Below are 117,472 nucleotides of genomic sequence, written 5' to 3' on the forward strand. Positions count from 1 at the left end.
TTGAAATGTATATGCACAAGGCTTTGAAGTATTATGCTGAGGATCCTTAACTTTTCCTTTGAGAGCACAGTTGTAGGGTATTAGTTTCAAAAGTTCTGCAAATTGTTCAGAGTTCAGTTGATCAGTAAAGACACCAATGCTTCAGGTTCTGCAAGCCTGAAAAATCACCTTATTATAATGTACCACCTACCTAAAATAATGGGGTTTATGTATCTTGTGGATGCTGTGCAGGAAGGAGTGATTATCTTAGTCTCTTCCGTTCTTTTTTTTAATTAGCCTTTTTAATAATACAAAGACATATCAGCTCTTATGCAATTATCTGGGGACACTAATGCTTTAAAGAAAAATAGGTTGAATCAAAGGAAAGTCCTGCTATCCCTGTTCCCATTTCCTTTCATGTAAAAATTGTTAGAAGAACTACTTCTGTGGTAATCATAATATGAGCTATGTCAGCCTTATCATGTAGATCAAACGGAAAACAAAACCAGGTAAATTAATTCTACTTTATTATAAAGCGATATTAATAGAATCTTACAAACCTGAAAGTAAAATTTCCTGGCTCCTTTACAACCTAATAAACTAGGGAGAGCATCTTCTGAGCCCCTTGTAATGCACATTATAGAGTTGAGGGCTCTGCTGTCTCTTATCTGACCATTCCCTAGGCAGCTTCTCTTCACCCTGTCTCCCAAGGTCCTTCACACATTGCCATATCCTGAAAACAATGTTTTCTAGTATTCAAGATACGTTAACCAGGTTAGGGCCTGGTGGCTCAGCAGTCTGATAGCATTGTGATTAACACCAGTTGTCTGCAATTACTGTAAGTTTGAATCTCACCAGGCTCAAGGTTGACTCAGCCTTCCATCCTTTCTAAGGTAGGTAAATTGAGGACCCAGTTTGTGGGGGCAATAAGCTGACTTTGTATAAATATACAAAAGTATCAAAGCTATTGCTTAACGCATTGTAAGCCGCCCTGAGTCTCCGGAGAAGGGCGGCATATAAATCAAATTAAAAAAAAAACAACTAAGAATTATTTCTACAGAAACCTGATCATGCAAATCAATCCTTAGTGTAAATCCTTAGAAACCCTTTCTAAAATTTTGTGGTATTAGTATTTGAGATATAGTTGAACTAGTACACCACAAAATAACGTTTGTTACAAAACACTTTGTATAACCAAGCTTATAGCCTTGTTGAGCACAATTAGAATTTGGGTTATTACGTATCATGATTAAAACCTGGCTTAATGAAATCTACAAATCCACTTAATGCCTCACGTGTTTCATTTTAAATCAAGGACTGAGCTTGAAAGAGATTTTGTATTCTGCAGACTTCCACGCGTGAGCCAGGGGAGATTTCCTGTATGGTTCATTGATATTCAGGGTTATCAAACTGATTTTTTCTTGGTTTTTTTCCCCTTGTCATTTTAAGGATTATATTTATCCAGATGCTCGAGACAGGCAATTCCTTCATTATTTTCACCGGAAAGCTAAAAGCCAGAACTTCAATATGATTCTGTATAACAAGCTAAAAGAGGACCTGGAAGAGGTAATTAATGTCCTAGATCTGTCTGTCTGATTTATATGACCTTCCCACCCAACACTGGATGGTTCACAACAATAGGAGAGTACATGATATTGGATGCATAAGATATCATGGAAAAGAGCTTCAATATGTTTTCAAAGTCAATTATTTGCAACCACAACTGGCAGTTTTACTCCCTTTTCTTGTGTGTGGAAAGCAGTTTAATCTTAACTTCTGAAAAGTAAATCTTTAAATGCATGTTCACAGTCCTCCAGAAGAAAGGAAAGGAATCGTGTTACATTGTGGGAGTTCTTCCAGTTCCATCTATTATAGTAGGTGCTATTAGCGTATTGGGGATGAAAATTTGAAATCTTACAGTTTATCTGCTTTGGTGCCTGCAAAAGCTAATAGGTTAGCTTTAGTAGATTGTAAACGGAACCTGCCAATTTACTCAGATCTTCCAGTTAATGAAGGATGGCTTGGAGAATATCCAGTTACAACATTTGTTCACAAAAATCACAGTCATTAAGCCCAGAAATGGTAATCTAGCCAAAGTGTTAAGTCTGTCTTGCACAGACTAATTCAGCTGCTAATAACTGCAGTCAAGGTACCTTTTTCAGGCAGAGAAAATACTATCCCATGCTACATAGCACACTTACCCTGCGTCAGGACCTGTCAAACATCTGTATATTTAATGCAAAATGATTACAAATGCACAGGTTCTCTTGCTTCCTCAGCACATTCATTCAGTGTATATACTTTTGTATAATCATTTCCTTTCTGTGACCTTTTCTTCTTTACTCTTTTAAGTATTTTGAAACACACTGCAGAATTATGGTCTAGATCCTGCAGAGGTAATCTATAATCATGTATAACTAACATGTTGCATATTTCAAACCCAATTCAACATTTGCAATTGATTTACAATTCAATTCAATTCTTTTCTATGTTTTTCCTTTAGTGAAGAATAATTTATTGGATATGTATTCTGGCTAAGTACGTCCAGCATCCATAGATACAGAATAGAATGTATAAAAAAGTTTATTTCAGAATGTCTTGCTGCCTGTTAGCTAAATCAGTTTCCTAATTTTAAAAGCTAAGTGTAATTGAGTCACATTTAAGATAAAATGTAAATTCAGGTTATTTAACAAAATACATAATGGAAGAATGTAGAATTTGATGGAAATGATTTACAACTATTTAAACCATAAACTTATAACTTTTTTTTCCTTTTACACTATCAGGTGGAAGAATCCTTGAAACGACTGAGAAACCCCTTACAATTACAGCTTCCAGTGCAAGAAATTAATGACAAACATTAATTTTAAGTTTCAGCCTGTTGTTCCCTCAAAAAAATCACAAACTGGACATTTTGACCCACTATATTAAACCTGAATGTACAAGACTTTACAAAAAAAAAACAAATCATAGTTTTGTATATATCATTTCTCCACAATATTCAAGTTTAGAAAGAATAATCATCTTAATCTTGGATGGCCAATCCATTCTTAATAAAACAAAACAATGTTTTTAAAGGATGGTTTTATTCTGGGATTCCTATATTTGAATGTTATTTTCATAATGAGCTAAATAAAAACAGATACTAGTTTTGGATGTCTTCTGAGTGTTCTATTTAGGATGTTAAGAAAATGTTCCTTTCACACTTGCACAAAATATTCCAGTGCTGTAATGAGTTACATATGTAGCACGCATAGCACCTGAAAGGTTTATGAAAACAGGTTTCACAGGCACAAATTAACCTTTCTCAAATAATAACAATAAAGCTGGTTTGCATGGAAAATAATGCAAATGTTTCAGTTGCAGTAATTCCACAAGTTAGCAAGAGCTGCTATAACTGAAGGAGTCACAATTGGTCGCATAATTCACTTTTCCAAAATGTTAAGTGGGAGGGGAACAATTTACACAGTACAGATTAAGAAAATGATTCTCACAAGACAATTACTATGTTGAAACAAAAGTATAAAAATTTAGCCATTAGTACAAAATATCCATTATAACATCCATTATGGAATGTAAACCTAAAGACAGCTAACTTTTGATTAACTGTTCCTTTATTATCCCAATGTCAAGCCTGAACTTATTTTTAAAACTCCCTGAGGATAGCAGAATAACTAACAATTTCAAAGGCTATATAAAAGTATTTCTGCCTGAGTTGTTAAACTTCACAGAAGTTTTCTTTTTCAATTTTTAATGTAGAATTTGTATTTCTGTGTGCCATTTAGAACCTGCAATTGTTGGCTGTGATTTTTATTTCATAGATCTGCTCATCTAACAATTTTAATTCACCATCTCCTGATGATCTCAGTTTAAATGTAAAATAATAAACTATATTCTAACTAAACAAACCTTTTAAATTATCAGTACAATTCTATGTCTATTCAGAATCAACTCTCATTGATTATATTTTAGATAAGTGGATATAAAATTGATCTATTTTAACAGTAGTATTTTTTTTGCTTTGATTCCTGCAGAGCACTCTCCGCTTCCTACCACCTATGTAGCCAAAAATAATAATTACTCCACTGTGCTACTATGATTTGGGATAAAAGTACAGTTTTTTAGTTAACATTGAAGCAAAGCAAGGGATCTGTTTTTTCCCTATAGCATTAATATCTTTGCATACATCTACCCTGCGATGTGATACCTTCCTGTTAACAAGCATCAGTAATTCTGTGAATTCCAGGGAAGCACCATGTTTTTGTATCATCTCACACAGATCTTGAATATACCAAGAACCATATAGAGTCTCCCGATGGGAATAGAAACCTATTGGAAGAGGGGGGGAGAAAGGATTACATTACTGTGTCAAGAAATTAGGTATAGTTTTCGATCTATATTTACTAAGTAACCAAAAAAATGTTGGAGAAAAAGTGCATTTTTTTGAGCTTTTTTCAATGTGCCAGCATTCTGATATTTTTGTTACATTTGTAGTATTTTTGCTTGGCAAAAATAATTTGAGGATTTTATCTGTTCCAAACCTCTAACGTTCCCCTTTTATTAACTATGTTTATATAAGTACTACTAGCTGATCCAGTTCTGCTATATTTTCCTAATAAATACTGCATCTAGTGAAGTCCAATTATTTTAATGGTGGCCTTTGTCACGCTGAGCGGGGAAGCTGATAAATGGCTGGCCATAAGAGAAAGTGTTCCCGATGGCATTCTCTAAAGTGAAGATGAAAAAGACTGGAAGATGAATCCTTACTGTAGCTGCATTCATTTGAGTTTGCCAAGCCACAAACACCATTTTAGCCTATTTTAATGTGCAATCCTAGCTGGTAGTCATTTGCAAATTCGTCTCCTAAATATTATCAAAATTGCATTCATAAATATAGTATTGGCCAAATAGTCTTATTTCTGCACTCATTGCAAGCATCTGCAACAAGGAAGTATTAGGAAGCTGGCTCTTTATATTGCATGGAAACCTTACATTACAGCTATATTATTTAGTTGTTAGCCCCCTAGGGTTGTGTCTAGATAAAACAAGCGGGCATATAAATTTAATAAAAATAAATAATAAATCCCTAAAGATTTATTTCTTATAGGTATTTAGTTAGCTATGTAGGCAAGGGTAGTTAATATTTGCTCTGCTGTGATGGAAATATGGGGAGCTGACACCACCCTGGTGGAAAAGAAGCTCCAGTTGTGATTTACATAATGATAAGTGCGCCATCACTTCTTGCAGATTCAATTTCTATCTGCCATTTTTTATTTACGCATTAGTTTTGGGAAGGGTTTTTTTATTAGCTTTTTTTTTTTTAAATACAAAAAGACTTGGTTGTCAGTATCAATTCAACGTATAGTATGAATAACCAATAAATGATACATCAAAACAACTTTAAGCAACTATTACCCGCTTGATGAAGTTAAACTTTGTTTTCTTCTAGGACAAGGGTGTCAAACATCATGTGACATATCGTGACTTTTTCCCTTTGCTAAAATGGGGGTGGGCGTGGCCAGTGCGTGACGCATCGGGCTCACAGGCCGTGAGTTTGAAAGCCCTGTTATAGGATAACATTTATTTTTTTTACCTTCGGCCACAGAATAACACATGAGGAAATCAGCACCAGCAGGTAAAGTATAAACTGCAGCAGCGTCAACTTCGGTTTCATTGACGAGTGAGCGTTCTGTAACGCTATCCACCGTATCAGGAGAGACCGGATCATCATGCTTATCTCCTCTGCATGCCTAAAATTGGAGAGAAAAGAACTGCTAGAAATGAAATCCTGCATCAGAAATCACTTATAAATACCAACCCCGATGTAGAGCCAGAAAAGTTCACTTAAATGATTGAACATATAAATGCCCTTAATTATGCTCTGCTATAGATACCGGTGATGTTTTGTATTTTTTTTTTAAATTGAAGTCTATTCTTACACAAGGACCCTTGTGTAAGACAAAGTCTAAGATGATTCTGGCACTTCTTCCACCCACTCATTTTCCCACTACAAATTGCCAGTCATAGACAAAACTGTTTACACACTTTGATGGTAAATCCTCAGGGAAGTTTAGGTTACATAGGTGTAAATATATGAAAGTATATCATGTTTTGACTAAATGCACCAAATGTTACACTTAATGTTTGCATTTAAAACTGATGCCTTTAATATATGGCAGCCTTAATTTCTCCCAAGAAGATTGATTTTAATCCCATATTATGAACCCAGTTGTGGAATCAAGAACTCCGCCATCTCACCTGAATTATGAATATTTTTGGCTTCCCTATCAGACTACGGCATTTATCACCTCTGAACATATTGGTCAGCTTTTGTATCTGTATTTTAGCATCATAAGCATAAACATGGTTATCTTCTCCATGGCTCAGGAAAATGCACATAAAGCAATCTGCATCTTCATGCTGCTCTCTGGACACTACAAAAATAATGATGCAATTTATCCACACAGAGAAGTTATTTTTATATTGGTGGCTATTAAAGTAGTGAGGTGTAAACTTCCTTCAGCTTGCTTTGGACATAAATCAAACCAATCCCGTTCTCCTACATGCTAAACAAAGAGTTAATTTTATTCTGAGCTGGCTTTAGAAATTGAAAAATCAATCAACACTCCTTACTCCCTGGTGCCTACTACATCATTAAAACCATCTCATCAGATGCCATGATTGCTTACTGTTGAGACCTTACAGTCTCTTCTGCTTTCTCTGCTTCCTTTTAAACGTAGCAGATAGCAGCAAAGACATCTTAAATGCTTATTTTTCACCTTGTTCTCTAAAAATTAGAGATGTGCAAAATTCACCAAATGGGAAATGCAACCAGTAGGCTGCTGTGGTGGGCTGCTGGTGGTTCGAACTAGTTCGGGAAAGCAGATAGTTCTGACGATCAGCTGGCCCCACTCAGCCACCCCTGCCCTATCCTGTCCTATATTTCCTTCTTTCTGGCTCAGCCAGAAATTCACGTGCCACAGCTGATTTCCGTACCTCCACTGTTCTACTTACCAGGGCCACCTTAGAAGGTAAGCAGCTGAGCTTCAAATTGCTGTATTTTGAACACTGCGCGCAAGCGCACGCTCACAGAACCAGTTGTTAAACCGGTTGCAGCCCACCACTGCCTGTTTCACGTGGAATGGAGTGACTGAAACAGTTCAAATGATTTCCAGTTTAACATAATTTACTTCCATAAACCACTGAACTACTGGAATAGCATAATCTGGAGAAGGCTCAAGATGATTTGGAAGACGAACAGAATGCTCTCGAATTTTCCAGAACATTCTGTTTCTCAACTGGTGAATTTTGCATACCTACCTACCCCTAACTAAATTCACTATAAAATTGTTTGTGAATTTTTAGTTTTAAAAATGAAAAACATTACAATGTAAAAACAAAAGATTTAAAAAAAAACTTAAAATGTCAACACTGGCTTATCAGCATAAATATATAATTCAATAGTTAATAACAAACATGATCGGAGGAATGTGAATAGCTTTAACAGGCCAGGCCTGGGAGGAAAAAAAATATATAAAGTATGCAGATCTTTCTATCTGGTTGACTCTCCCACAGTTCAATAAATTAAATTCATTAACCAGAATTATTTTCTTCACTAGGAACATTAATATTAAAAATTTTACCAATAAAATATAACCGCTAGCCAAGCCATCTACAGCAAATAAATAAACCTACCATTATAAATGTTCTGAAACACTTCTTCTGCTTTAAGGTCATCAAAACATTTCACTTCAAATCCAAGTTGAGTCAAGCTATTTTAAACAGAATAATATTTCACTCTAGGATCATGTTCATATATTCTTAACAATTCACATATTAATATTTAGACATCTGAGAGGATGCAACATTATCTAACCAGCCAGCTTTAGAAATTTACCAAAACATCACTTTCCACATTCTTATGCTAGGAATACTCCAGAAAAAAAGAATAATCTACCTTTTTAATCCACAGAATCAGATTGGGTTCCAAATTAAAATATAAATGCAACTAAAACACACTTAAGATACAATACTTAATATCAGTAATATTCTATCTGTAAACCCAACTTTTAAAATCTGTACTTCTTGACATAGTACAGTTTGTGAAAAGAATTCTACAAGTTGTTTCTTTCATTGCCTTATTCACCTGCCTAATATCTCAGCATGTGAGCATCTGAAACATTGGCCAGAAATATTTAAAGACGTGACATTTCACACAACCTGTGCCCATGTCCCGATTTATAAATTATACAATGAATAATGAAATGGCACAACTATTCACACTGTTCTAATAAAATATTTATTTATTTATTTATTTATTTATTTATTTATTCAATTTATATGCCGCCCCTCTCCGAAGACCCAGGGCGGCTCACAATACACTCAAAAAATCACTATAAAAACACTTAAAAATTAAAAACATTAAAGACATTAAAACCCATTCACACCATTCATGGCCGGATCTCGTCAGATCGCAAAGCGAGATAATAAATAACTAACATAAAATAAAAAATAAATAATATTCATATAGATATTTATCATCAGCCTATGATACTGTAGATCAGAGGTATGTTTTGTTTGTTTTTTTAATTTGATTTATATGCCACCCTTCTCCGAAGACTCAGGGCGGCTTACAATGTGCTCAGCAATAGCCTTCATCCTTTTGTATATTTATACAAAGTCAGCTTATTGCCCCCCCAAACTGGGTCCTCATAGAAAGGATGGAAGGCTGAGTCAACCTTGAGCCTTGGTGAGATTTGAACCCTGCAGTAATTGCAGGCAGCTGGTCTTAATAACCAGCTTAATAACAGGGTGCCTTAAACCCCTGTACTACCAAGGCTCTTGTTTGAGATTCCTTCAACGTTTTCTAGTAATCCTATATTGCAAAAGCCATTCTTTATCATAAAGACATGCTGTTTCTGCTTCATTTCTCCTCCCATGCTCCACTATCCTTGGAATATGAAGTCACAGAACGAGAAGTTGGATATGTTCCATAGGCCATTTTTAATCTATTTAATATATTGTCATGAGCAATAGGGTCCAAGTTTTTTAAAAAAGCCACAGATGGGTTGTGTCAGACATGTGAGCATAGGGTTGATTCTGCAGATGAAAAGTCTGAAACAAACTCTAACCATCATGAGTACCGGAACTGACCTGAGCTCAAAGTTGTTACATTCTGGGACCATTTTCCTGAGAACTTTCCTCCAAACAGTGTATGAATGAAAGAGGATATACTAAAACAGTATTTTTTTTATGGTGCTAATTTTAAAATCTCGATTTCAACTCCCAGAATTCCCCAACCAACACAGTATCCGGGGAATTCTGAGTGTTGAAATTCACACATTTTAAAGTTACCAAGTTTGATAAAAATTGTAGTCAGGGTAGATAAAAATAGATGGTTTTAAAAAAAAGAAAGAAAAGAAATTGATTTTTTTTTACTTAAATCGGGTTTTTTTATTTAAATTGGATTTTTTTTTTATTTTTATCAAATTTATTTTAATAAAATGCTTTTGGAGTAAAAAATCTATCTAAAATAGTTTTTTATTTAAGATACGTTAATAATTTAGTTTATCCAGCATGAAACGGAGCTTAGTTATGTAGCATGAGGCTGTATATTCTGCAATATTGGGACTGTCGGTGAGTCAACAGCAGGTCAGAGGAGAAGCTGCTGTGGAACAGAGATGACAGTTGCTCTTTAAAAATTATGATTTAAATCTTACACGATGAGGAAAAAACAGAAATCACGTGTTATAGACAAGATAGAATTTAGAGGTAAAGAGATTTATCAACAGAATTTAATAAAAAAGGCTTTTTTGGAGTTCTACACAAAGTTATATGCTAAAGATGCAATTCAAGAGGTTGATATTGATAGATATTTAAAGATCGAGATTCCTGAACTAACGCTGGAACAGAGAGAGAGATTGAATCAGCCAATAACTTCTGAGGAAATTGTTGGGGTAATTAAACAATTAAAAATAGGTAAGGCTCCAGGAACAGATGGACTAACAGCTGTTTATTATAAACATTTACAATCTGAAATGTTAGAACCACTCAAAATTTTATTTAATAAAATACAAGTAGGAGGAGGAGTACCACCTTCTTGGAAAACAGCCTTTGTCTCACTAATTCCAAAGGAGGATCAAAATTCCATTAAACCTGAGAATTTCAGGCCAATTTCACTTCTGAATACTGATTATAAGATTTTTGCTAAAATATTAGCTAATAGATTAATGCCAGTTATGCAACAAATAATTCACAATGATCAATCAGGGTTTATAAAAGGGAGCACAACACTGGAAGAAGGACTTTTTGCCTACTATTGATGACTGGATATTGAAAGTAACTAATTTAGCTGAAATGGCTAAAATTTCAGCATATCTGAAGGATCATACACAAGAAAGGTACATACAGGACTGGAGAAGATGGATTGATTATATACAAAATAAGTATCAGACCAAAAAATATCAAATAGCTTATGAATGATTTCTTTTATTTGTATAAGTGTTATATAAGTGATATTAGAAGTATTATGTTTAAAAAATAGGATTTTATACATGGGGGGTTAAGAAATTTTTTTTTAGGGGTGTTAGTTTAATGATTGGTTATCCAATTTAGTTTATTGTTAAAGGTCAATAGAAATACCTTGTGTTCTGCTCTGGGAAGTCGGGGAGGGGGAGGGGGGTTGGGAGGGGGGGTTGTGGGGAAAATGTGTATTGTTTTAAAACTTTTTCAATAAAAAAAAAAATTATGATTTAAATCGAGTTGATTTAAATCAAGCCTTTTTACTTCACGATTTAATTGTTAAGTAAGTTTTGTCCCAACTTTTATGACCCTTCTTGTCACAGTTGTTAAATGAATTGCTGTACTGTTAAGTTAGTAAGATGGTTGTTAAGTGAGTCTGGTTTCCCTATTGACTCTGTTTGTCAGAAGGACGCAATAGGTGACCGCATGACCCTGGGATACTGCAACTGTCATAAATATGAGTCAATTGCCAAACATCCAAATTTTGATCACCTGACCGTGAGGATGCTACAGTGGTCATAAGTATGAAAAATCATACTTATGACCGGAAGTCATTTTTTTCAGTGCTGTTGTAACTTCAAATGGTCACTAAACGAATGGTGGTAAATCGAGGACTATCTGTACAGATGAGGCTTTTCTCTCTGATCTTGCTTTGTGATGGAAAATGTCAACTTCAGTTTAGGATTGCCTTTTATTTTGGTAAATATGTTAATTCAAGTAACAGAAGTTTTTTTCCTGGTAATTAAAGGGATAGGACTTAATTTATTGAAAAACCGAGTCAGAAATCTGTTGAAAATCAGCCAAAGAACTATTAGATCCTGATTTATGTTAAAGCCATTCCTGTGGTAAAACCTTCAAAATTCTTTACCCATATCCTAAAGATCTAACAGTCTGCACTACCTCAGTACTCATGGAATACTTTCTCCCTTAACACACAATTTCTTTAAAAAGGGAAGTACTTTTTGAAAAGTCATTGGATTTGTCTTCTTCAGTGTAAAAGAAAATACACTGAACAACGATTCCTTTACCTGCGGTTCAGATTATCTCGGTCAGCACAAGTACCACGTCTATCTGGCAACATTAAGTGCCAGAAAAATCTCTCATGATTGAAGATCAAAGCAAGTCCTCTTCTCTTGTGTTTCATTTTGTATTCCACAGTTGGATCAAAGAGCAGTCTGATTCTGCAAAAAACAAAAAACAACAACAACAACAACAAATCCAAGGTAGCCCAGTTAATAAACTTAGGTCTTTCTCATTCGTATACAGTAAACACATTTGTATGTTTAAGCAAGTCAATGATTAGGATTCAAAGAACTGTACAATTAGAGCAAATCGTGTATAATTTAATTTGATTTACAAGAAGAATATCCTTTAGTATTTTAGGTACGTTTTTGGTACCTACCTACGTACCAACCATACTATTCCCATTTAGGATAAGCAGCATTATACAGAGTACAAAAAGGCAAAAGGAATATTAAGCCAAAGAAATTAAAGACATAAAAGAAAACAAAAAGGACTACAGCTAAAACTACATTATATCCACACCATTCATTATAACTTTCCATACCTTTCTGTCCTTGGAAACTATGCTTCTTTCTACCATGTTCATATTTGGTTTCACATGTAGCCTTTTGTTCTTTAACTTTGCCGATTGCCTCATTTTAGGATTGTTACTCCATGCAACCATGGTTTTCTTAAGTCTTTTTATGATTTCCTTCATGTATTTGTTTAGTGATTTGATTTTGGTTCATTCTCTTCATGTGGTCAAATTATTTAAATACACTTTCATAAGGACATTCAGTTTTGTACTCTATTCACATTCATTCATTGAGTATATGGCCCAAAGGTATCCATCAATATTAGTCTCTATGATCTTGAGCCAATACCTTAACAAGTACCCCATATTGTCTCTTTTGATGTCCTTATTTAGCAATGAATAACAGATAGTTTTCTTACTCTGAAGATTTACATTTTTTTAATTATTATTTTTATTGAATAATGCACAATTTCTATTTTCTCTTTGTTTATTGTTCACTGGTATTTGTCACGATTCTTCTGTTGTATTTACTATGTAAACAACACTGCAAGAACCATAGCTTTAAGGTGACTTAAAACAGTTTTCAATCAACAGCTAGTGCCAAGTGTACAATTTAACTCAGAAATTTCTGGTTGTGATGATTTTTTTTCAATAAACTTAGGAATAATACAAGAACAAAGCATTTGTGAAGGAAATAGAAAAGAAATTAAGTATACAGGTATAACACCTTTTCTGTTTGGTATCAGACTGATTAGAAGCGAGATTTGATTTCAAAGTTTTTATAAAGTCTCACTTTAGAAGTTGCATTTGAAAAAGAATGTTATGCATTAGCCAATCAATTTAAAGCACTCAAAATAGAAATACTTGTATCCAATGGGAAAAAGTGCAACCCCGATGGATAACTGTAATTTTAAAAGGAATCTGATTTGGTTACAAAATCAACCATCTAGCTTGGAGACCAACTGATCCTAAATTGGTTATTTTCATTATAAGCTTCTTAGAGTAGAGCCATACAAGATCCACAAATAATTATGATAGTTAGAAGGAAAAAAACGCTGCAAAATCTCTTGACTCAGAAAAGATTACCTTTCACCAAAGGCGTCTGATTCAGTGAGGTTTTGCTGCTCATCTGTAAATAGAAAATAATTCAAACATAAATAAATCAAAATAATTTAGCTTCTACATGATAAAAAATGTGCAAGTATAGGTAATACACTTACATGTTCACCCCAGTGGTGAAATCTAAAATTTGTACTGTGGGTGTGGCTTGGGGGAGTTAATGTGACTGGGTGGGCGTGGCCTTTTTTTTTTTTTTTTTTTACTTTTAAAACCATTTTTTCTACCTCTTCGGCAATGAGGTTGTTAAAAAATGCTTTCAAAAGGCTCTGACGATCCCAGCTGAGTTGCCTGATCGGCAGAGGTTTAAAAAGCCTCTGCCGATCAGGCAACTCAGCTGGGATCGTCAGAGGCATTTAAAAGAAAAAAAGGGTTTTTTTCTTTTAAAAGCCTTTGACGATCCCAGTTGTGCCGCGTGATCATCAGAGGCTTTTTTTTTTACTTTTAAAAGCATTTTTTCCATTGAAGAGGTTGTAGAAAAAATGCTTTTAAAAGTAAAAAACAGGCTCTGATGATTGTGAGGCTCAGGTGGGCATGGGGGGGGGCAGGGATTTTTGCTACCGGTTCTCCGAACCACCCGCCTCCATCGCTACCGGATCGGGTGATCTGGTCTGAACCGGGAGCACTTCAACCCTGGTTCACCTTATTTTTAAAATATACTTTAAATATGTTTTCATATTTAAAAGCATATTTTCATAGGGAAATGTATTTTATGGAAATCCATAAATAAAAAAATGTAAGTGATCAAAAAAATAAGAAAAGATACAAACTAAAAGGTACTTAATTTACTTTAAAACAAGCAGTCTAACTTTACATACCAAGGAACAAAAATTGCAGTCGTTCCACCACCCCGACATAGAGTTAAATGACCCAATTAATCCACAGAAACTAGACTGGATCCCAGATAGCCTTGCTTGAGATTTAACTAATCACTCTTCTAGTCTACTAATTCCTGTATGGTATGTAAATTCTTTGAACATTAACAGCCTCTCCCAATATCAATTACTGAAGCAGAGAAAGAAGTCCTGCAAAAGGGAGACCTATATAGCCCATAGTCTCTGCTGCCTTTTGTTTTTCATCTCGGAGTCATATGGGAAGTGGGAAAGGAGCAGAAATGAGACACTTATGTGCCTGCAACCACAATTCTGATTCTGGTGTTGTCAACTAAAATTGTGCCAATGTGGACTTTTAATTATTTGTTCCCTCTAAGGCAGAGGTGTCAAACTCAAGGGTGCCCTATGGGGTCACCCTGGAAACAGCGGACTAGCCCACGGTGCCTCTGCCAGCGAAAATGAGCTCCCAATCTCTGTTTTTGCCAGGGATGGCCTCCTGTAACCCTCTGTCACAGACGCCCAACACGAGTGATGTTGAGCTGGCCACGCCCACCCAGCCCGAGGTCAAACACAACCCTGATGCAGCCCTCAATGAAATCGAGCTTGACACCCCTGCTCTATGGAGAAAATAAATTAAAAGCAGAAATTTCAGAGATAAATTTCAGTTTACCAAGTTCCATTTGCGAGTATCTGTGACAAGCCAAAACATCAGTGGTGAACGAATCTTTCCAGATGCTAATTTTTGTGTGCTGCTGGGTCGCAACAGTTACTGAATTCTGAGGATCACCAGGACCGTGTCATGTAAACATAAATATTCCTCATAATTTGGGGGTGGTTTCAATCTCTTGCTTTTTTTCCTATTACGTTGCAATTTAGGAAAGTTTAAGTGTCAATTATATATATATTTTTAAAATGCTGGGTACCTTACCTTTGCACTGTAGTATGTTCTTGCTGTCCACGTGGATTTCTACAGTAGGAAACAATACAATGAATATCTCTCTTATAAACCATGTTCAAACTCAATTGCAAAAGAAAAGAAGGCAGGACTCAATATTTACAGCAATATACAGCATGTATTTTATGACTGAGGCATATTTCAATATACTACAATATACCGTATTTTTCGGACTATAAGATGCACCAAGGTTTCGAAGAGGTAAGCAAGAAAAAAAAGTTTTTTGCCCTCCCCGGTCCCCAGGAACACTTTGCAGGTCTCCCAAACCTTCTGTGCACCGTTTTTGCAAAAAATGGGCGTGTTTTTCGCAAAAACAGGACACGCGGGGCAGGGCTTCGGGAGGCCAAAAATGGTGTATTCAGTATATAAGACGCACCAACATTTCTACCCTCTTTTGGGGGCGGAGGGGAAGTGCATCTTATACTCCGAAAACTACGGTAATCAGCAAACAAATTTTTAAATACAAGTTAATCACTTAAACTCTTTTCTCCAAAGGTTTTTCAGTCTTCTCCTCAATGTTCTTATGAAGATTGACAAGCAAAAAGAGCAGCATTGCTACTTTTGTATATTCTTCCAAATGGATTTAATATTGTACTCTTAATTATGAACATGAATCACGGTATTTCAAATCAGAACTAGAAAGTTATAGTAAATCTATACTGACTGGTCATAAAGTCAAGGGCTAAGTGTATGATTGTAATATAAATTGTAAATTTATTCTAAATATTATATGTTGTAAATCTGTATTATTAGAAATCTTAAAACATTACTATATGTAGAACAGAATAACAGAGTTGGAAGAGATCTTGGAGGTCTGCTAGTCCAACCCTCTGCTTAGGCAGGAAACCCTACACCACTTCAGACAAATGGTTATCTAACCTCTCTAAGAGGTTTTCAGCGTTGGAGCATTTACAGCTTCTGGAGGCAAGTTGTTCCACTGATTAATTGTTCTAACTATCAGGAAATTTCTCCTTAGTTCCAAGTTGCTTCTCTCCTTGATTAGTTTCCACCCATTGCTTCTTGTCCTACCCTCAGGTGCTTTAGAAATTAGCTTGACTCCTTCTTCTTTGTGGCAACCCCTGAGATATCAGAACACTGCTATCATGTCTCCCCTAGTCCTTCTTTTCCTAAGACTAGACACATCCAGTTCCAGCAACCGTTCGTTTTATCCTCCAGTCCCCTAGTCATCTTTGTTGCTCTTCTCTGCACTCTTGCTAGAGTCTCAACATCTTTTTTATATTGTAGTGATCAAAATTGGATGCAGTATTCCAAGAGTTTTCTTACGAAGGCATTATAAAGTAGTATTAACACTTCACATGATCTTGATTCTATCTCTCTATGCAGCCTAGAACTGTGTTGGCTTTTTTGGCAGCTGCTGCATACTGCTGGCTCATATTTAAGTGATTGTCCACTAGGACTCCAAGAGCCTCTCACAGTCACCACTATTGAGCAAGGTACCACATATACTGTACCTATGCATTTTGTTTTTCTTGCCTAAATTTTAGAACCTTACATTTTTCACCATTGAATTTCATTTTGTTGGATAACGCCCAATGTTCAAGTTTGTTCCAATCCAATGATATTTATGCAATATTATGTAACTATTGATAGTCTATTGTTTGTGTAACTTAATGCATTGAAAATAAGGAGAAATAAATATTCTATCAATTGATATTCTATCAATATCAATTACAATGGAAATGTTATTACAAGCATAAAATTATAGGTAGTCCTCAACTTACAACAGTTCATTTAGTAACCGTTGAAAGTTACAGCAGCACTGAAAAAAGTGACTTAAGACTGTTTTTCACACTTAAACTCTTGTAGCATCCCTATGGTCATATGATCAAAATTTAGACTCTTGGCAACTAATTTATATTTATGACAGTTGCAGTGTCCTAAGGCAGGGATCAGCAACCTGAGGCAACCTGAGGCTCTGGAGCCTCATGTGGCTGTTTCACCCCTCTGCTGCAGCTCCATCACTCAAAATATCACAACCACCAATGTGCGACACCCGCTAGCACGCTATTTATTTAGCTTTTCAACCCCCAGTAGGCCAACCATGGATAAATCCAAGAAAAGAGAAGTTTCAGAAGAAAACAGAACGTTTAATTCAACTACATATGCTAGTTTTGTGGCTGCTCAAGAAATAGTCAGGCACGAGAAGGGTTTTGTAGCTCCCGGTGTTTTCTTTTCTGTGGGAAACGAGTCCAAATTTCTCTTTTGTTTAAGGTGGCAGACCCCTGTCCTAGGGTCATGCGATCACCTTTTGCAACTCTCTGACAAGCAAAGTCAATACGTAAGTCAGATTCATTTAACAACCATGTTACTAACTGAACAATTGCAGTGATTCTTTTAATAACTGTGGCAAGAAAGGTTGTAAAATGGGGCAAAATTCACTTAAATGTTTCACTTAACAAGATAAATTTTGGGATAAATTGTGGTCGTAACTCGAGGACTACCTGTATTTGACTTTTTCATCCAAAATTGAACATAACATTAGAAAAAGAACCCAGATTGCATCAGAAAACTATATGATACACAATAAAGGTTTAAATTCTGAGCGATTACTTATGTTAGTCTGTGTTATTTAGTTGCTTTATACATACATCCATGCATTATATACATATATACATTATATACTTATAGGTATATGTATGTACATATACCCAGTGGTGAAATCCAAATTTTTTTAAAGCCGGTTCTGTAGGCATGGCTTGGTGGGTGTGGTATGGCTTGGTGGGCGTGGCAAGGGAAGGATACTGCAAAATCCCCATTCCCTCACCACTCCTGGGGGAAGGATATTGCAAAATCTCCATTCTGACCCCACTCTGGGACTAGCCAGAGGTGGTATTTGCCGGTTCTCTGAACTGCTCAAAATTTCAGCTACCAGTTCCCCAGAACCTGCTGGATTTCACCCCTGCATATGCCTATATATAAACACATATTTAACACACACACACACACAAACTACACAACATATATATAATGACAGAAAATAAAACATGAGTGCATAGATACCAAAATGTTAACGTGATATATTTTTCTCATGGTGGATGTTGGGTGGACTGGAATTTCGGCCAGGGAAACCACAACCTTAGAATTTGCATGTGAAAGCTGTAGGGATAGTAACCCAGCCCTGTTCCTTTCACTTTGGAGACAACAGCATGATTTAGTGCAGTGTAATTTCCTGCTGGCTCTAGGAGAGAAGAACACAGCAAGAAACTGTATAGATATGGCTGAAGTCTCATTAGCCAGTTTATTGGCAGGAAAAGGGGGTTAAGTTTACTGAATCCTAGAAAGTGGATATGAGTACTAATTCATCAATAAGTACATTAAGATGACCTCTTTGATAGCTTTGATACTTTTTCTGTCACTTGACTCCAGAGGAATTTGCTCCCTGTGTAGCAGATAGGAAAAAGAGGTGTATTTGTGTTTTCTATGTAGTGTTTTGGAAATATCTGTTCCTATTCCCAGGGAAAGAGAACTGTGTTACAGCAGAATGAATTAGAACTGCATAGTAAAAGAAATTGGACTCAGAGCTCAGTTTTTTACAGAGAGAGACAGAGACAAAGTTTCAAGGTATAACATTCAATGTGTTTTATATTATGAAATGGGTGGATACTGTACCACAATCTAGACTCTAGATTGCAGTACAGTATCCACCCATTTCATAATTCTAGAGCATCGCTGTCCAAATTTTTGGTTTTCCTGGGCCGCACTAAGAGAAAAGGGGGTCGTATAAAATATATAGTTAACGTATATAAATTTCATATACAACTGTGGGGCTGCTTTACTAGTTGTCCAGGGCCAATGATGGGCCACAGGTTCGACATGCCTGAACTAGACCAATATTCTGCTTGAACAAAGAAATAGAATTATTAAAAAGGCAATTGCTTCCTCTTATTATTGAGATGATTGAGTTGGCTGTGCAATCAAATTATAGCATTTAATTTCTGATTTAAAATGGGGGGGGACAATTATTAGGAGGATCTCTTCCGACCAAGCCTCCATTATCAAACATTCTGCTGCCTGTTCTCGAGAGGCAAGTTATAGTACAAGTTCACGCAGCTACTGTACGGTCGAGTAGTAAGCACTGCAAACCGGCAGCCACGCTCGGAGTAAGTTAATGAGGCGGAACAAAGGAAAGGCAGGAAGAGAGGAACGAGAACAAAGGAAGGCGGCCTGCCCAAAAAAAGCAGCCGCGGCCACTCGGACAGCAAACCAGGAGGAGCTGCGGACCTTTAACGAGCAGAAGCCGGAGGAGAGAACGAAGAGCAGAAGCAAAGAATTGCCTGCGGCTGCACTTAAAATCACAAAGTTGGATTCTTTATTCCAAGCAAAGATGGAGCATGGCGGCTCCCAAGGGCTGAGTTGTTTGTCTTTCCGACTTTCTCCCTGCATTTCACTGTACAGAGACGCCTTCAGCAGCTAGAGGAGGCGCTTTGAAACGAAGGCTCCCTTCATCCCGATCTGTCCTGAAGCACTTACTCCGTGGCTGGCTGGCTGGCTTGCTGTCTTCGCACAAGCCCTTCCACCAAGTTGGAAGAAAGACCTAGCAGCTGCCATTACCCCGACCTGCACTTCCATTCCTTTCAATTTCGGTTCGGGGGTTGCGTGGCACGCTCAGCAAACCCAAGTCAACCAGCTCAGACCGCCAAGGTTTCAAGGACTTAGTGAAATGGAGTGGTTCCTTCCCTGCCCTGACTGCCTCCCTGAAAGAAAAGCCACGTGCTCAGATGCCTTGTTGGGACGGGCTCCGTCTCCCCACGCTTTTGGCCTGGGGTGCCGTTTCAACCGAAGGCATCCACCCACGCGTGTCTGGGAGAATCCATCTATCGCCTCCGGCCAGCCCGTTTTAGGCTGACACAACCGGAGCGAGAGCGGCCCCTAAAGCTCTACCAAGGTTCAAGCCTTCCTGCCCCCGAAGCGTCCAGTGAGACCCTTCGGCTCAAAATTCTCTTCGCCCGGAGCGGCTGCTGCAGCCCTTTTCTACGCCTACCTGAGGACTTGGTGTCATTTTTTTGTCTCTTGGCGTTCGCCATGGCTGGGCTTCGGCTCCCGCGCTGCCTTCAGACAGTCTCCCTCTCCCTCCCGGGGCTGTTTGCTACCACAGTTCTCCCTCCCCTCCTCCAGTTGCCTAGAAGAAAGGCAGCCACCCTCCTCCGCCGCCCGCCCTCTTCTCCTCCCCTGCGAAAGGAGCGCCTCCTCCTCTCCTCAACTCTCCCTGCTTGCTCTTATCAAGACTGGGCGGGCTGAGCGCTTGTCTCAGCCCTCTGCTTTGGCCTCGGAGGAGTGGGAGAAGCGCAGGGAGGCCCAAGGTCTCCGGAGAGTTGAACTGTAATAAACACGCCTTGCCGTTTCCTATAATAAAGAAGCAAAAGAGGCTGGGATAGCCTGAAGGGAGAAAAGTATCAGTCTGATAGAGGAGACCAACTCAAGGTCCCCAAAGAGCGAGCAGGCTTTCCATAAATAGCTCCTTGTTGTTTTAAAGCTGACAAAAATAAAGGATTGATCCACAAATCCATTCAGGATTTGCGCCCCATTTCTGTGATCTTGACCCTGGCTTCCGGTATTAGGCGTACTGAGCTAATACGGACTGTGAAAGGACTTTTTACACATATATAACAATTTTATTAATTTAAAGCAGAGGTCTTCAAACTTGGCAGCTTTAAGACTTGTGGACTTCAACACCCTGCTATGCTGGCAGGAGAATTCTGGGAGTTGAAGTCCACAAGTCTTAAAGCTGCCAGGTTTGGGGACCCTTGGTTTATAATGTGCTCTGGCTACTTTCCTTCGTGACCAGAGGCAAACTCGCCTGACCAATAACGAGCCAAGACACAGCGAAGACCTTATATGTTAAAATTAGAAAATAATTTATGCACTGTATGTCAGTTAATATTAATCAACTATTAGGCATGCTCAGTTTTCAGTTCTGGAGATAATTTATGGCTCCTTAGAACAATAGGTGGTTCTTTCCTGTTTTTCAGTTCAGTTTGCCTTTCCTGTTATCCCATTCAGTTACCTTTCCCTGGCTAGCCATTTCCTCTCACAGCTGTTTTTACAGCTTGTATGCTTCCTTTTCCCACTCTGAAAATCCTGCTAATTTTTACCTACAAAATTTCCACTACACAGCAGATTCAATTTTAATTTTTTCTTTCAATATTAAATTTTGAAGACCGTGCCCAAGGTAGTCATGGCCAGCTCAATGCCACTTCTGACAGGAGCGCCTGTGGCGGCCTGAGTGGTCTGCCAGCAAAGTCGGACTCCCAAACTCCATTTTTGGCTGGGACGGCTTCCTGCAACCCTCTGCCAGTGAAAATGGAGCCACATGCAGCTCTCCCAAGCTATGCTTTCTCTGGCAGAGGGTTGCAGGAGGCCATCCCAGCCAAAAACGGAGATTGGGAGCCCGTTTTCGCTGGCAGAGGCATCGCAGGCTGGTCCTTCGCTGTTTCCAGGGCGGCCGCGCGGGCCAGATCTAAGCACCCCGCAGGCCGGATTCAGCCCGTGGGCCTTGAGTTTGACACCCCTGCTTTATAAGTATAAAGTTTATAAGAAAGTGACTGACTTAAGGTCACACATCTGGCTTTGTGCCTAAGGCAGGTCTACAACTTATAGTCTCCCAGCTTCTAGTCTAGTCTCATCTAAAATAGGTTTTAACACTAAACCTAAATCTGATTAATTTACATATTTGCAGTTAATTTTCTATTGTACTCATCAGATAATAAATAGCATCAATGAAAACTGAGGTTCACTAAGAAGTGCAATTATGAAGCTGTTTGCGTAAACTGAAGATCCCATTCAATCAAATTAACTGAACTGCCTACATTTTCACAATACACTAATAAATTAATCTAACAGGCTTCATTAACCCAACATGCTGAGCCATTAATAGGAGAACCATATATTAACTCATCATGTTTGGCAAATCCAACCTGAGCTTGACAAATCATGGTTTGCACATTTAAATGACACGTATTTAAACTCTTTTGCATTTCATGGAAATACTTCATTTTCAGGCTCTTGCCTGTGACTTTTAGAGTATGCCCATTTCTATGATTTCACTTTGTTCCGTGCCCCGTCCATCAAAGGTAACTTTTGTGTTGCACAGCTAATTGACCACACCTATCTTACATAAATACTTTAATTTTCAATATATTTTGTAAGTTAAATATTAAGTCTACTACCCATGTTGTAAATCTAAGTCTCCTGCCTTCCGCTCCGAAATGTTATGTTCCTCACTGATGTTCCCACAGTATGCCTTCTCTACCAGATCTAATGGGATGGGCTGATGGTAGCTGGGAACAGATCCATCAGATAGGATGGTCCCATTTTATGAAGCCCAGTCCCAGGTCTTCTTTATGAATGAGACATGTAGCTGCTTTTTTAGGGCAGGAGTGTTTTTATACAATACAGGTAGTCCTTGACATATGACCACAATTGAGCCCAAAATTTCTGTTGTTAAGTAAAACATTTGTTAAATGAATTTTGCCCCATTTTCTTGCCACAGCGGATAAGTGAATCACTGCAGTTGATAAATTAGTAACCTGGTGGTTAAGTGAATCTGTCTTCCCCATTGACTTTGCTTGTCAAAAGGTTGCAAAAGGTGATCACATGACCCTGGGAAACAGCAATGGCAAATAGGAACCAAGTGCCAAACATCTGAATTTTGATCACATGATCATGGGGGGGATGCTGCAAAGATCATAAGAATGAAAAGCGGTCATGTCACTTTTTTCAGTGTTGTTGCAACTTTGAACAGTCACTAAATTAACTGTTGTAAGTTGAGGACTACAGAAATTCTGTATTGATTAATATAAGTACTTTATAAATTAGGTTTAATAAAAATTTAAGAATGTGAATCAATTCCTGCTTGGATAGAAATCTTGGCCATTAAGGATCTTCTCGGCTGACCAATCTCACAGGAAACTAAAGGAGAAAAATAGGCTAAAACTGAGTGATAAAATAATTATTTATACATTTTGTTACTTTTGTTATAATCAAAGAAAGCTACAAATAGCTTTCAAGTGCATTCACATATTTTAACTAGCCACTGAACTATTACTATTGAATATGCAAATTACCAGTTGAAAGTGAAGATAGTCTTTTGAGTGGTTATTCACTTTTGTTGGACTTTCTGTTTTAGCAAAAGGTTTCTTTGCTTTTTAATTCCCTCATTATGCATTTTGTAAGCCACCCAGAGTCATGACTGATTAGGGCAGCCTTTATATTTCCCAAATAAGTAAATATAATTTAAAAACACACATGTATGGTACTAGGGCCGTGATGGCGAACCTATGGCATGAGTGCCACAGGTGGCACATGTAGCCATATCAGTGGTCACGCCAGCACAGCTCTGGCGCACATGCACCGGCCAGCTGATGTTGGGTCTTCTGGGCCCACAGAAGTAGGGGAAACAGGCTGTTTCCTGCCTCCAGAGGGCCTGTGGGGGGTGGGGGTGGAGAAGGCCCATTTTTCTTTCTCACCTGGCTCCAAATCCTCTCTATGCATCTGGGGAGGGCGAAAATAGCCTTTCCTACTCCCTCAGAGGCCTCCGGAAGCCTGAAACGGCCCATTTCCCAACTCCCGGTGGGACAGGAAGTGACTTTTTTGCTGTCCCCAGCCTCCAGAGACTCCTGCACGCATGTGCAGGGCGGGGTGCATAGAATTATGGGTGTGGGCACGTGCGCATACGAACCTCCCCCTTTTGGCACGCAATGGCAAAAAGGTTAGCCTTCACTGTACTAGAGAAAAAAATACTAAGAAAAATGGTGGACTGAAGGTATTCCTTATTCTTATCTCCTAATGGCTAATGTATATTTCAATTAAGTATGCCTTTCAAATTAATTTCAAGTCAGAATGTTTTTTCCCTTTTATTTTTAAATACATCTTAGGCTATTTAATATGCACTACTTCACTATCTTATTGCTCCGATTATAGCAGAACAAAGAAGAAAGAGAAGAATTAAAAAAAAGTGTGATCTGGATAAGCCCTGACAAGTACTTCATAGTTGCCAGCATGTTCTCTGAAGATCAACTTTTTAGATATTCACTATTATATGGTGTCCAGTGGTCAAATCCTCTGCAGATTACCACCGGTTCACTGCACGCACACGTGGAGTGTGCACCAAATACATGCTTTGCGCGGGAAAAGGAAGCTTCACAAGGTAAATAGAACAGCGAAGGGGCAGAAACAGCTGTGCCGCGCGATTTAGATTCGCTAGAAAGCAGGATTTCCTGCTTTCTAGCAAATATAAATCACGCGGCACATCTGATAATTAGAATACCGGAAATACCGAACCGGAAATACCGGTTCGGACTAACCGGTAGCTTTTATCACTACTGGTTCACCCGAATTGGTGTGAACCAGTAGCATTTCACCCGAAACTGCCATCTTATACTGTTTTGCTGGTGTAACTTATTTTACGTAAGCAAGCCATAGCTTCAGATTCATAGAATCCTGAGTTACTTGCTTTAATGACTCTACTGGTGCAGTAATACGATATATAATGTAAGCAAACTTGTTCAATGGAGGACAACTTCCAATCCTTTCTTACTGTACACAAATACCCATGAGTTAAAGTAATAGCAGGCTGGATTTCTGGCACAGTACAAAGGAATTATCAAACTTCTCTCATAAAATCTTAGGTAGTTATCAAGAAACTGGATGCAAAGGCTAACAAATACAAAATGGTGGAAGATAATAAAATAAAAGCATATCAAGCGAATCCTGTAAGTTCTTCTAGTAGTTGTTTTCTTAAATTTTGTTGATGGAAAAATACATGACATATAATCAATTTAGCATGTTTAATTTTTTCCCTTTCTAAACAGGTAATTTTATTTCACACCTATTCATTTTAAAATGTCCATTTCATTAATAAAGGCACTAGGAGAAATTGCGTCAAAGATCACTTTTCAAGTAATATCAAGTAATTCAGCAGTTTTTATAGTTTTTATACTTGAGGCAGAATTTGCTTCAGTAGAGATTATTTATAGAAATGTCAGGAATGAGAGCTATATAAAACTTTGATGTAAAAAAAAATGAAATTATGAAAACCATGAAAGAATCCTTGCACAGTTAAAGCGATTCATAGCCATAAGAAAGAATGATAAATTAGTCTTAAAATTAAATTTTGAGATATTCCAGGATAAAAGGGATGTAATATTTAAACAGCATACAGAATAAAGGACAAATATCTTTGTATCAAACATTTTCAAAGTTTTTCAATTCATGATAGGATATTGCTCTTCAATGGACATTTTTTAAATAGTTAACAATATATATTGTTTTCACAGAATTACAATACCCTTGGACAACTGGAAAACAGCTATTTTTGTGGTAGGGAAAAATATTACATACATCACACAATGTCAGTGTACAAATAACTGAATGTTGTCAGTCATATTTTTAAAGTCTTTCAAATATTTGGTTTTTGCCTTTTTGCCTTTACTTTTCTTCTATAAGAAAAATCAACCAAAAGAGATATTGATTCATTGTGACCCCAAGGATTGACCTTTTTTTTTTTTTTTACTTTATCCCATGGATTTTAGGATTCATTTCCTTCAGTTTAGAGCAGCATTCATTGACAATCCTATCTACTTAAGGCAGTTGCCAAAATATCCTTTTCATCTCTAAAAGAGATGAAATAGTTTAAGATCCTTATAGTTTAAGAATGCATACTGATGAAAGAAGTGCTACATAAAAACTACACATTAATGTCTTCTGGTGAGTAGATATCCATCTGCATGCTCACTGTATCCTTAGGACAGCTTTGTAACAATAAAGGGCTCTATCACGTCAGAAAAGTCTTGTTACAGGTCTCTGTTGACTTCATACTGGCATACACATGCAGCTCTCTGACTGTCAAGATATGGCTTGCATCCGAGATGTATGACTGCATCGAACACTAGTTGTACTGTAGATTCACAAGCTGCAAGATAGGGAAATATCTTTAATGGTACAATAAAGAAAAGCTGTCATTACCTGTTTGAGGAGAAAAGATAAATAAAGCATAGGCATAGTACAATCATAGATTTGGGCAATGGATGATTCAAATCACAATTAACATTATGTTCTTTACCCAATCTGAAGTTGCAGAAATTAACCTACAAAGATTTAGAATTAGAACTGGCCGTGTTTACAAGAAGCTTGCTAGTCATATATTGTATATCTTATTATTTTATTGTTATAACTTTGGGAATTATTTTGAAGCAGCTAAATAATGTGCAATGTCTTCTATATTACTTTAATGTAAAAAAATGCAGTATCATCTCCCATTACTGCTTTCTTGGTAGACTTCATCTAGACAGCTAAAATAGGGGAAATTAATAATTCAAGAGTATAGACATACAATCTGAAGAGCGATGCAAATAGCTAATTTTTCTTATTTCCCCATCTGAAACATTTCTACATTAATTAACAAACCAAAACAGTATTAAATATTAATCACAATAATATTAATGCATATTTGTATGCATAACTAAGTATAATTTAATTACTCCTACAAAATCAAAGTTAAAGGTTCCCCTCGCACATATGTGCTAGTCGTTCCTGACTCTAGGGGGCGGTGCTCATCTCTGTTTCAAAGCCGAAGAGCCAACGCTCTCTGAAGACGTCTCCATGGTCATTTGGCTGGCGTGACTAAATGCCAAAGGCGCACGGAACACTGTTACCTTCCCATCAAAGGTGGTCCCTATTTTTCTACTTGCATTTTTAATGTGCTTTCAAACTGCTAGGTTGGCAGAAGCTGGGACAAGTAACGGGAGCTCACTCCATTACATGGTACTAGGGATTCAAACCGCTGAACTGCCGACCTTTCGATTGACAAGCTCAGTGTCTTAGCCATTGAGCCACCGCATCCCTACAATATCAATAAATTATCACAAATATGTTTACAAAGAAAGTTCTTTTAGCTAGCAAAATTTGGACATTTTATTCTCTCCCCATCCTCTTGCTTTCAGAACATGTTTTAAATCCACATTTAAAGGAAGTAAAGAGAAAAAAAATTAGATGGAGAAACAATTAGTTTAGCCTACAAGTAATTTAATTTAATCCTGAAAACTAAATGGATGGTTTAATCTGAAGAGTTTTAAGTAAAATCTAATGGGTGATTCTGCTATATACTTTATTTAAATATTATTTCCTTTAAATAACTAACAAAAGTACATACCTATCCATTTGAACATGTAGAAAAACCAAGTTGTAGATAATGCAATCATGTTAACCTGATCTTCTGGTTTAAATTTCTGGTTAGTTGGGCTCAGATTATATAATCTCTGTCACACCACGTTTCTCAAGAGTAGCTCACCTTGCACAGACTCAGGTATTCCTAATGTCTTCTGCACATCTCTGCAGATCTTTGAAAGGCAATATTGAAACTGCTCATCACAATCATGTTTTCTGCTACCACAGGTGTCATAACATCTGTCATGTTGATTGCAGCATTTTGTCATTGAAGGAATGCCAATGTCAAACTGAAAAACAAGTTCCAATGGTTAGCATCTTGAGAGTTAAATGCTTCAAGCCCATGAAAATTAAGAAATTATCTCTTCTGAAGGAGCTCCAAGAATGGATGAAAGGTGATAGGAATGCTGCAATGCATTGATCAAAGAATAAGAAAACCTCCTCCAAACAATAAATACATTATGTCTTAAAAGGGCAATATGATGAGGAGCAGGGGAGGGCACTTTTTAACTGTACTTTTTAAAAGTTGGAACTACAAGGAAGTGACAATAGTGCAATGATGTCAAACAACTGGTAGGTTTTTCAGGCTTTTGTGCTGATTTGAAGAGATAGGAAAAGGTTAAAATGCACTAACTTGATTTAAACCTTTCCACTCTCAATTTCTTTGGTCTCTTCCATCAGCAGGAAATTATATTATTGATACTTTGCAATCTGATACCAAATATTGATAATAGATTTCCCAGCTGGTCGGGAAAATCATACTGTGAGGCCCATAAAAAAAATTAGTAACAAAACCAAGTGAATAAGTGAAAATCTTAAAAACCATCAAAGTTGGGTGAAAATAGATTTATCAGAGCAACTATACCACAGAACAATGAAAGTCTGATTTAGCAATGGATTTCATACACAAAGTTCAAAATTCTAATTGAATTTATATCATTTGTGTAAAGATGCCATAAGGCAAATGATGCAAAGTCATTATGAAAGTGATAGAATGCAAATTATGCGTTATGAAATAGTTTGCATAATGTTGTCTAGTGCAAAGGGCACTCAAGAGTAAAACCCACCCCACCTCAAATTGGCCCTTTAAACTTTCACTGAATGAGCCTCCATAAATTGTACTGTAACAGAATTACATTGATTTACTATATTATACCTCATTGATTTACCTGTTATCCCTATAAGTTATTCTCTGGTGCTACAACTGTCTATTATCAAAAGTAGGTAAGAGCTTACTTTAATTCAGAACTTAAAAGAAATTTAATATGCCATGGTAGATAAATAATATTTTCACAGGACATCAAGAAATATTGGTGATAACATGATTCATCATTTATGATTTGATGTGCTGTTCAATTCAATACTATAAAAGCACAGCTATTGAAATTTAACTCAGATATACATTGTTTTAGCACTGCCACTTTCTTCAAAACATATATTCAGGAGCCACTCTTTAATTAGACTCTAGCACAAAATTAAACGTGGAAATATATACATATATATATATTCCGCATATTCTGCTGAACCACTCTGGGTAAGACACAGTTCAGAAGAACCAAAACTCAGGAAGCTTTGATTATCTGGGCCTGAGTGAAATAAAACTGAATAGGATGTGTAGAACAAGGCTGCTACACTTTTGCCCTTCTCTCCCGTTCTCCACATAACAGCCCATCTCATCGTTCATACATTCTCCGTCTTCCCAATTGCTTCCCTCCCGCTCTGCCATTGCTGAAGTCCCAGAATGGCATATCCCATTTCTTCAGCCACCCCAAATCTTCCCATTGTCTTCCCTCCCTCACTTCAGGTGCTAGTGAGCCATGGTGGTGCAGTGTTTAGAGTGCAGTACTGCAGGCTACTTCTGTTTATTGCCAACTGCCTGCAATTTTGAAATTCAAATCTCGCCAGGCTCAAGATTGACTCAGCCTTCCATCCTTCTGAGGTGGGTAAAATGAGGACCCAGATTGTTGGGGGCAATATGCTAACTCTGTAAACCGCTTAGAGAGGGCTGTAAAGCACTGAAAAGCGGTATATAAGTCTAAATGCTATTGCTACTGCTAGTACCTTTGACTTTTTCTGTACCCCCAACTGCTACTTCTACCTAGAAAAAAACCAAATTCATTTTGTTCTGTGCACAGGCGCAAAATGTCTGTTTGGACCAATTCCCCCCATGGGTGAAAGGATCATGTAGTATTCTGCACATCCGTTAGCAACTTACATGAACTCCAAAGAGTGGAGAACCACATCCATTTGGTGGTAAAGGCTTATAGTCATAGCGAGGTAAAGGTTTGTATCCTGTGAAACATTAAGTGCTTAGATTAGAATATGTAAAATGCTTCTGATTTTTCCAGACTCACTCAAGACAAAGCTAATAAATTATTAATCTATTGTTATAGATATATGACCATTTATTCATTAGTTATACATCACAATTTTCAGGTACTTAAAGTACTATACATAGCATTTTCTCCTCCAAACATTTCCTGGTGAAGTACTTGGGATGAGATGAAATGCAGCTACCAGGTCATTCCCTGAATTCCACTGAGTCTGGATTTGAACCAAAGTCCCTAATTCCATATCCATACCACTTTTCCATCTATCCTCTCAATTTAACAAGATAATAGTCTTATTTTAATTACGGTATACAAAAATGATACGCTAAACAACTTAATCTCACAGTACTATACACGTCTATTCAGAAATCATGCCCCTTCAATTGAATGAACTTACCAAATGAATGAATATAAAACTGCAAAGCAATTCTCAAATTGTGACCAAATGAATCACTATTTCCTTTGGAGATATCTTCTGTTAATTGTTTGAAGTGCTGTACTGGATACCCATTATGAAATTAAAATGCTAGTCACGGTTTTTTTTTTAATATAGCTATTCAGTTTGGGCATGTTAATAATAAAGTTCCATTAATTTACTTTAGCCTTACTATCTAGAGGTTTATCTCTAACCACTTGCCAAGCCTCCCCTAATGATATGGGCATAAGATTAAGGCTGTGAAACCATAGTAAATTCAAAGAATTAAAGCAACAAATACATGAAAACTGGGTTTCAATGGGTTAACCTAACCTTTTAAAGAACTGTTGAAAGAAGAAGGGATTATGTTTCACATCCATTTCCAAATTTTCTAATCTGTTTAGCAGAATTGATGGTTATATAATCTCTTCTGCAATATAATCCTTGGCGTTTTCACAAAATAACATGAACTGAATATGCTTAAGATCATGATAAGCTTTAACAATAGGTATATTGTATGCAGTAAGGAGCCAAAATAATATTGCTAGTATTTTAAACAAATATTTTAGGCATCCCTTGAAAGTACAAATAGGAGACTTCAATCCTATAACCATTTACCTGGGCTTAAGTTCCACTAAATTTAGTATGACTATTTCTGCAATAGTCAAATATAGGAGTATGCTGTTCAATCTCCAGTTTGTCATCATTAATGTTTACATCTGTCATCCGCAACCTAAAGACATTGTCTGATTTGGATAATTATATTGTATTTATAACCCATTTTTTCCTGTTATGAAGCTGGCTGGGAATCTCAGATTTTCCTGACTTTAGCAAAAACAATGTTTCATTGTTATTTATTTTTATGACATTCTCTTAACATAGCTTTGAATAGAAAAAAAATTAAATTCATTAAACATTTTTGGCTTTATAACCAATAGTCAAACATACATACATTTCTTCTAATATAGTAGGATTATTACCATCACTGCATTTATAATGACAGAGTCCATCTTCTCCTCCCAGGAGATCCAGAGCAGCATTTATGTAAGTATCGATCTTATGAACGCCGTTTCTGATAGTCTTCAATGTCATCTTCCAATCCGGAGTTGCAGGTTCCTGGCACCGGCTTGGCTCTAGCAGCACGGCGAGTAAGGCCCCGGTCATGAGCAGCGGCAACAAGACCGCTCGCCTTACCGGCATCTCCGAACGTCCCCGGGGCGGAGTTCTAGAACTCCCACGCATGAAAGCCGTGGGTTCTGGAACTCTGGGCACAGCAGCGTTCTAAAAGTTCCAGGAAACGCGAAGGCTGGATCTCTCCCAATGCTAATGGGCAGCTCATTACGGGCAGGGCGCCCCAGTAGCTTTTCCTCGCCCACGCGGGTAGCGGTCTCTTGGAATCCTTGCACCTGTAGTCAGCAGAGGCCGGAAAACATCCACGATGCCACAAAAAAGCTTTCAGTACCTGCTTCCGCAACACAGTCAAGTCGCCCCTCCCCAACCTCACGAACGTCTGGGCGGAAGGTGGGAAAATGAGGGGAGGGCGTTGCCAATCTTTTGGAAAGCGAAGGAAGAAGTTGTGGCACAGAGTCTGGCTGAGCGGGTGCTCCGAGAAGTGGTTTAGCACAGATTTCCTTCAATGGCTTTATCTTGTCCTCAAAGCTGGGCCTTAGCTTGGTGTCGAAGCCAATTGATTGCCAAAACACAAGATGTGAAACAAGAATATATTTTTATTTTTGGTACCAAAATATAAGGACCCTGGCTTTGAAAAGCTGCTGAGACCCTGATTACAGTTTCTACAGCAATTTTTATATCAAAAGGGAATTACATACACCCCTTTGCCCTCCCCCTAATAATGCATGCATAACATACAATACTGATTGGTTACCTGGATTACAGCCCCCCCCCCAACTTTTACGCTTGCTATGCAAAATAGCTAAATGTTGCACCGCCTGTTGCCTACCTCAGGTCACGGGTATCTTGCACAGCTTGTTTCCTGTTCTAGCTATACAGTTTTGGGGTTTCTTGTAAGCAAGCTAATCTAGCATCCTGGCTAAGTGGTTTCTGACAGGCAAGTTGTTTACTTCTGCCTCACTTCATGGACCCTGTGGCCCCCCTCTTCCTACCGCAGGCCCCTCACAATACTATCAAGTATTGGCAACTGTTAGCAAACCTGTATTGCAAATCCCCTATTACAGCAGAAAAGCAAAAGGAATTAAAGCTGTTTAATTGTATGTTTTTAAGGCAAAGAAATGAAGACAAGAATAAATGGTTTTCAGAATTCGTACTCCTCACTCTCATGTCCATTATACCCATACCTAGGTCCTATGTCAACATAGGACCCTTCCTTGGATCCCCAGGGCCTCATTGTACATATATTCTTTCATCTGATCCTTCACTTAAAGAGACCGATCCAGTTTTCTTTGGCATTCAAAGCTTTCTAAATGTGATTTACAATCTAAACTGACAGCTTATTATATTATTGTAACCTCAAACAGTACAAAGCCTGCCAGGTTATCCCTTGCGTGAAGACCCATTGTCCCCAATGGATTCAATGCAAGCAATGGATGGGAACTAATCAAGGAGAGAAGCAACCTAGAAGTAAGGAGAAATTTCCTGACAGTTAGAGCAATTAATTAGTGGAACTACTTGCCTCCAAAAGTTGTGAATGCTCCAATACTGGAAGTTTTTAAGAAGAGATTGGACAGACACTTGTCTGAAATGGTATAGGGCCGCGATGGCGAACCTATGGCACACGTGCCACAGGTGGCACGCGGAGTCATATCTGTGGGCATGCGAGTGTTGCCCTAGCTCAGCTCCAGTGCGCATGCATGCACCAGCCAGATGATTTTTGGGCCTTCCAGGCCCACTGAAAGTCGGGAAATGGGCCATTTCTGGCCTCCGGAGGGCCTCCAGGGGGTTGGGGAAGGCCATTTTCGCCCTCCCCAGGCTCCAAGAAAGCCTCTGAAGCCTGGGGAGGGCAAAAAACAGGCCTATTGGTCCCACCATGCCATCGCGTGCCAAAAGCGGGGGGAAGTTTGGGGGGGTCATGCGTGCGTGCATGCATGGGGGAGTTGCGTGCACATGTGCGGGGGATGGGCCGCATTAAATTATGGGTGTGGGCATGTGCACGCCACCCCCCCTGCACTCCCCCTTCCCCCCGCTTTTGGGACGTGATGGCAAAAAGGTTAGCCATTAGTGGTATAGGGTTTTCTGCCTGAGCAGGGGTTTGGACTAGACCTCCAAAGTCCCTTCTGTTGTTTTCTTCTGTTCAGTGAAACTTTGTGGATAGCACTCCTTCACTTGAGGGCAAAATATTAGTCTGTAGCATCTTTCCCGACTGACAAATTGCATCAGAATGATATGTTGATGAAGTGTGAGGCGTGGCTCACAAAAAGCTTAGACAGCATTTTAATACAATTTACTAATCGGAAATGTGCTGCAAACTTTTTTTTTTTTTTTTTTTGCTACCATAGATTAAGAAGGAACTCCTACAATCTCCACTTCAGGGAGCATTTCATAATGTCAATAATTCCCTCTACTTTTTTTCCTCCTTTGGTGGATAAAGGAGGCACTGTACAATAGAGTGGAGGGGACTTTGGAGAAGGGTGGGGTTTTTTAAACCCATTTTAAAAAAGCTTTATTCCTTTTCATTTGCATTTTCCTTAGCGTGCTAATTTTTAAAAGGCAATTCTTTTTCACAGTTGGCCCAACCCATTGAATCTCATGGGGTCACCTGATACACTGATCCATAAACATTCATGTGGGCTGAGATCACCTGGCTTGTATAGGTCAATGTAATTAGCTAATTTCTGGCCATGTTGATTAGAATTTCTGGGTGTTCTAATTCCAAAAACAGTTCAAAAGTAACTGATTCCAGCAAGCTATTTTCCCCCCTCTTCCATCCCTTCCTCTATTACTGTCTTTTACTTTTTTCCTCATTCAATTATATCAAATCTTCTGAAACTGCCCAGAAAAGTCCTTGAAGTTTTCTTGACAAGGTTTTCCTGAAGTGATTTGTCACTGCCTGGTTCCTAGGGATGACTAGCCCAGCATCCCCAAGATGGCTTTGTGCCTGAGGTGGGACTAGAAGGGTGACCTTGCTAGTCACTTTATCTCGGGCGTCGGAAAGTGGATATGAGTACTAATCAATAAGTACATTAAGATGGCCTCTTAAAATATTTTTTCTGTCAAGTGACAGAAAAAATATCAAAGAGGCCATCTTAATATACTTAATATTTTTTCTGTCACTTGACTCTAGAGGAATTTGCTCCCTTTTAGCAGATAGGAAAGAGAGGTGTATTTGCGTTTTCTACGTAGTGTTTTGGAAATATCAGTTCCTATTCCCAGGGAAAGAGAACTGTGTTACAGCAGGATGAATTAGAATTGCAGAGTAAAGAAATTGGACTCAGAGCTGTCTGAGTTTTACAGAGAGAGGGAGAGATAAAGTTTCAAGGTGCCCTGATAACACTCAATGTGTTTTATATTATGAAATGGGTGGATACTGTACCACAATCTAGACTTTAAATAATGGTAGAATATCCACCCATTTCATAATTCTAGAGCACGGCGGTCCAAACTTTTGGTTTGCCTGGGCCGCACTAAGAGAAAAGGAATCACCTTGCAGCGTATAAAATATATCATTAATGTATATAAATTTCATATACAACTGTGGGGCTGCATTACTAGTTGTCCGGGGCCAATGATGGGCCACAGGTTGGACATGCGTGATCTAGACCAATATTCTGCTTGAACAATGTACAGAAATAGAACTATAAATTTTGCACTTGTTAGACAAGTGGTATTGTCTATATGGGGTAATGAATGAATGCTTTTCTAGTGCCAACAGTTGATCTGCTCCTGTTTAAAAAAGGCAATTGCTTCCTCTTATTATTGAGATGATTGAGTTGGCTGTGCAATCAAATTATAGCATTTAATTTCTGATTTAAAATGGGGGTGGGGCAATTACTAGGAGGATCTCTTCCGACCAAGCCTCCATTATCAAACACTCTGCTGCCTGTTCTCCGGAGCGACAAGTTATAGTACAAGTCATGCAACTACTGTACGGTCGATTAGTAAACACTGCGACGTGGCAGACACGCTCGGAGTAAGTTAATAAGGCAAAAGAAAGGAAAGGCAGAAAGAGGAGCGAGGACAAAGGAAGGCGGCCTGCCAAAAAAGCAGCCGCGGCCGTGCGGACAGCAAACCAGGAGGAACTGCAGACCTTTAACGAGCAGAAGCCGAAGAGCAGAAGCAAACAGCTGTCGCGGCTGCACTTGAAATCACAAAGCTGGACTCTTTATTCCAAGCAAAGATAGGAAAGGGGTGGGTGCTAACTTCCTACAGGAGCATGGCGGCTCCCAAGGGCTGGGTTGTCTTTCCGACTTTCTCCCTGCATTTCACTGTACAGAAGCCTTCACCGGCTAGAGGAGGCGCTCTGAAACAAAGGCTCCCTTCATCCCGATCTGTCCTGAAGCACTTACTCCGTGGCTGACTGGTTGTCTTCGCACAAGCCCTTCCACCAAGTTGGAAGAAAGACCTAGCAGCTGCCATTACCCCGACCTGCACTTCCATTCCTTTCCATTTCGGTTCGGGGGTTCCGTGGCACACTCAGCAAACCCAAGTCAACCAGCTCAGACCGCCAAGGTTTCAAGGACTTAGTGCCACGGAGCGGTTCAGTCACCGGGTTAAGCGTGCTGTGTGAACACAAACCTTCCCTGCCCTGACTGCCTCCCTGAAAGAAAAGCCACGTACTCAGATACCTTGTTGGGACGGGCTCCGTCTCCCCACCGAAGGCATCCACCCACGCGTGTCTGGGAGAATCCGTCTGTCGCCTCCGTCCAGCCTTGCCTTTACTGGCGCAGCCGGAGCGAGAGTGGCCCCTAAAACTCTACCAAGGTTCAAGCCGTAGATGAGCCTTCCTGCCCCCGAAGCGTCCAGTGAGTCCCTTAGGTTCAAACTCCCATTTCTGCGCCTACCTGAGGACTTGGTGTCATTTTTCTGTCTATTGGCGTTCGCCATGGTTGGGCTTCGGCTCCCACGCTGCCTTCAGACAGTCCCTCCCGGGGCTGTTGGTACTAGTCCTCCCTCCCCTCCTCCAGTTGTCTAGAGAAGGAAGACAACCATCCCCTCCCCCCCCCGCCGCCCGCCCTCTTCTCCTCCCCTGCGAAAGGAGCGCCTCCTCCTCTCCTCAACTCTCCCTGCTTGCTCTTATCAAGACTGGGCGGGCTGAGCGCTTGTCTCAGTCCTCTGCTTTGGCCTCGGAGGAGTGGGAGAAGCGCAGGGAGGCCGAAAGTCTGCGGAGAGTAATAAACACGCCTTGCCGTTTCCTATAATAAAGAAGCAAAAGAGGCTGGGATAGCCTGAAGGGAGAAAAGTATCCGTCTGATTGAGGACACCAACTCTGGGTCCCCAAAGAGCGAGCAGGCTTTCCATAAATAGCTCCTTGTTGTTTTAAAGCCGACAAAAGTGAAGGATTGATCCACAAATCCATTCAGGATTTGCGCCCCATTTCTGTGATCTTGACCCTGGCTTCCTGTATTAGGCGTACTGAGCTAATACGGACTGTGAAAGGACTTTTTACACATATATAACAATTTAATTAGTTTATAATGTAAGCAGGTTGTGCTCTGGCTACTTTCCTTCGTGACCAGAGGCAAACTCGCCTGACCAATAACGAGCCAAGACACAGTGAAAGCCTTGTATATTAAAATTAGGAGGTAATTTATGCACTGTATGTCAGTTAATATTAATCAAGAATGCTCAGTTTTCAGTTCTGGGGATATTTTATGGCTCCTTAGAACAATAGGTTCTTCTTTCCTGTTTTTCAGTTCAGTTTGCCTTTCCTGTTATCCCATTCAGTTACCTTTCCCTGGCTAGACATTTCCTCTCTCAGGTGTTTTTACAACTTGTGTGCTTCCTTTTCCCACTCTGAAAATCCTGCTAATTTTTACCTACGAAGTTTCCACTACATAGCAGATTCAATTTTAATTTTTTCTTTCAATATTAAATTTTGAAGACCATTCACTTAATCTTATCAGAAAGAAAATGCAGCAAAGTAAATAATAGGAAAAATGGGGAAGAGAAAGGGGGAAGAAAAGGGGGAAAAGAAAGAAAAGGCATTGACTTCGGACTCCCTTTGGTGCAGTAAAATAAGGCATTCACATCAAACCTCAATTTTTTACTTTTACATAGTAATTTACACTAGTCATTTCTATAACAACAAATATATCTAATCAGTAAAATCCAAAATCAAAATTTCATTTTTTTCTATCTCAAGCACAAAGTCTAGAAGCAGTTTCTAAGTAGAAATAAAAGTATTTGTATTTTTTTCTTTGATCAAAGCAGTCAATTTTACTTTTTTCCCCTTGTACACAAATGATGAAATAAAAATAAATATTAATTGAATAAGAAATTGAAATGAGAATAAAGATAATTAGAAAATCGGGGCTGGTCGAATACCATTTTAGATTGAACTGAAAAGGGAAACAACAAGAGAGAGGAGAAGGAGTAGAGAGAGAGGAAGGGAGAGGAGAGGAGAAGAGAAGAAAGGGAAAAGGAGAGGAAGAAAAGGGAGGGGAAAAAGGAGTAGAAGAGAAGGTTAGAAGGAGGGAAAGAAGAGAGGAGTGGGGGAAGGGAAGGGGAAGTAGGAAAGAGAAGGAGAGGAAGAAAGAAGAAAGTAGAAGGAGAAAGAGGAAGGAAGAGAAGGGGAGGAGGAGAAGAAAGGTTGGAGTAAAGGTAAATGCTAAAAGAGCAGCCCCGAAAAATGAAAAATGAAAGTTAAAAGATAAGGTGAATGAAAAATGATGGATAAATGACTGTACATATAAATGTGTTTATGAGAAATAAAAATAAAAAACTTTTTTAAAAAAGCAGTCAATTTAGCCATCTCTACTAACTCCACCAATTTTTGCAATCCAGTATAGGGATCGAGGTGACCTTCCATTTTTCTGCGTAGAGTAGTCTTGTTGCCATCAACATGTATAACATCAAAGTTCCATTTGTTTTCCCAAGTATTTTTCCATGCAACCCAAAAGGAAAGTATCTGGTTTTCTGTTTATATTCACTTTAAGAATTTTTTGTATTAAAGTCTCCAATGTTTCTTTGCTTTATCACACATCCACTATAAATGATAAAAAGTCCCTTTTTACATCTCCAACATTCATTTGAAATGCCTTTATACATTCTTGACAACTTGTCTAGAGTTAAATACCAATGATACATAATCTTATAGAAGTTTTCTTTTAAGTTATAATTTAATGTAAATTTTAAACCTTTCTTCCACACATTCTCCCATTTTTCAAGCATTACATTCAGTGGTCGGTTTCAACCGGTGTTACCACCAGTTCGCTTCATGCACGTGCTTCGTGTAATTTCCCTTTATATTAATTATATTAATTATAGTTCCCCATAATTAGAATGGCTGCTTATAATTGAGATATTTATTGAACTTTGCCTCAAGTGCTGCATGGGTAGGGCCAATATGGAGTTAATTTTTACTTTATTACCTATTTTCTCCTTTGAAACAAAACTAATAATAGAAAAAAAATTAAGGAAAGATAATTGGAATATATGTCTAACATCTTCTGACTGATAGTGTCAAGAGTCATTCACTTGGAAATATCTGTTGTAATAAATAGCTTAAGTTTTTGCTACAGTATTTTTAATTTTAGAATATATAATAGTATTTATAATTATGTCCATAACATTTGTTAATATCTGCATAGTATTTGTTTTATTAGATTTTTATCCCACCTTTATTATAGGTAACATATAAGTAACTTTGTAAGTATTTTGGTGCCTTCAAGTCTGCACTGAATCTGAGCAAATCCCTGTAGTTTTCTTGGCAAGATTTCAGAAGTGGTTTGCCATTGCCTCCTTCCTAGGCTTTATAACAGGGTATCAAACTCAATTTCATTGAGGGCCGCATCAGGGTTGAGTTTGACCTCGGAGGGCAGGGGTGGGTGTGGCCAGGGTAGTCATGGCCAGCTCAATGTCACTTGTGACAGGGGCGCCTGTGGCTGCCCGAGTGTTCTGCCAGCAAAATCAGGCTCCCAATCTCTGTTTTTGGCTGGGACGGCTTCCTGCAACCCTTTGCCAATGAAAATGGAGCCGCATGCAGCCCTCCCAAGCTGTTTTCTCTGGCAGAGGGTTGCAGGAGGCCGTCCCCGCCAAAAACGGAGATTGGGAGCCTGTTTTCGTTGGCAGAGGCATCGCAGCCTAGTCCTTTGCTGTTTCCAGGGCAGCCGTGGGCCAGATCTAAGCACCCCGCAAGCTGGATCCAGCCCGTGGGCCTTGAGTTTGACACCCCTGCTTTATAAGTATAAAGTTTATAAGAAAGTGACTGACTTAAGGTCACACATCTGGCTTTGTGCCTAAGGCAGATCTACAACTCATAATCTCCCAGTTTCTAGTCTAGTCTCATCTAAAATAGGTTTTAACACTAAACCTATTTGGCTCTGATTAATTTACATATTTACAGTTAATTTTCTATTGTACTCATCAGATAATAAATAGCATCAGTGAAAACTGAGGTTCACTAAGAAGTGCAATTATGAAGCTGTTTGCTTAAAGATCCATTCAATCAAATTAACTGAACTGCCTACATTTGCACAATACACTAATAAATTAGTCTAACAGGCTTCATTAACCCAACATGCTAAACCATTAATAAGAGAACCATATATTAACTCATCATGTTTGGCAAATCCAACCTGAGCTTGACAAATTGTAGTTTGCACATTTAAATGACACACATTTAAACTCTTTTGCATTTCATGGAAATACTTCATTTGCAGGCTCTTGCCTGTGACTTTTAGAGTATGCCATTTCTATGATTTCATTTTGTTCCGTGCCCCGTCCATCAAAGGTACCTTTTGTGTTGCACAGCTAATTGACCACACCAATCTTACATAAATACTTTAATTTTCAATATATTTTGTAAATTGAGTATTAAGACTACTACCCATGTTGTAAGTCTAAGACAGGAAGGGTTACTTCCATGGATTAAAGTTTAATCTGCCTGTAAACTATTGATGATTTTGTTGAATGTTGTGAATGCTATGCAGAACACCTGCATAATGAAATATAAGTTCATTGCCTAAACTGTAACAGCTTCCATAAAATATATCCATGTTCTACTTTATGCCCATTTCATATTGGTCTCATAGTTCATTCCTATATATTGCCTGATGAAGTCTTTATGATAAAAGCAATGCATTTTTTAAATACATGTAAGAAGCCTCATAAATAATAAAAATAAAACATCACAGATTTGAACATAGAATTGCAAGTTCACTCCTTCTAGATTATCTCAGTTGAAATTATTTCCTCTTTAAATTACTCTACTTTTTAAAACAAGTTAAAGAACGTTTCCCTTACTCTTCTTTTCCTCTTTTTCTTTTAACTTGTGCTTCACAGATTATTTGTACTGTACTTTGGACCTACATCAAGATAATCCATATAAATTCCTGGCTTTGAGTCATGTTACAAGGAAAGTTGGTGGAAAGCCAAAATGCTGTTCAGATTCTACGGCAATTTAAAAATCTGGATTTTTTTTTTTTAATGCTTGTTAAAACCATTAAAATGTCTTTTCTCAAATGTCCTTATTTAATCTATAAAAAAGAATGCCCATATTAAAATGCTTTTGCTATGGATCTATTTTATCTCTATGAACTGTATCAAAAGCACACTGCAAACATTTTCATGTTAGTAGAGTTATAATTAATATGCAACTACAGATTCCCAAGTTAATCAGAGGGGATTTTGAAGACACCTGAAAAATAGCAGCATGTGCCAAGCTAGAAATTTTTAAATTGTGTGTCAGGAAAGTTTCCCTGAATGATTATTTATCTACTAAAGATCACTGCTAATGATTTTAAATACAACCACAAACATATGATATAGGATACACATTAAGTTTACATGGCACATTAATAAAGCTGAAAAGACACTTCTGAATTTTTATATCAAAATGTTCTGCAAAAGTTTTGCCAAGTGTTTTAAGTACTTCCTAGTGACCAAGGAAACATTTCAGAAATGTGCTGGGGTAGGGGTGGTATTCACTTACCTTTACTACCGGTTCGCAAATGGAAGCTCACACAAGTCACCTCCGAGCATGCGCACGGCCTTCTGCGCATGCGCAGAATGTCAAAAAAGGGACATGATGATGTCCGGCGGAGCCTCCCACTGCGGTTGCTACCAGTTCGCCCGAACTGGATAGAACCGGCTGAATACTACCACTGGTGCTGGAGACAGGAAAATTTCAAGCCACTGGGTTATGAACACCATGTTCTGTATTTTACACTCCACAGAAGTCAAATGAATATTAAATTTCACTCAGTTTGGATAAAACAGGTATCATTCTCAAGGCATAGGGGTATTTTTTTTTACTTGAAATATGAAACCAATAACGATAGCATTCTATTTAGGTATGTAATCATATATATTAAGACAGATACTGTATCTGACTTCTCCTCTTAACATTTATTGCCTTTATTTATTAATCAAATTTGTATCTCCACCCATCTCACTAAAAAAGGACTCTGGGAGGCACACAAGAATTGGTGTGTTTCTTCCCCCTGCTGTAGCTTCCTGTCGGCTGAACCCACCAGTGGCTGTCCCCGCCCCTCGCCCTCCCTTCCCAGTCACTCCTCACCTGGCAAGGGAAAGGGAGGGGGGATGGCGCGGGAGCGAAGCTTCATCTCTTGCTGGATCTCGCAGCCATTTCTTCTGGCCCTTTTTGGTGCTCCGCGCACCTCAGTCTCTCAGGGAGACACTTGACTTCCTCTCAGCTCCAACACACTGGCTGGCCCATGAGATGAGGGAAAGAGAATCAGAGAATCAGAGAGAGAATCAGAATGAGAGAGAATGTGTGTGTGAGAGAGAGAGAAAGAAAGAGGCACATAGAGAATGAGAGAGAGAATGAAAGAGAGAATGAGAAAGAATGGGAGAGGGGGGACAGAGAAAGAGAGAGGGGGGAGAGAAAGAGAGGGAATGAGAGAGAAAGAGAGGGAGAGAGAATGAAAGATTGAGAAAGTGGGAGAGAGAGGGGGGAGCGAGAGAAAGAGGGGGAGAGAGATTAAGATAGAAAGGGGGGGAGAAAAATAGAGACAGAATGAAAAAAAGAATGAGAAAGAGACAATGAGAAAGAGAATGAAAGAGAGAAAGAATGAAAGAGAATGAGAGACAGAGAGAGACAGAATGAAAGAGGCAGACAGAGAATCAGAATGAGAGAATGAAAGAGAGAAAGAAAGAGACAGAATGAGAGAGAGAGACAGAGAATGTAAGAGACAGAAAGAGACAGAATGAAAGAGAGAAAAAGAGACAGAGAGGGAATCAGGGAGACAGAGGAAGAGAGAGGGAGAGAGAGAGAAAGAAAAAATGAGAAAGAGAGAGAGAAGAGAGGAGGGAGAGTGCCTGAAGGACCCCATCCCATCACTGGGAGTCCAGGCGCTTCAGCAAGCAACGCACTGGATTCCTATTAGTGATCCGCGGGATTTAAAATTATGAACTTGGTGGTCCCTGAGGTCCAAAAGGTTGGGGACCCCTGCCCTAGACCATGCCTTTAAAAAAAAAAATCTCCAGTGATGATGCACTAGCAACTCCAAAAATTTCACTGCCTAATAGTGCTCAGGAAATGAATTTGCATCTCATTTAAGTTTCGACATAGGTGTTCTTGTCCTACCTTCAGGCACTATAAAGAATAAATTTACGCCTTCTTCCTGATGACTACTAGTAATGAAAGACTGTTTTCTCTTTAGCTTTCTCTTCTTTATGTTTTTCTTTTACTATTCTTCATAGAATTCATCCTTCATGCCCTAATTATCATTATTGCTCTCCTGTAAAATTTTTCCATTTGCTCAGCACCCTTCTTGTGTAGAACAAAACCAGATATAATATCCCTTGACCAGCATGTAGAGGGACAATAACTTTTCATGATATTGACATTATACTTCCATTGGTGTAGCCGAAGATAGAACTGGGCTGAAGACAGAATCCTTAGTTCCATTAAGCACCCTATGTTCAATGAATTCATTGGGTGGTGGATTATCCAGAATATTACATTTTAGCTTTGATTAGTGAGGTCAATCTCTTTTTCACATCCTACATCTTTGCACCTGGGAAAGAACACACTTTCCTTGGTATCATGTCTTGTTTGCATATTGCCAGTTCCATTCCCTTCAGCAGTGACTCACTTATCTCCACCATATGCCTGCAGTTCTTTTGGACAGCTGTCAAATTCCTCACCTCAGTGGAAGCCTGACCATCTTCCCTTCCCTTCCCCTACAAAGGTTTCTTAAATGAATACTCTTTCCGAATTTTTTATCTCTCTTGAAGTTGTCTGAACCTTTTGCTGTTCACAACAATGCCTTCAGCATTGTATATGGATTAACCTTGTAGTTATTAGCATGTCCACTGGTGAAAGAAGAAACATCTTAATCCTGTCAAGCTTCTTTTTGTTTTCTGTTTGGCTTGTCTTTTTGCATTTGTGGTTCAATTACATTCAGCTGCCTTAGAAATCTATATGGTACATCACTTTAGTTTGTCTGCCATTTTAAATGAAAGAGAAGAGAGAAACATTGTCCTTACAGTCTTGCAAGTAAATAAACTGTTTTACCTATAGCTGCCTGTCCAGGGCTCTTAATCTTTTTCAGCCGATACTACCAAATTGCGATGCCTTATTCTGCTTATTTCTAAATAATGGCAAACCCGTTTTTCAGTCTGTGCCATAAGTCGCCATTCCATGTTTCCAGAACGTGAAAAGCTGTCTATAATGTGCTATGCATTTTTGTAAGAAATATGTGCAGTTTGATATGTTTCACCTTCCAACACATTCTGGATTTAAATGATATGGAAAACAATATATATAGTAGTGCTTTATGTTTATATTCTAGGGTGTATATTTATTTATATTTGTAATATTGTTATATCACTAACATGCATAGTTAATGGATCTAACAAAACGAATGAGAAACTTATTGCTTGTTGCATGCATCATTTTTTATTTGAATATACAAAGTGAATACATAAAAAATAGAGCAGATTTTTCTAAAAAGTCAGCAAGGTTTTAAAGCCATAAATGTAAAATTGTATAAGTCACTAGAGCTCTTCTTCTGAGGCATAATCCATATTGAAATAAACTTTTAAGTACTAGGCTTAAACTCTACTTTTATATATAGTATATACCTACTTAGGAAGATGTTTCAAATAATTCTACCATTTCCAATTTAGTATAGTGGTTAAAGCATCAGGCTAGAAACTGCCTTAGGCACAAAGCCTAAAACCTGAAACCAATCAACTCTGCTTCAGCCCCTATGAAGAGGCAATGGCAATCCATTTCTGAAATCGTTCCAGAATTGCAGGGACCAGGCAGCTGCCAGGAGTCAAGACTGACTCAAAGGCATAAACAACAAAGCAAAATTTCAAATTGTATAGGAACTGTTGTAGCTTAGTTAAATCAGTTAAACTTCAAGTACTTAGTATTTATTGAACTGAGCCTCCAGTTTTCTAGTTGATCTTTGTTTCATTAATGCTGGTAAATGTTTACATTCTAACAATCACACATTATATTTGGAAATGAGATCTATTCCGGTATGTCGAGCAATCCAATCATAATAGAGTGCCACTTTTGTATAAACACCAGGATGTCCCCTTTCACCACAGTTTTCACCCCAGCTCACAATCCCCCAAAGATATCCCACATTGTTAGGGTCAAAACAAACCAAAGGTCCTCCTGAATCTCCTTTACAGGCATCTACAGAACCATCATCCGTACCTGAAATAAGAAAAACAAAAAGAGTTGCCTATGAACATTCTTCATTTTATATTTTTAAGCAGAATTTCACATGTTTGCTGGTCATTCACTGAAAACATACTACTATATGCAGTATATGCAGTATATTAGTTGCATGCTATGATTTTTAATCTAAAGTATTTGTAATTCATTCAGTTAAACTATTGTTATCACTCATTTTATTGTTTTATTTTATTTTACTTTACTTTACTTTATTGTTTTTTAAGATTTACATGTTGTGTTTCCCCCAGGAGTTCAAGGTATATACACAAGATTCCTTGTTCCTGTTCTTGCCACAACCAACCATCCTGTGAGACAGGGGTCTCCAACTTTGGCAACTTTATGACTTGTGGACTTCAACTCCCAGAATTCTGGGAGTTGAAATTTACAAGTCATAAAGTTGCCAAGATTGGAGACCCCTGCTGTGAAGTATTGAGAGATTGTGATTGAATTGATAGCAATTGATTCAATGTCAGCGTTAAGCTTCTATGGCTGAGGTAAAGTTGAACTCAGATCTCAAATCCCTAGTTCAATAAGCAAACCTTTATTCTATACTGGCTTTTAATACTGAATTAAAACAATATCAATCTGGAAGAAAACCCAAAAGTGCATAAAAACTTGTGTGCCTAGAGCTGGATGGGTGCTGCCAATGAAATTCTTCCTCAAAAGAATGTTTTAAATTACCTATCCATAATTGGCTTGTGATGGCTGGAAATGAATGCATTCTAGATTTGATATATTTAATATTGAAATTTTTGATCGGAGACCAACATTTGATGGCCCATTCTATCTACCAGCTCAGGTAATGGTGTCAGAATATAGGTAAGAATGATACATTTCATGCTCACCGGCACATTCCATTCCTTTGAAATATCGATTCTTGTAGATTTCTGAACAATTATCCATTAGACTAACATAACCCCACTTAAGAACATATTGCCTTGTAGATTCTAAACAAGAAATGGGAAAGAGTCAGATAAATCAATATCAAAGTTTAATTACAAAATGATTTCCAGTAGGCTGTCAAATCTTTCTAATGTTTTAAAATTCAAATTGACTTAATTGATCCAATTCTTTCTGTGACAAATAATTAATTACTTTAAAAAAAATAATGCATGTCTTTTTAAAAAATGTATACATTGCAGGGCATTTTTTTTCATCCTATTGAAGAATATTGCATTTTTGCACATTTTTTCCTTGTGGTGTTGAAAGTTAAGCGAGACAGTCTCAACGACCCCCTGCTCTCCCTGATGCAGTTGTTAAATGAAGTATGGGGTGCTTCAGGGGTGAGCCAAGGCCTACCCCATCCCTTGAGATACCCCATGTTCCACTCTCTGCCCCATGGGGTCCCCACAGCCCTTGGGCCTGCTGTCAGACCTGGAAGCCATCTTTCTATCTTTAAGCCTTCAGGCTTCAGGCCTGCCACAAATTCTACTGTGGGAAAATGGGAGGGGGGATTGTATAGAGTGAAGAGGATGTGTAGTCAAAATAAAATTCTTTCTAGAAAGTCAAGGTTGTTGTGCCCTACAGATGTGCTGAGTAGAATGAGGAGGTATCTTCTGTTCTGGAGGGTACCTGATTGGTTCGTGTGGTGGACATGTGGGTGAAGGGCAAGACCTGAACTTTCTTTTGGGTAAGGAAAACCTGGAAGCCTTCAGATTCGGGTTTTCCCAGATATGCCAATATGACATCTCTAATAAAAGTTAGCTTTGAGGAACTTCAAGCCTCGGAATTTGATTTCATTGGGAGTGTTACTTGGAACCCTGACACCTGCTTCTCCCCGCACCAGATCCCTGCAGACATTCCCCCTTTTCACCAGGTTGCTTCCTTTGGCCTCTTCCCTGTCATCCAATTCACACTTATAATTTGAAGATCTCCAGAGCTCTGGCACTTACCACAACTCTCTACAGACTGCATTAAGAATGCAGAATAGTATGGTCTGTCCCTGGGCCACGTGGCAGCCTCTGGGAAACGGATGCCATTTTGACATGCCTATAAAGAATTGTGGGAATGCTGAAATTGGTGGTCTCTTCTGGGAGGCAGCCAAACATCCCAAAAATAAGGGGCCTGCCCTCTTTCCCCAACATGAGGTCCAAAGAACTTCAGAAAATAAATGGCAGATGGGCAGGCCCAAAGGTAAGATGAGGGAGACAGGCAGGGAAGCTGTTACAACACCCGTGCTGAAGGTTGTAAGAGCAAATGACAGTGGGACACTACAGCAGCCATAACTTCAAAATATGGTCATAAGTAGCATTTTGGACTGGCGGGGAGTCTGTCATAACTTCAAACAGTGGCCAGATGTTAAGTAAAGACTACCTGTACCTAGAGAATTTTATTTATTTAAAACATTTATCTAACCATCCGTTTTATATCAAACTCTGGATGATTCCCATCAACAATTACAACATTATCAATAAAAGAGCCCTCCGTAGCTTTAGGTCAATGGGAGTACCAGACTATCTTATTTGTCTCTTGAGAAACCTAAATGCGGGTCAAGAAGCAACAGTGAGAACTGGACATGGAACCACTGATTGGTTCAAAATTGGGAAAGGAATCCAGCAAGGCTGTATCCTGTCACTCTGCCTATTTAACTTATATGCAGAGCACATCATGAGAAAGGCGGGACTAGATTAATCAAAAATTGGAATTAAGATTGCTGGGAGAAATATCAACAACTTCAGATATGCAGATGATACCACTCTAATGGCAGAAAGCGAAGAGGAACTAAAGAGCCTCTTGATGCTGGTGAAGAAGGAGAGTGCAAAAGTTGGCTTGAAACTCAATATTAAGAAAACTAAGATCATGGTATCTGGCCCTCTCAATTCCTGGCAAATAGATGGGGAAGAAATGGAGGTAGAGACAGATTTTATTTTCCTGGGCTCCACGATCACCGCAGATGGGGACTGCAGCCAAGAAATTAAAAGACGCTTGCTCCTGGGAAGGAAAGCTATGGCAAATCTAGACAGCATTCTAAAAAGCACAGACATCACCCTGCCAACAAAAGTGCGTATAGTCAAGGCCATGGTTTTCCCAGTGGCAGTGTATGGCTGGGAAAGTTGGACCATAAGAAAGGCTGAGCGCCAAAGAATTGAGGCCTTTGAACTATGGTGCTGGAGAAGACTCCTGCGAGTCCCTTGGACTGCAAGGCGATCAAACCAGTCAGTCCTAGAGAAGATCAACCCTGACTGCTCTTTAGAAGGCCAGGTCCTGAAGATGAAACTCAAATACTTTGGCCACCTAATGAGAAGGAAGGATTCACATTAGAGCCTAATGCTGGGAATGATTGAGGGCAAAAGAAGGGGACGACAGAGAACAAGGTGGCTGGATGGAGTCACTGAAGCAGTAGGCGTGAGCTTATATGGACTCCAGATGATGGTAGAGGACAGGAAGGCCTGGAAGAACTTTGTCCATAGGGTCACGATGAGTCGGACACGACTTTGCAACTAACAACAACAAAACTATATCTGCTCCAAAGAAAACATTTTTATAATCTCACCAAATAGTAAGCATTAATTACCTTCATCAAGTCCCCAGCCAGATACTTTACACTGTTGACCATTTCTGAACATATATTGTGACCAGGGAATGCATATTGGTATAGTATTAGGTGGAGAACATGGGGTCCCCCAATTTTTTGTTTTCATCTCCAGCAAAGCAATATCATTTTCATACGTTTTGGAGTTATAGTTCTCATGTATTATCATGTCCTTTAAAGAATATGTGTCTATCCCTTCATTGAACTTTAATGAGTTTAATATCCCAGTCCAAATCCTATAAACATGGAGACGGCTCCTCCTAGCAAAAAGAAAAAGGAAAAAAAGGAGGGGAAGAGAAATATTGTTTAAGGTATAACTCAGGGGTGAAATGTAAAAATGCTTGCTACCGGTTCTGTGGGTGTGGCTTGATAGGCGTGGCTTGATGGTCATGTGACCAGGTGGGCATGGCCAACTTGACGTCACTCACTGTTAGAACCAGGAGCTGTACATTTTGAAGCATATTCTGCCCCTTCGGAAGCCCCCAACACTTTGAATTTCCCTCCGCCACCCAAGGAAACATCAAAGCCTTCTCTTGCCCTGCTCCCCATCCCAGAGGGCTGCGCATTCCCCCCATCCCGCCAATCCTCTGTACAAACCAGTGGTGAAATCCAAAAATTCCTTCCTCTTTCTTTCTCTTTCTCTCTCTCTTTCTTCCTTTCTCTCTCTCTCTCTTCCTCCCTCCCTCTCCCCCACTACCCACCCCCACTTCCCACCCCCCACACCCAGGGAATAACTATAAGGAAATTCAGCCACGTTCTTTCTGTCTCTGGAAAGATACCAAAATAAACCTTGTGTTGCAAAAGGAGTGACTGTCAGGCTGTTACAACAAAGCGCCACGAGGTTGCCTCGACGAGAGCAGACGGAGCTGAATCTCTCTCTCTCTCTCTCTCTCTCTCTCTCTGCCCGACTGCAGCAGGAAATGGCAGGCAGCCCTCTCTGTCTCTCATCTCTCTCTTTCTCTCATCTTTCTCTTTCTCCCTCTCTCGTTTGTGTGTGTTTGTGTGCCTGCGTGCCTGTTCCCTCTTGAACCATTTCCAAAAACAGGTGAGGGTTGGGTTTGTTTGATTTTTTTTTTTTTTGCTGATGTTGTTCTTTTTTCTTTGGGTGCTTTTTACCATATGATTTAAATCAAGAGTTATTTCAGGTTCCCAGATAAATGAAGCTCTTTTGTCCCCCTGCTGTGGTTCCCTGTCGGCTGGCTGCACCACCACCCCTCGCCCTTCCTTCCCCCTCACTCCTCACCTGTCCTGAGAAGAGAAGGGCAACGGTGGCAGATGGCGATTCACTCCTTATTCCAGAGTGGAAGTGAAGCCCCCCTCTACTTGCTTCTTTTTCCAGCCCTTGTTGGAGACACACGAGTGGTCTGCCCGGCCGATGCTCTGCATCGTAATGGGCTCCAGGAGGAGGAGGAGGGGATGCTGTCTCTCCCATTGTGCAGTGCGCTAAGTTTAAGTGCAAAAGCAGCAAGCAGCCACGGACGCGGCGAGAGGAATATATGGAGACGCGCCTCAGCCAGTGTCTCGGGGCAGAGAAAGTCCCCGAGAAAAATGCTTTTAAAAGATTTTTAAAAGGCTCCGACGATCACAGCTATGGCGCGCAATTCTCAGAGCTGTTTTTTACTTTTTAAAAGCAGGAAGTAACGACACCCAGGCAGGTGGGTGGAGGCTCGTGGTGCCATCACTACCGGTTCTCCGAACCACCTGCCAGAATCACTACCAGATCGACCGATCCGGTCCGAACCGGGAGCATTTTCACCCCTGGTATAACTTGACAGGAAAGTAAATCTGGCTCCAATTAGATTTTGAGTTGATTAAGAAGCAAATGCTGGCTCAGGAATTCTGGGAGTTGAAGTCCACAAGTCATAAAAGAGCCATAATTCCCCTACCCTGCTCTATGGCTACTGATATGTGTATGTGTGTAAGCATTTATATACAGATGCTTTAAACATAAGCACCCATGTCTATGTCTCTACTTGTCTAATCCCACAAGTACTATATACTGAACTTTGAGATGGCTTTCCTATCTCTAGTAGGAAAGGTTTTCCTGACAGTTAGAACAATTAATCAGTGGAACAACTTGTCTCCAGAAATTGTGAAAGCTCCAACACTGGAAGTTTTTAAGAAGATGTTGGATAATGCTTTGTCTGAAGTGGTGTAGGATTTCCTGCCTAAACGGGGTTGGACTAGAAGACCTCCAAGGTCCCTTCCAACTCTGTTATTGTTGTGGCCCCGCCCTCTGAGCCTATCCCATCGGAGGAAGAAAGCTCCGAGCATGAGGAAGAGGAGTCAGCCAGGCCTCCCTCTCCAGGCCCCTAGCCTCTGGCACTGTCTCAGGAGCCGGCCGAGGGAGAGGAGATTAGCCGGGAGACAGGTGTCTCGGATGAGAGTGAGGGAGAGACGTCATTCCTGGATGCACGCCTCCGAAGACGTGATAAACGATTGCAGCAGCTCAGGAGGCGTGCTAGGGATTAGAACTGAGTCACTGGACCACACCCCAGAGACTATATAATAGAGGGTGGTGGCCAGTGATCCCTGTGACGAACAAAAATAAACCTTGGATAGTCACTAAAGCATCGTCCGAAACTGCTGAGAGGAATATTAATTCTGTTGGATTCTTGTACGCTGAGTATATTATCTTTCTGTTTCTGTGGAAATAAAAGCATTTGGCAGACGGTGTGTATATCGCTGCCAAGTTGGAGATAAAGACCTGGGTGTGTGCCAAGTGATTCCTTAACCCTCGGCTGGCTGTGTTTGTATGTGTGTGTGGATGGGGACAGATCAGTTATTCTCTTCTGTTCCTCTATCCCACATTCAACCACAACTCTACATAACATCTTATACATGCTTGACAAATAAATAAAATAAAAAAATAAATAATCCAAAGGACCTTGGAAGCAGATCCACAAGGTAAAACCAAATACCAACAGCCATACCTTCTTCCTTCCAAACATATGTTGCAAGCAGAATTTGATACTCTTATTATTATATTTCCAGAACCAAGTAATGGTTGGTTCCAAATGGCTGGTTACTTCCAAAAGCAAGTAATTTTGAATAGATTTCTTAAGGAAACTTTTATAACTAACAATAGTTGGGCTGTTATGGTTTCAATATAAGATTTTATCTGAAGTTCCTGTTTTCCTTTAATCGTCGCTAGTCCCAATCAGCTTAATTTAGAACTTTAAGGAGATATAACAATACAGAAGGTCTCCTACCGAACACAGTGCGCAGCGGTCAAAACCCAACAGCCTCCAATGTACGTCCCACCACAGTTAATTGCTTGCCCGTCTCCTCTAATGGCCACTTGCCAGGGAAATTCAAACTATTAAAAAGGGGGAAAGAGACCAAAGAAGATCAATGTAACTATCTAGATTATTATGGATACACTTTTAAAAACCAGCACAGCTTTTGATAAAATTTACATATATACCCAGCAAGGTCTTATTGTTTTATCCATCGGTGGATTTATTTAATCTACAGAGACAGCAAAATGTGTAGATTAAATAGCAATTCTTCAAATATTGCAGAACATTAATTTTATTTGTGCTGTCCATTCTGGCTCTCTATCTTAGAGAAAGAGAGAAGGGAGAAATAAGAAAGCAGGGACCTAAGGATTGAAACTATAACAGGCAACTGGACTTTCTTGTTTTTTCTTTTGAAGACATTTCTCTTCTCATCCAAGAAGCTTCTTCAGCTCTGACCGGATAGTGGGGGATAGAAGGATTTATATTCCTTGCAGACAACTTGCAAGGACCCTCTAAAAGGATGTAAATTATCAGCTGTCTCCTGAAAAAGCACCTTTGGGACAACCATGACCTGGATGACTGAGAATCTCTCAACATGAAATTTTATAACATGAAAATTAACTTCTCATCATAGTCTCCAGATTTTCTCTTTTCGAACAATTATTAGATTACAGGTAGTCCTCAATTTATGAACAAAATTGAACCCAAAATTTCCCTTGGTAAGCGAGACAGTGAGTGAGTTTTGCCCAGTGATGGGATTCAATTTTTTTTACTACCGGTTCTGTGGGTATGGCTTGGTGGGTGTGACTTGTGGCCGTGGCAGGGGAAGGATACTGTAAGATCTCCATTCCCTCCCCACTACAAGGGAAGGTTACTGCAAAATCCCCATTTCTTCCCAATCAGCTGGGACTCAGGAGGCAGAGAATAGATGGGGGCAGGGCTAGTCAGAAGTGGTATTTACCAATTCTCCAAACTACTCAAGATTTCCGCTACCGGTTCTCCAGAACTGGTCAGAACCTGCTGAATAGCACCTCTGGTTTTGCTCCATTTTATGATTTTTCTTGCCACAGTTGTTAAGTTAGTTCAATGGTTGTTAAATGAATCTGGCTTCCCCAATGACTTTGCTTGTAAGAAGGTTGCAAAAGGTGATCACAGGACCCCAGGACATTTCAACCATCATAAAACATGCCACTTGCCAACACCCAAATGTTGATCACATAATCATGGGAATGCTGCAACAGTTGCAAATGTGAAAAAGAGTCATATATCGCTTTTTTCATTGCCATTGTAATTTCGACTGGTCACTAAATGAATAGCTGTAGTGAGGACTACCTGTATTGCACCCAATTGGTACACTATTTATGCATTCTTATCAATGTTATAGTTTAACCAAATGCCACCTTTTGCATTTACCGGTTGTGCAGAAAATCCACCAATGATTCTCTTCCGACGAGTAACTGTGTGATTTCTAATGCCACAGGATAATACAGGAAGTAAAGTCTTTATCCTTTTTCTTTCTTTAATAAAACAAATAAGCAGTGTCATAATACTCATACGCTAAGGTTTTTTAATGCCTTTATTATTAAAGATTTATTTATAATCCTATTTCTATAATCTTTTTAATTTTAGAGAGTTATCCCAGATGTCCACTGAAAATCAATATGGTAAAATAGAATAGAATAGAATAGAATTCTTTATTGGCCAAGCGTGATTGGACACACAAGGAATTTCTCTTGATGAATACGCTCTTGGAGTACATAAAAGAAAAGATACATTTGTCAAGAATCATAAGGTACAACACTTAATGATAGTCATAGGGAAACAGTCAATATAAATCTTAAGGATACCAGCAACAAGGTTACAGTCATACAGTCATGAGTGGGAGGAGATGGGTGATAGGAACGATGAGAAGATTAATAGTAATGCAGACTTAGTAACTAGCTTGACAGTGTTGAGGGAATTATTTGTTTAGAACAGTGATGGCGTTCAGGGAAAAATGTTCTTGTGTTTAGTTGTTCTGGTGTGCAGTACTCTAGAGTGTTGTTTTGAGGGTAGGAGTTGAAACAGATTCTAATGACAAGTGTAAAATTTGAGTTATGTTCACAGCCACTTTAAAAATGGATGATCTTTCAGTTTAGCAAATTGCTTTACATTCAACTGATATACATAACCCTATTTGAACATTATCACATCCCCAGAATTTAAAAATGTGAAAAAAGAGAAGATTGTTTTTAAAATATGAGGTTTTATACTAATTTATCTACACATTTACCTTCATCCATGGACTCTATAACTTGATTTGATTCTTCTGCAAGAAAATAAAAATATTACAATTAATTTGAAAGTTTTGTAAAAGAAATTTTCCTAGTAGAGAATATAATTTGTTTTAACTGAACAATTACTTGTTAACATTAAACTGTCCCATTTATGTGGCTTTTAAGGGCTTTTTGATGGTTAATAATTAGAGTTGATCTCCATATGCAAATAAAATCTGTTTTTAAAAAACCTAAAAGTAATGTAGTGTATTAAGACCGCAGCAGAGTATCATATGCTGCAGATTGTTGCTAGGATTGCAGTAGACTAGAGGTTCACATAATTAAATATTTCCTTGTGTAGAATGTCAATACCTCCTTTGAACCCCTATTGGTTTTTCAGCATTACAAGTACTTTGATTCTAAAATAGTCTCATCACATTCAGCCAAACCACCTAAGAGCCTAAGGTGAACAGTAGAGCATAGGGAGTTAATGCAGACCTGTTTTTGCCTAGCTATTGATGTGTTCACCTTTAAAACACAGGAAGCATAAATACAATCTCCCAATTTACCTTACAAAGCAGACATTGTAAGAGCATAAAATTACAAAATGACAATCTTAGTAAGATGTTATTTTTACAGTCTACATTTGCTTTTTTCTGTGGGCCAAATTTACCTTTGTTGTTTCTTTTTCTTCCTTCTGTTTGTATTGAAGTAGAAAAATAGTTAACATTTAGGTGAAATTCTTATTATTTGCCCTTTAACTCTTATTTAACCAAAGTATAGTGTCAAAAATATGACCTTGAAAAGTAGACAACGTACTTTTAAGTAGACAAAAATACAATAAAAGAAAGTTATTGTACAATTAATGTTCAGTATGACAGTAATAAAAAATGAACTGTATACAACAAAATTCATGGAGTTATTTTTATAGTATAAAAAGAATATAAACCTTGGAATTTAAAGCCAAAATCTCCACTGTGGTATTATTCATAGATGCTAAATATATACTGCATATATATCATTGACTGCTATTAATTGCCATCCAGATTTTTGCAGCCCATATATGGAAGTCCTTGTTTAAAATCTTATTTTTATAATTATTGCATATGAAGTTTATTTTATATCTCTTTTTAAACATAGCCACAGCTCCCTTTCAAATCAAATTTTCCAAGGACACAGATAGAGCTTATTAAAACTTATTCAGAGTAATTACTACCCCAGACAAAAAGCCAGACAACAATGACTTTGTTTCCACCCCTACTAAGTGGTTTCCAGCAAAGAACTAAGATGATAAAGAGACAATCCCATTTAAGGCTAGAACAATAAATAGAGGAATAAGAACATACAAAGAATTTTACCTTCTTGAATTCCTCCAGTTTTATTACCTAATGAAAATAAACATGAATACAAATAAATGATTTAAAATGTTAAAAAATGCCATTTTTATACAAAATTACAAATGCAGACTATGACGTGAACCAGCTTGTTTCAACCCACTTGATAAAATTAGGGCCACAAAACTCACTTTTTTAAAAAAAAATGTGATTGTATTCATTCCAAGTAAAATCCTGTGTGAGTCATATTAAAATGAATAATATACCAGCCTTCTGTAATCAGGTTTTCCCCAAACAAAGAAATCCTTGTCAGGTTTTCTTGATCAGTTCTGCATACTTTCAGCCACCATTGCCCTTGAGAAGTTAAGCAATTTGGACACCAAGCTCAAAAAGACGCTTGTATAAATGGGAGATTTGGAATTGCTAAACTATGAGATTTATCTGGTTTACCAGTAATTACTGGTTACTCCACTGACTTTCACCTGTGGCTTGTCCCTCCCTTGGGAGCTATTTGGAAGACAAGGAGAAACATAGTAGTTGCCCATTGGAATATGGTTCTTCCAGAAAGACTGACAATATAAAGGGAGTCCTTGACTTAGGACCATAACTGAGCTCAAAAATTCTCTAGCTAAGTGAGACATTTGTTAAGTGAGATCTGCCCCATTTTACAACTTTTCTTGCCACAGCTGTTAAATGGATCATTGCAATTGTTCAGTTAGTAACCCGGTTGTTAAGTGAATCTGGCTCCCCCATTACTTTCCTTGTCAGAAGGTTACAAAAGGTGATCATATGACTCTGGGATATTTCAGCCATCATAAATATGAGTCAGTTGCCAAGCAGCTGAATTTTGATCATATGACTATGGAGATGCTGCAGTGGTTATAAGTGTGAAAAATGGTCATAAGTCACTTTTTTCAGTGCTGGTGTAACTTTGAACAGTCACTATAAATGAACTGTTGTAAGTTGAGGACTACCTATACATCCTACATTGCCTAGTAGAGAATATACCTACATTGTTTAGGACTGAACTGTTTTCTGAACTTGTTTTTTCCTGCTGACATTTTACAGAATAGGTAAACCGATAGAAAAACAACCAAGCTCAGAGAATGCCAAGAATCCAACAATAATCCTGGCTTACCAATGACAAAATGTATTTTGGCCTTGTCAGTTGGGAAAATGTAAGGTAGTTCCTGCCAGTTTGTGGCATAAGCTTTTCCCATTGTGGAAAGGAATTCTTTGAAATCAATTCCTCAGTTCTCACATTCCAGAGCATACAAAGTTTTGAAATCAACTAGCTCCATCCACCCATTTCATCTGATTCACTCTTTTTCCAGTGAGGGAAATGGAGATTAGATGGAACACGTGACAAAGCAGATTTCCCCTTGTCCTTCTTTTAAGGTAATAATAAATGCTCTGTCTTACATATTGGTAAACGTAATCAGAATGTCAAGTATAAGCTAGGTAGCATTGAAGTAGCTGATGACCTCTTTGTCAAGGACCTAAATGTATTTATCTCTGACGATCTCTCTCCAAAGTTCACTGTAACAGCGTTGCTAAAAAAAAGCATTAAGAGTTGTAAATTTAATTTTGCGCAGTTTTTTTTCTGGAAACATTGTTTTGCTAATTAGAGCTTACAAAACCTATGCTAGACCAATCTCAGAGTATTGTTCAACTGTTTGGAAACCCCACCATATATCTCACATCAGTACAATTGAGCAGGTTCAGAAGTATTTCACGAGAAAAGTCTTGCTCTCTTCCGTGCACAGTAGAATTCCCTATGCTACTAGGCTCAAAATTCTCGGTTTGGGTAATTTAGAACTGCGTCGCTTGTGGTCAGACCTAGGTATTGCATACAAAATTATACGTAGTAATGTTTTACCTGTAAATGACTTTTTTTGTTTTAATTGCAATAATATGCATGCTTGTTTGGCAAATTCTAATAAATCAATGCATAAATCCAAGAAGGAAGGCTTCAAAGCGAAAACCTTGCCCCTTGATCTCATTCAACTCTTCAATCAATCTAGTTTGACATCCCTGTTGTAAATCAGATTGATAATCAGATCATTACCAGACTGCCATTAACATATTTTATGCTTATCATATTCACCCAGCTTGAATCCAACTACTGAGCCACTGGTGGTGCAATGGTTAGAATGCAGTATTGCAGGCTAACTCATTGATCATTCCAGGAGTTCGATCCTGACTGGCTCAAGGTTGACTCAGCCTTCCATCCTTCCGAGGTCAATAAAATGAGGAGCCAAATAAGGCCACCAATCTATATTTATTCCCTGTTTTTCTAAATCTTGTCTACTTTTTAAATTTCCTTGACAGTCTAAAATTTCTTGTATTTGGCCATTTTTTTTAATATCCATAGTGTTGGGATGAATCATCGCCTCCATTGTCAATACCCATCCAGGCATTTTCATATAATGTTTTCTCTTGATTTCTTGCCATATTTGCATTAATGCTTCTCGTACCTTATGATGAAAAAAATATGAATGTGTTTTATTTTCATTATCCCATAAGAAGGCATATCACCCTTTTTGTAAATCATGTCCTTCCAATGTGATTAATCTTTTATTTCTCCAATTAATTCACTCTGTAACCCAGGCTAAGAGTGCGGCTTTATAATAGAGTCGCCAATCTGGAAGCCCAAGGCCACCTCTGCTTCTGCTATCCTGAAGGTCTGTTAGTTTTATTCTCACTTTTTTGCCTGGCCCGTATCAATTTTGTTGTAATTTGGTTCAAATCTGTGAAAAATTTCTTATCTAGTTTTATGGCTATGGTTTGAAAGAGGTAAAGCAATTTCGGGAGAATGTTCATTTTAATAGTAGCAATTCGGCCTAATATAGATAATTGTAATGTATCCCATCTTTCCATGATATATGATTGATACCAACCTGATATCTAAAACTTATTCAAGTGCTTATATCCATAGGGGACAATTACGGTTTTAACTTAGCCAAAGATAATTTTAGAAAATAATGCTTACAATTGAGTTCATCTTCTCCTGTTAGGCAATCCAATTCATTATTACACACATAGCTGCTTGGAATACACACATCTGAGTTACAATGGAAATGTTTCCTTTTGCAAGCTATTGAAAAAGAAATAATTATATAATAAGTAAGGGTTTGTTAAAGTTATACTGTTGTGGCTCCGTTACCTGAACCTGTGTCATCGGCAGGAGAGGACTCCGAGAGTGAAGGAGAGGAGTTGGCAAGGCCTCCCTCTCCAGGACCCTCCTCTCTGGCAATGCCTTCGGTGTCCACTGAAGGGCAAGAGATAGGGCCGGGGCCAAGCACGTCCACACAGCCACAGGTGGACAGTGATGAGGGAAATAAGTCTTGGCTGGATCCTTGGCAGCGTCGCAGAGATAAGCGCGCGCAACAGAAGAAAAGGCATGCCAGAGATTAAGCTGAGTCACTGGACCACACCCCACAGGGTATAAAAGGGGGTGAGGTGGCCATTCAGACTCTGTGATGGATAAAACTTAACTACTATCGAGTCACATTGCATCTTTGGAAACAACATTATCGGCCTTGGATTTATTTTACGAACTGGATAATTCTTAACCGTGTGTATTTTGTTTATGAGTAAAGTTCGTGGCAAGCAGCTACTGGGTTTCTGCCAAGCTTCTTATCGGAAGAATTGGTTGTCTGCCAGTTTATTTAATCCCCGGCTGTCTGTTTGTGTGCGTGTGTGAGACGGGGACAGAACATATACCAAGTACTGTACAATGAATACATATGTTTATGTTGAGCAGATACTTGTAGAGAAGGAACATACCTTTGCAACATAATTCATCACTTAAATCACCACAGTCATTCATTCCATCACATGTTCTACTTAAACGGATACATTTTCCATTGACACAGCGGAATTCTCTGGTATTACAGCCTGACCAGTAGAATAAAAAAAAACAAACAATAAGTTTGTTAATCATGGTGTGGAAAATAAAATAGCTAAATTGGATTACTCCAACATGTTGCCTTTCAAATCTGCTGGAATACAGATAGGTCCCATTACCTTCAGTTAGGGGTAGTCCTCAACTTACAACAGTTCATTTAGTGACTGTTCGAAGTTACAACGGCACTGAAAAAAGTGATTTATGATCATTTTTTATATGACCATTGCAGCATCTCCATGGTCACGTGATTCAAACTTCAGCCACCTGGCCACTGACTCATATTTATCATGGTTGCAGGGTCATGTGATCACTTTTTGCAACCTTCTGACAAGCAAAGTCAATAAGGTATCCAAATTCACTTAACAACCATATTAGTAAATTAAAAGAACTGCAGTGATTCACTTAACAGCTATGAGAAGAAAAGTCGTAAAATGGGGCAAAACTCAACTTAACAAATGTCTCACTTAGCAACAGAAATTTGGGGCTCAGTTGTGTTAACGCCTCTGGAAAGCATCAGTTAAATTTTAGGGGAGAAAATTCTGACAGCAAGAGCATCTTGACAATGGAACCATCTAATGAGCGAGGTAGTAACCCAGGGGTGAAATGCTCCTGGTTCAGACCGGATCGCCCGTGGTTTGGAGAACTGGTAGCAAAAATCCCTGCCCCCACCCCCCCAGGCCCAGCTGAGCCACGCAATCATCAGAGGCTTTTTTTCATTACTTTTAAAAGCATTTTTTCTTCGGCTGAAAAATTGCTTTTAAAAGTAAAAAAAAAAAAAAAAGCCTCTGATGATCGTGCGGCTCAGCTGGGATCGTCAGAGCCTTTTAAAAGCATTTTTTTACAACTTCTTTAGCCGAAGAGGTTGTAGAAAAAATGCTTTTAAAAGTCTCTGATGATCCCAGCTGAGTTGCCTGATCATCAGTGGCTTTTTTTTCTTTTAAAAGCAAAAAAAAAAAAAGTGCTTTTAAAAATAATAAAAAAAGCCTCTGACAATCAAGCAACTCAGCTGGGATCGTCAGAGCCTTTTAAAAGCATTTTTTCTTCGGCTGAAAAATTGCTTTTAAAAGTAAAAAAAAAAAGCCTCTGATGATCGTGCGGCTCAGCTGGGATCGTCAGAGCCTTTTAAAAGCATTTTTTTACAACTTCTTTAGCCGAAGAGGTTGTAGAAAAAATGCTTTTAAAAGTCTCTGACGATCCCAGCTGAGTTGCCTGATCATCAGAGGCTTTTTTTTCTTTTAAAAGCAAAAAAAAAAAAGTGCTTTTAAAAGTAAAAAAAAAAAGCCTCTGACAATCAGGTAACTCAGCTGGGATCATCAGAGCCTTTTAAAAGCATTTTTTCTACAACCTCTTCGGCCGAAGAGGTTGTAGAAAAAATGCTTTTAAAAGTAAAAAAGAAAAGTTGGCCACACCCACCCAATCACATTTACCCCACCACCACCAAGCCACGCCCACAGAACTGGTACTAACAAATTTTACATTTCACCACTGTAGTAACCCCTCTTCCTTGAATCAATTTAGCCGAATGCTGGAGAGATATCTTTCAGGGACACTTCATTTTGGCTTGTTGGACAGAAGAGAAGATTGAACTCATTGACCGTAATGCCCTCTTCTAATTGAATCAATTGGGATTCAGTCGCATCCACCCGCAAGAAAAACAACACACTAAGGCCAGTTCATTGCAGTGGCTACAGAATGCTGATTGTCTCATGACAGGAGGATAACTAAATCAAGGCAAGAGACTAAAAGAGGATATGCCTCGCTGGAACACTGAAAATCAGCATTTTGCATTATATTTTATTGCAAACTACTTTTTGTCTCTAACTTCTAATTATAATATCAGAAATAGCTAGTTATTTATACTATATATTTTACCAACCTCTGTGTCCTGTATTGCAGATCACCTTAGCCAACTTCCCAGTGGCCAAACTCATTTTCCTTAAACCACACTCAGCCAGCCTCGTCTCTATCCCTCTGCAAGTTGCTTTAAGGCATTCAAGTGAATCCTGGTTTTCATCTGGCTCAATAGATTCTTTGCTATCAGCTCCTCTGTACAATTCAGCAAAAAAATCAAATCAAATCAAATATATTCAGATGTTCATGTCTCAGCATTCTGAAATTAGATGAATCAATTAGTTATTAGTTTTTATTTTTTTTCACCTGACGAACAATACATCTATTATTTATCATTATCTATGATTTAGGGCATTTGTCTTATTTAAGATTATCTTACATTTCAGGGTGGGAAAAAGAACAATGGGAGCAAAAGTAATGTTTTCCCCAAAGTAAAATTATCATGAATTTAAATCAAACCCCATCTCCAGAGGTAGACAGAAAAATGATATGCCCAGAGAAAAAAAAGCAGATGGAAGATGGGGAAGGAAGTTCAAAGGAAGAAATATTGTACTGGTAAATGAAAAATGGAGAAAGAGAAGAATAAAGCTGGAAAAAGATGGTGCACAAATAGATAACTGTGAAAAGAAAGAAAGTAAGAATGATCTGTTTAGACATTAACAAAAACAAATCAGTGTCAGCAGGGATATGTGCTACTTTCCAAGTCAAAATATGCAGCAAATATTTTTTTTCTATTGAGCCCTTGTTATTCTCTGAGTTTCATTATTTGCTGGCAGGTATTTTATTACCCAACTAGGTAACATGATGTTAGTAACTGGGTAATGGAATGGTTGCCAGAAATAATCAAGTTTATAGTGCACCAAGCATTCTGTAATTCAGCAGTGAGCTATAGATATTCTCTTCTTTGGGATTTTATTTTTTGGTTGTGTTAATAGTTTCTTCTATAAATCACCCATAGAGAACTACTTCTTCCTCATTCACCTGCAGTGAATTATTTGAGGGGGGAAAATAGAATCAAATAAAATAAGTGCCGTCTTCTTTTTAAAAACATCATGTTTTTCTGAGCTGTAAAGGAACAGGTATGTGATTGCTACAAAATATTTATTTGTTCAAGTTGTGGATTACACATGAATTTAATCACAGATTTTTGCTCTGGCCCCATCTCTTTTTTTCTGACCATTCCAACTTTTGAATATTGGCCTCACTGCATCACACAAGACTAAATGAAAGTCTTGGCCCCATAACGGTTGCCGATGCTACATGAAATAAAGAGACTTAAATTTTATACATAGATGGTATTGTCAACAGATAGTGCTTTTGTAATTTACTTGTAAATCTACACATTGGAGAAAGCTGCTCTAATATATTTTCATTTATTTTTAAAAAGGAAGGTATTGGAAGCACTACTGTTCTCTAAACAATATTTTATTTAAAGATATTAACACAAAAGCATTTTATTCTATTAGGGAATCTTACCTAACATAACCAAGATGTCTGCAGATCACATTGGCTTCATTGATGGTTAATCCTTTCCCACATATGTATGATTGCTCTGAGTTGCTCAGTTCAACTTGAACAATTCCTTCTGAGCTTACATTTGTGTGACTGAAGAGAATATTAAAACGATCTAGAAAACACAACAAAATCTATTGATATATATGTTTGTTTATACACCTTACAAAAAACAGAGATCGATTTTATTAGCGATAAACTGGCTAATCTATAGCAGTAAGGCACAAATGCTCCAATAAAATGACTTGTTATGTAAATATCTACAAAAATATACATTTATCCCAAAAAAAATGCCACTAGAATATTTTTTAAAAAAATATATGAGTTTAATAGAACTGATTGTCAAGAGTGGACAGTCCTCATCCCTCCAAGTCATTATAGCAGCCCACTTCTCACAATCCTACTCTTGTTTGAGCCATTTATGAAAGAAAACCAGACATATGAAAGGGAAATACATAGTAATCTCTAGAATTTGGCTCAAAGTGAAATAGAATTACTCTAAATACTTCTATATTGTACTTCAGTCTTAAAGCTTGTTTCCTCCTACTAGTGATAGCTGAAAAAGCAAAAAAAAAAAAAAACCAAAAACCAAAAGTCTTCTTTTTTTTACCTCCAGGGTTACAACTGCCCCTGTTCAAAAATTTGCTGAATTTTTGACGACATTCATAACTTTTTAGTTGACAGTAAGTTGGGAAGCTCCTTCTGACAATCGAACAAACTGAAGTGCCATTTTTGGGGCACTGGTAAGGTATTTTACACTGACAGGTTCCTAAAATACACGTCTGCCAAGGTTGACAAAAAACTTTCACGCAAGATCGCTCTGTGTAATTGTTCTTTACACATTCCTCTATCAAGTAATTCTCTGGCTAGAAAAAAGAACAGAAAACACAAATGATGAAATTAACTCATTCTTTTAAGATTTTTAAATATACACTTCACACGAAGTTTTTTTTTAAGTTGTTTTATTTTTTACACAAACAAACAAACAAACAAACAAACATACAATGTATTTTTTCTGAACAGAGTATTGGCCGGTTCACAGATTTAGACTATTTTTAGTCATTTCAACTAAATTTACAATTTATATATTCCCTTTTTGCCATAATTCTCTCTATTTATTTATTTATTCTATTTTTTTAGACCAATATCACTCTTCATCCTAACCTCTAATCTTAACCAAATTCAATTTTTCCCTTCATCTCTATATTAAACCCCTTAAATTTAAAATCTCACATAATATAATTCCTAATATTTCCTTATATTCCTTTAAAGTAATCATTAATGTTTTCCATTATCGTCTATTTCAATATCCAACATCTTAATATAAATTAATTAATTATGTGGTGTTACAATCATTCATTTCTTATAAAAATAATAAACCAAATTGTTTTATATCATACATTTCCTTAATTCTTATTCCAAATAATACAATCCAACATCTTAATAAAAATCAATTAATTATATAACCATCTTATATATAACAAAGTTTATTAACTGCTTAAAATTGCACCTTAAAATATAGTAAGGAAAGTCTCTCCACCACAATTTAATTAAAACAAAAGCTTACCGGTTGTGCAAAAACTTGATGCGACAGGTATAATATAAACAAAAGAACTGATCCTTGTTTCATGATGAAGAAAAATCTGCACACCCAGAACAGATTCTTGCTCTCAAATCCTCGCTTAGATACCTGTGTTTAATTTTTAACTATAAACAAATATTTAAAATATAATACTGAAATCAGTGTAAGTTCCTCTCTACTGTGGTAGTTCTAGAATTCTTGACTCTTTTGAAAAGGTTCTTCTATTCAGTTTCACCCTAAGACCAAGAAAAAAGGCTGTTATAAAAAGTAATATAAAGAAAATGTCTAGTACAAATGTACTATTTCCTGTTGAATCCTTCAAATTCAGCCTCAACACTTTCAGTTTTCCCCAGAGGCACCTCCTTTATGTGCCTCTGTAGAACAGTCCTAACACATAAATCGTGATTGGCTGTTATTTGCATAATAAACAGTAAGTTTTTATCAAGGTTATGTTTGATGAGTTGCTCAAATCCTTGGAATAGAAAGGTGTGTTAGAAAAGAGAGAAATGCAAATAAGTTCTTCCTTATGTTGGAGATAAAGAAATAATGCAGGATAGTACTAAAATACAAATCAAATTATGAAACCATGGAATACGGAGCAATTTGTTTAGAGTACGCAGGATCATCAATTAGATTCTTATCTGCATTAAAATCAAATTAGTGTAGCACTATTTGTATAAGATTGATGATCACCCTATTAAAACCAGTGCTATAAGATAAATTTCATTTTTAGGCAGAATGTGAAAAGAAAGTAGAGAGAACTGAAAACATTTATAATTTTTAAGTAGAGGCGAAAAGGAAGTGGAGGGAAATACAAACAACGTTGTGTTTCTTTTTACACAGACCTACTCTTATCTTTAGCTGAACAAAGAAAGATTGGCTTTTCTTGCCTTCTCGTATTACAAAATTTAAAACAAATAGTCAATGAATTTCCTAGGAAATGTTGAGTAATAAGTAACAAGCTATTGGTCAGGAATTGCTTCAGGATGCTGACACTAATAAAAGACCTTTGATATATTTAATGCACATGAAATACGATAATATGATACAGCAAAATGTCACATGTCTCAAACTTTTTAATATTAAAGCTGTCTAAGTGTTATTCCCTTCAGTTTTTCATCTATTAAGATGTGTGTGCAAGTCCTAAAGGAACTTGAAATTTTCCAGATACTTGGTAGAGCCAAAATTAAATAGCCGCATCTTATTCTCACTATCCCTCCTCCCTCTCTCCCTCCCTCCTCCCTCCCTCCCTTCCTTCTGTAGGAAGTTAGCACCCACCCCTTTCCTAGAAGAATGAAATAAAACTCAGGGACTTGCAGCATCTCGGCCCTTTTCTGTTCAGGAACTCAAACCATGTGATCCTGTCCACCATTAAACCAAGCAGTCTCCATGTTTCCAGTGTCTTTTTCCCCACTTGGCGCTGAACCCAGAAGGATATTTCTTCCAACAATTTGGCCCCCACAGATGGGACTCCAAGCTAACCTAACCAATGGACCTGGCTCAGGTAAGCCTCCCTTACTAGCAGTAGACCCATTGAGTCTGTGGGTAAGTTTTCCTGGACATTGGCCATTTGGAACTAGGTTTTAGAGGGGTTTTGAGTATTGAGCTCAAAGGCTGCTTGGAAAGAAGGTGAGTACATCTAAATTTTAAATTTAAAGCATGGAAAAGCATGGGAAATGTGTGTATGCCTGCATGTGTGTGAGTGAGGGCCCTTCTCCCAATCACAGCTGGATATTGCTTCCTCTGTGCATTTCCTAACCACAGAAAGATCAACAGTCTGGAGAGCATGGGGGATTTGCCAAACCACAGGACCTTCTGTTAGGGAAGGAGGAAGTGTCTGTGTGCAATTCCACCCAGACAACAGTCTGATCCCACCTCTTTGAGTGATCTCTAGCTGCACCTCAGCCTACTGCTAGCTCCACCGAGCCATGACCGGTAGGATAAAGAAAGCAAGGAGTGGGGGTTGCCGAATGTGGGACTTTGTGTTTAAAGGGAACGGAAGCCAAGCAAACATTGAGTGAAAGTGAAAAGGGCAATAAAAGTAAAGGGAGTCCCCGGTGTATTTCAAGAAAGCAGCCCTGGTGTATGTGTATTGAGTAGGGAGGTCCTAGTACTAGCTATAGGGGGAGCGGAGTCTTCCTGGATCCTTTTTTGATCCGCAAATCTAGACGAATTCCCTAACTAGAAAGGGGGCCCGTACTTTGTGAGGGAATCAGAGTCCTTCCCAGAACCTTTTTTTCTGAAAACCGAAGGAGAGTCGCCCGGCTAAAGCCAAAGTGAGCCTTATATTTCAAGGATCATCAGAAGCAGTAGCTCGTGGGTGATGGAAAATCCCCTGGAAGAGTTGATTGTGGCCTGGGAAGCCAGGCAGATGCCAATCTTAACTGGCATGAGCAAAAAGAAAGACAGGAAATTGTGTTAAAAAATGGGCTCTAAGAGATAACACCGGGAGACAAATTTGACTAAATAAAGGTACTTAAAAGAAAAGGGAAATATATAAATAGGAATGTTGGGGGTTTTATTTGTTTTGTTTGTTTGTCTCTTTCTCTGTCTTCTATGCAACCATGTGGTATGTTTGTTAAGATTTGTGCCTTCCCTAATTTAACTGAGATTTATGGCGGGAATGATCATTGTGTGTGTAAATCTCAAAGTTCTGTTTTCTTCTCTTTGACCTCCTTGTTTTTATGTGTGTATGTCTAAGTCTTTGTGTGCCCTTGAGGTAATTGTAACTGTAAAATGTATCTGATCCCTAGAGACAAGAATTTTAAATTTTAGAAAAAAAAAAAGATTGAAGCAATGAAAAAGAAAGAACCTTTGCCCTGTGTTTGTATGGCCAACAAGAACAGAGTAAAGATAACTTTTCATTTTATTTCTATTTTTCCCCTCCTTCCTTCTCTGTATCTTAAAGTAACAACTCAAGTTTATGAGGAAACATTTTAAGTTAATTTACAAGAAAAAAAATCAGTCTTGCACTCACTGTATGTGTTTAAATGGTTTTACCTGTTCATCTCTTTCCCAAAGTATGTGAATCCAGTTTTTTCTTTCTCACCTGTTGTGTCTCCATTTTGTTGAAACCGCATTATCTGTTTAGTAACTGCAATAGTGATGTGTTGTTGTTTCTTTTCAAACTCTGCCTGCAAGCTATCTACCCCCCCCATCTCTAATACTGTTACAATGCCTTTCCTGGGAAGAACAAAAGGGGGAAGGGAACCCTGTTCTCATGTCTTTCAGCCCTGCACAAATGACTCTGCAACCTGTGTAAGCAGATCACATGGATCCAGATACTGCCTTCAGAGGAGACCTTCCATCTGTTTAAGCCAGGAATTGGGTTTGAATCCAGCCTCCACTGAAAGTCATCACAGCAACCAGAGTGGAGCAGTCCTTCCCAAGCCTGATTGACTAGCCTTACCACCAAGCATGTCACCCAGCAGACATGAAAGAAAAGACCCTGAGATGTACAAGTAAAGACCAAAAGACTCTTTTCAATTCCCAGAAGACAGCTGGAAAGACTATGGAGGAGGATGGAAATTCATTGTAAGGTTTTCTTTCTTGTCTCATTTATATTGTAATCAGTTTATTGTAAGAATTGTATTTGGGAGTGGTTGCCACAGCAAGTTATGTACACCTTAGATTTCTGTCTGGTGGGGAGGAGAAATATGTCCAAAATGTTTGTATTGCCTGTATTGCAAAAGTAGCTGCATACACATACACAGAGAGAGAGACACATCATTCAGAATTAGACTGAAACTATTCCCCTCACTTACCTCCACACAAAGCTTCTCCCAGGTTGATTTTTGCTCTGTGGCACTAAAAGCCCAAGTAGACCTATCTCCCTGCTAATTCTATGGGGGAGGGGGCAATCCCCCTCAGGCAATTCCCTCACTTGAAAAGATAGCAGAAAAAAGGGATATCCAAAACCCAAGCCCTGACTGTGACTCACAAATGATGCTGCCCAGTTGCCCAGAAAAGCAAGATATGTTGCACTGGTGGTTTCATGGGTAGAAGTCCCAGGGCTCATTGTGTGTAATTAACCCCCCCCCCCCAAAAAGTCTGGATTGCACACTGACTAATCTCAATTTGGACTCACAAAACCTGGATGCACTAAAGTAAGAGCTAGGGCAGGTTCAGTAATCAACCCATGAAATGGGCAGCTTGTAATTTAAAGGAAAACCATGGCTGTGAAAAATGTTGGGACATGTACTTGCTTGAAACCTGACTGAAAGCTCACAGAAAGTGATATCTGACATCTGAAATTAATTGGCATAGAAATTGGATATTGTAAAATTCTTACCAGAATTTTTGCTCAGGATGCTAGACCTTCATGGTTGAAAGCTTTTGGGAGCCACTGAAGGAATCCTTTTCTGTTGCCTCTATCAATGCCTTCCCCTTTGTATCAGAACAATTAAAAGCACCCATTGAGTCTCCCTGATCTTATCAATTTTAATATTTTGCCAAGAACATTTGTGTCCCACTCGCATCTTCAAAAAAAAAGAAAAAAGAAAAAAGAAAAGAAAAGAAAAAGAAAAAAGGAGGGATTGTAGGAAGTTAGCACCCACCCCTTTCCTAGAAGAGTGAAATAAAACCCAGGGACTCGCAGCATCTCGGCCCTTTTCTGTTCAGCAACTCAAACCATGTGATCCTGTCCACCATTAAACATCTTTCCAAACAGTCTCCATGTTTCCAGTGTCTTTTTCCCCACTTGGAACTGAACCCAGAAGGTTATTTCTTCCAATACTTCCTTCCTTCCTTCCTTCCTTCCTTCCTTCCTTCCTTCCTTCCTTCCTTCCTTCCTTCCTTCCTTCCTTCCTTCCTCCCTTCCTCCCTCCCTCCCTCCCTCCTTCCTTCCTTCCTTTTCTGTAACTTTAGATCCCATAACTAGAGGCACAGACCATGATCTTGTCATATTGTATGGTTTATTATGACTAACGAAGGGAAAGGTTTCGTTTTTTTTTTTTTAAATGACTGCCCTATTAGTTTTTTGAAATAAAATATGTTAAAATCCAAGCCTTCTCTAGTTCACAATATACTTATTTGGAAGTAAGAGTCTCATGAATATGCCCTTGTTTATGAGAAGTTTCAAATCAGACTATAGACATTTTCAGACTATAGACATTTTCTCGCTGAGCAGTTCTGCATTCTGCATTCTTCCCATGGTTCTTGGAACTATTGTACAATATGTCATCATTAACCGTAACAGGGATCTAAATAACAGGTTTGGCTGCATTCTGCCTTTTATAAATATTTCTGTGTCCAGACTACTGAGATTTATATTTACACTAAACAACCTGTGCTCTGTTGGGCCATCTTTTTAGAAATATTTACTTAAACCGATCAATAGAATGACCACTGGAGGAAGGGAAGCTGTGGGAGTGGGAGTGATTTCTGACTTCCTGCTAGCTTTCCCACTGATTTTGTGGGTGTGAAGTTTGCAAGGAGAAATTCAGTGGGGAAATCAATTAGGAAAGTCACAGATTGCATACCAGATTGCTCTGGTATGTTCTCTGCACTCACACACTCTCCCCCAGTGGCTGCACTCATATGGTAACTCACATACCCTGTTCCAGGGGGTGGGGGGTGCAATCCTTGTAGACCGAAACCCACTTCAGTAAATAGACTATTATGCCAAAGTAGGTGGAAATACATATTGATGATGACAACGGTTTTGGTCTCTGAATCTTGGCCCATCAATGCTAGAGAGGTATATTTTATGTCTACCAGGATTTTCTCAAAGTGTTCTGTAATGGATATCTTCCCCACCTGTCCCGTTCTCTATCTCTAATTCTTCTTCTTTGAAGCTGGACTAGACTGTAATGAGGAAAGACTAATTACTTTACAATTAGATATAATCCCTGGACAAACTTTACAAATTCCGCAGAAGGCGGGGGAAAAAAGAAAAGAAAGAAAAGCAGCCACAACTACCTGTAAACAGCTGATGTTAAACAGCTTTAGATGATGGATTAACTTTATATTTGCATATATCAAAGGTTTCTTACCAGGGCAAGTTTTTCTAAAGTGTTTCTTTAGAACGGGCTGTAAATCATTAATGATATAGTTTATGGTTACACTTGAAAACTATGGGCTAAACATGTTATCCTCAGTCCTTGAATGTATTTATTTCATTTATTTGCATCCCATCTTTATTACTTTTACAAACAACTCAGGCTAGCAAACATAACCAACACACCTTCCCCCTCCTATTTTCTCCAGAATAGCAACCCTGTGAGGTTTGTTGGTCTGAGAGACAGTGACTGGTCTAAAGTCACCTAGCTGGCTAAGGTGGGACTTAAACCATGGTCTCCTCCTTTCTAGCCTGATACCTTAATCTCTAGACCAGGGGTCCCCAACCTCTGTCTTGCGGTCCACTACCATGGTCTGTTTGAAACCAGGCCACTGGGCAAGCTTGTGTGAGTGGAGGGCGCTTGAGCAGAGAGCACTTGTGCTAACATACAAAACTCCTCGCACGAGTGGAGGATGCTTGCACTCAGGTGCAAACCTCTATTCACATGAGTGCAAGGTGCTTCCGCTCGCATGTGAACCGCCACTCATAAAAGCAGAGGGTGCTTGCACTCACGCAGGAAGCTCCATTTGAGCGAGCAGAGGGTGCACGTGCAGGCGCCTGCCATTCACATGCCCCCCCATGTCAGGCCAGGCCGCCAAGCTGGAAAGGTTGGGGACTGCTGCACTAGGCCAAAAATATGTTGGCCTTACTTGTGCTTGCCCAATAGTTCAGTCCTAGTCGGCCTTGATACACAGGGCAGCAAGTGATGCTGTCCATACAGTTTTAATATGGGGCAAGTTAAGGAAATTAGCAGGTGGATCCTTCCTGGCTTCCAGAATAAAAAAAACCAAACAAACCACAAGATGCTATATTTAATATATGGTAGCGTATGGTTGGACAGGCATAGAGAAATGATTGTGATGGAGGGTTTAGTTGTCTTTCAAATTGCCCAACTTATTCAGGGATGATTTTTTCTTATTCTTACCTACCTTTATTACCGGTTCGCAACAGGGCCGCGCGCGCTCGCTCGCTTCACTTGTGCATGCGCTTTTCTGCACATGTGCAGAAGCATTTTGATGACGTCGGGTTCGGTGGGCAGAGCCTCCTGCCAGTTTTACTACCGGTTCTATAGAACTGGTGCGAACCGGGGGCAACCCACCATTGAACTTATTTAACTGGCACTGCTTTCCTTTCCCAACTGGGGGAATAGTAACAAAAGCTTGTAATGTTCTACCAGGAGAATGTGCCAGCTGGCAAAGCCCAGCTCTCCTTTTTAATTTAAACTGAATTTAGGCACGAAACGAGAGCTTTCAGAGGAGTACTAAGCCTCTTCAAAAAAAAAGAAAAAAAAGTGTGTATGTGTATGTTTGTGGGTGTGTAAGCTGTGTTAGTCTACAATTAAAAAAAAAACTTTAAAAAATATATTATGAAGTCCTTTATTTAATTCGTTTAACTATGGGCTTCTAGATTATGATTCTGAACACGTAGGATTTTATGAGGCAGTTGCATACAATAGATTTTGTATTCTAAGCAAAAGATTGATGTTTATTGCAAAAATTGGCCTCTAGTATAAAATAGTCTTTATATGCCCATTCAGTGATTTTATAGGAAGATTTATGAGCAACATTTGGGGTTAGCATCTGCTTCTTTACAACAGATATTTAAGCACGAGTCAAGAATTTGTCTCACAAATAAAAACATGATAAATTTGATTTATTAAGAAAAGACTAAAGTAATTAGTGAAGGATACCAGGATGATAAGGGGTGTTGAATATGAATAGACCATTATTTGTATAAACAAGAATGGATCTGGGGGGGGCGGGATAAGCATTTAAGAAAAAATATAGAGTGAAAGAGTTTATATAGAACTGATCACATGCTGGAAGAAATAAATAAAAAAATCTGTACCAGAATGATAGTGATATCAAAAAGTGGGATTGAAATGAAAGCTCACTATGTTAGTGCCAAAGATTTTTTAAAAAAGGAGAAAAAGTAAGAATGATAAGATTGCAACATGTAATAAGATCCAGCTGTTCCAAGTATAACATATTTAGATATACACAACACAGCACTGCTCTCTATTAAGATTAGGAATTAAAAGTAATGCTTACTTAAAATTAGATTTAACATTAAAAAAAACCCCATAAAATTATGATTACCAATGAATTCTGAAACTATTGTCTATCCTGCAGTAAACTAACAACATAAAAATAAATTGTACAGTAAAACCTAAAATATTAATAAGTTACAACCAAATTCAGGCACGACAAAACGCTAACTGGTGAAGAATGAAGTTGTTTATTCACATAAACCAGAAGTCAAGTCATTCATGTATCTTCAGCTGTTTGGAAATTTTCAATTTATTATGCAGAGGAAAATAACATTTCTCAGATCCACCTGCAGCATGTAAAACGGAAGAAAAATGAGTCTTCTTTGACCATCATTATAGAAAGAACCGTGTAATAGGAGTCCCAAAGGTGCTTTTTTCAAGAGGCAACTGGACTTTCTGGTTTTTCTTTGAAGACGTTTCGCTTCTCATCCAAGAAGCTTCTTCAGCTCTTCAGAAAAGAAGCGAAACGTCTTCAAAAGAAAAGCCTCTTTGCTTCTTAAAAAAAGCACCTTTGGGACAACCATGATCTGGATGACTGAGAATCTCCATAGGTATGAGAGGAGGGATTGAACCGAACCATCACCGTAAAGGTAGATTCAACTACCCATGAGAGATATTAACGGGGTAGTAGTTGGGGCAGTGAGTTTCCTCGAGGTTGAACCATGCCTTGCACCCGTCTGCAAATTACTTGCACTAAACCAGAGGTCTTCAAACTTGGCAGCTTTAAGACTTGTGGACTCCAACTCCCAGAATTCTCCAGCCAGCTACGCTACGCTGGCTGGAGAATTCTGGGAGTTGAAGTCCACAAAGCTGCCAAGTTTGAAGAGCTCTGCACTAAACACTGAAAAAACTAATTGTTGTGAAGCGGAAACGTGATCACTGCTGGGCGGCGTCTTTTTACAGGAGGACTGGGATTGGTCAAGCATCTGGCGCAGTTTGTTGACATCATCAAAGGTGAGCGGTGGCGTCGCTTTTGAGAAAGAGTGGCGGCCACGTGGGGAAGGGGACAAGTTTCGGGTAGGTGGGAGCCGTCGCGGGTCTGTCTGGGAACGGGAGCTGCTTCTGCGTCGCGATCTCCTGAAATCCCCTTGGTGTCTTCGTAGATGAAAGTGTGTGTGTGTGTTTGACTGTGATATAGATTCCTCTGTGTGTGTGTATGTGTGTTTGTTGAGAATGTAACATCACTTCTTTGGAGAGTAAATTATTAATAGTAAAATATTGTGTTTTTGCGTTTTGACTTCCAGAGTGGGGTTCTTTACGAGTGACTTAGAGCAGGGGTGGGCAACTGTGGCCCTTTTACAACCTGTGGACTTCAACTCCCAGAATTCCTGATACAGCCAAGCTGGCTCAGGAATTCTGGGAGTTGAAGTCCACAGGTTGTAAAAGGGCCACAGTTGCCCACCCCTGACTTAGAGACTTTTAGTCTCTCACATTTGATTTGAACCCAAGGCTGCGTATTTATTGAGTTTCATTGGCGTTTTGAAAAAATGGTTAAGAAAGGTAGCACAAAAACAGGGCTCCGAGTTTCAGGAAATAGTTGTTCTATTTGGCATTATCTCAGCTGTTCGTTCCACACATTTCCCCTTGGTTAGAGCAGGGGTCTTCAATCTTGGCAACTTTAAGACTTGTGGACTTCAACTCCCAGCTGAGGAATACTGGGAGTTGAAGTCCACAAGTCTTAAAGTTGCCAAGATTGGAGACCCCTGGGTTACAGTATAAAATAGTGTTGGAAGGGTCCTTGGTGGTCTTCTAGTCCAACCCCTTGTCACAGCAGGATATACTATACCTTTCGGGACAAATGGCTGTTCAATCACTTCTTAACAATCTTCAGTATTGGAGCATCCACAACTTTTGAAGTTAAGGTGTTCCACTGATCAATTGTTCTCACTGTCAGGAAATTTCTCCTTAAGTCTGGTTGGATCTCTGATAAGTTGACACCTATTACTTCTTGTTTTGCTCTCAGGTGCTTTGGAGAATAGGTTGTCCCCCTCTTCTTCGTGACAGCCTTAAAATACTGGAAGACTGCCATCATGTCACCTACCTGTCCATCTCTTCATTAGATTAGACATGCCCAGTTCCTTGCAACCATTCATCATATGTTTCAGCCTCTAGCCTCCTAATCATCTCTGTTGTACTTCTCTGCACTCTTTTCAGAGTCTCAACATCCTTTTTGTATTGTGGTGACCACCACACACTAGAAGAGACAAGTCTCACTGCAGTCATTTGAAGTAGCATTTCAGGCCACCAAAAGAGGTGAGTGGACATTTTATATACACTGCTCAAAAAAATAAAGGGAACCCAAGCAGAAGACATCCGAGTTCTGAATGAATGAAATAGCCTTATTAAATACTTTGTTCATTACATACAGTAGTTTTGTGTTCCCTTTAGTTGTTTGAGCAGTGTATAAACTACTGTATGTAAAGAACAAAGTATTTAATAAGGCTATTTCATTCATTCAGATCTCGGATGTCTTCTGCTTGGGTTCCCTTTATTTTTTTGAGCAGTATATTAGTTCTTGCTGACTTGTAAAAAGAAGAGGATTTAAAAAATGGATAAATATATTGCCAACAGTATTGTATCTTGTGCTTTTTATTTGCATATTGAAACAATATTACAAAACTCCATTTGATAACTTTTAGGTGTACAAGAGTATGATTCATAAGATATTTTGAAAGAGTTTATAGGCTTTGAGGGGTGGAACAGGTGTATTACTTTTCCTTGAAACAGATAATTCCCTCCAGATGTTGGAAACAAAATCAAAACATTTATTATGATCATTGATCAGAAATAGAAATTATCTTTTAAGATAACTGAGATTTTAAGATTATCTTTTAGTTTAACATGACAATGAAGTTACGTTGTGCTGGTGAAGTCTGGCAAAAGGAAAAGTTAAATTTGATTTTGACTTCCGGTAAAATTTTACTTTTAACCCTGTGAAGTTAACAGGCCTGACAAAACTGCTGTTTCATACCAATATATTAGATATGCTAATCTATTGAAAGTACATTGGTGTCACCTGATGTCTTATCCTATTCTATCCTAAAATGGTCAGCACATGGAAGATTTTATAGGGGTATAAAAAGTGCATATTTTCTATGATTGCTGTAAACCTGAAGTATTACTTATAGCTAAATTATTTCTTGCTTTGAAATGATTGTATTATCTATCGGCTTATGAAGTTGATAATACTGGTTAATACATATAACTGAAAGTTCAGTTGATCTTTTACACTTGTTATGCATATTGAACAGAAAGAAGACATGTCATTTCGAGGGAGAGGTGGAAATAATCGTGGTGGATTCAGCCGTGGTGGCGGTTTCAACAGAGGAGGAAGAGGTGGTGGAAGAGGTGGATTTGGACGTGGAGGAGGACGTGGTGGCTTTAATAGAGGCGGTTATGACCAAGGACCTCCAGAAAGTGTAGTTAGTAAGTATATTGAATACTAGAGAAAATGGAAGACACAAGAGAAATGAGCTAACTCGATTTATTAATTCTTCTTCTTTGCAGTTCTTGGACACTTTATGCATCCCTGTGAAGATGATATTGTTTGTAAATGCGTCACTGAAGAAAACAAAGTACCTTATTTCAATGCACCAGTTTATTTAGAAAATAAAGAACAAATTGGGAAAGTAGATGAAATATTTGGGCAACTTAGAGACTTTGTATCCTTTGATTGTGTACTTTTGAATGCATCTACATTCAAAGTAAACAAAATAGTTAATTTGTTTATATACAAGGGAAGATAAAGGTTCTAAAAGCTACATTCAGTTTCAGCTGTCTGTACTACTATATTCTGTCTATTAAGAGAAGATTAGCTGTTTTACATTTGGAGATTTTGGTTTGACCAAACTTCTAGATTAGTAAAAAAAATAAATGAAAATAAAGTCTTCTTCAGGTTGATCTCAATTCCTGAAGACTTTATGGAAAGAGAATAGAATAGAATAACAGAGTTGGAAGGGACCTTGGAGGTCTTCTAGTCCAACCCCCTGCTTAGGCAGGAAACCCTACACCACTTCAGACAAATGATTATCCAACATCTTCTTAAAAACTTTCAGTGTTGGAGCATTTACAATTTCTGGAGGCAAGTTGTTCCACTGATTAATTGTTCTGTCAGGAAATTTCTCTTTAGTTCTAAGTTGCTCCTCTCCTTGATTAGTTTCAACCCATTGCTTCTTGGTCTAGCCTCAGGTGCTTTGGAGAATAGCTTGATTCCCTCTTCTTTGTGGCAGCCCCTGAGATATTGGAACACTGCTATCATGTCACCTCTAGTCCTTCTTTTCACTAGACTAGACATAGCAAATTCCTGCAACCGTTCTTCATATGTTTTAACCTCCAGTCCCCTAATCATCTTTGTTGCTCTTACTCTTCACATCTTTTTACATCGTGGTGACCAATACTGGATGCAGTATTCCAAGTGTGGCCTTACCAAGGCATTATAAAGTGGTATTAACACTTCACGTGATCTTGATTCTATTCCTCTGTTTATACAGCCTAGAACTGTGTTGGCTTTTTTTGCAGCTGTTGCACACTGCTTGTTCATATCTAAATGGTTGTCCACTACGACTCCAAGATCCCTCTCACAGTTACTACTTTTGAGTGAGGTACTACATATACTGTACCTGTGCATTTTGTTTTTCTTGCCTAAATGTAGAACCTTACTTTTTGCACCATTGAATTTCATTTTGTTGGATAGCGCCCAATGTTCAAGTCTGTCAAGATCCTTCTGTATCTTAAGCCTATCTTCCGGAGTGTTGGCTATTCCTGCCAGCTTGGTGTCACCTGCAAATTTGATGAGTTCCCCATCTATCCTCTCGTCCAAATCATTGATGAAGATGTTGAAGACTACTGGGCCTAAAACAGAGCCTTGGGGTACTCATAGTTATTTATATTTCTGGATAACAATGAAATTAGAATTCCTAGTTGCCTCCTATCCAACCTGTGGTTTGGACTGATCTCAGTTACCTGATCCAGATCAGCCAAGGTGTTGGATGGGACCTTTGCATTAACTAAGGGAATATATGTTGGATTTGCCACTTTGTATTTAATATTGACGTAGCTTTTCAGTTGCTATGTAAGTTGGTATGTAGTTACTATTTTGCTGGCTGTTTAGATTCTAGAGTTTATTTTTTTCTACCTATATCTTGCAAATTTGATATAACAAACTGCAATGTTTTCTTAAGAATCTAACTAGCAGTGTAAATGAATCCTTAGTCTTATGTTCAGTTTTATTACTAATTTTGTTTGTATGTGTGTGTGAAACAGAGAGGGATAGAGCATGTTTTTATTTTATTTTGGGACTGGTAAATCCTTTTTGAATGCATTTAATTCTCAGAAGTCTGTCCTGCACTTGGAATCTAATGCAAAATCTTAGCCTCATCTGGTCATTTTATATTATAAGAAATTACTTGCAGGCTAATGAACTTCTTGAAGAAAGTTAGGCTCTCTACCTTGCTTTGAGGATCTCCTTACGTTTCTTTGAGGGACATGAGAAATGGAGAACTTCTCCCCTAAGCTTGTGCTATTGTGCTTTCATTTTAATACAAAAACGTAGGGAGTGCTGTAATTCCAGCCTATTTTTATCTCCCTGTGTTATTGAACTCTAATGTCTATGATAGTTGAGAGATTTTAAAACGTGCATCTTCAATATATCTAGAAGGCATCATGTTGGCTGTTAGTTTGTTGCTCCTGTGTTTCATAATATTTATTTTAATTATCACTCCAAGGAGGTGACTGGTCATGAATGGGTTAAGAAAGTCTTGTAGATTTCTACAAAATCATCATAAAATTTGAGGATTTACTTTTAAATTGATAAAAAGACATGTGCGACGAATCTTGATAAGAATTTTCCTTAAGCCACTTTGAAAGTACTTTTCGGTTAAACTGTCAGAAAACATGAAAGCTTCATCTTTTAAAAAACTACAAAAGGTAAGTCCTGCTGATGTTCCCTTTATGTGCTATGTAATCTTGCTGCCTGTTAAATATTCATAAATATCTGTCTAAATTCTAAAAATGTCTATGAAACTTACATCCTGCTTGCTAGTGTTATCATATTGATGTATTATTCTTGTGGTATTCCTTTGTCATTGTGTATTTTATTGTCCTGTTGTTTTATTTTTGTTTATACTCTTTCCATTTTTGTTCTTTTTTATTATTGTAAGCCACCTAGAGTAGCCCCATGGTGAGATAGGCGGCAAATAAATTTAACAAATAATAAAAAATAGTAGTGGTTTGTTAACTACTGGTTGACTGAATATCTATAGCATTGAACTAGGCACCAGAGTAGAATGCAAGTGACTATGAAAAAAAAGTAAAACCAAACGATTCCATCCTGTTTATTTTACTGTATTGTATTATCTTCTAATTTCCAAAGACAAATTCCTTGTGTGTCCAATCACACTTGGCCAATAAAGAATTCTACTCTACTCTACTCTACTCTACTCTACTCTACTCTACTCTACTCTACTCTACTCTACTCTACTCTACTCTACTCTACTCTACTCTACTCCACTCCACTCCACTCCACTCCACTCCACTCCACTCCACTCCACTCCACTCTACTCCTCTACTCCACTCCACTCCACTCCACTCCACTCTACTCTACTCTACTCTACTCTACTCTACTCTACTCTACTCTACTCTACTCTACTCTACTGTCTTTGATTAAGCATACTTGATGTGCAGTTCAGTGCTCTTGAAAGAAGTATGGGTTGATTTACTTGTGGCTAATTTATTGCATTTATCTCAGTTGAAGTCATGATTACAGGTAGTCCTTGATTTACAACAATTTATTTAATGACCATTTAAAATTACAACAGCACTGAAAAAAAGTGACTTAAGACCATTTTTCACACTTACGACCATTGCCGCATCCCCATGTCACATGATCAAAATTCAGATGCTTGGCAACTGGTTCATGTTTATGACAGTTGTAGCATTCCAGGATCTTGTGATTATCTTTTGGGACCTTCTGACAAGCAAAGTGAATGAGGAAACCAATTTCATTTAACGACCATGTTACTAACTTTAACAAATGCAGTGATTCATTTAACATCCGAGGCAAGAAAAGTTGTAAAATGGGGCAAACTCTCTTAACAAATGTTTCACTTAACAACATACATTTTGGCCTCAATTGTGGTTGTAACTTGAAGGCTTCCTGTATTTTTAATTGTTTCAAGAAAACAGCAACATTTAAGCCAAAAGCAAAAGCTTGGCAAAGTCTAACGCTTATCTCTTCCTTCAGTTTTATATCGATCCAGCAAAATTGCTTCCTCTGCAGAGGTTTTTGCCAAGGCCTCCTGGTGAGAAAGGAGCCCCAAGAGGTGGGCGAGGTGGAAGAGGAGGGCGAGGAGGACGAGGTGGAGGTAGGTAGACTTCTTTCTTACAGTGTGAACAAGTATATGAAATAATGGAAAAAATTGTTTTTAGAAAATTGCAAACAATATAGTTCTGACAGCAGCTAGGGCTGCTCATTGGATTTGGGCAAAACTTCAAATATGAAGGAGAATGGAGTAATTTGGAAGGAGGCTGTAATTTATTCAGGGCTGAACAGATGAGTCTGAATTTACTGTATTTTTCTGTCTATAAGATGCCCCCATGTATAGGATGCCCCCATGTTTCATGTAGAGCAAGTAAGCACACTATAAGTCAACACTGTGCAGAAGCCATTTTACTAGAGAGTGAGTAATACAAGAACAGGAAATGCATCACAGGAATGTTAGAGATGGAACCTAGATTGGCAATGTGTTACAGGAAACAACTACAATAGAGAGGAATGATAGAGCTGCATATAAGGTAGAGGCTCATCCGGAAGAGCTGGAGGACAGGGATGGGCCACACCTTCTCCCCTCGGCCTCCTGTGTATAAGACGCCCTCCATTTTCAAGTAAATGTTTTAAAGAAAAAATAGTGTCTTATACACAGAAAAATACAGTACTGCGTGCCGAATCTCATTCTCCATAAAATTAACCTCTCTACATAGTTTTAGGACACTGAAAATAGTGGTAATGCAGCAGTCATAGCAAAAAGGAATAAACCCCATGTATCGGTTGTGTAAAATGCCATAGTGGGAAGGGAAGTGCCGATTTCAGTTTCCTTCACATAAGACAAATCGCTGGTTAAATTATCTGTTAATCCCAGTTCGTCATCCCAGTCACATTATTTGGATAGCCAGCAGGATAGTAAATGAAAAGGAATGCCTTCCTTGCACTGCTAAGCTGGCCCATCCTAGGAACAGCTTAGTTTTTTATAAAGAAAAAAAGGCAGTTGCATTCTTTAAAGCAGGGGTCTCCAACCATGACAACTTTAAGACTTGTGGACTTCAACTCCCAGAATTCCTCAGACAGCAAAGACTGGTGCCATCTCTGACAATGAGCTCCATTATCTATAAGCAAAAGTCTTATTACAATTTCTAATGAATGGTTTCTACATGCTTGTTTAACGGATGAATTTATGGATCTGTTTCATTTAGGCGTCTATTTTCTATGTGCTATTGTCACTCACTGGATACTGTAAAAGTCTCATTTGACACACACACACCCTGCTTTTATTTGTTTGTAGGAGGTAGAGGCTTTGGAGGTGGCCGAGGTTTTGGAGGTGGCCGGGGTTTTGGAGGTGGCAGAGGTGGTGGAGGCTTCAGAGGAGGACGAGGTAGAGGTGGTGGCCGAGGATTTAGGGGTAAGTGTATTCATAACCTAATAATATTTCATTTTTAGAATAATTATCTATCTTGCTGTTTGTCGTGGGCATATTCTGTATTATCTGTGTGATGTTTAGGCTTTTATGCTTCTCAGATAATTAGCGATCTTCAAACTTTAGACGGAAATGTAGTACTTCTTGCAAAGTAATCAGAGCTTCCTTATCAATCATAGATGATTAGTTTCCTAAATGGGAAATGTGAGCACCAGTAGCAATGGCAAAATATGTTGTGGTCTGCTGGCGGCCAGCAGAGCTGGCAGCAGAGTCAGACAGTGAGGAGGTTGGGGAGGAACTTGAGCCAGTCCTGAGGGCTGGGGAAAGCTTGGACGAGGGCTCTGTGTCTGAGGCAGAGAGGGAGTTAGACAGCAGTGAGGCAGAGGAACAGCTGGAGCCCATCCTAGTGTGTGCATGCGCAGAGCTGCCAGAAGACAAGAACAATTAAGAAAGCAGGGTAGACTCGGGAGTTAGGCCACACCTTGGAGATGATTGGCCCTCCCATAGGAAACAAAAGAGGAGTGAACGGGATGTGGGCTTTTGCAGGAAGCAGGGTGGATAAAAATCAATGACTTTTTTAAAAAAAATCAAAAAAATCAGATTTTTTAAATTTAAATCGGATTTTTTTGATTTAAATCAGATTTATTTTAATAAAAAAATTTTGGGGTAAAAATCTATCGTAAGATAGTTTTCTATTTAAGATACATAAATAATTTAGTTTATTCAGCATGAAATGGAGCTTAGTTATGTAGCATGAGGCTGTATATTCTGCAACACTGGGACTATCAGTGAGTCAACAGTGGGTCAAAGGAGTAGCAGAGATGACAGTTGCTCTTTAAAAATTATGATTTAAATCGAGTTGATTTAAATCAAGCCTTTTTACTAGTGATTTAAATCATGATTTAAATCGTGATTTAAATCAACTTGATTTAAATCAAATCCACCCTGGCAGGAAGCAATTAGTTCATCTCATTTCAAGATTGGAAAATTCTGTTTGTGACTCTAATAGACTCGGTGCCAAGTTTGTCCTTGCTCTGCATTTGGAAATTGGTTCTCTGGCAGCGTTCCAAGTGAGATAAGGTGGGGGTTGATAAACATTCTTCTGAATGTTGACTGTGAATGAATGGAATTCACAGTCGTGTTAATAAAAGAGGTTTTACTGGGATTAAGACTTTGTTTCATGCTTTCTAAGGAAGCCTAGGTCAGAACAAAATATGGGAACATATATAAGCATATATGCAAAAGTTATATGAACAGTCATAATGCTTAAAAAGCCAGCCTGGCTAATTGGGAATGAATATGTGTCTTAATACAGTCCAATATACTACGAAACAATGTTATGATAAATAAAGGACATTAAGACAGTATAGGAATGGCTTTGGGTTATAGACGATTTAAAAAGCCAGGATCAGAAACTCCCGGCATTTTGGCCCAGATCCAACACTTCAAGAAGACCCAGTGATGCTGGACATCTGCTGAGACCTGGCAATATCTCCCTTATCCAACTTTTAACAGTGATGCACAGTTAGGAAACTACAGTACTCCTTTTTATGTACTGCATTGTTCTAAAGAGATGCTGCATTAGGTCATTCTAATTTCAAAATAGTGGGAAGCTCATAACAGCATGCATCAAGTCAGAGTTGTTTAATAAGCTTGGTGAGGTTGCTGGCATAGGGAACATTCAGTGAGGGAACTATTTCTGGAAAAAAGGTCATACTCTGAAAAGGTTACAGCTGAATTTTACTAAAGGAATATTAAAATCATTAATCGCAGTTCTGAGTTGAAAGACAACCGAGGTTTACATATTTTTAAGACTAGGTATGGAAGATCTAATTTTTCTTCTTTTGTTTTCATATTAGGAAGAGGATACTGAGTGGAGCTGCTGGAAATTTATGGCTTCATTAGTGAAATGTAAAGAGAAGACTTCTTATGAACTTGAATGCTACAAAATGGAAACAATTTTAAGCATACAGTTAGCTGAAGGAGAAAAGTGTTACCATGCCAAAAGTTCATAGGTTTCTTTTAATATGCAACAGTTTTAAGGAGAACTACAGATATCTGACTTGCAATCTATGTCATTATTTGGAGACATTAAGTGGAAGGTTATTCTTAAACTTTTTTAAAGGGACTGTTTTTAATGTCAAGAATTTATCCTCTTATATCGTCAGTGAAACTAAGTAACAGCTTTAAAAGGTATCTACTTTAAAATGTCAAATAAAAATCTTTTGGATTTCTGGTAGTTGATTTTAAATTAGTAATTTATAGATCCACTCTGAATGTATCAAAACATCTTAATTAGTTCCAATAGAAAAGATACGTTTAGTTCAGGGTTGAACTGTGGAGTCCTTGGTGCTCTTTGAATTGCTTGTTTACTTGCAGATTTCTTATTACCCAGCTCAGTTACATTATCAGGGCACTGATGATGTTATGTAGTTGGTGACCCAGCCTTAACAAGTAATGATAAGCTGCTTACTCACAAATAAACACAAACCCCTTTTCAAACAGAATAGGAACAGTCTTTTATTCACGTTGTTAATAAAAAAACCAAACATATTTAGTCCCAGCAGATGTGGTTCTGGCATAGAAATCCGAATTGTTTGCTGTATCCTAAAAATGAACGGTTGTATGAGACAACCGGCCACTCCCAAACCCCTACTATTTATTTCCCAGAATGGGAGGGTCTGGCTAGCATCCACATCTGCTTTTCCCTGAGAGCCGGCTTATTGTTTTCCTTTGCTCTCCTCTCTTTTCCTTTCTGCGCATACATACATCTGGGATGGGCCCCATCTGTTCTTCCCCTCACTCAGATCCAGACCCCGAAAATGGCTGCCTCTCCACCTGGGGGAGGATGGAAGGCCCTGGCTTTGCCTCTGTATCTGATGCTGTTTCCTTATCAGAGCCTTCCAAAGGCTTCGAAGCTGGCTCAGCCTCTTCCCTCCATCTCCTCCTCGTCTGACTCTGCAGCTAGCTCTGCTGGCAGCCGACGGGCCACAACAGTTGGGTAACGCAATGTTTCAGGCAAACAAACTCAGAGAGTACCAAGGATTCCAAATCTAAATTAGTTTTTTAGTTTTTAGTTTACTTTATTGTCATTGCACCTCGTACAACGAAATTAAATGCCATCTTCAGTTGGGATTTCAATTAGGATTTGAAATATAATATTTTAGCATTTCTAGTTGCAGCGGCCAATAATGTTTTACAGAATAATGCTCAAAGGTCATAACTTCCATTTGTTTGATGCTGAATGTGAGATGAAGATGACTATATCTTGTATTTAGCTCTCCGGTTTAAATGTCAAAATGACAAAATGTAAAAAAGTATCATCACTATATGTGATGTTTGATTATCCAGAAAAATTTATATAACAGGCTTTAAGACAAACAGAAAATTAATTCACAACTTGATTGGCTGAACAAATTCTTCAGCGACCCCTTTATGAACTGATTGAAACATACCTCCAAATTTGTTATTAATTAAATTAATAAATTAAAACAGCTGGGTTTCTGAAAGGCTTAGTGGATGCTTTTCTTGTTTCCGGTATATAAGATACTTTTGAGAAGTATTATCTGTAGTTTCCTGAAGAAAGAATTTTCCAGACTGCTTTTATTTTTCTATTCAAGCTCTGCCATGCGAAATGTTTCTTGGTCTGTAACATTAGGAAATGTATAATGTGCTGTCTGTATATATGAGTGGATCTCTGGTGCGCATAAGGTATCCCATGTGCATTTTATACTTACAGATCTTCTGAATTTTGAAAATAAATTATTTGTAAGAGTTTTGTATCATTCACTGTGAATGAAGCAGCGGTCGTCTGGGAAAGGAGGAAAAATAATGCATATGCATTCATTGTCCCTAGTTTGATAGCTTTCAATTGTACTACCCTAATTATATGAATAGTAATTATTGTAGGGGTAGTCTACAATAGTAGGTAGTCTACAAAGGGGTAGTAGTAATTTAAAGAAAGTTGTACATGTTTACTCAATAATAATTCCCACGGTGTTCAGCAAGGGTTTATTAGGATCTAGCAGAATGTTTTGTAATATACTCTTATATTTCAAATGTCAACAATTAATCCTTTTACAGTGCATTGGTCAGACTGCAGCTTGGACTTGCCCAAAGTCATGATCTCTAAAAGCTGCTTAAAATATTTTCTCTTACACTTTCCATATCTTGCTCATTGACACACAAACATGTTTTATGCTGGTCTCGCTACAAAAGAAGAAAAATACAGGCATAAGAAACAGGACAAAAAGACAAATTGCCCTGGCATAGATTTTATAAGAATGCTTCTGAACTAAGTTTCTGTGGTATTCAGTATATGAGACAGAAGAGTAAAAGGGGTGAGGAAAAAAGAAAAAAAGAGACTCAAACATGGGAAGCTGCAAAGAGGGAAATAGTGGTGTGGCATAGGTTAAGTGTTGTTAGTCCCATCTTTGGTTAGTAGAAGAATGTAAGTATTTTTTTCCAAAAAGTAACTCTACTGTCTTTCTCATCCAAGAAGCTTGGATAATAAGCAAAACATTTTCAAAGAAAAAAACCAAGAAAACCTTTTTGAAAAAGCATCACCTGGATGTCTCCTTACTCCCAACTCCGTGTGGTCAGCTGCCCAGAACCCATGTGGTTCTGCTTCATCATTAAACCATCTTTCCAATCAGCCTCCATGTTTCCAGCGTCTTTCTCCAGGCTTGGAACTGAACCAGATGGATATTTCTTCCAACACTGTGTACCCCAAATTCAAATACACTATTATCTCATCATTTCTTTTTATTGAACATAAAGTTGTGGAGGAAGTGCCTGCTTTCCACAACTTTAGATATATAAAAATTTGAACCAAGGAATGGACAGCATTGCACAAGGCCTTCATTCTTAAAGCAGCTTCAGAGAACGCTCTTCAATGATCTCTACAGCTTCTGAAAACTGCCCGAAAGCACACACTGGTTCTTGTGTTACTTCCAGAGAACTCTTGAGAGCATATCATTTTCACACGGCCTCTGCAACTTCCAAAAATCATGTGAAAAGGGTGTGTTTTTGAGAATAGCTGTTGGGTATTGGTGAATGCTGCTTTGCCACCTACATGTCATGTCACCCTTGAAACGCTTTTCATAGTTTCGCCATCATTGGTTTAGCATGTTGTGTAAGTACAAAGTCAATAATAACATCTGCTATAAGCTGGCTTGATTCACAATCCAAATGTTTGATTCACAATCCAAATGTATGTAAGCCAGTTTATAGCAGATGTGTTAGAAATATTTCAAGGTAGACTTGCAGTTTGCAGTGTGCATCTGCAATCTGTTCCTTACAAACAAGACAAAATAATAATAATAATACATTTTTGACAGAAACGGAGTTTATTTTGCTTCATGATTTGCTATTAAAAGTGCTGAAAGTATTACGTTAATAAAACCCTAAAGGCTGAAGTTCAAAATCTGGGTTCTCTGAAAATAGTAAATCTCTTACCACAAGACACAAAAATCTTACTGAAAATAAAAGCAGCTCTATATTGTTCTTTGTTTGACCTAACAAGCTTTTCCCTTCCAAAGGCTAGGAATGTAAGCCCCTTTGCTTTCTTTAATCAGAATCCTGCTGGGAGCCTTTCAAACGAGCAGGACATTTGCAAGAAATTGTAGAAGATAACAATTCAACTTAAAAGGATTGCAAAAGTTTCTTCTTTCTTTCAGAGTTTAGCTCTTGAAGTTTCTTCCCAGTTTTCTTTGCTCTGCCACATTTTGGAATTACCCTATTATGACTGTGGAAAGTAATAGTGAGCTTCCATCAGCCTTTTCACAGAAGGAACACAACATTATCGCAGCATACTTGATCGCAGCAGGTATGAACACTGAATGTATTTGATTAATAAAGTATTGAGGCATCTTAATAAAAAAAAATCACTTCTTTTTTTCAGCTTTAATTAAACTTAAGCAAAGAAATGTGAAGTGTTGAAAATGGATTGCTATTCTTTGGATTTGAAGGGAAAAGGTACTTCAGAATACCCAGGGATATGCAAATAGCCCCTATGTACAGCTTTTTAAACCAAGTATTTTTTTTTCCAGGATAGAATTGCTTTAAGGCAGCAGTCCCCAAGCTTTTGGGCCCTAGGAACCGGTTTCGCGGAGAACAGTTTTTCTGCAGACTGGGGGGGGGGGGGGAACCTCTAGCCAAGGATCACTGGGGTTCAGCAAACCCCCCAAATGCCACCTCGGCTGGCCCCTCCCACCCTTCCCCTCCCCTCCCAGGAGCTTCCACGTGGCCCATTCATCATTCCAGGTAAGTGCAGGGGTGGTGCAGAGGTTCTGGAAGGGCAAAAAACGGACCTCCCAGAAGTTCCGAAAGTCCAGAAATGGGCCTGTTTCTGGCCTCTGGAGCCCAGGGGAAGCAGTTTTCTCCCTCCCAGAGGCTCGAGGAAAGCCTCCGGAGCCTGGGGAGGGTGAAAAATGCTCCACCCCCTGTGGTACAGGCCGCTGACTTGGCCACGCCCACCCTGCAACAGGGAAGCGAACCTGTAGCTAAAGGATCTGAAGCCCACCCCTAGTTGGGGACCCCTGCTTTAAGGCATCCCAGACAAATTCTACTTTTGCTCCCTAATACAGTCTGAAGACCTTTATTTGCTTTCAAATTAAAAGTTCTTCACACTTTAATCTTTATAAGTCTTTTATAGTCACTTGAAATCTGGGCAGACTAGTACTTCAGTGATGGAAAAACCTGTTTTGCATGCAAAAGAACTAAGCTTGTGTTCATGACAATTCTGAAAAAGAGTCTGGAATTCCCCTGCCTTTATGCTATTACCTGCAAGTAAGATAATATTCGACACTTTGTAGAGCAACTTCCTAACTTCTAATTTTAAATCCATATAGCTAAATGTTGGCATAGTTGAGTTTACTGGAACTTGCTTTGATATAGACCAACCTAATACTCCACTAAATTAAATATATCAAGTAAAGTTAATATGTAAAAGAAGGAAATGCTGCGTATTTTAATAAAATGTTGAGGATGGGAGGTTTTTCCCCTCAGAGAAACAAATTCAAAGAATAAATAGTAAGATTGTTGGCTTTTAGTCTTAGGTATCTAATTTCCTTTCCTTTTTCCTGTCAAAATCCATCTAGCCGCGTTTGCAGAACTGATTGTTTCATAGACTATCATATTTTAAACTAATAAGTTGTGAAAACCTAATTCTTGTAGTTAGTTTATGAAGCATTGTATAGTGTGAACCCATAAAATGGGATGGATGACTAAATGAATGCTGAAAATACATCCTGTCTGATTCATATTGTATTCTCCCATATTGTGGTTTTGTGGTGTGATGGTGGTAGAAATGAAATTCTATCCTGTTCTTTGAGAAGATATCAGTAAAATTTGTATTAGGCAACTAATGAATAGTAAGATTGTATTTGTGAACAATTACTAGTTTTTTTTATTTCCATAATAGGACCACAGAATATAAACACTTGGGTATTATATTGTCTAGACTAGTGGTTCTCAACTTGAGCAATTTTAAGATTTGTGGATTTCAACTTCTAGAATTCGCCAGCAAACGTGTAATGGATTTCTGCCCATAAATTATGTTTGGTATTTTTAATTGATTTTTACCTTCTAACGGGCTGGTGATGAAATACCTAATTAACTCTGTACCTGTTTTACTCAAGCTCATGCATAATGTAATATAAACTCTAATTGGATTGGTTCACATATCAATGTAATTGATAAAACATCAATTACAATTAAAAATCATAATTGTTGGGTTCATGAATATCGCCAAGTCAAAGCCAAATAAATTGCCCTATGGATGCATTATGATTTAGTATTGTGAGTGAATTTAGTCTGTTTTTAATTATTGGTAACTTTGAGTCAGTTTTGACTCCAGGTGACTACCTGGATTAGTCCCTGCAGTTTTCTTGGCAAGGTTTTTCAGAAATGGTTTGCCATTGCTTTCTTCCTAGGGTTGAACTGAGGTCACTCAGCTGTCTTTGTGCCTAAGAAGGGACTAAAACTCACAGTCTCATTCTGTAAAACTGCTTAGAGAGGGCTGTGAAGCAGTATATAAGTCTAAGTGATATTGCTATTCCAACCTGGAACAAAACTAATATTTAATTAGGTTTTTAAAAAAGATGATGATGATATGATGATGATGAGTTTAGTCTCTCTAAATACTGTAGTATGAAACTCAGATTAGGTCTGCTAAGACTAAAATTTCTAAAGTTTACTCCCCATTTTTTATCTTTTGACAGGAGTCATAAGTCTTCTCAGTAATATTGTTGTTTTAAGCATCTTCATTAAATTTAAGGAACTTCGAACACCAAGCAATACTATTATTATTCACCTGGCTTTTACCGATATTGGAGTGAGTAGTATTGGCTATCCCATGTCTGCGGCTTCAGATCTGCATGGAAGCTGGAAATTTGGCTACCTGGGTTGCCAGGTACTTGAGTATTAAAACAAAGTATTATATTACGCATATTGTATGTAGCCCTGTTCAAATCAGTGTTCAAAAACAGATAACAAAACAAACAGTGATAAATGTTTCTACAGGTTCTTTATAGCACGAAGAGTTAAACAACACATCTCTTTCCACTGAGTGCATTTGTGGAAAAAACACACTTCTTTGAATTACTACTAAATATCTCTGAGTTTTGGTGCTAGAAGGAAACCATTACCAAAAGACAAGCAAATCCAAAGAAAAGATTAAATTGTTGAAAATGTATTTCTTGGTCCATAAAGTAAATAGATAAAATCTTTTCATAAAAAGGATTATTTAGGTGAACTGACAAATTATACTATTAATTAGAACTTATAGTAATTTATTTGAGTGGTTGGTGGTTTTTTTGAGAGAGAGGTACATATAGAAGCAGATAGTAGTCCATCTTCTGGGAAGAGAGGATTGTTTGATAACATAACACAACAAGCACCTTGCATACCACCTGACTGTTTAATTCTTGGCATCTCCTCTTAAAAGAACTGACTAATGGAAAATATCAAATAAAAAAAACAAAACTAGATGGAGTAACTATCTAACTTGAATCACAACTGTCTCCTCTTTAGAAGGAGTCAGTTAATATACTGGATCCCAACAAATATGTGTAAACATTCCACTTTGATTAAATTTTAAAAAGTCTTGAACTAGGAATATAGAAGAATTATTTAAAAAAAAAATAGCATTGTTAGTAGCTCTATTTCTACAATGCTTTATCCCAGAGATATTGCTGGTTGGGAACTCTTGAAGTTACAGTCTCAACGCATTCACCAAGTTTCAGGAAGTGATCTTATTTTTTCATATCTTATAAACTTGTTACTATCTCGCTACCCAAATTACTTTTCTAGTAGCTGAAAATGAGGGTGCAAAATAGAATATAAAATGTATTACATTTGCCACTAGATGGCTGTCTTGAATAGCACAATACTAGTTTCTAGTTCTTCCTTGAAATTTATTAGGGACAGTCGATTCTGACAACCTCATGGAGAAACAGCATGATTTAAAGGCAGAATATATGATTTGTATTCCAGTGGTTATGAACACAAACCCAGTAGCTCCTGTTAAAAGGATGTGGGCTTAGATTATAGGAAAGGCCTCTTCTGAAGTATCGTTGACAATAAGAGCTGGGAAAGCTGAGCTCTACATGTTCTCTTAGGCAACCCAATGAACAGGAAGTCCTGTCTCATTGTCTGGAGACTGCAAGGTTCTGGATGGAGAAACAGACTCAGATTCTATCCTGCCAACTAGTTGTGGGCTTTTGCCTCCCCTCTCCCAATCTTAGAACTATCATTAGTCTTAGATGGGATCGTACTCTTTGCCGCAATTGCGCATCACCTTGGACTTCCAGATCATGCTTGAAGAACGGGTGGCAGCTTTGGCTAATAAGATCTTTGCCCAGCTACATCTGGTATATCAATTCTGCCCATTTGTAGATTGTCAGGTCCTTCTAATGGTCACTCACAGTTGGACTATTGCAATGTGTTCTACATGGATAGCCCATGAAGACCACTTGGAAACTACATCAGATCCTAAATCAGGGGTGAAATTCAGCAGGTTCTGACTGGTTCTGGAGAACCGGTAGCGGAAATTTTGAGTAGTTCAGAGATCCGGCAAATACCACCTCTGGCTGGCCCCAGAGTGGGGTGGGAATGGAGATTTTGCAGTATCCTTCCCCTGCCATGACCACCAAGCCATGCCCACTAAGCCACACCACGCCCACCAAGCCACGCCCACAGAACCAGTAGTAAAAAAAATTGAATTTCACCACTGTTCTAAATCCAGCAACCACAGCAATTTTGGGCATACTTTAGTATGCCAACGTGACACCAGTTCTACAAAGATTACACTGACTGCCAGTGAGCTCCCATTTGCAATTCCAGATGCTGATTATTATCATCTATACTATAGCATAGTCCTTCATAGCATAGGGAGATAGGCAGATAGAGACTGCCTATCTCCGATGTTTTTTGTCTATCCAGTAAGATCAGACAAAGTTGATGTATTTTGGGTCCAATTGATTAAGCAGTACTATCTATCAGGATCCAGAAAGTGTGCCTTCTGTGTTGGCACATACCTCTGGAATAATATTCATTTTAGATGAGTTTGGCTTTTATCCTGAGAATGTTCTGGAAACTTAAAAAGTGGCTGTTTTCCCAGGCCTTGGGATAGGTCTCTTGTGGAGCCTTATTTGCTATACATTCTATTATTAGGAATGTGTTTATCTAGACACATGGCATTTTTTAATTATTATTTTCATTATTTTTGATTTTTACTCTTCCACAGTCAACCTCCAAATTTCATAAAATCTATATATATAAAAGCAAAATACCACTCACACATCATCACAAAATCTCCAGAACTGTAAAGCCTACAAACTTGAAATTTGCCACGTATGTTCCTCTTGGCTTCTAGGTGCTCACTAAGAAAGGATTTTTCGAAATAACCATCAGAGCATTAGTATTTCCTATATTAACAGGCTCTGATACTAAGGAGTTCTACTCCCTCTCCCCACCTGAAAAGAAATCTGGAATTTCAATTTCAGTTTTACTTTCACAGCAACAAGCAGAACACAGAACAGTTAAGCTAAGCCACGGCTAGGCTCCTTCCTGTCTTCTTCTTGTTCACACAGCAAATACTGTTTCATTTTCCAAACAGCCCTCTGTTGCTAAGAAGTTCTACTCCCCCTCCCCACCTGAAAAGAAAAGAAATGCAAAACACAAGCAGAGGAGAGGAGTTTCACTTTCACTTTCACAGCAGCAACCAGGGGATAGGATAGGGGAGACTTCTGTGGGGCAAGGCTGAGGGAGAGAAGGGGATAGGATAGGAGAGGCTTCTGTGGAAAAAGGCTGAGGGACAGAAGGGGATAGGATAGGGGAGGCTTCTGTGGGGCAAGGCTGAGGGAGAGAAGGGGATAGGATAGGGGAGGCTTCTGTGGGGCAAGGCTGAGGGAGAGAAGGGGAAAAGAGAGGCCGATCACTCATTAATTTTCAAGCTGCAAGTGTTGATTTATCAAGCCCAATCACATAGTTTCGTAGCGGAGCACGGGTATTCAGCTAATAATAAATAAGTAAACATAATAACTCTGTATTAAGCTTGGCTTTACTAATTAGCTGAAAATTATAATGGGACATTAAATAAATGGATCTTCATGTAGATATCTGTGTAGAAGAGACAATGTTTCATTGATAAGAGCCATGGTAGCGCAGTGGTTAGAGTGCAGTACTGCAGGCCGCCATCTGCCTGCAATTTGGCAGTTCAAATCTCACCAGGCTCAAGGTTGACTCATCCTTCCATCCTTCCGAGGTTGATAAAATGAGGACCCAGATTGTTGGGGGCAACATGCTGACTCTGTAAACCGCTTAGAGAGGGCTGTAAAACACTGTAAAGCAGTATATAAGTCTAAGTGCTATTGCTAATAGTAAAAGAAAAGCCTAAGACCTTTGAAAGCAAACAATATTATTTTCAAACATTTTAAACCATGTATTCTTTCTTAAATTCTAGATTTATGCTGCTTTAAATATCTTCTTTGGAATGGCAAGCATTGGTTTGCTTACTGTTGTTGCCATAGATCGTTACTTGACCATCTGCAAGCCTCAAATAGGTATGATGCTCAGAATTCTGCAATAAAGGCATACCGGTTTTCAGTGTAGATTTTGGTGATTTGTTTTGTGGGAAATCCCACATTTTGTACTCTATATTATTTGAATTTTTCATACAGAGTTGTTCAGTTTTGTCAATAAAGTATAAATCTCCTTCATGTTGAGTTTGACTCTTGCTGAATTTCATATCAATTTTTTTGACAATACTTTTGAAATGGTTTCCCATTACTTTTTCAAGAATGTTTTTTTTCTACTTATGTTTACGTGCATTATCTGTTGCTTGTAGGTAACAGAAACAATTGTGGAAACAAAACCTGCTTAAAAACCTGCCCTTTTAAAAGTATACTTGGTTAATTTTGCTCTTGTACTTTGGAGGATTACATAACAAAACCTCCCTCTGTTTTCATTTGAGAGATAATAAGGTTATTTTTTTTAATTTATATTTCCTATTTCTTAACCACCCACACTCTTAATTGTGTGAATGACTGAAGATAGAGCAAGAAGTCAGAGTGTATACCAGATTGGAAATGTCAGCAGGAAAACAAGTATGGAATTGAGATCTCATTAGCTAGTTTTATAGTGTAAGAACTGACCAGGGAATCTGGTTCTGTAAATACCAAAGTGCCTGAAAATATCTCAATACTGAATTGCCAAGATCCCTGAAGCACCTGACCTAAATTCTTTTATCAATGGGAAGCTCTGATAACATGCTTCACACCATTAAGAAGCCAAGCACTGTAATCTTTGGGCATTTTAGAAGATTAAAATGATGCAAGAGGGCAGCCAACTGCTACTGTAGGTTTGAAAGCGTGCTCACCTTTTCAGCAAGAAATAAAAGTTGAAGAAGATATGTCCTGCACAGGCACAAATTAGCTGGGAATATATTTATTGAAGAGTAGAGGAGAGGAGAGGAGAAGAGAGGGACAAATAAACAATCAAATCATATTAAGAAACGGTCAATATAAATCATAAGGATACCAGCAACAAGGTTACAGTCATACAGTCATAAATGGGAGGAGATGGGTGATAGGAACGATGAGAAGATTAATAGTAGTGCAGACTTAGTAAATAGTTTGACAATGTTGAGGGAATTATTTGTTTAGCAGAGTGATGGCGTTTGGGAAAAAAGCTGTTCTTGTGTCTAGTTTTCTGGTGTGCAGTGCTGTATAGTGTCAATTTAACTTTTCATAAATATAGGTTTTGTAAATACTAAGTCAAGTGTAACCATTGCAACCATATTGTGAGAGTGCCTATTATGAATAGGTCATATGCATCAAAAAAAAATTAGGCATCTGTAGTTTACCAGTTGCAATATATGGTTGTGAAAGTTGGACCATAAGAAAGGCTGAGCACCAAAGAATTGAGACTTCTGAACTATAGTGCTGGAGAAGACTCCCTTGCGAGTCCCTTGGATTGCAAGGCGATCAAACCGGTCAGTCCTAGAGGAGATCAACCCTGACTGCTCTTTAGAAGGCCAGATCGTGAAGATGAAACTCAAATACTTTGGCCACCTAATGAGAAGGAAGGGTTCACATTAGAGCCTAATGCTGGGAATGATTGAGGGCAAAAGAAGAAGGGGACGACAGAGAATGAGGTGGCTGGATGGAGTTACTGAAGCAGTAGGCGTGAGCTTATATGGACTCCAGATGATGGTAGAGGACAGGAAGGCCTGGAGGAACATTGTCCATGGGGTCGTGATGGGTCAGACACGACTTCGCAACTAACAACAACAGTTTACAATAGACTGGAATCAGACTGTAAAACTCAAGAGGTTTGAGCTTTATGATAGTTTTGTTCTGATGTCTCCTTTTTATACTTAGTTTAGGCATATGATGAAGCAATTTTGCTAAACTTACATCCTAGTCTAGTCAATGTTTACTTGGAAGACTATCCAGCAATTATTTATTAAGTCTAGCATAATGAAAATACATTAAATTTAGTATTGAAGGCACAGTTACGAGCTAGGAAAGCCTTTGTTTATTCTGTTATCTCTAGACATGATGGACTGCAACTACTCTTAACATCAAGTTAACAAATGGATATGATTATTATTTTTTTAATTTAAACTATCTGGAGGGCACCAAGTTGAAAAAAGATTCAGGTTATAGTTAAGGAAATGTTCTCAGCAACTTTCTCAATTTTTTAATAAATGTTTGTAAATGTGTGCATATGGACATATATATCATATATCATATCGTATTGTATCATCTTTATATGCACACAGAATATGTAATTTTCAATAAGGGAAGTTAGCTGCTTATTATATCCATTGTATGGATATGAACATGAATTTAATATTTGAATAATTATTACATTTGAGTTGTGTATTTATAAAATTTTCATTGTAACTCTTGTATTCTTTGGTTTCAAATAGAAAAGTACAAATGATAGGAAAGAATGAATAGTGGTGATGTTTTGGTTTGCCAACAGGTAACAGATTAACCACTCACAACTATATTGCCCTGATTTTTGCTGCCTGGACCAATGCAGTCTTTTGGGCCTCCATGCCTGTGGTAGGATGGGCAAGCTATGCTCCAGATCCAACTGGAGCTACCTGTACCATAAACTGGAGAGAAAATGACACGTATGTTCTTTTTATGGTGAAGTAGAACATTCACAATGGTAATTTTGCACTGTTAGAATCTCACCGAAGCCTTAAAACCTTAAAATTTGAACAAGCATTGAACAGTTTGGAAGGGAACAACCGTCTTACAAATCACTAAGGGAGAAAATTTCATCCACAGCAGAGGTGGGTTTCAGCAGGTTCTGACCAGTTCTGGAGAACCGGTAGTGGAAATTTTGAGTAGTTCAGAGAACTGGCAAATACCACCTTTGACTGGCCCTGGCCCCATCTATTCTCTGCCTCCCGAGTCCCAGTTGATCGGGAGGAAATAGGGATTTTGCAGTAACCTTCCCCTGGAGTGGGGTGGGAATGGAGATTTTACAGTATCCTTCCCCTGCCATGCCCACCAAACCATGCCATGCCCACCAAGCCACGCCCACAGAACCGGTAGTAAAACATTTTGAATCCCACCACTGGTCCACAGTGTTTAAATCTGGTACATCCAGGACACCTGTTCTGTCCCCCTTCCTCACACAGTAATACCAAGCACGCCTGCCAATATTTTATTAGGTAAATAGATTAGAATCCTTGGCAGACCAAGGTTTTGGCAGCAAACTGCCGAATGCCTGCCAAGACTGTTTTCACTCCCATAAAGCAGAAGAGGACTTATCTTCAGTCCGTTCCTGGAGCAACAAATTATCCATGAGACAAGAGTTTAGTCAATGTTCAGTCCAAAATATATCCAAGCCGAATGTCAGAGATCACGATGTGACTTTCAGGGTTTAACTTTGTCCGTCACAAAGCCTGAAGAGCAATCCCACCCACTTTTATTCCTGGTGGGGTGTGGCTCCGTGACTCATCTCAATCTCTGGCCCTCCCACACCTCTTCCATTGCTGTGCATGCTTCTCCCTCCGACGCTACCTGGGATCAAGCCAGGATTCATCCTCCTCGCTCCTCATCAATTGGTGCTCCGATATGCCTTCCTCCTGGCACATCCCAGGCTGTTCCTCCTGGCCTTCGGATGGAACCTGAGGCATTGCCAGAAAGGAGGGTCCTGGAGAGGGAGGCCTTGTCAGTTCTTCCCCATCATCTTCTGAGTCCTCTTCCTCTGTTAGGACAGGCTTGGGAGTTGGGGTCACAACACCACCATTCAATCTGGGACCATTGATTGTGTTCTGATGAATAATTAAAGACATTGCTGTACTTATTTTAGTATTAACCTTTTCATTTATGACTTGAAGAAAAGAATATTTACATAGGCTGGAAACAAAGGCCAACATAATATGCCTAAATCTTGTCAAGGCTTAATGGAAAGGTCCAATGGATAAGCAGAAGCAATTTGAAAAAACCATAGGGTCCTCTCAGGGACTGCCATAAAGAAGAGGGAGTCAAACTATTCTCCAAAGCACCTGAGGGTGGGACAAGAAGCAATGAGCGGAAACTAACGAAGGAGAAAAATAACTAGAACTAAGGAGAAATTCCCTGACAGTTAGAACAATTACTCAGTGGAACAAGTTGTGAATGCTCCAACACTGGAAGTTTTTAAGAAGATGTTGGATAACCATTTATCTGAAGTGGTGTAGGGTTTCCTGCCTAAGCAAGGCTAGAAATTCTCCAAGGTCCTTTCCAATTCTGTTATTCTATTCTGTTCTGTTCTGTTCTGTTCTGTTCTGTTCTGTTCTGTTCTGTTCTGTTCTAGTCTATTCACAGGTGTGAACTTTTGGGTAGACCTTGCTTTCAAAGACAGTTGTGTTAGACATGGATGTAGGCTTAGCAGGGGCAAATAGGTAGTGTCAAATGATATGAGGTAGAGCTTGCATTGTGATCTCACAATGCATGCTTCATTATTTAGGAGTAATTGTGGCTAGGAATGGATACTTCTGAATCTTTATTTACCTGTGAGCAAGCCCAAAGATCGAATTTCTACAGAATGAGTATTAGATTATTGCCTAAACTACTTCAACAAATAGCTAGGTTTAGAATATTAACTACCAACCAATTCAGCTATTTAAGTTCCACATAATTTTAGAATACCCTCAGGTAATTGTGTCAATAATATCAATCAATCAAAAAAGAAAGGTTTTTCAGTTATCTGTTTGGTCTTTTTCACTTTCAGATCCTTTGTTTCTTACACTATGTCAGTAATCGCTGTAAATTTTGTTGTCCCCTTATCCATCATGTTTTACTGTTACTACAATATTTCTCAAACTTTAAAGCGATACGCCAGGAACACTTATATAGAAAGCATCGAGGTAGATTGGTCGGATCAAGTTGATGTTACAAAGGTAAGGTCATGATGTGAGAATACATTTTTTCTCTTTCAGAATTATCCTGTGTATGATACCAAGAAAAATAAGCAGTACATACAGCATGATCTCTCTCCCTCCCTCCCTCCCTCCTGTCTCCCCCTTATTTCTTCATCACTCGGCACCGCACTCGCTAAGCATAAAATCATACGACCACAATGTTCCGTTTTTTCTGGCAGAGGGCTTCAGGAGGCTGGCGTGGCTGAAAATGGAGCTCAGGAGCCCGTTTTCGCTGGCAGAGCACTTGGCCATGCCCCCCCTGGCTCCCCCAAGGTCAAACACCACCCTGAATGCATTCCTCACTGAAATCGAATTTGACACACCTGCCTTAGAGGATAAGATATTCCAAAGAGCGGGTGCTGCTAAATAGATACTAAATATGCTTGTTATATTTTCTCACTATGCTCATTTGCAAAAGATTGTAATGGAAATATTTGAGTTTAATGTTTGTAATCAGCGACATGTGTAGGAATCAGGTGTTAGCAGATCTTTGTAATATAGGTGAGATGTATAACTATGCAAGTGAGAAGAAAAAAAATCCAAAGATATTGAGACAATATCAAATTACAGAGCTACTTGTGCTTCAGGTTTTTGAGTTTTGGTTTACAATTTATTGCAGAACCAGCATACAATACAGCCATAAAGAGTCACTTTGGATAGTGAGAGGGGTGGCTAAATCAATCAATCAATCAATCAATCAATCAATCAATCAATCAATCAATCAATCAATCAATCAAATAAATGAAAAAAGCCAGTGAAGGGAAACAGGCTTAAACAAATTGGCATTTAATTTAAAGTCTCAGATAAGAAACGTCAAGCAATACCATTTAAGCATAAAACAGACTTCAGAGCAGGGCATTTAGAAAGTTTTACATATAGATTGCAAGGAATTAAAATTGTAGAATTTAACATTAAATTCTATACTTAAAAAGATATTTGCTTGGACAAAGGAAAAATTGGAAAAAGATTGAAAATTTATTTTTCCCACACTTGCATGGAGAAACAGTTCAGGGCCAGACAGAACATTTCTGAGTAGCTGTCCAGGTATGATACTTGGGAAGAGAAAAAGACTGGACTTAGCTACAGGACCGAGTAGCAATAAGAGCAAAGCAGCTAGAGAGAAAGAGAGAGAGAGAGAGAAGGGAGGGAGGGAGGGAGAGAGAGAGGGAGGGAAGGAGAGAATCTTGTGGGCAATGGTTTATATGATTTTGTAGCAGAACTAACTCCTCCCTGTCCAACCACGTTGTCCCACTGCAATTTTTGTGTGTCCTTGGATAACATTGGAATCACTTAAGTCAAAGCTTGTGTAACCCGACATTGCCTGCAGATTGAGATATGAGCCATATGGCAATTCTCTACAACATACATTCTTAATCAGCACAGATTATAATTTCTTCTTTCTATTAGGATTGTTATAACACAGTATATCTGGAAGGTGTAGAAAAAAGAATGACTAGGCAGAATACAAGTTTGAGGAAGAAACCAAATAGATACTTAAGACAGACTTAACAAAAATATTAAGGAGTTACAACGTTTTTTGTTTTTGTTTACAGATGTCTGTTGTCATGATTTTGATGTTTCTGATGGCTTGGTCTCCATATTCTATTGTGTGTTTATGGTCTGCATTTGGGGACCCAGAAAAAATTCCCCCCACGATGGCAATCATAGCCCCACTGTTTGCAAAGTCATCTACCTTCTATAATCCCTGCATTTATGTGATTGCAAACAAAAAGTAAGTGGCTCTATTGCAGGATTGAGTCCGCATGGATGGAGGAAGGAGACATGAGTTTTATGTAGTCCTGAAGAATGCAATATTTTTAAAGATAAGGAAACCCCTGTGGTTAGAAAGTTTGAATTGGAGTAGGTCTTCTTTGTAACTATTTGGTATTAAAATGGAATTTTATCATTGATTGTAATTGTGTATTGATTATAATTTCACATTTATCTCACAACTTAAAATCCCATTTCCTCCAGCACCATACACTATGTACACTGCAGGGGTGAAATGCTACCAGTTCGGACAGGTTCACCTGAACCGGTAGTAATAAAAGCTACCGATTCGGGTAAAAAAATGCTACCGGTTCGTACGAACCGGTATTTCCGATGATCAGCTGTGCCATGTGATTTATATTTGCTAGAAAGCAGGAAATCCCGCTTTCTAGCAAATCTAAATCGCGTGGCATAGCTGTTCCCCCCCTTGCTGTTCTTCTTACCTTAGAAAAGGCTTCTTAAGCCTCCTTTTTCAGTGCTGTGCAGTAGTGCCTGTGGTGCGCATGCATGCAAAGTGCGCGTTCGATGCGCAATGCGCATGTGCACACAGCAAACCAATAGGAGACTTCAAAGCATTTCACCACTGGTACATTGAGCTTGTGATTAATATAACATTTCATGCAAATCATTAAAATGTGTTAATAAAAAGCTTATCATCAGATTAGTTAACTATGAAAAATCACACAGATTAAGTGTTCTTTCTTGATGGTGAGGATTACACATTTATAACACAGTTCCAGGAATTGCCATTGTTGTCCATCTGCCAAGCCAGTGGCCTACTGCTACTCTCCTTTTTCTATCTGTCACTTTCAAGCAAACCATATGTGGTAAAAAGCAAGGGAAGAAAGTTCTTGCCCACTGCCCCAGAAATTAGTATGGATTAGGCCCAGAGAAAGAAGCATGAGAATAAGCAGCAGCAAAGGTACAGGTATCAGATCTGTAGCAAAGATCATGACAATGCTCCTATGGTAGTAAAGAATTAGAGATTAGATTTCTTTCCTATGTTGCCTGGATCTTCTGCTGATCTTTTTTCATCAGACACTTAAAACATTTCTCCCTCTTGTAGGTTTCGAAGGGCCATCCTTGCACTAATCCAATGTCAAGTACGACAGGAGGTAACAATCAACATCTTGCCAATGCATTTATCTCAAAGTACAATTGCATAAAGATACAGCTTTAAAGCCGATCCAACTCATCATGTTTTTTTGTGTTGCAAAGAAAGTTAGAACTACTTCACATGTAACTATGTATTGCTGTATAATAACTTTGTCGTCTACTGATTCTATTTGACTTTATGGTTACAATATGATACTAGAATGATGCATACCCCATGTCTTTTGTTTCATATGAGACACAAGCTTCCTGGTATCCAATTCTCTGCTTTACTGTACATGGATAATGGTTTTATGGATTATACTATAAATATATATATATATACTAAAACCAATTCAAATTGGTTTAGGGTGATTAGTACAGTTGAACAATTAATACTTGAGTATTTTTTCAACTGTCATTCAATTTTGAAATTTAAACAAGACTGTAAACTGCTTCAGTGAGAAATCCATTAAAAAGTGTAATGAAATTTTCTATTGCTAAAAAAATATTCAATGATCCTAGGAGAAAAAAAGCATTTATTATACCTTCTATTACTCATTTTTGTTTTTTGCAAAGTTGTTGTTGCCAAACATATTAACCTCTATTAAAAGAAATGCTTCAATTGTTGGAGAGCTAAGCAAATATTTGCTTTAGAAATAAATAAACAGTTTCAGTTTCTATCAATAGTTTATTCAAATTTTGTTAAATTGATCATTTGTACCATCAGCTATTTTTTTAAAAATTACTTTTCTGTACATTATTACGAGTATCTTTAAATTACAGATCTGCAGTTATTGTTTAAAAAGTAATAATGTAATTTTGAAACAACATATGGTAAATAATAAAGCATTTTGGAGATGCAAAGACTTCCACTTCAAGCCTCCACTTCCACTTTAAGATGGCTTCCAGGGCTGACATCTTTCCTGCATTATAGTGATCTTAGCACAGTGTAGTAGTTATTCAAACAACAGAACTGATTTTATAGAGGAATAATTATACTCACTATGTCGGTGTTAATTTCAAATTACACATGCACTTTTTAAAAATTGTAGTATCTAACTCCTTTTTTTGTAGCAGTCTTGCTTTCAAGATGGATATAATTTTACTACTAATGCTTTCCCCTTTTGACACAATAAAGAACTAGTGATGTCAAATGAGCATTTGCAGAGTACCTTTGAAGGTTAAGTAATTGCAGCTCTCAGATAAATCCAGGGTAATCTGCTCTGACTAAATGGAAGCTACAGGCACAAGTTTGGCATCCAGGATGATTGTCTAGGAATACAAGATCTTCGATTTTGGATTTACCTATTGTCTTGGAAAGAAACCATGCATCTGTTTGCTGCTGTTTGTGTCATGATCAGCATTTTGGAAGAAGTGGATAGTTTCTGCCCTTCTCAATGCAGCTGCATTTATCATGGCATGAGTGATGGAACCAGAACAAGGTATTTTTTTTTCTTTGACTTTTCAAGTAGGTGTTATACTTGTAAGATTCCTATCCGTATCAAATAACAACAAAAAATGTTAATGAGATTTTAAGGATAGATTTGTATTTTTGGAAGACTGTTTCAAAATCTGATATAATCATGGATTATGTATCCCATCAAATTGGATGTTAAGCAGAAACTAATCAGCTAGAGGTACAAATACACATATGCACACAGAAAATGGAGTGACGGGAATTGAAATTCTAACCAAATTGGGCATAGTAGTTACTCCGTACTTAGCATCTACTTACAGCAACGTACCCAGTTCATTAAAAGTGAGATTCCTTATCTTATCTAGTCTGTACATTTAATGTTATAATGAAACTGTGTTACCTAGATGCAAAAAACCCATCCTTCCATTACACTATATGCAAAAATATTGTGTAAAAGGATTCAGTTTTCTGCTCTATCTTATGAAAAATTGCTTTATTTTCTTTTGTAGAGAGAAGTAAGCACACTGGCTACCCAATGTCATCCAATCAAGGGGAAGGTTTCAATGCTGTATCTGCATTATGTGGAAATTGAACCTTATCTTGATTAAAAAAATAGCAGGATAATAAACAAAATGATTCAAAAGAATAGGGCAATAATCTTATAAACTTTATTAATTCCTTCACGTGCCCAATATGAGAGACAATAAGCAAATTTCTTCATAGCACTGGTGTTATATGCTCATCTAATTTAAAATGAAAATAAGTTTTAACATATGCTACATTTTAAAGTAATATAATGAAGGAATCTCCTTTATAAAACAACAACAAAAGTATTTTACAAAAATGTTGCGTTTTCTGTTTGACAGAAGAGATCTCAGATTAGGAGTGAGGAGATAATTCCTTTGATGACTTAGAGATAATCATTTCTATCGATTTCATTTGTTTACAGGGCTGTAATGATAAAATGTGCCAGGAGAGGGAAAGATATTGGAATGCCATCCTGAGTTCTTTGAAGGAGAGTTTAGGAATAATTAAATGTAATAATATCTGTGTGAAGTGTATTTTAAGCCTACATTAATTTGGGGATTGTCCTTTATTCTGTCACTTCTATGTTCAGGCTGTCATATCTTATTTCACTATACTTAATCCTGAAGTGGTACAATCACATGTGCATTTATTTTCTTAATAATTTAAGGCCCCAGTTATTAACCATACATTTCAGATAAATTATATACGGATGCATGAAAGGTGTTTGATGCGGATGATACTTTATTCCTGCTACTGAAAAGAAGCAACACTTTTAGAAGTATTGTGTTACAGAACAAAATTCAGTAGACAAATCAATTGCTTTCCATGATATAACTTCTTTGGACATACTTTTCCACCATTCCTCATTCTTTGAAAGAAGATTTATCCAAAAGAGCCATAATGGACACAGCTGGATTGATTTGTCAGTAGGACCTCAGTTTATTTTTTAAAATACATTGTGAAAATCTATATGACCTTAGCAGCTTCTCTTTGTTTTTTATTAGATCTGTGCTTTGTAATGATCCTGATATGTTTGAAATCCCTCTCAATATTCCTGTGGACTCTGTAAAACTCCGGGTAGAAAAGACAGTCATAAGAAAAGTTCCAGCAGATGCTTTTTATTACCTGGTGGACCTCAAATATCTATGGCTTACTTACAATTCTATCACCAACATTGATAGCAGAAGCTTTTATAATTTAAAGCAGCTACATGAATTGCGTCTGGATGGCAACTTGTTGTTGCGTTTCCCTTGGGAGTCATTGACTGAGATGCCCAATCTACGAACTCTGGATTTACACAATAACAAAATGACCAGTATTCCAATTGAGGCCGGCAAATACCTGAGAAATCTCACTTATTTAGATATATCTAGTAACAAACTAACATCCTTGCCCTCAGACCTCATGGATATCTGGCTTCCTTTTTCTGAAACAAAAATACCCAGAAATACAGATTCCCTGGTGATCAGGGTCATATTAGGTAAGCATGAACAATTTGATTTCTTTCTTTGAATTGTGTCTTCTGAGAGAATTCAGAATTAGTCCATAGTATGAACTCAAATACTGTGGTCAATCAGTTTCACAGTAGCTGACCAACTATTTTCATATTGAAAAAAATGTTCTGTTGATGGCCCGGATGTGCAATTGTTACAACTGAGTTTGGCATTTCATTGTTCTGTAGACATTCAGTAACAAAATCAGTTAAACCATTTTGATCTGCACATTGGTTTGTTGAAAGTTTCAGCAAGTTAAGTGCAGTCTGCCACATTTCCTAGTGGCACAGAATTTAATGTGCTGAATTGGTATATTCAAGACTGGACTAGTCTTCTCAGTAGACATGTGCTTTAGGATATGTTATCCTTAACAGCTGGTAAGGAATTACTGCTGAATTCAACTAGGGAGGAAGAACATTTATTCCACCATAGACTGAATAAATTTTTAATTTTTAAAATTAAAAATTAATTTGAAACATAGTAATTGACAACATCTCCTAATATAAAATTTCCATTTTCATGCCTGCTGACAATACAGCCATGCATTATTTCATTTTCACAATCTTTGCTTGTAGTAGAGCGCCTCTATAAGATTAATTTTGTAATTGTACAAGTATGTTTTTCTACCCTGTTTCCCCCCAAATAAGACATCCCCTGATAATAAGCCCAATCGGGCTTTTGAGCACATGGCAATAAGGCCAAGCGCTTATTTCAGGGTTCAAAAAAAATATAAGATAAGGTCTTATATATAATATAAGATATATATAATAAGGTCTTATTTTCAGGGAAACACGGTAGTTTTTTTAAAAAAACAGTTGAATATCATAATCTTAATATTTCTTGCTTGTCACTCGTGTGTGTGTATCTGTCTATCTATCTATCTATCTATCTATCTATCTATCTATCTATCTATCTTCTATACACACACGTTTTTGGAAAAGACTTTCAAGGACATCATAGGTAACCAAAAAAATAGTTCAGGCCAGGGTGCTGTTTATGTTGAAAAAATAATAAGCTAGATTTTTTTTTCTTAGCTCCTCATGTTTCAACAATCACAACAGAAAAGGCTGGCTGCTTGCAATTTAAGTTGCATAAATCTTGAATAAATATTCTAACATTAGATTTATCTAATGACCTTGGTGCCTTCCGCCGTGCCCTTAAAATTTTCTTTTTTCATCAAGCCGGGCTGGCTTAACATATTTTTAAATTTTAAATTTTTAATTGGTTTGTCATTTTAAACTGGGGCCAAATTAATATATATTCTTTTAATTGTTCTTAATGTTTGTATTGTATGTTTTTATCTGGCTGTACACCGCCCTGAGTCCCTTGGGAGAAGGTGCGGTATATAAATTTGAAATAAAATAAATAAAAAATAAATAAAATCAGAGGGAAATAGATGACTACTCAGAGGTGGTATTCAGCAGGTTCTGACCAGTTCTGGAGAACCAGTAGTGGAAATTTTGAGTAGTTTGGAGAACAGGAAAATACCACCTCTGACTGGTTCCGCCCCATCTATTCTCTGCCTTCCGAGTCCCAGCTGATCAGGAGGAAATGGGAATTTTGCAGTAACCTTGCCCTGGAGTGGGGTGGGAATGGAGATTTTACAATATCCTTCCCCTGCCACGCCCACCAAGCCACGCCCACCAAGCCAAGCCAAGGCCACAGAACCGGTAGTAAAAAATATGAATCCCACCACCAGTACTACTTTAGTCCTATAGTTCGCCAAATCATTTACCTTAAGCTGGAAACTGAGAAGGGAAATCCAACTCTCTTATGCTATGCTAATCTAAGTGTACATTTGCTGACATTTTTCCCTGTTAAGGTCTGCAGGACAATCCATGGTATTGTGATTGTCGTATTTCCAAGCTGATTGAATTTTCCAAAACTGGAGATAGTGCTCTTATACTCCTGGACCCTTTTGTGGCTTGCAATGGACCTGAAAGCTTGGCTGGGATCTTGTTTCAAAGAGCAGAGTTGGAACAGTGTTTGAAGCCATCAGTAATGACTTCAGCTACAAAGATTACATCACCTCTAGGAAGCAATGTGCTTTTACGCTGTGATGCAACTGGATATCCCACACCACAACTTACCTGGCTTAGAGCTAACAATAGACCAGTGAACTATACAGGTATAGTATGTTTAAAAATCCACCTGCTAAAGATGTGCTAAAGTGATTCATTAATGTTTGAGAGGAGAGGAGTTCAGTTTTTCTGCTTATGAATTGAAATGAAGAAAAAGTCAGCTGCTTTAAATTTACTCATAGAAATAAAAATATATATTTAATCAATATACTGTACTGAATTCCAGAAATTGAAAAAGCCTTAGAAAACAAATAGTTTATTTTCACTTGAGTAAAAACATTTGAAAAGAAGTCTCTGTGATATTCTAATGAAAATCTAGAAGCCAAGTCGGAATGTATTTTCAAACCACATAATTTTCTATATGAAATTTTGTCAAGGATATAATTTAAAAAAAAAAATAGAATAGTAGCATGGAATGTCCTGCAGCATAAATAAAAATAGAAATGTATATAATTTATAAGAATATACAACCATCCTTTATTCTACAGGTCCACCCATGAACCTGAGTTGCAGTATGGCCAATTTGCCAGACTTTACATCATCATAACTTTGATTGAATTGGACCTTATATGTTTGAATTGGTTTGTGAGATTAATTGTGTTCAACCTTGAGCTAAATAGGAGTTAGGTCTTATTTGCCTAGTGTAAATGTTCTCTATTGATCCAAACATTTTTCAGTCAATGCAAATTATATGGATTTAGTTTATTGATTAGCCCATAAGCCATATCTAAGTGCAGAGTTCCAAACACAAATTATTACTAAAATCTGATAAAAAACAATTTAAAATGAGAGTGGAATAAAATACAATAATTTAATATATAGGTAAATAAAATAAAATTACATTTCAGTATCACCCCTACAATCTACCCCAATCAGTCCCACATATGCCAATCTCATCTGAACCATTTTGCTCAAGTAATGTGTTTGGAACTCTTCACTTTGATATGGTCTATGGTCTGATCGATAAAATAAACCCAATAAACTAAAGCTAGTCAATGCAGCAAGAATGAATTGAATGTTTGTGACAAGGATTTTGATCATTCCTAGAATCATAGAGCTGGAAGAGAGCATAGAAATAATGTAGTCCAACTCCAGCTCAAGGAAGAATCCACTGGAGTATCTCTGATAGACCTTAGAAGCAGTGGTGAAATCCAATTTTTTTTATTACTGGTTCTGTGGGCATGGCTTGGTAGGTGTGGTGTGGCTTGGTGGGAGTGGCTTGATGGGTCTGGCAGGGAAAGGATACTGCAAAATACCAGCCAGAGGTGGTATTTGCCAGTTCTCCAAACGGCTCAAAATTTCCGCTACCGGTTCTCCAGAACCTGTCAGAACCTGCTGGATTTCACCCCTGCTGTGAAGACTTCTAGTTGAAGAACTCATTGTATTGTGTGCCAGTCCTTGCTTGTTAATAACTAGAATAAGGTGACCAGATTTTAAGATTGGTAAAGAGGGACACCATTGTGGGCGTGGCTTATTTTGTGGGCGTGGCTAGCTGGTCATGTGACTGGATGGCCTTGGCTACCTGGTCATGTGACCGGGTGGCCATGGCTATGTGTATAGGGACTACTCAGAGGGCTGAAAAAAGTCATTTCTGACAGGTCCTCGCACTTTTGACTGGTCCTCACACTTATGACCATCCTCACATTTATGCCCATGCAGCATTCTTAACAACCATGTCACTCATTTCACAACTGCTTCTCTTCACCATGGTGATAAGACTGGGCAAAAAATGTAAAATGTGAGGACAGTCGTAAGTTTGAGGACTGGACAAAAGTGCGAGGACCAATCAAAAATAACTTTTTCAGCCCTCTGAGTAGTCCATATGCACAAAAGGACTAACCAGAGGGCTGAAAAAAGTCATTTCTGACAGGTCCTCGCACTTTTGACTGGTCCTCACACTTATGACCATCCTCACATTTATGCCCATGCAGCATCCTTAACAACCATGTCACTCATTTCACAACTGCTTCTCTTCACCATGGTGATAAGATAGGGCAAAAAACGTAAAATGTGAAGACAGTTGTTCGAGGACTGGTCAAAAGTGCGAGGACCAGTCAAAAATAACTTTTTCAGCCCTCTGAGTAGTCCATATGCATAAAAGGATACAGCAATAGAGAGGGATGACGGAAGGGAAGGGAAATTAGAGTAGGAGTGAGGGTAAGAGGGGAAGGAAGAGAGGAGGAGAAGGAGAAAGGAAGAGGAAGTAGGGAGGAGAAGAAGAGGGTGGGGGGAAGAGAAAGTAAGAAGGAAAGAAAAGAGAGAGGTGGTAGGTTTGAGGAGAAAGATTGCTGTACAATAAAAAAGATGAAAGGGAAGAAAGCCAACCCCAAACAAATATAAAGATATTAAGATAAAGAATGAATGGTTAAACTTTAAAGAATAAAAGAGAACAAATATGAATAAATAGCAGTAATTAGAAACACACATACAAACATACAATTTATTTTCTTTGAAAGGAGTATTTGGCCGGTTCACAAATTTAAACTAAGGTGACCAGATTTTAACATTGGTAAAGAGGGACATTGTGGGCGTGCCTTATTTTATGGGCGTGGCTAGCTGGTCATGTGACTGGGTGGGCGTGGCTAGCTGGTCATGTGACCGGGTGGCCATGGCTATGTGTATAGGGTAAGGTGAACAGATTTTAACATTGGTAAGAAGGACACCATTGTGGGCGTGGCTTATTGTGTGGGCGTGGCTTAGAGGCCATGTGACTGGGTGGGCGTGGCTAGCTGGTCATGTGACTGGGTGGCCATGGCTATGTGTATAGGGACTACTCAGAGGGCTGAAAAGTCATTTCTGACAGGTCCTCACACTTTTGACTGGTCCTCACACTTATGACCATCCTCACATTTATGCCCGTGCAGCATTCTTAACAACCATGTCACTCATTTCACAACTGCTTCTCTTCACCATGGTGACAAGATAGGGCAAAAACGTAAAATGTGAGGACAGTCATAAGTTCGAGGACTGGTCAAAAGTGCGAGGACCAGTCAAAAATAACTTTTTCAGCCCTCCGAGTAGTCCATATGCACAAAAGGACTAACCAGAGGGCTGAAAAAAGTGATTTCTGACAGGTCCTCGCACTTTTGACTGGTCCTCACACTTATGACCATCCTCACATTTATGCCCATGCAGCATTCTTAACAACCATGTCACTCATTTCACAACTGCTTCTCTTCACCATGGTGACAAGATAGGGCAAAAACGTAAAATGTGAGGACAGTCATAAGTTCGAGGACTGGTCAAAAGTGCGAGGACCAGTCAAAAATAACTTTTTCAGCCCTCCGAGTAGTCCATATGCACAAAAGGACTAACCAGAGGGCTGAAAAAAGTCATTTCTGACAGGTCCTCGCACTTTTGACTGGTCCTCACACTTATGACCATCCTCACATTTATGCCCATGCAGCATTCTTAACAACCATGTCACTCATTTCACAACTGCTTCTCTTCACCATGATGACAAGATAGGGCAAAAATGTAAAATGTGAGGACAGTCGTAAGTTCGAGGACTGGTCAAAAGTGTGAGGACCAGTCAAAAATAACTTTTTCAGCCCTCTGAGTAGTCCATATGCATTAAAGGATACAGCAATAGAGAGGGATGAAGGAATGGAAATTAGAGTAGGAGTGAGGGTAAGAGAGGGAGGAAGAGAGAAGGAGAAGGAGAAAGGAAGAGGAAGTAGGGAGGAGAAAAAGAGGGTGGGGGGAAGAGAAAGTAAGAAGGAAAGAAAAGAGAGAGGTGGTAGGTTTGAGGAGAAAGATTGCTGTACAATAAAAAAGATGAAAGGGAAGAAAGCCAACCCCAAGCAAATATAAAGATATTAAGATAAAGAATGAATTGTTAAACTTTAAAGAATAAAAGAGAACAAATATGAATAAAGAGCAATAATTAGAAACACATATACAAACATACAATGTATTTTCTTTGAACAGAATATTTGGCTGGTTCACAAATTTAAACAGTGTTTAGTCATTTCAATTAAATTTACAATTTCTATATTTCCTTTTTGCCATATTTATTCATCTATTTTTTTAAAAAAAACAATATTACCCTTCATCCTCATCTCTAATCTTAATCAAATTCAATTTTTCCCTTCTATTCTATATTATACCCCTTCCCATTGTCATCTATTTTTATATCCATCCTCACATTGTTTAATTATGTAATTATGTAATACAGTTGTTTAATACAAATTCAACATTTTAATATAAATCAATTAGTTATAAAACTATCTTTTTGTATATTAATCAATATGAACATGAATATTCCAATTATTTCCATGCAATCCAATTTCTTACAAATCAATTAATTATATTTACCAATAATAATAAACCAAATAATTTCTCCCATATATTCCTCTGAACCACAACTTAACCATTTCTGCTTTCAACACAATATACAATTAATAGTATCTCAATTATTACAATTCCCTAGTTAAATACAGCTTTTTTTTCTTTTGTGTTTTAAAATCTTGAACTCTCCTCCTAAATTTCCCATTGTTTGCAGTTTTTCACCTACCTTTTTTGGGGAGGAAAAATAAAAATAAAAATAAATCTCTCTCTGCCTCATTTTGTCACGTTGCACCAAAGATCCTGGTTTCGGTTTCGTTTCTGCAGCTTAGCTAGGGGGAAAAAAAACTGCTTCAGGAACTCTTTACACTGATTGCCTGTAGGGCGGACCTTTGAAGTCCCGGGCAAGAGTTTAAACAGTTTTTTTTTCTTCTAGCCATCAGTTGGGGCTCAAGAGGCAGCGGGACTCAGGAGGCAGAATGAAAAATCGGGACTTTTTTGAAACGCCGCGGGACGCGGGACAAATTGCTAAAAATCGGGACTGTCCCGCCAAAAGCGGGACGTCTGGTCACCTTAAACTAGAAGGTCCTAAAGATTGGATGTTATTCTCTTAGACCTCAGGATTTTGATTTTTGATCTCTTCCTTCAATATATTTACATTTTCAAAATTCAATTATGTAGTACCATCTGCACTGCTGAATTGCAGCTCTATCAATTTGCTTCATAAAACTGATTTTTGGCAATAAATGTTTTCTACTTCTAGAGATATAAAAGAACACCCCCTTCTCTCTTTATATATATAGCGATAAAGATAGAGACATACATAGATCTTATCAAGTACCATGGCATGATGGGAAAATAAAATCTGTCATGGGGCAGATGGGTATTCAAACTCCCTTCCACAAAATATTTGTCTTCTTAAAAATATGCAAATATCTGTCTTTATTTGTGGAAATTACATTCCCAAATGTATACATGTAGAGAAGATCCTGTATAGAATGATATACTAAGGACAACTATAGAAGATGCTTGTATTTTTTAAGAAATAATTTATAGGAATGCAGGACTGGATCCAGACTGATATACATCCCTAAGTATATAGTGTTATTACCTTTTCTTCTAGCTTAATCTTGCAACATAACATCACATTTCACAAAGAATTCTAAAATTGGTTTTCATGTTCAAAGAGGCGTATAATAGCCTTTTTTTGGCTTTATCTTCAACCAGTTCTTAGAAAGAAAAAAAAAAGGAACTTTCTTCTTGTTTTACAGTGCTCTTTTCCAAATGAAGTCTGAACTTAATGCATGGCATGCTAGATCTGAAAATAATGATTTGCAATGAATGGGAGGGAAACCTATTTTTATGAGCAACATAAAAGAAAGCAAACAAAAGAAAGAGAGGAGTCCTATAATTCACTGCCCTCTAGTTGATTACTTGGGAGTTCTATACCAGGGGTCTCCAACGTTGGCAACTTTAAGACTTGTGGACTTCAACTCCCAGAATTCCTCAGCCAGCAAAGCAAAGCTGGCTGAGGAATTCTGGGAGTTGAAGTCCACAAGTCTTAAAGTTGCCAACGTTGGAGACACCTGTTCTATACAACCTTGGGCTTTGATTCTGAGATGCACTGCCAGGTGCAGGACAGGGGATGCATCTGGATGCGCTGATAGAGCTGTGCATTTTTGGCAAAAACTGGGAAAAGGTTTTGACTTGCTAACAGTAGGTACGAATGGAATAATTATTCACCATCCATCTCCCTCAATTATACTTTATAAAGTATGATTTTGTACAGTAAATTAGCAAAACATCTGATAACCAGAAGATATTTTTAATAGAAGGATCTAACTTCAGTTTTAGTACTTAAACAAATTCCTGAGTTGAGGATTTTTTATTTTCAAGTGAGTATCTTCTTTGCTCTGAATTCTAATAAAAAAAAACAATATATAATTTGTTCCTATCTGTTGTATGTTCTAGGCTTCCTTTAGGCATAAAAGCCAATTAGGTGACCTTGGACTAATTATTGTCACTGAGCCCTATCCACCTCACAGACTTCTTGTTGTGGGGAAAGTAAGTTAAATAGGACAAATAGATATGACTGCTGCCTTGAATTATATTTTTAAAAGGCAAGATTAAAAATAAATCTTGAAAACTCAGCAATATCAGAGAAGCACTGCTATCTTTGAGAGAAAATGAGAAGTGCTTTTTCTAAAACTTGCCAATTTAATTGTGCTAGATAAATGTAAGACTGTTTCAAATGGTATATTTAACAGATTGTTTGACTAATTGTTGTAGTCAAACTAAAAATAATGCTTCTCATTTGAAATCTTTGCCCCCTAACCATCTAATGCTATAGCTTCTTTGTATTCAGATTCATTCATTTATAAATAATATATATTTGACTGCCATTTATATTGTATTTCTTTCTTTCCCAGTTATTCAAGAAAGTCCAGGAGAGGGTGAAAGATGGTCCATTATTAGTCTGACAGGCATTTCCTACAAAGATGCAGGAGACTACAGATGCAAGGCCAAAAATTTTGCTGGAATGTCAGAAGCTTTTGTTACTCTCACTGTTATTGGTGTTGTTACCACAACGGAACCTTCCCCAAAATATGGCAAGAAGACAGGAACAGAGCAAGCAAATGCTACCCAAGAAGATGTCAAACCAGAATTTTTCAACGTGACCCTTTCTTCTTCTACAATAACATCCACAACCACTTCTCCGTCTACAACTATGGCCACCACTGAAACATTCATAACTAAAAGAGAAACTGACACAAAACAACCCGAGCCCATGGCTGATGACAAAAAGAACAGGAACACAATTGTTAATGGAAGGAAAAAGCAATTGGATACATCACTCAGTGTAGAGTCAGCAGATGAACAAAATGTTACTCTGAAAAACCTAAGAGTAATTCCTGAAACCAGTGAAAGAGTGACCTTAATGTGGAAAAAGATTGATGTCTCTAATAATTCTGCTTTGGCTGTGCTGTATTCCAAGTATGGAGAAAAAGAGATGGTGTCACTAAATCCAGATCCCACAAAAAACAAAGTGACAATAGATGGTTTGGAGCCTAGCACAAAATATATGGCCTGCGTCTGCCCCAAAGAGATGCTTCCCACTAAAGATCAATGCATCATTTTCTCCACGGATGGAATTAATATGGAAGACAAATCTCCTATTTCCATTTTGCTAGTAGCTAGTGGGGTAGCCTGTGCAATAGCAATACCACTCATTTTTTTCTTACTGTATAAAGTTGTAATGCTTCACAGGAAACCAAAACTGATCAAGGAAGATGAACTTGCAAAAGAGACTTATATCAAATTTGAAACTCTTTCTTTTAGACCACATTCCATGGGAGCAAATGTGGAGATCTGGACTCACCGAAACACTGATGAGTCTGAAAGACAACTACTTTGTTCCAGGTCAAGTATGGATTCGCAGATGACCTTCAAAAGTGAAGGTTCTAGGTCAGAGTACTTCTACTAACTCTGGGTTCTGTAGATTAGATAATCTACAGAACCCAAAGTCAGCAAAAGTACTCTGACCTAGGACCTTCAATTTAGATACAAGCAAAAGAAGCTGAGACCCAATACTGGATCAATGCCAATCACAAATCATGGATGACAAATACTGTAAATGATAGAAATTAAACTCTTATAGGGTGAGGAAGGGAAAATACTTCTACAAAAACATTTAATGACACTTGATTATTCCCGAAGCACTTATCAATGTATAGTTTCTTCTTGATTAATACTTTGTTGTTTAAAAAAATATTTATGTAAAATATTTTTCCTTCCACGTTGCTCTCCACGTTTCTTTCAATTATATACTGCTGCAGTTCAATGCAAAGTACTTATCAATATTTTATTTAATTAAACTCAAACTCCTGAGTTATGCATGAATGGAAAAACCCAATGGGGCACAACCCAGAATAAGCCATTTCAATTAGGTTGATGAATTAGTTTCAAGAGGTTGTATGATTAAAAATATGAGATTCAATTTGGGAAATGCACATAAATATTTATAATGTCAAGGTGTAATGCAGATAATCAGCACTAAGCTATATATATGTATATGCAGTTAGTCAAAGTAAGTCAGTAACTACACCTGAAATAAGTCACACCTAAATTCCACTCAAATACCTTATTTGATAACTTGGACCTGCTTTGTAATTCCATATGATAGATTTTTCAGAAGAATCATATGAGGATTGCATTTCCTCAACCCATGTTATGAGTTTAAGCTAATGATGAATAGGCATAAGTAAGTAAGAGTTGCAACAAAAGAACTAAACTTATTATATACTAAAATGGTATAGGGCAGGAGTGTCAAATTTGTGGCCTATAGGCTGGATGCATTACATGCTGGCCATGGCCATGCCCGGTTTAGCGAAGGGGGGAAAAGTTGTGATACATCATGTGACGATGCTGTGATGACGTGAGTTTGACACCCCTGGTATAGGGTTTCCTGCCTAAGCAGGGAGTTGGATTAGAAGACCTCCAAGGTCCCTTCCAACTCTAATTCTATTCTATTCTAAACTGTATAGGTAAGCTAGAGGAACATATTTTGGACTTATCCATTAAGATTAGAAGAGAATATTAAGAATGATTAAAGGAGAGTTTGAAAGATTAAAGCAAGTAATATCTTTTTTCAAAGAATCTAGGCCACAGTGCAATGATTCTCTCCCAATATTTAGTATCTATCTTCTATCTTAGTATCTATCTTCTATTCAATGATATATTGCTGTTGATTTTAATATTTTCATTTTAGCCATTCAAAATAATAGTGGTTAATGCATCAGTTCTTGAGGAATGTGAATGAACTGATCAATCTGTTCTTAAATAACTAGTAACATTATCAGCCTTTACCATGGTTAAGAGGCTGAGGTGCCTCAGCGGTTCAATCAGCTGAGCTTGTCATCTGGAAAGCTGACAGTCCGGTTCAAGACCCGAGTGCCACGTGTTGTGATGAGCTCTTGTTACTTGTCCCAGCTCCTGCACGGCTAGCAGTTTGAACGCATGCAGATGCAAGTAGATAAACAGGTACCACTTTGCTCTGAAGGTAACAGTGTTCAGTGTACATTGGCTTATGGTCACGCTGGCTACACGACCATAGAAATGTCTGTGGACAACACTGGCTTCCTCGGCTAACAAAATGGAGATGAGCACTGCCTCCTAGAGTCAGAAAGGCTGGACAGGGGAAACCTTTACATTTACCTTATTATGGTCAATGGCCAAATGTATACATGTTTACATTATGAAGGTTACAGAACTGGAATTTCAGAAAGTAATGAAAACTGAGATAACATAGGGTGAAAGAAGTAGAATACTACAGAAGAATTCAAACACATAAAACAGAGCTAAAATTACAGAAATACCATATTCTGGTATTTCTCCTAAGAGTGTATTAAGTGTACTAATGCTTGTCTTTTAATAAAAAAAATATTAAGTTAGCTTGAGCTCCCATTACTTGTCCCAGCTTCTGCCAACCTAGCAGTTTGAAAGCACGTAAAAAATGCAAGTAGAAAGAATAGGTGTTCCTTTGGTGGGAACAGTGTTCCGTGTGCCTTTGGCGTTTAGTCATGCCGGCCACATGACCACGGAGACCTCTTTGGACAGCGCTGGCTCTTTGGCTTTGAAATGGAGATGAGCACCACCTCCTAGAGTCAGGAACGACTAGAACATATGTGGGAGGGGCACCTTTACCTTTACCTTAGAAGACCTAATATCTTTTATTTATGATGTACCCAGAGTATATCGCCTTTGGAACAGTTTCTCCCATTGGATCTGGATGGCCCTGAGTCTCTTAGTCTTGAGGAATGTGTTAAAAGCTTCATTCTTTTCCATTACCCCATTCCAGGCACCAGGCAAGAATGGTGAATAAGCTTGTTTTTTGAGAGAGGGTTTATACAATTGGTGACCTCCAGCTGTTTGGTGTTTATGCCCTGCTTTATGAATTTAGGGTGTTTTGATGGTTGATGTGTAGGTATTTATTTACCGTGTTGTTTTGGGGTTTTGATATATTGATGTACGCCACCTTCGAAAAGTTGGACAGCTATGTAAATCATAGACAGAATATCAATAAATTTCAGAATCACCCCAATAGTTCTAATTTTTTGAAAACATGTTTTTATTTTTACGTTTTGGTTCCCTTCCCAGTTGTGCAGTTTCTTATCTGAAGCCAGCAAGAGAAACAACAGCTGTAGATGTTTTTGGACTCTGTAAAAATAAGAACGCCAACTTTGGGGTTATGGTTTTCATGTTGTAATTTGGTTCTCTGGAGTATGGCATGGCTGTCTCAAGAGGTTTTGTTGGGTCAAACTATCTTGACGTTTACTGTATTTATTCACTGCATATTATATCTTGATGGCATGGAGATGTATTTACTCCTGTTTTATAGTCAACAATAAGTTTCTAACAAGCCAGACAGCCTATGATAACGTTTCCTCCATTGTATTTAAGGGCAGATGGCAAATTGATGGAGTACAAGGCAACTGATATGGTACATACAACAATTCACTTAGTGGCTGTTCAAAGTTACAATGGCACTAAAAAAAAGTGACATGACCATTTTTCACACCCTAAAAATTGTTGCAGCATCTCTATAGTCGTGTGATTTATGTTCGGATGCTTCACAACTAAATCACCTTTATGACGGTTGCAGTGTCCCAGAGTCATGTGATCCCCTTTTGCAACCTTCTGACAATTGGGAAACCAGATTCACTCAACAACCATGTTACTGATTTAAGAACTGCAGTGATTCAATTCACAAATGTGGTAAGAAAAGTCGTAAAATGAGGCAAAACTCACTTAACAAATTTCTCACTTAGCAACATAAATTTTGGGTTCAGTTGTGGTCTACCTGTACAGATGTGCCTTCGTTGTAGGGACGGTGCTAGGGAAGGCTGTTCCTATTGTCCTTCTCATTGTGTAAGACAGGGCTGTCAAACTCCCAGCCTGCAGGACTGAATGCGTCACACACTGGCCACGCCTATGCCCGGTTTAGCGAAGAGGGAAAAAGTTCCCATATATCATGTGACGCCGCCGTGACAGTTTGACACCCCTGGTGTAAGAGAATGCACCTCATTCTTATGCCTAATAGGGATAAAAATAATTGCATAAAATAATAAGACAGTACAAATCCATATTTACACAAATATACCTCTGAATAATTTTAGCAAGGCAAATATATTCC

The 117,472-nt window shown here is 38.2% G+C and overlaps 7 protein-coding genes across 13 annotated transcripts in view; 4 read left to right on the forward strand and 3 right to left on the reverse strand.

Annotated features, from left to right (window-relative positions):
* Positions 1-3,130, forward strand: part of MCUB (mitochondrial calcium uniporter dominant negative subunit beta) — a 55,775-nt gene extending 52,645 nt beyond the window's left edge. The window contains exons 7-8 of the mRNA XM_034442265.3: positions 1,429-1,545; positions 2,766-3,130. Coding sequence (XP_034298156.1) covers positions 1,429-1,545; positions 2,766-2,843 — 195 coding nt within the window. The 3' untranslated portion in view covers positions 2,844-3,130. The remainder of the gene's footprint in view (positions 1-1,428; positions 1,546-2,765) is intronic.
* On the reverse strand, positions 2,547-20,160 carry CASP6 (caspase 6). The gene is made up of 8 exons (XM_034442268.3): positions 19,944-20,160; positions 14,915-14,953; positions 13,124-13,166; positions 11,529-11,681; positions 7,675-7,751; positions 6,238-6,413; positions 5,573-5,729; positions 2,547-4,308 (listed from the first exon to the last, which is right to left on the reverse strand). Exons 1-8 carry the CDS (start codon positions 19,984-19,986, stop codon positions 4,073-4,075), a joined length of 924 nt encoding a protein of 307 aa, XP_034298159.1. The 5' UTR covers positions 19,987-20,160; the 3' UTR covers positions 2,547-4,072.
* Positions 20,161-24,733: 4,573 nt separating this feature from the next.
* Positions 24,734-36,035, reverse strand: PLA2G12A (phospholipase A2 group XIIA). Of its 3 annotated transcripts, none has more exons than XM_034442272.3 (5): positions 35,845-36,035; positions 30,850-31,275; positions 29,340-29,416; positions 27,249-27,414; positions 24,734-25,871 (listed from the first exon to the last, which is right to left on the reverse strand). In XM_034442272.3, exons 2-5 carry the CDS (start codon positions 31,109-31,111, stop codon positions 25,753-25,755), a joined length of 624 nt encoding a protein of 207 aa, XP_034298163.1. In that variant the 5' UTR covers positions 31,112-31,275; positions 35,845-36,035; the 3' UTR covers positions 24,734-25,752. The 3 variants fall into 3 exon arrangements, with proteins under 3 accessions (XP_034298163.1, XP_034298161.1, XP_034298162.1); XM_034442270.3 differs by having other exon boundaries at positions 30,850-31,539; XM_034442271.3 differs by having other exon boundaries at positions 30,850-31,539; positions 35,629-36,035.
* Positions 36,036-43,842: 7,807 nt separating this feature from the next.
* CFI (complement factor I) lies at positions 43,843-64,262 on the reverse strand. Of its 2 annotated transcripts, XM_034442273.3 has the most exons (14): positions 63,867-64,249; positions 62,910-63,165; positions 62,264-62,414; positions 60,813-60,982; positions 58,816-58,926; positions 58,019-58,123; positions 55,051-55,077; positions 54,366-54,389; positions 53,710-53,745; positions 52,851-52,954; positions 51,408-51,514; positions 48,178-48,455; positions 45,509-45,610; positions 43,843-44,642 (listed from the first exon to the last, which is right to left on the reverse strand). In XM_034442273.3, the coding sequence occupies exons 1-14, from the start codon at positions 63,927-63,929 to the stop codon at positions 44,425-44,427; spliced, it is 1,752 nt and encodes a 583-aa protein (XP_034298164.2). In that variant the 5' UTR covers positions 63,930-64,249; the 3' UTR covers positions 43,843-44,424. The 2 variants fall into 2 exon arrangements, with proteins under 2 accessions (XP_034298164.2, XP_034298165.2); XM_034442274.3 differs by lacking the exons at positions 58,019-58,123; positions 58,816-58,926 and having other exon boundaries at positions 63,867-64,262.
* Positions 64,263-72,769: 8,507 nt separating this feature from the next.
* GAR1 (GAR1 ribonucleoprotein) lies at positions 72,770-84,450 on the forward strand. 4 transcript variants are annotated; one of them, XM_087875562.1, is made up of 8 exons: positions 72,770-72,943; positions 74,144-74,242; positions 75,241-75,415; positions 75,497-75,651; positions 77,855-77,914; positions 79,230-79,350; positions 80,545-80,661; positions 82,536-84,450. In XM_087875562.1, exons 3-8 carry the CDS (start codon positions 75,250-75,252, stop codon positions 82,547-82,549), a joined length of 633 nt encoding a protein of 210 aa, XP_087731688.1. In that variant the 5' UTR covers positions 72,770-72,943; positions 74,144-74,242; positions 75,241-75,249; the 3' UTR covers positions 82,550-84,450. The 4 variants fall into 4 exon arrangements, with proteins under 4 accessions (XP_087731688.1, XP_034298166.1, XP_087731689.1 ...); XM_034442275.2 differs by having other exon boundaries at positions 72,923-73,006; XM_087875563.1 differs by having other exon boundaries at positions 72,941-73,010.
* Positions 84,451-86,376: 1,926 nt separating this feature from the next.
* RRH (retinal pigment epithelium-derived rhodopsin homolog) lies at positions 86,377-101,346 on the forward strand. Its single transcript, XM_034442371.2, has 7 exons — positions 86,377-86,503; positions 88,899-89,089; positions 92,642-92,741; positions 95,170-95,323; positions 97,420-97,588; positions 99,163-99,341; positions 100,446-101,346. Exons 1-7 carry the CDS (start codon positions 86,419-86,421, stop codon positions 100,543-100,545), a joined length of 978 nt encoding a protein of 325 aa, XP_034298262.2. The 5' UTR covers positions 86,377-86,418; the 3' UTR covers positions 100,546-101,346.
* Positions 101,347-101,800: 454 nt separating this feature from the next.
* LRIT3 (leucine rich repeat, Ig-like and transmembrane domains 3) lies at positions 101,801-114,047 on the forward strand. The gene is made up of 4 exons (XM_034442177.2): positions 101,801-101,916; positions 103,424-103,899; positions 105,735-106,040; positions 112,710-114,047. Exons 1-4 carry the CDS (start codon positions 101,801-101,803, stop codon positions 113,762-113,764), a joined length of 1,953 nt encoding a protein of 650 aa, XP_034298068.2. The 3' UTR covers positions 113,765-114,047.
* Positions 114,048-117,472: the final 3,425 nt, after the last annotated feature.

Source organism: Pantherophis guttatus, chromosome 8 (genome assembly GCF_059756535.1).
Source record: "Pantherophis guttatus breed Tessera chromosome 8, ASM5975653v1, whole genome shotgun sequence".
NCBI lineage: Eukaryota > Metazoa > Chordata > Lepidosauria > Squamata > Colubridae > Pantherophis > Pantherophis guttatus.

Coding starts and splice junctions, on each gene's coding strand:
- CFI (XM_034442273.3), bottom strand. CDS start 63,929: ATGAAACAAGGATCAGTTCTTTTGTTTATATTATACCTGTCGCATCAA. Junction 62,415..62,909: donor GGGCAGTTGTAACCCTGGAG/GTAAAAAAAAGA, acceptor TGTGTTTTCTAG/ATCGTTTTAATATTCTCTTC. Junction 53,746..54,365: donor AAGAAAAAGAAACAACAAAG/GTAAATTTGGCC, acceptor ATTTTCTTGCAG/AAGAATCAAATCAAGTTATA.
- PLA2G12A (XM_034442272.3), bottom strand. CDS start 31,111: ATGCGTGGGAGTTCTAGAACTCCGCCCCGGGGACGTTCGGAGATGCCG. Junction 29,417..30,849: donor TCATTATAAATGCAGTGATG/GTAATAATCCTA, acceptor AATGTTTCACAG/GATACAAACCTTTACCTCGC. Junction 25,872..27,248: donor AATACCTGAGTCTGTGCAAG/GTGAGCTACTCT, acceptor CCTATCTTGCAG/CTTGTGAATCTACAGTACAA.
- RRH (XM_034442371.2), top strand. CDS start 86,419: ATGACTGTGGAAAGTAATAGTGAGCTTCCATCAGCCTTTTCACAGAAG. Junction 86,504..88,898: donor AGCATACTTGATCGCAGCAG/GTATGAACACTG, acceptor ATCTTTTGACAG/GAGTCATAAGTCTTCTCAGT. Junction 97,589..99,162: donor ATCAAGTTGATGTTACAAAG/GTAAGGTCATGA, acceptor TTTTGTTTACAG/ATGTCTGTTGTCATGATTTT.
- GAR1 (XM_087875562.1), top strand. CDS start 75,250: ATGTCATTTCGAGGGAGAGGTGGAAATAATCGTGGTGGATTCAGCCGT. Junction 75,416..75,496: donor ACCTCCAGAAAGTGTAGTTA/GTAAGTATATTG, acceptor TCTTCTTTGCAG/TTCTTGGACACTTTATGCAT. Junction 75,652..77,854: donor TTGGGCAACTTAGAGACTTT/GTATCCTTTGAT, acceptor CCACTTTGAAAG/TACTTTTCGGTTAAACTGTC.
- LRIT3 (XM_034442177.2), top strand. CDS start 101,801: ATGCATCTGTTTGCTGCTGTTTGTGTCATGATCAGCATTTTGGAAGAA. Junction 101,917..103,423: donor AGTGATGGAACCAGAACAAG/GTATTTTTTTTT, acceptor GTTTTTTATTAG/ATCTGTGCTTTGTAATGATC. Junction 106,041..112,709: donor TAGACCAGTGAACTATACAG/GTATAGTATGTT, acceptor TTTCTTTCCCAG/TTATTCAAGAAAGTCCAGGA.
- CASP6 (XM_034442268.3), bottom strand. CDS start 19,986: ATGGCGAACGCCAAGAGACAAAAAAATGACACCAAGTCCTCAG. Junction 7,752..11,528: donor CGAGATAATCTGAACCGCAG/GTAAAGGAATCG, acceptor TGTTTAAAATAG/CTTGACTCAACTTGGATTTG. Junction 6,414..7,674: donor GTTTCAGAACATTTATAATG/GTAGGTTTATTT, acceptor TTATTTTTGTAG/TGTCCAGAGAGCAGCATGAA.